Consider the following 142,624-nt stretch of genomic DNA (forward strand, 5'->3'; position numbering starts at 1 on the left):
CAGTCAGATTAGATGGAGAACGTTTGTGAACAGCAGTTTTTAGATCTTGCCACAAATTCTCGATTGGATTTAGGTCTGGACTCTGACTGGGCCGTTCTAACACATGAATATGTTTGGTTTGAAACCATTCCATTGTAGCCCTGGCTTTATGTTTAGGGTCGTTGTCCTGCTGGAAGGTGAACCTCCGCCCCAGTCTCAAGTCTTTTGCAGACTCCAACAGGTTTTCTTCCAAGATTGCCCTGTATTTGGCTCCATCCATCTTCCCATCAACTCTGACCAACTTTCCTGTCCCTCCTGAAGAGAAGCAGCCCCAGAGCATGATGCTGCCACCACCATATATGACAGTGGGGATGGTGTGTTCAGAGTGATGTGCAGTGTTAATTCTTCGCCACACATAGCGTTTTGCATTTTGGCCAAAAAGTTCAATTTTGGTCTCATCTGACCAAAGCACCTTGTTCCACATGTTTGCTGTGTCCCCAGCATGGCTTCTGGCAAACTGCAACCGGGACTTTTTATGGTTTTCTTTAAACAATGGCTTTCTTCTTGCCACTCTTCCATAAAGACCACATTTGTGCAGTGCATGACTAATAGTTGTCCTGTCGACAGATTCCCCCACCTGAGCTGTGGATCTATGCATTTCGTCCAGAGTCACCATGGGCCTCTTGGCTGCATCTCTGATCAGTGCTCTCCTTGTTCGGCCTGTAAGTTTAGGTGGACGGCCTTGTCTTGGTAGGATTATAGTTGTGCCCAGGGGTTGACTGGCAATCGGGCGTACCGGGCATTTGCCCGGTGGGCCGACAGTCCTCAAGGGCCGATGCCGTTGGATTTTTTTTTCTTCCCTTTTTTTTTTTCTAAGACACCGGCCCACAATTTAGAGGGGGCGGCCCATTGGCCCATCTTCAATATAGACGGTGGACAGAACCAATCAGGATATAGGATGAAAGCGGCCCCACCCTTTCTCTGCGTGGTGCAGAACACTGAAACTACTCCCGCTAGTAGTTTCAGTGTTGAGCGCGTGTGTTAAAGGAGAGGTAATATGGAGAAACCGAAGCGGCAGAAAGGAGGTGTGGAGAAGTTACGTGCGAAGAAATTGAAGAGCGTCACTGTAGATGCTACAAAATGTGTAAAGATCACAGACATGTTCGCTGCTGCAGCCTCCACGTCCTCTGTAACACTAATGCTGCAGCAATATCAGGTTGTAGGCAGAGCCGGCCAGAGGCATAGGCGACATATGCGGCTGCATAGGGCCCACTGACCACCAGGGGCCCCCCAAGCTCGCCCACATTTGTCATGAAACTTTTTTGGTTTGTTTTAATTTTTTACAAATGCCAGTTTCCTAAAAGAAAGAAGAGACTATTCTAACTGTCCAGATTTGTACACTTGTAACAACACTAATTTAATGAGTAGGCTACACTCTAATATTTCTGTCTCAGACTGATGCTAAAAAGCTAATTCATGCATCTGTTACTTCTAGGATGGACTATTGTAATTCATTATTATCAGGCTGTCCTAAAAGCTCCCTGAAAAGCCTTCAGCTGATCCAAAATGCTGCAACTAGAGTACTGACAGGGACTAGAAAGAGAGAGCAGATTTCTCCCATACTGGCTTCTTTTCATAGGCTCATAGTCCCATATCACCCCAATAGAGCACTTCGCTCTCAGACTGCTGGCTTACTTGTGGTTCCTCCCATTCTACTTAAAAGTAGAACGGGAGGCAGAGCCTTCAGCTTTCAGGCCCCTCTTCTGTGGAACCAGCTCCTAGTTTGGATTCAGGCGACAGACACCTTCTCTATTTTTAAGATTAGGATGAACGATGGGTTTTCTCTGTAATTATTGTGGGGTCTTTACCTTACACTATAAAGTGCCTTGAGATGTCTGTTTGTTGTGAGTTGGCACTGTATAAATAAAATGTAATTGAATTGAAAAATTGAATTGAAAAGGCTGAAACTGTAATATATCCTAAAAAAAAAAAAAAAAAAAAAAATCAACTTTAACCCTCCAGCATTAATAACAATTAAGTTCAGGGGACAATGAAGTGGTTTGAAGGGGGCCCCAAATCAAATATTGCTTAGGTCCCCTTCAAGGCTTGGGCAGACTCTGCTGTAGGTGAAGACAGCAGCAGTGTGATGAGCAATGGTGATTGATTAATATCAATATTTATTTACATTTGCATACTTTCCCAAATCTGGCAGCCACGGCACCTTAAATCTGATAAAATAGCAAACGGTCAAGGCTGAGAAGTGTTGGATGAGCAGCAAGTGTCCATTTTAGGCTGCATCATAGCATTTTAGATATTTAGGTTAAAGGTGTGTTGAAAGGCTGCACAGTAGTTTGAATTTGTAGCCTCTGTGCTGGTTAAATATGTTTTAAAAAGCCCTCAAGCAGGTGAAATAACAGATTTTTAAAAACTAAATGATACGTCAAAGCTTTGCAATTTAAGCATTACTAAAGTAAGTTAAAAAAAAAAAAAAAGGTATAAAAGTATTATTAGAAAAGGTATGCCCACACTGAACAAGAGTAAAACAGTGCCAAATGCTTCGAAGACATAGTTGCGGGCCGGTCTAAGCCAAAAATGCCAGGGCCGATTTTTTGTCCCAGTCCAGCCCTAGCCTACAGTTTCCCAGCCTCTTCCTGACGTGCCGAACCACGGTCAAGTGAGCCGCAGATCAGCCGCCGCTTAAATTTTCTTGCGCTTCTACCCTAAACTTTATGGTAATGCTCGTCCTCGTTGCCGATTTCTGTACAGCGGAACAAAAATAACCTGTAGTTGCTTTTGATTTATATATGTGTTCTCGTTCTGTGTTGTTTTGGCGAAATTAAGAGAAGTACAGCTTCAGAAGTCCTATTTTTTTCCTCAATAAAGATGTGTTCCTTTAGTCGTGTGAAATTTGATGGTAATGAAATTCTTCACTCATGATTTGCTCTCATTACAAATTTATTCAGGTCTTCATCAGGGCCTGCACAGCTGGTTTTGCAGACATGTGGGATTGGCTCCAGCCTGACAACCCTCCACCCGCGACCCTGAACACAATAAGCGCAAGAGGATGGATGGATGGATGGATGTGGCTAATGTTCATGCAGAAAATCAGAATAAATAAACCCAGGGTCAAGTTATAGGACTGTACAATTGTAATTATAAATTGACAATTCTGAGCCTATTTAATGAACTCAGTGCAATGTGGTTATATATTTTATAAGGCCATTAAAGCTTATCATTGATCGCTGACATAAAAATTTTCTGTGGATTCATCTTCTGCCTTATCCACTCTACCTGGCTGTGAAATTTCATCTAAGGCCAGTTAAGGACTTCACTTAAATTACAGAACAAATCTGCACAAAATTCACCAAGGTTTATGCAATATGGAAAATATCAAATTAAAATATTCATTAAAAAATCAGCAGTGGAAGTTGACGTGGAAATATCAACAGATTATGACTCTGGCTGACCCCCTCTGCATGTGGGCACAGTTTCATCACAAAGAACTGCAGGAATCCACAGAAATCAAGTGACAAATTCACTCAAACTCACCCACGTTCGTTTAATATGGAAAATATCAAAATAAAAAAATTCATAAAAAATCAGCATAAGAAGTTGACGTGGAAATCTCTACACGTGTCCTGAGTCACGTGTGTGTTAATGAAGATACTGTTCTACTATCTTGCGGGCGCCCCCTGCTGCGCCTCCGGTTGAACTGCAACCACTGTCTGTGCAATAAGACGACGACGCGAACATGTCGTCTGTGTGTCGACAGAGGGCGCTAACGATACAGAGAAATGTTCGCCGTAGAGGAAGAGGACGAAGAAGAATTCCTGCTGACAACAACAACAGACAGGTGACCTGGCTTCGATGCTGTGTGTGAAGTTGTGGGTCGTGCAGCGTGAACGTGTGTTGGTGACTGTGTTCTGAACAGGTTCGTGCGGCTGTCTTCATTCAGTGGTTTTGATCGCGTCTCCTTTTTAGCGCCTTCTGCAGCTGCAAACACCTGAACTTCAGTGTCCGCTGAGAACCTTTTAGCAGCTGTCTGTCAGCAGTAAGGCTCCTCATCCTGTCAGCCTGATGCTCCTAACTGCTGAATAACTGCTAACGTGTAGTTACGCAGACATGTGTGTGCATGCTGGTGTTGGGTGTGGACCTCCTGCTCTCTTTGGAAGAAGGATTCAGAGGCTGTAATGAAAATACTGAGTAATCACTGAACATCAGAGCCCAGTCCATACTGAATGTAACTCCTTTATTTCTCATACATTTTTTTTTTATATATCTGTGCATATCTACTGTAATATACTGTATTCAGTGTTTTACAGTTATGTGATGTAAGCACTGGGCCTCATTTAGAAACTTTGTATGAGTTAGGTCTGGGAGGTATGACCAAACATTTGGCAGTTTCACTGTATTATTTCTGCATATGTCGGCCTTTATATTGTTTAACAGTGGCTCATTTTTCAGTCTGATTTATAAAGAATATAAAATCATGTTCACAGCTGAGTGTGAAGCGGCTGGTATGAGAACCAACACCTCTAAGTCTGAGGCTGTGGTCCTCAGCTGGAAAAGGGTGGAGTGCCCACTCCGGCTCAGGGACCAGTTGCTGCCCCAGGTGGAAGAGATTAAGTATCTTTAGGTCCTGTTCACAAGTGAGGGGAGAAGGAAGTGGGAGACTGACACATGGATTGGGGCTGCGGCTGCAGTGATGAGGACACTATACTGTCATGGTGAAGACAGAGCTAAGCGTAAAAGCAAAACTGTTGATTTACCAGTCGATCTACATCCCCACCCTCACCTATGGTCAGGAGCTTTGGGATGTGACCATAAGAACAAGATCCTGGACACAAGAGGCAGAAATGAGCTTCCTCCAAAGGGTGGCTGGCCTCTCCCTTAGAGACAGGGTGAGGAGTGAAACCATCTGGGAGGTGGTCAAAGTAGAGCCGCTGCACCTCCACATCAAAAGGAGCCGGTTGAGGTGGTTCATGTGACTAGGATGGGTGCCTCTTGGGTGAGGTGGGCCAGGTCCTTGTGGTATGCTGGAATGATTGTATCTCTCGGCTGCCCTGGGAATTCTATGCTGGAGGACGTGGCTTGAGAGAAGGAAATCTGGGCTTCTCTGCTTAGGCTGCTGCCCCCATGACCTGCCCCAAATAAGGGCAAGAAAATAGATGGATGGATAAGATAATATTAACGTGATCATAAAAAAGACATAAAATAAAACCACATGCTGTAGATCTGACCTGGAGTAGGTTATGTTCCAAATTAGAGATCAGTAGTTGCGAAATCAAATACTGACCAATCAGAGCTCTGGAAAATAGCATCACCGTTGCTGCTTCCGGCAATGGTGACCTGAACCTGAGTGTGTGGATAGTAACAAAGTCTGAGTTTTTAAGCACGTCTGAAGTCTTTGTCTTTCCTGATGAGCAACAGTGAAAAAGTTTGGATTCTTAAACACAACTTTATTCCTTGATCTTTATTTTTAGAACAGTTTTATTGTTCTATAAATCTTCATTAGTTTGTACTTAATATTAAACTAGACTAAGACTATAGACTATAAGATAAGATAGTGTTTATTTGTCACATGCGCAGTTATACACAATACAATGCACAGTGAAATGTATTTTGTACCTGCAACCATATATACACACATATAAATATGTGTCCCGTGAGATGGTCACTCCCAGGTATTTGAAAGTGTCCACTCTTTCCACCTCAGCACCACTGATGACAAGTGGATGGTAGTCCCTCTGCTGCTTCCTGCTGAAGTCCACAATCAGTTCCTTTGTTTTGCTGACGTTGAGCAGAAGGTGGTTGTCCCGGCACCAGTTCTCCAGGCGGGAGACCTCTCTCCTGTAGGGTGTCTCTTCATTGTGGGAGATCAGTCCCACAACAGCAGTGTCGTCAGCAAACTTGATGATGACATTGGACTCTGATGTGGCCTCGCAGTCATGGGTGTACAGTGAGTACAGCAGAGGGCTGAGCACACGGCCCTGGGGGGATCCGGTGTTGAGGGTGAGGGAGGATGAGGTGAGGATGAGTCTGACAATAAATATTGTCAGACTGTGAAACACCTCAGAGTCTGAAAGAATAAAAACTACAACTATCCTATGCACATCTAATTATGAATTTAATGGAATAATATAATCCATCAGATTCTCATCTGTATTAATAACAGAGTTGTTAACTTACACAGTCAGCATTTTTGCTGACTTTCCTTCCAGCTTCAAATAGGCTCAACTTTATTAATACAGCAGCTCTTTTCCAGTCTTACTGACCGAATCACTTAAAGCTTACACACATTGATACAGTGCTTTTAATACTGAGCTAGTTCACTGCTTCCTCTCATACCGCTGCAGCAGCTGTGTTGCTTTCAGTCTGTATTATGTGTTTAAGCTCTTCATATTTTTTGAATGTTATAGTTTTAATCTTCTCCATGTGACTGCTCAGCCTGATTGCTGATGTTGGGTTAAGTGAAGCCAGATAATGGAAACACATTCTGGATATATGTACACGTCCCTGCATCCCTGTAACTGTGTGCGGGTGGGGCTGCCTGAGACCTGCCCACAGTGAGAGTCCAGCACAGAAGCAACAGAGCAGAGTTGAAGTGAAACGAGGCTCACTCACTCAGTCACTCATTTCTGACAGTAATGAGAAGCACAAACAGCTTCAGCCATTCATTTTCACTTCACTCTCATGTTATGACCTCTGCATGTATGCTGCAGGAACTAAAGAACCAACAAACATAAACAAAACTGCCAATATTCCTCACATTGCCCCCTGGTGGCAGTATTCAGCTACAACATGTAGACCTGGGTTTAATCCATGGACCACAAAGACAGGACCGTACTGAGTGCGTTAGACCTCAAAGAGCTAAATATCAATCATTTATTACATTTTCTAACAGAATCTTTTCCTCTTGCATCAACAGGATTGTGCCGGAGATGAGTTTCACTCTCCACCTCCTGGTTTCCTGTGGCAGCTCTCAGCATGGACGCCTTTTGCTCATCTTGTCCCGGTTGGTCCGATCACTAAGCTCTGGTCCTCGAATCAGCCGCAGCCTGCAGGAGAGCTACCGGCTTCTGCAGCTGCCTGACGATGGCCTCAGCAGTCCTGCGCAGGTGAAAGAGGCCTACCTACGACTCGCCAAGCTCTACCACCCTGACTCTGGAGCGGCAACCGCAGACGCGGTGCTGTTTGCTCGGGTCGAGGAGGCGTACCGTGCTGTGCTGGTGCATCAGAGCAAGATCAAGCATCCCAGTGAAGACACGGAAGCTGAAGATGAGGAGAAGTCCAGAGGTACAGCACTTCAGCACAGACACTACCTCAGCTATGAGGGCGTCGGTACAGGCACACCCAGCCAGCGTGAGCGTCAGTACCGGCAGATTCGCGTCAACCGGGCATCTGAGCAAGTTTTAAACTACCGGCAGCAGGGACACGAGAGGGCAGCTGCGGCAGAGGGGGCACTGGTGGAACGGGACATGCGGCAACGCAGCCACAAAATCAAGATCACCCAGGCGGTGGAGCGGCTCGTAGAGGACCTGATTCAGGAGTCGATGGCCCGCGGGGACTTCAGGAACCTGAGCGGTGCTGGGAAGCCCCTCAACAAGTTTGAGCACAATCCCTACGCTGATCCCATGACCCACAACCTGAACCGCATCCTCATAGACAACGGTTACCAGCCCCCCTGGGTCATCACACAGCGCGACATCAGAGAGGCCACCGCTCAGATACGAAACCGGCTGTTGGAGGGGTGGGCCGGCCTCGGTGACCCTATGACTCCCAGAGAAAGCCGGGAGTGGGAGCAGCTGTGTGCGTCGGTGGAGGAGGAGCTGGTCAAACTGAACAAGATGGTGGACAATTACAACCTGATCGTGCCAATGCTCAATATGCAGATGGTTCACTTCCGTTTGTCTCGAGAGATCGAGCGCGCCGTGAAAGGCGCTCGTCAACGCCGACTGGAGCAGCAAACAGAGAGAGAGAAGGAGCGCGAGAGGAGGAAGGAGGAGAAGAAACGAGCCAACGCTGCAGCCAAGACGAGGAGCAGAAAACCAGGACTCGTGTCGTGGATGCAGAATTTGCTCCGATAAAAGAACAGAAAGAACTGCTGCTTTATTTTATTTAATTTAACCAATCATTACAGTCACCTGCTTAGCTGCACCAGAGGTCTACCAGGAGGCACTGAAGCATTATCTAAATTATTCAATTATTATATTAATTTTAGAGGACATAAAAACTCCATGTGTAGGATCACAATAAGGATTTAAAAGGTTTATCTTCTCCTGAAAGTTATTTTTCTACCTCCGGCTTTCCTATTGCATGATTTTTCCCGTAGATTTCTGTTCAGAGGCCTGAACTGCGAAGCAGGATTTCAGGCTTAGTGAAGCACCTTAAGGTATCAGGTAACCTCGGGTGGTGGTTATACTGGAGCAAATGGATCAACACAGACAAACCCCCCAAGTACTGAGCAATCAGCCGTCTGAGGGACAAAGCCATCATTCCTGGAAGATCCCTTGGACCTCAGTGCATGGATTGTAAGAGGGTCGGAAGTTCTTAAAGAGCATCTAAAGTCTTTGTCTTTCCCTGATGAGCATCAGGAAGGAATGCTGATTCTTAGACACGGTTTAGTTCCAGATGTTCTCCCCTGGTGGCTACAAGCATTAATTTAATTGTTCTATAAACCTTAATATAGTGATATGAGAACTAAAATAAGGAGCCAAAGTCTTGTATTTGCTGGCCTGATGTTAGCAGTCAGCTAATCAGTTTGAATCCTTTTTTTTTTTTTCTTTTACTCGCTGTCTGACCTTTTAACACCACAGGACTGTAGGTGAAACAGTAAGGCTAACACAGTCTGACACTCATCCAAACAATATAAATTTAATGGAAATGCTTTCTAATTATATATCAGATCCTCTCGTGTCGTAATGATAGCGCTGTCATACTGATGATGGTCTTCCCATGAAAAATCAGAAAGTTCCCCCAACATGACCCCTCAGGATCTGCCGATTTTTATTTATTTATTTTTTTAATTTAGCGATGTTGCGCTTTTTAACTCATTATTTTTCATAATTTTTAAACCCTTACAAAGTGCAAAGCACATCCACAGATTGATCAATGTGATATGCCCAAACGATTACAGTATAAGTAACAGTCAGGAGCTGCATTCTCATCAGTATTAAAATATTACTTAATTAAAAATCAATTGAAAGTGATTTTGACAGAAGGAATCACAGCTAGAAAATGAGCTGGGATCAAGGTAACAAGGACACTTTAATAGACTGTGAGCAGCCACCGTCCCAGATGCTGATCCAACCCTTGAAATTTAATCCAAAAATGCACTTTATTGAATTTTTCTTCAGTGAATCACGAGAAAACAGATCAGACCTCCAGGGTCACCAACTGCTGCAGTTTATTCAAACTAAACTGCTGAAAGAATGAAAAAGACAAGAAAGTCTTTGCATTTTATTCACCATCTTGGTATTGCCTTCAAGGTAACAGAACAGGAATCTAGTGTAATGCAATTACCGGACAATTAAATAAGCAATAAATATTCTTTCACTTTAAAACTATTTTTACCTAACTATAATTGTCACCGCTAGGGGGCAGTGTTCAACCAGTGTACTGTTTCAGATTATTATTTGTGCTCCCAATAAACAACTCATCGCTGTCTTGTGGTACACAGACGTACAGGCCGGTTTATTAAACGTCAGTTTAAAATCTCTTCAATATATAAATGCTTTGGCTAGTTTTGAAATGTTTTAAACTGTTTTCACTACAAAAAACAAATCACAATGAGTACTTTAAATTTCCAGCTGAATCCAATCCAGGTGAACATCATCAAGCTAACAGGTTTACCAGACATTATGTAATGTGATTGGCGTGGTGATGTCAGGAAAGTTGAGGCTTTAAGGCTCAATTTGATTTTAGGTAATTTAAGGTATCAGTACCAAAGTGGAACAGAGGATCCCTGAACATGAACCACATCAGCCGATTTCATGTTGCATTAATGTGTAGGGCTGATTGATCGGATGAAGACTTGTGTTATTGCTCAAAGGCAGCGCTGAAGGTGCATCTCATCAGGTAAATGTTTAGAAGAAACTGTTGAAATCCGTAAAGTGTGAGGAACTGTTGGAAGTTGTTTCTGTGAAATTACTGAAAATGCGACCCAGACACTGTAACTTTTGGTTGCTATGTGACATTAAAAGTTAGTGCGATTTAATAAAATGTTTATGTTGAGTCGCTGAATGTCTTCATTTAGTCCGGCAGCTGCTCCTGGGCTGCCGGGTTGCAGATGATGACGGGCTCTTTGCCGCCGGCTCCATCACCTGTGGCCCCCCGGCGCAGAGCCTGAGCGACGGCCCTGGACGGCGACGTCGCTGCGCTCCAGTCGTGGGCGATGTACTGGTGGTACGGGTCGTGAGAGCTCTCCAGCTTCTTGGAGCGGATGTAGCTGAGCATGATGCCGAATGTGAAGAAGCTGAACATGCCGACCACCAGAAGGATGTACACGATTCCCTGAGACTGAGCGTGGGCCCTCCCTGCAGCCACATGCTGCACAGCCTGCTGGGTAGTGAAGTTCTCGGGAGGCCCCGCGGGAGACAGGAAGCTTGTGCTGTTGAGGCAGTGCTGCAGGACGGAGAGAAGGAGCGACTGCAGCTTGGTGCTGTTGGTGTGGGACATGGCTGAGCTCTGCTGGACACTCAGAAAACTGCAACTAGTAGAAAAAAAAAGATTTGTTTATGCAGAAATGTACAATATTTCACTACTGTATGATTCATCTCTGAATTATTCCTAAGATGTCTGCTACAGGAGGCAGCAGACAAATTCATTAGAGTACAGGTTGGCATGCTGTCCCTTGTAATCCACTGTAAAAGAAGTAGACATGAAGACAAAAGGCAAAGAGGGAGGTGTGAAATGTGAGACAGATTTTTACTAAAACACATAATTTGCAGAAATTACCCAGCATACACTGGAGAAAAAAAATTTCCAAATACAAATCTGGGTGTTTACATGCTTTAATTTAGTGGAATTTAATAAATTAGAACAAATTTAATTAAAGCTTATTTGTATAATATAAAATTTAATACAAAAATATTAATAGTGTCACTGTCAAAATCTGTCTCAGTCTAAGTAATCAACTGGAAACAGATTTGTTTGTTTGTCTTTGACATATACAGGAAATGGTATTCTTTCACAGTTTTACCATCCAGATCTATAAAAGCCTTTCATCAAAATGTGAACCACTAATTTCCAGTTCAGCAGCAGCACTTTCATCTACCAAACTCTGATTCTTTTAAGGTACTTGTACTTTACTTAAGTATTTTCATCTATTTCTGCTCCGCTACATATTGGATTCAATTATTGTTCTTTGTACTCCATCCATCCATCCATAGCTGCTTATCTGGGTCAGGGTGACAGCAGCAGAGACACTCAGGCCTTCCTCTCCCGGGTCTGCTCACCTCACATAGGAGGTGTCCAGGAGGCACTCTAGTTACGCTTTACTCTCTTATTGTTTTGCAGATTTTAAATTATAAATCTACTACTAATATATGAAGCTGTATTACTATAGACAAAACTACCCAGCATTATATAAGTAACTGAAGTTTTCTCCCACTGTGATATTAAACTGATGTATATCTATATATGAATCAGTTATTATGAACCAATAATATCATGTTTATGATTCTCCATAATGAGTACTGTCACTTGAGGTACTTTAAGTGTACTTTGATGCTAAAACTTTTGTTCCGTTCTAAAACTCAGATTAGGACTTGAATAAAGTGTCTACATAGCTGTTTGATTCCAAACAAAGCTTAAACTCTTCTGCAGCGCCGCTTTCACACAAAACCATCTGCATGAGGCCAAAAAGGTGACGCGAGAGAGGAAACTGCCATTTACTACACGACTTTTTTAGACTGACTTCAGCCCCTCAGCTTTGTTCTTGTCCTCTTCTGCTCCACTCTCATTTGAATCTACGCAATATTAAGATTTCTGTAGTGAAAAGTTGAATATTTAAACATATTTAAAGATCAGAAAATGTGTAATACAGAAACTGATCTTCTTAATCTAAAACATCTTCAGTTACATTTTATACCATTCACCTGAGATCTAAGATGAAATAAGATAAGCGTGAGGTATAATATGTCAGAGTGTGAGGGACACGAGCTCCATCCCACATTGATTTTCAATAAAACTCACCAGGAGGAAGAAAAAATAAATAGAATCAATTTCAGGCTTCAGATTCTCAGGGGATGGTGACCGAGTTCATCTTCTTTGAGCTCGAGCCTGAACGCTGTATTTTGTCTCTACTCTAGAACCTGAGTCCCGCACATACAATCAGGACTGCATCTCCATTCAGTAGAGACAAAAACGTACCTGTGAAGGATGTGGAGTCAGCTCCTGCTCTCACATCAGTCATATCGACCCGTGCGTCTCCAGCGGGGCGAGAAGCAGCCGGTAGCTAAACCTCCAGTATGAATGCCCACCTCCGCCTCTTCTCTTGGTCTCGGTGTGCCGTCCTTCTCGCCCATAAACATGTTCAGCACGTCAACACATTTAATGAAACCAGGTCACAGGGCAAGGTCAAAGGCAGCAATGGTGTCCTACTTTCCCTGTCCTGTGCTGGCCCCTGCAGCTCAGCTGTACAGCAGCCTCACAGACAGAGTACTGTCTTTACACCAGGCAAAAAGTCACTGCTTTAATTAAACATCATAAGAAAACAGCATTTATGTTCTGACTGCATGTGTCGTGCAAACATTAACATTTCAGTGCTGCTCACCATCCACGCCCCTCTGATCATTAAGTGTGCATGTGCTCGGTTGTGTTGTGTTTGTGTGCTGAAATAAAAGCAGAGGGAGTGTGTGTCGCTTTGGGGACGGCGCCGAGCTGCGAGCAGGAAGAACAAAGCTGCTTTCAGACCGGAGGTGGTTTGGATCGTCTGCAGCACAGCTCAGACTAGATTGAGTTACAGCACAGTCACCTCCAAATGTCCTCTCACTGCTCTGTGCGTGTGTGTGTGTGTGTGTGTAAACAGTAAATGCAGCCAATGCAGTACACAGATATTAACAAAAATATGAACTTTATTGAAGGTAATTTACAAACTTTGATGGCTAAATAAAGACGTGCTTCACGGGTTAGGCTGTGGCTCAGGAGGTAGAGTGGGTCATGTACTAATCAGAAGGTCAGTGGTTCAATTCCCAGCTCTCCTAGTCAAAGTATCTGATATTGAATCCATCAGAGTGTGAATGTTTGACAAGGCACTCGTATGACGGGTGAATGAGGTTTGTAGTAAGAAAGTATTATAAAACTGCTGTCAGTCCATTTCAAGCAAATATGGGTGAAATAATTGCTGGAAATGCAATATTGACAATTCACAAGATAAACCTTTCTCAACTTCAAGCAGAGCAACTGAAGCAACTACCACTTAGAGAGCAGGATATTGCTGACTGACATATGACCTGGCAGTAAATACATTAGAGGGTTACCTAGGCAACCAGAGCCTATAATGTGTGCAAACAACCAACCATCAGCTGCAAAGTGATGCACGATGAAAGAATCACATGCAGTGTGAATGCAGCTTTATCATATGGACTCTATGATGTCACCCAGTAATGTGTGCAGTCTGTCTTTGAACGCTCCACTTTGTCCATCGCCAATCTTGATGCTTAATGCTTGCAGCTTAATTCAAACTTAAAGTGTTACTGACCCACATTCCCCTGCATTCAAAGTGGACTTTTTCCTTTTTACTGTTATATATTTAATGTTACAGTGGTGAATGCTCATATTAAACATGGCCAAACTTTCCAAAATTCATGTCAGTTTATGTATAAGTGAGCCCAAAGCACAGACTTCAGACTGCTCTGAGCACTCAGATTTATCCACTCTCAGGTCTGTATGTCAGAGAGAGGGGATATCCCTAATAAGGTAATCTCAGGCACAAAGGCCCCATTCCCATGTTCAAATCTACTTCTTATGAGGGGCAGCCAATCACAAGAATCTTGGGTTGAAAGGGAGCTAAAACACAGACGGTGAACTGAGAGGCTGCACCAAGGCCCAGCATGGAATAAACAAGGATTATTTTGAACTTTAATCATGCAAAGCAGCTCTAGCAGAGTCCACAAAAAACATGAAGGTGGAAATGAGAAGAACAGGTCAGTTTCAAAGAAAAATGTGCTCTGATCTTCTGCTCTGTGCTCAATTTCAAGGTCAAGGTCATCGTGTCATTGCCGTCAAAATCACAGTGCAGCTTTTCACCTGGTGGACACAAAAAATGGAAAATAAAATCACAAAAATGACAAAGTCAAGTATATGCTTTCATGCACAGTAACTCACCGCTGATGTTAGTCTAGCTGCACCCCGTCACAGTTATCTTTGGATTCCAACTGTCTGCAAGTACACAACAAACATAAAAGGAAATTATTTAGATATAAAAACAACCCAAGCAGTGCCCTAAAATGACCTGACCTCTGGTCTAAAGTTTCCTCTGAGCAGATCGAGTGAATGACAGATGACTTACGCCGCCTGAGCCTTTTCAGCTTTACGTGCCTCCCGAGCCTCGTGCTCATCCCAGATTTTCTTGTAACAGTAGACCAGAACCACAATGAGCCACAGCTGCAGAACCACGATCAGCACATACATCATTATCTCTGAGATCACGTCTGCCAGCTCCCGATTGGCTGGGAAACAGAAAGCAACAATGTTGTTTCTGACAGAGGGCTAGCAGGGACTAGAAAGACAGATCATCTTTCTTCCATATTAGCTTCTCTTCGTGCGAAAAGAGGATGAGGTCAGGAATGCATGTTAGATCCTTTTTTTCTATCCACCCATCACACAGATACACTGATTGGAACAAACTACTTTTCCATCTATTGCATCACCAAAGGATTTAAATCCATCCTCCTTACCTACAGCCACCACGCTAAGCTCCACCTCCTTCTCCACAGTGACCTGCTCAGGAGACAGCGGCAGAAAGAGGGTGCGGTGGAAGGTGCAGCGATATGTCCCCGTGTCATTGAAGGTGATGTTATTAATGTAAATGGCACCTGTCTGAATATCATCGTTTAGTGTGCCGTGCCACTCCAGGCGGTCGCTGAAATCTTCATGGAGGATGTCGGCTGTGGGGTGGTCATAGTGGAAAATCTGAGAGAAGGAAACAATTTCAAAACTCAGAACTTTATTACTGTTGTTTGCTTATTTATATTATAATAAAACATGAGGAAAATGACACATATCGACTGACTGCGGCGACACCTGTTGGTTATCAAAGTCGTGAGCTTGGTGTTGGTCCTTGGTGATGAGTAAGAGGTGAATATAGTATGGTGGATATGATAGGCCTGCCTTAAAGCATCTCCTGCTTTATTGTCCTTTTTGACTCTACAGGAGCCACAGTTTACTAAATAAACATCATGTTTTGTTGAGTACAACTTTAACCTACTGACCGAGATCAAAAACTCCTCAGTAATGCGTTTACTGAGGCCCGGGGTGGACTTAATAATAGGAACTTTGTAAGCAACACATATGAGCTTACATATAAGGTCTTTTCTAGTGGCACCACCAATAGAAATCCTTTATCTTTAATAATATTTGATATCTAATACAGAAGAATAATAAAGAAAAAAATCAGAACAGCTCAGTGCTATCTGTATATTTTGTTTCTTTTATGCAAATGCAATTAAGAATGAATGGAAGCAGAGAGCAAGAGTGTGCGTCCATATCACTACAAAAGCTACACAAAAACAATAAATGATCATCAGTATTAGTTTATAAATGTGTCTACTTTCTCTAAAAGTTATTCATATTATAAATGCAAAACAACTGGGATTAACTGTCTAGTTTCCAAGTTATGCTAAAGCTAAAGGTGCACTCTCAAAAGCTCCACCACTCAAACCACAAATAAAGTGAACAGAGGAAGACACGGACAAATAAAAGTTAGCATTCCGTCCATTTTCCAACACTTATCCAGGGTCATGGGAGGAAGCTGTCTAATGCTTAACCGCGGTTGTGCCTGTTTGTGGAGTTATTTGCCTCCAGAGAGTTCTCCCTGCATGGGGGCTCCCGTGCAGTCCTCCAAAATCCCAATAGCGTGGTGCTCGACGTGAATGATGCTGTGCGTCTGTCAGAGTGAGTCAGGACAGGGAAAGGAGCAACAGCAGCTTCACCTCAGCTCTGTGTATGTCAGAACTGCGGTCTTCTCTGCACAAGCATGAGCAAGAATAGTCCGCATATTTTTGACACTGCCCCATGTGACAGCAAATGCAGATCTGTGCGGGTAGAGGAGCAGTGCAAAGCTGCCCACAGACTGCCCACGCACTACAACTGCTGAACCACAAGCAAATATGCCCAGGCCTCACTCTCCCAGCCACCTCATACAGTGCTTCAGGATGGACGCCAAGGCATTCCAAAGCTGGCAGAAAAACATAATCTCTTCAGCGTGTCCTGCTTCCACCCCAATCTCCTTCCCATAGGATGTGCCTGAAACTCCTCACCAAGGAGGCATCAAGGAGGAACGCTAGTCAGATGTCAAAACCAACTCAATGGGGTCTGATCTATTTTTCCATCCCTCTCAAAGCTTGTGGTCATAGGTGAGGATAGGAAAGGAGATTAACCAGTAAATCAACATCTCTCTCTTCACCTCAGCAGAATCCTCATCAGTGCAGATGCTGCACTACTCCATCTGTCAATCTACCACTCCACTGGAACTCCTCCACTCGAGGCAGCAGCTCCTCCAAAACCCAGAGTGGGCACTCCAACCTTTTCCAGCTGAGAACCATGGCCTCAGGTCCTAATTTTCATCCTTTCTGGCTTGGCTTTCTGCTTTACATTGAGTTGCAAACAGCCCCAGTGTGAGCTGGGGGCTCAATGAAGCCAAAAAAAAAAAAAAGAAGTAACTCATTGGGATTAGCTTGCAGCTTTCAGACACAAAGTGAGCTCAAGGTTTCACAACTATCTTTATTTTCATACATCTAACAAATGTTTTTGGCTTCACTTTACATACTACGTCTTCCTTTCATATCCGTCCATGAGGTTGTCACCTGGAACAGTCTTTAGCTCACAGGTGAACCTTGTGACACGTGGAGGAGGAGCTGCTATGATGTGTGTTTCCGGGTGACATGTTGGAGATGGATGGAAGGCAACACTGAAGCTCATTGATCACGAGATCCTGCAGAGACATGCAACTGCTCTGAGGTCAGTGGGAGCATCTTTAGTGTTTCAGAGAAGCAGAGTGACAGCATGCTGCATCAGCTCATCCAACCTCACCGACCTAAAACCAGCTGAGATGGTTTCACTGGAGCAGAGTGAAGGACAATCAGTCAGTAAGCCCTCAGCGTATGTGCCAACACTTTTTTGTTGCTCAAAGTTATCATAACAGTATGACCCCCACCTCACCTCACCCCACCCCACCTCACCTCACCTCACCTTACCCCACCTGACCTCCACATTCACAAACAGCTCAAACCTGAGTCCTTAGAGGGCTTTGTTGAACTTACATGCCTGAACTCTTCCTCTCCCAGAGGTTTGAAATGCCAGTCTACGGTGGTTTGGGCACGGACCTCCTCTCTTGTCTTACAGGAGATGCAGCCCAGCAGGAATCCTTCTCCCGCCACGGCCTCAGTCAGGGAGTCCACCTCGGCACAGCCGCCATGGCACTGAGACACTGCAGGAACAGAGGAGGAGGAGAAGAAGCAGTAGAAGAACAAGAAATAGATGTAACAGAAGAACAAGAATAGAAGAAATAGAAAAAGAAGAAATAGAGAAAGAGAAAGGGTGGTAGAAGAAAAAGCAGAAGTAGAAGGGTAAATGAGAGAGATTTTTTCTATATCACAATTATCAAACAAGCAAAACTTTATTCAAACAGGAAATAGAAGGATAAATGCAACATCATTCAATCCTGACGGATATTCAGTTTGCAAATGACGGATCAAACAGGCCTCTCTTTGAGGAAGTTTCCAGTCAGTCTTCCCCGCCCCAAATACGCCAATAAAACGTAGACGGAAAACGCCACACAAAATAAATTCAAGAGCAGGCGAAGGAACTCGAGGCAGAAAAACTGAGTGGAAGGATGTGCACGTGTGTCTATAGTGACGGATGGAAACAGCAATAAGTAAGTAATTTTATTTCTAATTAAGTTCTATATGCCAACACCAGCAAAAACACAGGACTACAATAAGAGGTGCGGAACAGCAACACAACATCTACAAAAAGAGATTTAATGAACTTCCGAGATCCAACGAGCTCCTCCGGTTCATCTCCACCTGGGAGAACTGCAGCAGGTCGTTTCATTCATAACAATTACATGAAGTCTTTAATTATCCACACTGCAGCTGATTTATCAAAACTTATTCTCACATCTCCTTTCAACAATAAAGACACAATAGAAAAAGGAATATGATGCAACAAAAAGACAAATCGGTTTTAAACTGTGAAATTAATTAAAGAAGAAAAATAAAATAAAAGGTCAAAGTTCAGTAAGTGATACACAATATTGACCAGTTTTATCTAAAATGTCTCTCTGACTGTCAAAGCATTATTCTGTGTTTAATAAAAGTCAGGCGCAGAGCAAATATCAGCAGGAATGAGCTTAAAAAATCCAACGAAGTAAATCCTTTAACTAGTTTTACTCTTATTGTCACTTTCTAGTTTCTAGTGTAAGAGCTTTACAGTCAAAGCAACTTTATTCTATTTATTCTATTAGAGTGAGACTTAAGAAGGCCCTTCAGCCACCAACATTAATAGTTTCTCAGAGTTAAAGGTGCGGACTTAAACAATGTTTTGGACTTACCAAAAAGACTGAAGACAACTAAAAAAGACAAGTAGAGTCTCATTTCTGCTGGAGCAACTTTTGGCCGGCTGCTAAACAAAATCTTGACCGTGCCTGCAGTGAAATATCAGCTGTGTCTGAGATTACACGGCTGCCACACGTTTCCTGATGAATTCCATTTTCTGCGTGAATTCGCCCTTTAATCTGACTGTCAGCCAATCGGTTCAGCAATCTTTCACTTCAATGAGGCCAAAAATGAGCAGAAAACGCTTCTTTAAATCCAAAGAAAGTTGAGTTTCTGTGTTTCAGGGCTTTTAAGTCTGCAGTCCTGTCGGACTTTAAGGCAGCTAAATTTAGAGTGTGAATTCAGGAGAGCTGAACGGTACGAGTGCTGAAAGCCAGCAGGAAACCTGAGATGATGAGACCTGAACCACAACTACACATGACCGGCCACAGCAAAACTACAGCCACATGTCCTCTGATTTAAACACTGACAAAAGACAAGTCTGCAAAAGAGGAAAACTTTTTATGTATAACTTTATATATGATTTTTCTGAGGCCAAGCAGGCTACTATTCTTACCCAAAATGCATTAATGCTTTCTGTGTTTTATGTTCTTTCTTTCCTGAAAGCAGCAGCAGATCTGGCATGCAAAATCACCCCGACATGATTTGTTAAACAAATCTGCTTCAAGTGGAACAAAAGCAGCACACAGATTAAAGGGGAGGGTGAGAATCCCCTGATTTCTTTCGTGTAACTTCAGTATATTTAATGAAGTCATGCAAAATTCTACTTTCACACTACAGTATTTTCACAGCCATGAGCTCCATTCACAAGTGTTAAAGTACAACCGTATTAGAAAGTTATTTTGACTGTTCTTCTGCTACGTCACAGACATTAAAACAGTGCCCGAACTTAAAATTTACTGTGGAAATCTCCCGTACAGGCCGGGACTCAGCAGAGGTAAAAGGTTTGTTCCAGACTTTAAGAAGAAAATAGCAGTTTCTATTTAAACTCAATTTTCCAACATTATTCAATTACTAGAAAAATATTTGATCTGCAGCAGATTTTATTAAAAGATCTCTAAAATTAAAGCTGCAACATTTTTTACATTCATAAACACTTAAGGCAGTGCAGTTAATCAGAAACGTCACACATTCATAGAGCAGTCAGTGAAAAGTAGTCCAGGAGAAAGAAGGTGAAACCTGAAGAAGGAAAGCAGGGAAATGTCTGATAAGAGAGAGAAAATCTCAAAGGAGAGAAGAACAAAAACAGAGAAAAGAAGGAAGCAAGTAAAGAGATAAATAAAAATGAAAGCAATGAGGGAGGGAGGGAAGTAAAGGGAAAGCAGGGAGAAGGAATAATGGAATAAGGAAAGATGGAAAGGAAAATTGAGAAGGAAGCGAGAACCAACAAAGGGAGTTAGGCCAGAAGAAAGAAGCAATGAAGGAGCCAAGGACAGAGAGAAGATAGGAAGAAATGAAGGAAGGAAAAAAGAAGGAGACTTTGGGGCGTATATGACCCATAACTGAAAGGACTTTGACGGCCCTGGATTGAATAATCTGAAGATGATTTGGTTATTGTAACATCAGGCCCCGGTTATTGTGGAAACAGGTTTTAAACAGGTTTCCTGTCTTCCTCTTCAGACACTACATCTCTCGTTTCTGCATTAACTCCATTTGAATACTGTAAACAGATCAAACCTCAGATTAAACCTCTGATTTGTTTCCCTGTTCTTCAGCCACTAAATATGATATTCAGTTTGTCGTCTTATCGCTGTTGATTTCTGCCGTCTGACAGTCGGTCAGAGAAACAAGGCCAGTCAACTCAAGGCTGCCAAACAGGCACTGACTGAAGGCCTCAACTTGCGTGCTGACAAAGACATCCTCATGGTCGATGCAGGCGGCGAGGTGGCGTGATGAGTGTGAGGGGCTGGATTATTTTAAAGGGGAATGGCGTGTGATGTGTAACTGACGGCTCTGAGGTCATGCAAATATTTGAAGAAAATAAGGAAATGCGGTCAGGCGGTGGGGCCACGAGCTGTGTTTCTGCTACTCGGGCTGGATGTTGATGCGTGTTTGTGTATTCTGGCCGCTGTGGAGGTCAGGGATGCTGTCATGTGATGTAAGCAGATGAAAGAGTGAAAGGGTCCTTGCCTCTTTCTCTTACCTTGTGTGTGCCTGTAAATAATGATGACATCAAAAAATCAGAGGGAGTGTTACAGATATTCCCAGAGCTGGCACGCACAAACCCAAGGGAGGGGGGGACTTCAAGGAAATGTTTACACGTGATAAACTTCGTGTGTGTGTGTGTGTGCACCTCTGTGGCCCAACACATGCGTACACACAGTGAGTGACACACCTCCTATCTCGCTATGCTGGCGATGTTTCTTTATTTTTAGCTCAGATCGAGTTTCCAGTCCCCCTCGGCCTGGTTCAGCAGCCAGAAGTGCTCAGCAACAGAACTCCCAGTAACCTGGAGTGGAGCAGTTTCTGTGTGTGTGAGACACAGAGCTTGGTGGCAGCAGCAGCAGCAGCAGCCGCCCCGGCGAGGTGTTGATTGCAGGAGGTGGAGGAATAAACACTGAAGATGCCTTGTAAAACCTATGGAGAATCAGAAATTGCCAAGTCATTGTGATGCTTTGTCATCCATTTGAGAGGATGCAGAGGCAGCTGCTGGCTCAGGATCAAAGCTGACAGGTAGGTTAAAGAGAATTCAAAATGTAGTGTGCAGTTAAATGCTGTGTTTGCCTCTTAAAAAACTGATACAGATGAGTTTTTTTTCTCAAAGGGCTGCAAATTTATCTGTTTTATAACATACTTTAGCCACTTAAATGTAAATATATGAATTAGAAATGTGATAATGTAAAACTTCACATGCAGGCCACTAAAAACTGTTAAAGCCTCGAGAGACACAGGAAGCATTTCCCACGCCGTACCACAGCACATGGATACATTTTACTTACTGGCCTCCTTTATTTTATTGCAGGTGACTTTCTTCTGTTTAGATGTGCTCCTGTTAGTTTAGTTTCTGTTACTTTGTTGAACTAGTCTGTCTTTTCATGCTGTATTTTATTTTATGGAGCTATTCTCCTTTATTTAAGCTATGCTATTATAGGTTGTGTTTAATGCTTTAACACAGAAATTTAAATAAAGTTTATCTTATAAGAACTTAACTGATGAATCACAAAACAGTCACTTCTGATTGGCCCTAAAATCACCATAATTTTGGTTTCTGTGTATAACAATATTTACATTAACAGATGCTGATGTCAGTGGAAATGCAGGAGAAAAGAAGATTAAAGCAGAAAAACACTGTACTTACAGATATAACCATGCCACTGTTGTTTTCTTCAACAACAGCAGTTTTTTTTTAATCAGCACCAAAATATAAAAATTATGATTTCATACCACCACCGAATCTCTTGTTGTCTACTTAATTATCCCTGCTTGATGCCAGCAGGTTTATCACCATGGAGGAGGCAGGGCTAAGCCTCCACAGCTCCCCCTCAGGCTCCTGGCAGCACCATCTTTAGGTGGCACGAATCCCCTGGTACAAGTTCTAAAACACAAAATTACAGGTCTCAGTGGATCCTAATGAGGCGCACGTGAGCCTGAGTGACTTTATTCACCACATCAATTCAAAAGCAAATGGCTGAGTAAGAATCAGGAAGAAGAAAATCATAATAAATATAAACCACTGAGAATACTGTCACTTTCTGTCATTGGCATTATTATGGTAAAGTCCGAGTCATCTGAGATTTTTAATAGATGCATATATGGTATGAATTTGAACATCTTAGGTGACATCTTTCTCGGGTTATCCAGAGTTGAAAATTGTTTAAAAACCTTCCCAGATTTCCTAAAACTGTGAGAAACAGAGTGAGAAGAAACAGCTGTACTTTCATAAAATGCCACTTTGCAGCACAAGATGGAGCACAAAGTTGATTCAACTATTAATTAACTCTAATTAGAAAGCCATTCATATTTACAATAAATTAATTCAGGGCTAAAAAATTAATATCAAAAGTTAAAAAGACCAGCAGCTCACATGCAATGTTTTAAAATGCTGCTCCCGGAGGTGAAGGCTTCAGTTAATATTTGCAGAGGGTAATTACAAAAATGATCTTTAACATGCACTCAGTTGAGATGTAAGCAATTCCTAAAAATCAGAATCATTTTTAGGTGTGGTCTCTGAACAGAGTGCTACAGAATGTTTTTGTCCCACTGAGAGTGTCTGAAGATCTTTTGAAGATTTACTGAAGAGCGGAAGCTGCTGTGCTATTCCTTGAAAAAGACATTTGAATTTTAAGGGATTTCCCTGTTGAATAAACCTCAAACAAAACTCTCTACAGTTACGCGCGATCTGAGCTGAAAGTGTGTTGTTTTTATTCTCCACTGATGACCAGGTGACCCGAGACATCTCCTGAAGACTGCATCCTTCCTATTAAAGATGCCACTGAAAGAGGAAGAAGGTGAGTTGCCTATCAGACTCTCATACTGCAAGCATCATTAATTTTATTATTTCTTAAAGAAGTGTTCCTCACTTAGTAGAGCCTCACAAACGTGCACACAGTAGTTCTAACTGGATTAAATCAAAGATGGGGGCTAATTGTTGCATTCAGCCTCTTTAAACACAAGAGGTCGCAATGCTCCTGTTTATAGACTTTGATTAACATTATCTCCCTTCAGATAAACTCTGAAATTAAGTAAAATCTTTGAATTCATTAAAATCTCTGTATTTGCCGCAGAGATGTACCTGTCAGATACCTGCTGCTCGTGGTGTACTGACACACTGCCGCCGTGTCTTCACAAAAGCCGTTTTACGTGTAATAAAAGCCTGCGTGTAATAAAAGCCTCAGTTGGTGGTGACAGCAGCGCCGACGCATTAACCTGAAGCTTAAAGCTGATGAAAGCTAAACTGAAAACCAGTTTTCTCCAGTTTTCATCTGTTTCGTGTAAACACTCTTCTTCTTCTCGCCGCACATCCTCCGGACAGTTATTTTCCTGGAACGTACCACAAAGTTTGTCCGGGAGGGTGGTCGGGGGGGTTCGTTTGTGTTTGGCTGCTGGATGTGTGTATAGTTGGACATACATCGACTATATTTTTTAATCATACTATATCGACTACAATAGTGTTCTGTGTTGTTTGTGCGTTTATTTATTTTTTTAGAACACAGCAGGAATTGTATTTTACTGACGAGCCTCACCGCGCCTCCCCCCTGTGCAGTAAGTTAGTCGCCCCGGTCTAGTCCTTTTCACTTTTCCACAAAAAACGCTTTGTCTGCCGCTTTAAGATAGTTTGCGTCCGGCGCTCAGCTAACTTTGTTTTTCTTCTATAAAGTCCGCGGTCAAACAGAGCGGAGCGGAGCTGTTTTTAAAGTTAAAATGGAGGCTCGTAAATAGAACTTTGTGTGCTGGTAAATAAGCCTGAGCGGCATCATTTCGGGGGCCTTCAGAGGTCGGGACTGTGTTTGGGGGTAGCCGGAGAAAGGGGCTAACAGTTAGCTGGAGCCGGCCGGCTGATGCCTCTCTGCGCGGCCGAAGCATGCTGATGTGCTCCTGTGAGAAAGTGGATTTTAACATCACGTCCCGCACCGTCGCTCGGCTGGTTTTCGAGGCCGAACAGGACAACAGAAACGGAGGAAACTCGTCCAATGGGAGGTAGGAGTTTTAAGAAGTTCAAGGCTCTGAAGTTTGTCGGTTCTTTCTGTTCCCTCACGCCGGGTCTTTGCGCTTTTGGGTTTACCGGCTGCCGGAAGGTTGGAGATGTTTCAGGTGGTTTTTTGATCACCCGAGCAGGAGTTTGCGCATTTAAAGTCGCATCGCTGTTTGTCTGGCTCGGCTGTGATCGGTGTGTTGGTGAGCTGGGTTGCGTGTCATGGCAGGCACTGATAAGGCTGCTCGGGGATTACGGTGGCCGGATTACTCTGGACAAACAAGTCGGTGCCAAGATTGTTCTTGTTCAAACAGATCACATCAAATACTGTCAGGCCCTGGCCTTGGAAGTGCACGCTTTGAAGGCAAACAATGGACACACACACACACACACATACATATAAGTTATCATAACACAGCTAGTTGTAGCTAGCTGTGTTATGATAGCGCAGCTGCCAATATGATTTTGTTGCTGTTTTTAAGTTTTAGTTCGTAGAGTGGGTTTCGTTGTTTTACTGCTTGAAAATGTTTAATTCTAGTTTATTTTTCATTAGTTTTGGTGCAGCTTTATTCTTTTTACTCGAATGCAGAGGGGTTTTGTTCACAATAGTTTTTGAAGGCAGTCGTGTACACCTTCCAAATCTCAACCATCTGCACCAAAGCCTCTTCAGGCAGGCCTGATAACACATTTAACCAATGTCTGAAACTAAAGACATGTTCTGTATATTTTGATTTGATTTTAATTGGTTTTACACAATATTGTTTCAGCTAGGAAATGCAAGAAACTTTAAAAAAATGATACGTAAATACAAAACAACGAGGATATTATGACACATATACATTTGCGCGCACACACACACACAAGCCTTCTCTGTTGGAGGACACGTCTGCAGTATGTTTACGGGTGGTTTCGTCCTTGGCATTGGCAGTAAGGCCTTGATGGCCATGTGATCTACGTGTTTCCACAGTTTGTTTGTCTAATGCTGAAGAGAAGTCTGAGCTACTTGCTATTGTTTTTGGCCATTTAATAAACAAAATTCAGTTTGAAGTTAGAAGTAAATTAGGCCACACAGGAAAAAAAACACAGTGGAAGTGGAATATATACTTGACAAAAATAAAAATCTGCGTAGTTTTTTTCTGAATTACTGAGGTGATATCGTAGAAAACTGAGACTAATTTGAGTTAAGGCGTCTTTCAGTTACATAAGTGATGCTGTACTGTTTGCCACTGGATGTTTAGTCTTCCTCTAGGATCAATTAAACTGATATGACTACAGGAGATGCCACTATCTCTGAATGTTTCAAACCTAAAGCACATAAAACCAAATTAAACCAAGCAGGGACCAAGCATTATTTCACTTGAAATCAGACTTTGAAGTTAGAGGCTCTTTGGGGGTTTTAGATATCCTTTTAATCCAGAAAAACATTATTTACCCCCATAAGTAATGATTATCGGCTCGCTCACCCTTAATAGGCTGCACCACCTTCATTTTATGGCTGTAGTATGTTTTGAGGCAATATACAGACTTGGCTCGTTTGATTGTAAAGTTTGCATATCTGTTTAGGAGCAGCCGTGCTCTTAAAATTGGTCTCCATTGGCTTTAATTGGTGGTTGGTACCTGAAACCCCTGATGCTCACCCTGTTTTGGCTATTTCAGAGTTTCTTGAAGGGAGAATTTCTTTTAAATGATCCAAAAATAATAAAACATAAACTACCCCACTAGAAACCAAGGCCACTGATCAGCCTTCTCATAATCATTACCATCTGACGGAAATGGCTCTAATCAGTTAAAGCATCAGTTTAACAGCTTGTATGTGAAGAAACAGATTTTTGATAGCTGCAGTCAGGTCCAGGCAGGCCAGCGTTATGAACGCAAGGTTTCTCCTCTTGTTACTCCTCAGGTGGCTCCTTTCAGACGCAGCTCTGTTTTTATATAAGGTTTCCAATCTCGCAAAAGATGAAAATGATTGTGCAAAAGCAAGTTTGAAGTCTACCCAAGCTGGAAGGCCTGAGGCTTCTTCTGAACACAGAAGAGGGTGGATCGAGGAGCACTTTAGCCTCTCATTGCCAGCATATATGAACAAACTGGGCAGCAGGAAGTGGATTGGTTAGAGAACAGAAACTGCATATTTTTTTTGTCTACAGTGAATGGGTTTTGTCCCCCAAACCAAAGCTGTTTTGCTCTTACTACTTCTCGAGAATTTAACCTACCTCTTCTGAAGAAAATCGGTTAAATTCACAGGAAACGTGGGGCATATTTAATAAGTTGCTGTTTCTAAACTGTTGGACACGAGCATGACTGAAGGATGATGGTCAGTTTTAAATCCTTGTCCTTCTTGGTGACCTTGACTGAAAAGCTCAGAAGATGACTATGTCCTCTCCTGCAAGCCTGGAGGGTATGACTCTGGCTCAGCCCATCCCCATCCCAACGCTGACCGTCCTGCCGCCATCCTCGGACACAGAGTCGTGGTCTCGCTCGCCAAGTCCCAGACCCTTGCGCTCCAACAGACTCAGTGGATCCCACCGCAGCAGGACCCGAACCAAGAGGCAGAAGCAGGGGGAGCAAGGTTGCACGCCTAAGCTGCAATGGGGTAAAACTCCACAAATCGTGATAGAGGAGTCTGTGGAGAGGGGAGCTGTTCGACACCAGAGCCCGTCACCCTCCCGTTCTGTGGTACCTGAGATGGAGACAGATGAGCAAGGTCGGGACAGCCCCTCGCACGACTTCCTCGTGCCGCCGCCTCGCCCCTGGTCTCGTAGTCCTTCGCCCAGCCGCCGCTCACGTTGGTCCCTCAGGAGCCTGCTCAGCAGGGACTCTGACGGGGACAGCTGCAGGTTAGTGTGCTGGATTCATCCCTGAATAAACAGCCAGTGATTTATTTATTTTTATCCACAGTTTAGCTGCTCCTTCAATAGCACAGGCCAAACTCAAGGTTTTTTGTTTTTTGGTTTTGCCTTCAGTGATTCAAGTGAAGGTTCATTCTTATGTTACAGCACATCAAGTTCAGGAGATCAGAACAGAGTGTCTGTGCTATCAGCACTGTGCTCAGCAGCGTCCTGGGTGTTCTGTGCTTACAGCTCTGTAAAAACTTCAGTCAATTTGCATTCAGGCCCGCTGAGAGTGCAGTGACTCACACGAACTGTGCAGCCTCTCATCTGTGCACATTTGGTGAGAAATGAAAAGCATGTGACAGATTCAGTCTGATTTTTCTTTGAAACTACTTGAAATCAGCTATTTTGGAATAGGGTAGAGGTAATTACCTAAAATTAGTCAGGAAAGAATACAGGTGTTTTTTTTTTTGTTTTTTTTTTATTACATACAGTCACGGTTCATACTGTTAAGAAAGGAGGAAAAGAAAAAGTACTGAGTTCTATATCCAGGATTTTACCTCTATGCATAAAAATACGTTTTTTCTTCTTGTAAAGGTTATTCTGATTTAGAGGAAGGCCAAAATATAAAGAACTAAAGTGAAGGAAAATTTAAATAAAATATTTTTGAACTGTTTTCTTTAGGTGAATTTTAATTTACTAAAGCAGAAAATTCACTTTTCTTGCTTAGGCTTTTTCAGCCTCACAGTTATCCAGATGACATGTTTGTTATCCAGGGCTTTGTAGCCAAAGCCTGGATTTCTTTTTTAATTTATTCATTTATTTTTTTATAACAGTCTTAATTAGGGCTTCAATGATTCCTCGAGTAATTCGAAGCCGTTTGGTACCGAGAGGCTTTGTCAAAATATTTTTTATGTTTTAATCCCTGATTAGCGACTAAAATGGACCTGTAATAGAAACATATTTCAGAGGATGGTTGTGAATGCAAAGCATTACAACATTAAGATCACGCAGCAATAAAAACACTGATAAAACAACACCAGCAGTTGTTTTATATGAAGTCTTTCTGCACATGCACGGCAAGCACAAAGAGGCGGAGCCGTTACAGAGATGGTGAGCTGAGGTGGAGCGGAAGGAAACATTTTTCTAGCGTCCAAAGCAGCAGCGCTTTTTTTTTTTTTTTTTGCTATAACTGCAGTTAAAACCTTTACTGGGAAACAGCTGGAGGTCCTTCATCAACCACCTGATCAACAGGTGTCAACAACAACAGAGAACTTTGAAGCTGCTCCATCCACCGCTGTTTGTTTCACACAGCAAAAAATCTGCAGTAAAGCTACGGAAGTTAAAATAGGCAGATGATTAGATGATCAGATTACTCGATTAATCAATGGAATAATCAGTGGGATACTCGTGTGCTAAAATAATTGATAATTGCAGCCCTAGTCTTAATTTAGTCAAGCTTAAAATACATTTTGGTTCATCAAATGACTAAAAATAACAGGAAAGCGCATTAACGTCTGTTAAATTAAGCTTTCTTTAAGACTCTTTATCTTTACTATGTGCCAGCTAGTTGTGTATATGTGCATAGCTGTCCGTCAAAGGGACATTTAGATCCAGGAACAACATTCAAAATCTCATCTTGGTCTCAAGACGTCTCTCACCATTAATATGACATTTCTATAACAAATGTTTTTGCTTTTAAAAGTCTTTCTAGGATTGTTCAGTTTCATCAAACTTAAACACATTTTTGTTTATCAAATGGCCACCCCCACCCCCACCCCCCAGAGTCCTTGGCTTATCAGGAAAAGTCTTGATAGCCTGTATCTGTATACCTATTTACAAAAAGATATGTGGACAACATGTCCCATTCAAACCTCTGTGTATTCATAGCTATGTGCACACAATTGATACTTAATGTTTGAATTATTTCAAATACAGAAAATATTCTTTTCTGACTGGCCTCAGGGTGCTGAGAGATCACCTGCTGCTCTGTGCATATATTCACTTTTCACTTAGATGTTTGGTTATGGTGTTGAAATGTTATAATATTTTGTTCAGCAAGCAGCCTGACACCATAAAGATAAGCTACTTATCTAATATGCACTTTTTCCTCCAGAGAGATAATATTTACATGTAAACTCGAGGAGCTTTTAGTAAAGGCATTGCCATTTTGTTTTTTTGTCATCTTGCTTTTACTGCAGCTTTAAAAACATCAGTGATATCAGTATTTGTTATGAGTTTGGAGTGAGTCTGCCTTTGTGTGCAGCTGTGCAGCTCTTAAAGAGAATAAATGTGCAGATGTTGCTTTAAGCTGTCAGAAACCAGCTGCACACAGCTGTAGCACATTGTTTGGTCAAGTGACCTTTTCCTAAGCTCAGTAATACCTTTATTCTTACCGTTACCAGATTACAGTGATCTGCTCTTTAGGAAAGCACCCGAGCACCACCTAAAGAAACTTGTGTACTGGGTCTTCATATTTGTTTTATTCCAGGCTGGAAGTCTTGAACACGACCGTTCTGTCTGCAGCTCCTGTGGATGTCGCTTTACGTCTGCCGGCTTTCTCGCTGCTTGTTTTTCCTCTTATCTGTATAAAATCCATCATCAGTACTGTGACTCTCACAAAACTTTAATGACCGTTCCCAGAGTTGGAATAGAATTAGGAGAATAAGGCTTGTAAATATGCTCTCCTTTCCCTGTAATGATCTACAGTTTGAGCTGAAATGATCAGATCTGGTTACTCCAGGTTAAAGTGAAATTTATATTGATTTTAGAGGGCTGGGTAAATGGTTTGTTTGGACAGTGTGATTGCTGTTGAAGTTGCTCCTGTTCTTGATATGTTAATGCATATCATGTGGAGGTTGTGTCCTCACTTGTACGGTCTTATATTTGTGTGATGTTTATAACTGTCGCTGCCCTCTTGTCCAGGTCACTCTTGAAAATGAGACTTTGACCTTCAATAATAAAGGATATATTTGTATTTTAGTTAGAGGCAGCTTTAAAATAATGAATTTATGAACAGTAAGTTGCTTTTCAGCTTTATACCGAGACAATGCTCTCCTTATAATGCCAAAATAAGTGGAGCTCTGACTCCTGTACCTCCTGACAGAATCTGCATTATGCCCCTAACTTCCTATGAATTTCTAATTATAATAGTTCTGTATCTTTAGTTTCTGTATTTATACCTGAAGAGACTTTTTTCCATCGGACACACGTCAAAGAAATCCTCCCATTCTGACTGAAAAGCTACTACTGCAGCAGTTATTTTTAACTTGCGGGTATAACTGATACATCTTTATATTTATCTTTTCTTTCCTCCCCCATACCATACTGATAATTTCCTATTGCAGAGTGCATGTTAACATCCTGATCGAGTCATAGTACGTTATGATGTCAGATTATTAAAAAAACTAGAAACAGTCAGACGGTACGATTTCAGCAGTAAGGCAATGACATGTCCCTGTATTTAAAACCACAATAACATTGCTGCTCCAGATGACCTGAGAGGATGGTGTGACTGTAAGGACAGCAGTCAGGTTATGTAAGCTGTAAACAAAGAAAATGAGACCACCTTTGAAGGAAAAGCGGAGCTGAGTCAGTCACAAGCAGCCAGAGGCGGGGTTCTTGTATCCTTTATCCTTTCCTCTGAATGATGATATCACCTCCAGCCAATGGGAGTGAGCTCATGGTCTGATGATGTCATGTGAGCCCAATCAGAGGAGGGTTGTGTGCATCACTGCAGTGGGCTTCAGAGGGCATGCACATGAACAGCTGTGCCCTTGTCCTCTTCATCAACGCCTCCTTTTATTGACCCACTTATATTGTTGCGCTGGATATTAATGATTTTTAATGTTCACCCAACCAGTGACAGTTAGGGAGTTTTTTGTTTGTTTGTTTTTAATAGTGAAAGCAAATAATGACAATAAATTGATTCTGATTCTGAAATGTTTGTGGAGTTTAAATAGAAAGGAAAATATTTAGTTTAATGATGTTTGGTGACTCCTAAATTAGGGGCGCAGAGGTTTGAAGATTCAGCGTTATCACAGCATGTGCAGTGTTTCCCAAAGATTCATCGTTTATTTACAGCTGGAATGTGTTGCTATTGAATTAATATCAAATCGAAGGATAAAATCAGCAGCTCATACACCGTGGCGCCACGCGTGGTTAGTCACATGGATGTTGTGCCCATGTATAAGTCAACCTTAGATTGAGAAAACGGGTCTACATGGGAAAACATCCCCTGTAATATTGTAATGTGTTCACTGATGTGAACTAACAGCCAGAAAAACAGCAGCTTGGCTTCTCTGAAGAGAACGTGCTTTTCTTAGATTACAGATGTGACACGTAGTAATCAGCTGGTCGAGATGAATAAATAAATAAATGGAAAGAAAATGTAATAATACTAAAAATAAAACAAAGATTAAGATAAAAGGAATTGAAAGGAGCCAGTTGAGGTGGCTCGGGCATCTGATCAGGATGCCTCCTGGCCGCCTCTTGGGTGAGGTGTTCCGGGCATGTCCCACCGGGAGGAGGCCCCGTGGTAGACCCAGGACACGCTGGGGAGATTATATCTCTCGGCTGGCCTGGGAATGCCTTGGGGTCCCTCCGCATGAGCTGGAGGAGGTGGCTGGGGAGAGGGAAGCCTGGGCTTCTCTGCTTAGGCTTCTGCCCCCGTGACCCGGCCCCAGATAATTGGAAGAGAATGGATGGATGGAAGATAAAAGGAATTAGGAAAACATAAAATAAAATATAACACTAAAAATAAGAAATATGATAAAAATCACAAAATAAAACACAATAAATAGAAATACAAAAAAATAACAAAATAAAAATTAGAAAAATTTAATAAGTAAATAAATAAAAGTAATTTTAGATAAAATGTAATATTAAAAATAAACTACTGATAACTAATAAAGTTTGTGGAAAATATAAAGTTACAAAATATACAACATATTGTGTGTCTTTTATACACTGATGAACCACAGTGTATCTCATACCTTTACAATAACTTCAGTTATTTGTTTGTTTTTATCATTTCTTTGTAGATTTTGTTGTTGTTGTTTGTATTTTATATATTAGAGCCTGGCTTTGCAGTACAAGGTCAGTCACGCCAGCGTTCACCTCTGCTGGCATGACTCATGCTGTGACTGCACTCTCATTTCAAGCCTCTAAGTCCTGAATATTTTCCACATACCACTGAAAGTGTGACTATAGCTGTAATAAGAATCAGGTGGAAATCAGGTGTTTAGCTCTACAGATATGTGGAAAGCTCTTCTCACTCGTCTTTGCATGTTCAGGTGTTGCTTTACAGAGGACAAAGTCTGCTGTATGAATGTTTTATGTTCAGGGTAATCGGTACAAGGGCACACTCCGGCAGCTTCATGGGTTTAGGTTCGTGCTCATTCTGAGACCAAACAAAAAATCATACTAACACTGACGTGGTTGCAAATGATGTTTAGCCCAATCGTGCCAGCACCATCACTCAGTGTATGGTATTAAGTGATTATTACACATGACCTGTGTGAGCACAGCTCTCCTGAATCACATTGTGTGCATTTATTGGGTATGTGTTGCTGTTTTCAGGAATTGTTTTAGAGTTGCTCAGTTTTACTGGTCAGGATCTCGTGTCCACTGTCATTAGAAATCAAGGAGACTGTTAATCGACTTTTGGAAGTAAAAGAACCTTAAAATCTCAGTGTAGAGACAAAGCTTTGCTTCTGTAACTTAAATTGTATATATTAAAACAGGAAAGGGGAGGAAAACTGTCATTCTTAAGTGTGCTGCTTGATTGCTGATGATTTATATATCTTAATGTGTATGTGTCATCATATGAAGTAATGGATGTGTCATTGTTCTAATATTTCTCTGAAAATGTACTTTAGATGCTTTTTTTAAAATGGATTTTGGACATGTCAGACTCTTTTTTTTTATATGCTTTTGTGTGATTTCTTTTATTGTGTTAAAGGATGAAAATTAGTCTATATGGCTAAATCTGGTATTTTAACACTATGGGAATATTGCTTAATTTGAACTCCCACTTCTTTTAATACGATCAACAAACAGTTGCAGTTATGTACACTTATTGCCCAGCAGATTTACAGTATAAGCATGACTACATAAAGTATTGTTATGGTTTTCCAGGGACTGTTTGGGGGATTTTAAGGCTGCCTGCTGATCACAGACAGTATAAAATCTGACTGTAGCCACTGTGAGGCATGGTAGGCTTCACTTTCCAGACCCAGAAGTGACGTCTGTGTTTTGTACTGTCTGTGTTGCTATCTTAGCTACTGGCATAACTTTGCCCTTTTGCCGTTAGCATAGCCTCAGCCACTGTGATCCTATGTCTCCATTTGTGTTGATGTTTTGGGCTTCTTGTTCACTTGGAGCAGATATTTAAAGACATGCATATTGAATTCATAATTCTGAATCCACCCTGAATGTCAGCTGGATGGAGGGCTTAATGTAGTATGTAGGTTAAGTGCTCTATGAATGAGGCTTGTAGTCTAAAGTGCTTTGAGTGGTCAGTAAGAAGAGCGCTGTATAAACTCAACAAAAATATAAACACACAAACCCAAAAGGTTAAGTTAAAATGACCTATCTCCTAACATGCCCATACACTCCAGGAGGAACGGGGACCACATCCCGCAGGCCACTATTGACAATCTGTTAATGTCTATACGCCGCAAATGCGTGACGCCAATGGTGGACTCACTCGGTACTGAGTGCTGTGAACTCTGATTGCTGACCACACTGTGTTTACTTTGTGATATACAATAGGACTGTTGCATAAAGCTCTGAAACACTGGTTGCTATTGAAGCCTGAAATGATACTGGGTGTATACACAAATTATTATTTGCTTATACATTGTTGATTGGTTGTGAGATGAACTAGAGAAACTGTTTTGTGTGTTTATATTTTTGTTGAGTGTAAATGCCAGTTCATACGTTTTGCAGCTTGACTGCCAGTCTGTTACCCATAGCTGCAGCCTAGCTATAACTGTTTGTCTCTGCAGTGTAATGGGGTAAATACTGCATGCTTGTCCTCAATGAAATGGAGTATAATCATGGTGCAGAAACCTCAGCAGAGAGGACTGTGACGTTTATCTGCTACCATACCTTCAAACCACAGCTTCCATAGCTCACCTGAGCTTGCTCAGACTGTGGAGGCCCTGATAGACTTTTAATTATTACATGTAACAAATCAGATGCTGTGCTCTAAACCACAGAGGGCAGGACTGCGTCAGAGAAAAGAAATAACAGTATTCTGATAGGGAGGAAAATGCTGAACATTGGCCCTGATAATCGAACTATCCCTACTTTTAACCTGCTTTTGTTAATAAGCTTTTACTGTCATATATTTGTTTTACAACACTGTAACCCCAGATTCTGATGTTTGGAGTGAGTTGCTCTTTTTTGCCTGCTCTTTTAAGATGCATTTGTTTGGCCTTTCTCATTGGCCACTTGATGCATGAAATTCTCTGACACGAGTATGAGCCATCATGGGTGAACCTAAGGAAAGCAGATTATACAGAGGGAGACAGAATAGTGGAGATGTGGGCCTGGCTCAGGCCAGTGTGGATTATGATGTGGACTGTAATCCACAGGGATGGATACAGACTGAGGGTTAAAGGATTGGGTGGGCTCTGGACTTTGGCCAGGTAGACTCACCACAGGGAGACATGGCCTCTTTGTCAGATCTTGACATGTTGTGGACATTTTTTTTAAATTCCTACAAGATACTGTACTTACTGTACACTTAAACACATTTCTGCAGGTATTAATGCTGCAGCTAGAGTTGATTTTAATTACTTTATATAATGCTGGGTAGCTTTATCTATAATAACAGAGCATTATATTTTAATTTAATTTATATATTAAAATTTAAAAAATAAATGGTATTGAGTATAAAGTACTGTGTTTGGATCCAAAATAAACTGCAGCAGAAGTAGAAAGGAGTCCTATTTAGTGAGGACCTTGCCACCTTTGGATGCCACTGACACTGACCCTCCCACCAGTGCCTTTGGACTAGAGTACTGTTAATCTTACAGCTCCCATTGGAACAGCATTGATAGGACCAATGGTGGAATGACATTTGATCAAATATTTTACTGAATTACAGTTTTTAATGCACTTCTACTTAAAGTATCTACATGTTTCCTGCTGCTTTTTACTTCTACTCCACTATATTTTGGATGCAATTGTTGTCCTTTATACTTTGTACCATTTTATTTTGAAGCTTAATTTATTATTTTGAAGTTTTTAAAAAGTATCTGGTGGTATATAAATAATTAAAATCATCTCCAGCTTCAACATTAAAGTGATACTGTATCCAAATTCAGAGGAAGAATCTCAATACTTTCAACATCTGACTTGTAAATTAAAAAACAAACTTGCAAATCCTAATTTTTAGTCAAAGATTATTACACATCATTGCAATTTCAAGCTTAAGTTGAAAATAAAGAGGTGAGAAGTAAAGTGGTATCTTTTTTTTTTTTAATTATTCTTTTTTCATTTCCGTTGTGTTTTGTGTGCTTTTGCAACATTTTTCTATTTAGTGGTGTTTTCTTAAGTTGCGGTGCGTTTGACCTTTCAAGGCCACCGTAGATTTTCCTTTAATATCATCCGTAATAGTCCACCAGTTTTCTGCTGTGTATTTATTGCTGATACTCTGATTGCATGGGCCCATGTCGTGCCGTGCCGCTCTCCTCCCGGAAACACCCCTGCCCTCTTCATTAGAATCGGCTCACCAGGACTGTTTTCATCCTTAACGATGCCCTCAGTTTAGAAAACACACAGAGAAAACACGCACACACACCCATGAAGCCTCCTCCCTTCCTCACTCCTCCTCCTCCTCCTGCTCTTCCTTCCCCCACCCTCCCCCTATAGTTGCAAAGGGATTACGGATGGACGCAGACACGGCAGCCCGTTACCGGGTCTTGCGGTCAGCATAGGGAGTATCGGTGTCTGTCCGGTACCGGCGAGGTGCAGGGGCGTTTGCCCCGATGGGAAGTTAATATCGGACTTATTAAAGGAAACGAGGCAAAAGAAGCGCTCATATAAACCCTCAAAGCGTCCGTCTGCTTCATCTGCACACAGAGCAGGAGCACCGGTGCCATATTCCTGCTACGAGTGTTTGTGACCATCAGCTGGATCCCAAACGCCTCATGACATGTTCGAGTAAGTGACATAAGCGGCGGTGTGTGTGATGATGATGAATGGCTGCTGTGCAATGCTCCGCTTTATTCTCTCACATGAGTCGCATCCTGCAGAGCCCGCTGATAGCGCGGGGGTGCAGCAACAGCCTGCTGATAGCTGCCTGCTTCATCCCGAAGGTCCCCCACCCTTCCATCCACCCAGCTTCCCGGACCTCAGCCTCCATCCTGGGCGCAGGCTGCTGCTGCTTTAGCTGATAATGTCTGCGTTTGTTTCCCCTTTCGTTTGGACTTTGCTTTGCTGTCGGGTTAATGGCTCGTAAACGAGCTCAGCGGTGCTAGCTGCACATTAGCTGATCATCTGTGGGATTTAATGGGTGACAGGATAGAGGACAATGTTTAAGCTAATCCCTCCTGCTGGGGTACAAGCCCTGCCCAGGTTTTTACTTTTTTTCCCTTCTCTCTCTCTTTTTTCTTGTCACGTCTCACGTTTAAATTTGACTGCCATTTATTTCCCAATTATTTCATATAATTTTAGTTCATTTTAATGCACTAATTTCCAGCCAGAAGCACCCAGACCTCCTAAGCCATTTTAATAAGTGATTTAATAACTGAGTTTTTGCTTGTCACTGTATGTTTTTATTTTTAATATCTGTTGCATATTTAAAATAATATAAGGAGCTCAATAGAGAGTGATTTATTTATATAGATAAATACACATATTTTATAAATAAACTATTATATTGTATATTCCCTTATACCAAACTTAACTTGGTATAAATTTAAATGTTTCACATAATGTAACCCCAGAACACTAAAGTCCATTTTGACGATATTTCATTGCAGCAACTCAGAATAGTACTCAGTAGTTTGTATGGCCCCCACAGGCTTGTGTGCATGCCTGACAATGTTGGTGGAAAAAAAGAAATTAGATTAACTGACTTGTCTAAAACTAAGAAGCATTCAGATACCAAATTAAATATGAGGACTGTTTAGACAGCTTTTGAGACTGTCCATTAAATGAAGACATCTGAAACCATTAACTACAGACAACAAAGAAAAAAAAGATCTTAAATATGATATAAAAATTCATTACTGCAAAAGATGTTCACGTATTATTAAAAATATGACAAGTTAACGTCCAAAATGCGACTGAAAAGTGTGGCACATTGTGCTGTACTGGGTCTGCCCCTGGGCCTCACCCAGTAGGACATCCCCAGAACACCTCACCCAGGAGGCATCCTAGTCAAATGCCCAAACCACCTCAGCTGTTTCCCTTTGCTGTGGAGGAGAAGCTTCTCTAATCTGAGCCCCTCCTTTTTGTGTCCTTCCATGGATATGCCTCCCCAGACCATCACTGACCCACCACCAAACCGGTCATGCTGAGCGACGTTACAGGCAGCATAACATTCTCCACGGCTTCTCCATGCTCTTTCATGTCTGTCACATGTGCTCAGCGTGAACCTGCCCTCATCTGTGAAAAGCACAGGTTGCCAGTGGTGGACCTGCCAATTCTGGTGTTCTATGGCAAATGCCAATCAGCCTCCACTGTGCCGAGCAGTGAGCACAGGGCCCGTTAGAGAACGTCTGGCCTCTCAAGCCACAATCATGAAGTCACCAGTGGCTTGCTGGAGGTCATTTTGTAGAGATCTGGCAGTGCTGAGCCTGTACCTCCTTGCACAAAGGAGCAGATACCAGTCCTGCTGATGGGTTAAGGACCTTCTACGGCCCTGTCCAGCTCTCCTAGAGTAACTGCCTGTCTCCTGGAATCTCTTAAGTGCTCTTCAGATTGTGCTGGGAGACACAGCAAACCTTCCAGCAATGGCACGTATTGATGCGCCATCCTGGAGGAGTTGGACTGTCTGTGCAGCCTCTGTAGGGTCCAGGTATCACCTTATGCTACCAGTAGTGACACTGACCCTAGCCAAAGGCAAAACTAGTGAAAAAATGGAAAAGATGAGGAGGGAAAATGTCAATGGCCTTCACCTGCAAAATCATCATTCTCTTATATGATTTATTGACCAAAATGGTCTAATATTTAATTGGAAATCGATCCATAACATTCACGTACACAGTGAACAAATAAATGTTTGACATTTACAACAAAGTGTAAAGTATTACTGCCTTCAGCAGTGATGTGGTAATTGGTTAAAGTAACAGATCCTTTATATGTCAGACTACTGATAATACAGAAATTACAGTACATACCATATTTTTGGGGGGAGACAGGAATTTTCTAGTATATCCTCACATGAGTACAGAAGCCCTTCACCATTAAAAAGTAGTCTTACAAAGACGATGGCCTTAAGGAGGCACAGATTTCCTCATGTTCTTTGAGCCAAAACATCCTTTTAGAAGCAAGTTAGTGCCACTGAGCATCCATCTTGGGCGCTTATTGGGGTACTTATTTTGAAGCATTAGCCTGATGAACTCTAATTTGAGTCGTCACTAAAACACAATACAAACAGCATGTTTGGAATCATCAGTCACATTTGATTTAAAGGAAAAATGCTTATAGTTTGCTGACTTTGCCCCAAAGTGAGTTTTAAAAAGCCTTTTTTTTTTTTCGTCCCTTTGGAAGTTGTAATAGTATGGCCAGCTTCACTGTTACTGAACCCTTCTGCAGATTTCAGTTCAGGGTTCTTCAGTCTCATCTCTCTCTCTTAGACATAAATTCAGCAAGTATTCAAATTTGAATGACTCAGTTAATATGAACTACTTTACACAGGAGTCAGTGTGACCTTGGCTGGTTTTACCCTGTGCATACAGGGTTGTGTCTGGCTCTAAATGGGGATTTTGGAGGCTGAATATGCACGTAAACATGATTAAACTTACAGTAAAGGCCATAAGACCATTTGCATCAGTTGACTGCATTTCCTGTTAGTTGTGAACATTTTGTTAAAAACATCCATTATTATGAAACTCCTGTTAGTACTACTAGCTGAAAAAAATTATGATGATGAAAAATGGTGATTAGTTTCTTTGAGACTCATTAAAATCCCTGTTTTACAGATAGCATTCATTTATCCCCAGAGGGAAAATCCCTCTGCCTAGGTCTTCTGTTATTTGGGATTTTTTTTTTAACTCAAGAAGAATAGACATTTTTGCTTCTCAGCTGATCAGATATGATGTGAAAACCTGTTGACTTCTTGGCTAACAGACTCACTTCCTTTACTGTATGTAACGATCATTCTTACTGGCCGCCTTAGTCACCCTCAAGGTCCGATTCTTTGACAGGAAAAACCCTCAACTAATATTAAGAGAGGAAATAAGTTATGTTGCGAGGGTTTATGTGAAACCAGGTGGTAGTGCTTGTTGTTAAATATGGTGAGGGTTGCCTACATCACAGAGAGATGTGAAAAATTCCAGCATTGGTTTCTTTTTACACTCGAGCTGCTGGCAGATTTAAGCCGGGGTTGTAAAACACATGCTGACACAGATTCACATCATTCAGTGTCCTCGCACTCGACCGGCTGGGTGGCTGCACAGCAAGCCTATTTAGAGCCCCCGCTGCCCTGTGTATGTTACCTCAAGATTGCTTAATGCTGCTTGACATAATGCTGCTGTGATTAGCATCGCTGCTAATATTTCAAGGATTATTTCCCTGTAAAAACAAACCTGTTGATTTCTATGGGTGACTCCTTTAGCTTCACTTCTCCTTGTGGTTCCTTTTTGGAGGTGAGATTATTCTGACTAACCTCCTTTTCCGGTTTCCACTCCAGCTCCTGTCACTGACAACTGTCACAGAGTTTAAGCTGAGCCCCCCCACCCCTTGTCCCACAGCATACAACCACTCACAAACAAGGACAGGTCTGCTGGTGGCAGAGCAGTGTATTTTATAAAACGGAAAACTGTAATATTTTAAATATCTGAAGAAGTTAGTTACATAATACAGCCTATTTTACAGTATGTACAGCAGGCTTCCATATATAAACTTGCTTAGCAGGACAAATACAGCAGGAGGAAAGTTCCTCCTATATTATAGGTTTCTTATTGATCCTTGTTAGGGAAAAACAAAGACTTCAGGCTTCTTGGGGTTTTCAGGGTTTTTCTGCCCACTGCACACAAAGGAGCTGTACTCGTGTCTGCAGAGACTGAATAAACTGAAAGCAATTTTGTGCATGTTACCTACAGTTTCTTTGCTTTTCAGTAAACTCCACTAACATACCGCAAAACCTTTATTAGACATTTTCATACAATCTGACAAATCAAAACTTGCCTCTGGTTCAGATCCTGAACGCTGTTACAGCAGGCAGTTTCTCAGAAGGGATGTTTGGTATCCAGGTGCCTCCTCAGCTTGCTCGGCACCATATTTTGCATTTGGTAACTCTTCCCAACAATCTGCACACTGGGGTAAGGTAGCACTTACAAATCAAGGAACTAAAAAATTATATACCATGATCATGTCATGACATGATTATGTTCAACCTAAACATGCATTTCAGCAAGGAAGCCTTTATCAGAGTTAAGCAGATTTCATAGGAACAGCACCTGTTTTCTAATTGGTTTCTCCCAACAGCAAACTTCCACCTGGTGAGAATGGAATATTCCACCTGTGAAATCTTCAATCTTGGACCAAGTGTGGGAGTCCGAAAGGGTGTCTGCCTGTGAAGACATTGTTTCAGTCTGCAGGGTTTGTCAGATTAGAATACAAATGTCATAAGCAGCAAGTAGTAATTTTAAGAGCTTATAAAAAGCATTTTAGCCGGGACGTTTAGTGGTCTGTAACTTATCCAGAAAGCTTCTCTTTGGTTATGTTTCCTCTATATGTCACTTTTTTTGTATGGAAAGAAGGATGTGATCAGTGCCAAAGGCTTGTAATGTGGATGGTTACTGCTATGAATATGCATGTGACATATTCCAGTTCTGCTAATGTATTTTTGTTCTTTTGATTTAAAAAAACCTTTTCAGCAGACACTCTGGCATATAGATGAGGTTTTACAGTTAATGAAGTTAATGTTGACTCCTTTGCAGACAAAACTAAATCAGCCAAGCTAACATCCCCTTACTGACAGTAAAGGGATTGTATGGATATTATAATAATATTATTGTGAAATCCTTTGGCTGCTATAGTGTGTGATAATCTAGTGTATCAGCCCTAAGGCCTGAAATAAATTCTGCATACTGTAGCTGTGTGTCTGTGTGTGTTTTGGAAGACAGGAATATCTCTAAGCTGACTAATGGTGAATGTGGTGGCTGTTTTACTCATATGGTGAATATTGTATGCTGTGTGGCATTAATTTAGAAAGCTAATGACCTAAATTGTGTAATGCAAATATGTCAGCAGGAGTAGGGTAATCCTGATTTAGGACAGTGGATTTTTCACTTTTGTATTTTTTTTTTTAATGCTGCTTTTCTTCTCCTTGCACTTTAAAAGTAGGTGAATTTGTACCACAAGTGTTTTATATGAGATCTAAAATACAGTAAATTTCTGATTTAATTTTTCTCACTATTAAATAAAACCAAATGAAATGGGAGAGAAGCGAGTGGTGTTACATGTGTGAAAGTTGCTGCTGTTATTGACAACACTGCTCTCAGTTGACCTTTTTTATTTGTTGTCCTCGTCTGAATGCACGTCTTTCTTTTCATTTGTTCACTTGAAGAACTGAATCAGACACAAACTGAAACACGTCATCTCTGTAGTTCTGGCCTGGTGGTGTTTAATTCGTGGCTCTTGCGTTTCGTAGTTGCACTTCTTGATTGGATGGTCTTAACACCCTTTACTAACTGGATTTGAATGCCCTCTCTGTCTGCTGTACCAGTCGAAATGAGTTTAGCTGATGACTCTGGCCTTACATGTCCCCTCTTTGGTCCTCAGTCGGCACTTTGTGATGGCACGTTATTATCAAATGGGAAACGCCTGCAGCTTTTTTCAGAGCATGACATTAAAGACTTACAGGGCAAACTCCAGCAATGAAATATGAAAGAGCTTCCTCTCTTCTCCCCTGAGCTAACTGTTTTTTTTTTGTTTTGTTTTTTTTTTTTCCCCTGCCTTTTTTATCTCCAGTACGGCCAGTAACTCTCCACGCAGCACCCCCGGCAGCTCTCCTTCCCTGCGGCGCAGGGTCCTTGGAGGAGGCAGGGCCAGTGAGAATGAGGGTGGAGGAGAGAAAAGCAGTGCTGGAGGTGGAGGAGGAGGTGGTTCAGATGGTGCACTGCCCTCCATACCCTCTGCCTCCTCCCTCTCATCTGCATACCCAATCGCCTCTCGCCACTTCAGCCGCAATGCCAAGGTAACTGAAAATACCTGCTAAGGTAAATCATAGACTGTATGCAAAAGCCACTGTGATGTCATCCATTTCTAAGGTGAAGCTGAGCATTTTCACCATCATCATCTTGGTGTTTTGAAACTGGATTAACAACTTGTAATGATAGACATTTTGTTAGCCAATAACCCTCTTTTCTCACTCTAATAATGATGATAATTCAAAAAATGAACTTCATATTTAATTTAAGATGACCTCAAACTACTGACACAGCCCCTTACGTCATCAGGGTATTTAGGGTATAAGTATTTGAGCAAGTGAGAAGTAGCGTCATTTTCCCATAGACTTCTATAACTGCAGGTTTCTGTGCAACCAAAGCAGCTGCTTCTTTGCTGAGCATTAAATTAAACTTTAAGGCTTGGACACTGTGTCCATCTTTTGCAAAGTTTGCTGAAAGAATGCAATCAGAAGTTAATAAACCCTTTGCATTTGCACCTGCATCAGTCCACAAAATTTGGTCTGATCTTCTAATCAACTTCAACTTATAATTGTTATGGCTTTATTAAACACACTGATTAATATGCTGAGCTGTTCCCCTCCTTATAAACCCAGCTTGCCTCATGGTGAACTGACGTGAGACCGTTTTGTAAGTTAAATATGTCTGTCTCAATCTGGACCTTCACAAATCTCAATCCAGTCAATCTTATCAGTTCCAGGTCTTCATAAACCTTTTGCTCTCCCAGTTGCAGCCATGCAAAAACCAAACTAAACAGACAGGCACACCTTCACTGTACCTGCAGGCTGAGAAACTACACAACAGAACGCAACAAGAAGGAAGGCTGATACTGAAAGCAGACAGTTAAAGGTGGGATACTGAAACACCCACATCTTTACTGAGTGTAAAGAGAGAGTTGGGTATCCATCTGCCATGAGACCATTTCTGTTTTCAAAGGGCCATACACCAGGAAAGATAAGGAGTCATAGTCAGGGAGCAGAGGCTTCAGAACAGAGCTGAGGAAAGGTGTGCATGTTTCTGAAAGTGATGGACCTGAAAAGGCAAGTCTTATTTTTGTGGCATACAGCTTCTCTGTATGATAAAAGGCCTTTAAATAAAGTTCCCACACAGCTGTCATGTTCAGGCCTGTGACGTTAAGTCTGAGACAAGTTAGATTTGTTGTTGTGCAGAATGTACAGTATGTGTGGTTTAATTAAATGCTCCATGCCGGCAGTAGCTGCCATATTCAGGCTGGTGAAACTGTTTGAGTAACCTCCTTATTTTAAATCCTATAAAGGCTAATACATTTTTGTGGATGCACTTGTGCATGAAAAAGCTAAATGAGGCTTTGTGACTAAATTAAACATGTCTGTTAAACTGTATATTTGGTCCTTGAGTTGATTCTCATTCTTTAGTGAAACTGAATCTGACACCTCTGTTTAAAAAAATGAGGGAATACAAAGTTTTCTAAAGATCAGTTGCTGTGAACTTCACCACTATCACAGCATATTTCACACCTTAGGACCATAGTGAGGATACAAAAGCATTCCCAAAGACGTGTGTTCATCTGGTCACAATAAGACAAACTGCCTCCACGTGGAACAACGTCAGGATTGGTGCTGTGCTCCTTAGCAGAGGGCATCCTGCAGGTACAAAGAGTACACACTGCAGTAACGCAAGGCAACTTACAACTACAACTTAAATTACAGCACAATATACATCAATATGCAGTAAAACACTTGTAAATAAAATAAAACCACAGTCATCAATCACACCTTTTAAAGTCCAACTCCCAAACAGTTTATAAGGGACAGACTGTTCAGGCGTCATGTTATCAATAAACTTCTAACGTCCTGAACATTGCAAAAGGACCGTTTGTTCCTCGCCACATGCCATCAGGGAGCATCCAGTAGTGTTAACTGTACGTTAGGAAAATGTTGAATACGATCCACAATCAGACACCTTATTCTTCCACAGGAGAGGTCATAGAGTACAGCCAGATTCCCTCTACCCCTTCCTAATTTGCCAAATTGCGCATACTTGATTCCTCTCCATGTCTCCTCGCATCTTAGCCCCTCCCTCCAGAGATGCGAGTGGAGGAGGAGACACAAGGAGAGATGGATAGAGGCAGCAGGCATTTAACAAAATGAGACATCCTCAGCAGTTTTGTTATAGCGCAGCTACAGCTGTATATTATGATCTCATAACATGCTGTTGGAATGTTTTATATTCAGGGCTACTTGTAATTAAAGTAAGTAATAATTTTTTTTTTTTTAAATACACAAACTGTGAAGAACAGAAAGTTTGCTTGTCTTAAATCAATGAAACAGCTCATGCATAGAAAGGACTAGTTGTTTGAAAAGTCCTCCTCCCAGCATAGTTTGTATATTCCAGCTATGTGCCACCCCACTTATACGCTGCAGGTAAAAACACATCTGACAAAGGATTCACCTGTGCGTCCTCAGTTATGTCGACTCCGGCAAGCTGCCTCTGTCTTCCAAATACATGATGCGATGTCGTTCCACATGCTGTACAGACTTTAATTTCCAGGTCAGACAGGAGGACAGAGGAGATGAGGAGGCACTAATCAGAGAAATGAAAAAGCCTTCAGGGTGCAGTTTGGGAGTGCTAGCACTGCTGCGCCGTTGCTGGCACTCGTCTCAGAGCTGCAGGCCTCCTTGATTTTAGGCTTGCAGTATCATTGTTGAGGACTGTAGCACTGAAACAGCTGCTTCTTCAAAATCCTTTTACAATAATAGATTAAAAAAAAAAAAAAGTTTAAGTCCAAGATCCCCCATTGACTCCTGACTAGTCTGGGCTGTTCCATATAAAACCAGTTAAATTTGCTCCCACCTGATCCCGTCAAAATCAACAGAGTTTGTTGTAAATACCCTCAATAATATGAAAGTAACATCTTGTGTAGCTTAATTAAGTTTTCTCAGTTATGATCCCTCGAAGTACACAGGGGCCACATATCGAGGTCAAAATTAAACTTTGGCTTGACCATAGATCAGATCAGATTAAGATCTGGGGATTTTCTGGACAGTGATCCAAAAGGTTCATTTGATGATCTCCAAGCAACGTAGTTATGACCTTTTCCTTGGGACATGGTGCTTCGCTGAAAGAAGTTGGTCATTCACTGCTAAGAGAAACAGATCACCATCAATCAGGATTGAAGCTGATATCAGCATGCCACGGAGAATTGCAGAAGTCATGAAGAAGGGCTTGATTTATATGCCAAAAAGATCTTATGAAGCTTATGAAATGCTTATTGTTTTTCATTATATGAAAGAAACATGTAAAAATAAAAAAAATGGTGCCACTGCTCAGACTGTTGGCTGTGAGTGGAGTTTTCAGATTTAGAGTCGTAGTTTTCCTTGGTTTGAATATATGTTTGTAATTTAGGCTCTGACAGAATATCTTTCAGTGATTTATGTTCATTCTTACCCAACTGAGATGAGACAAGAAGTGCCTGATGGAGGGTGCTGTCAGTGTGTTCAATACGGTCACGAAAAGTACAACTGATTACACGTTGTTGAAATTGGATTTGGATAAAGATCTGATCGTGTTTTTATAAGTAAGAGCAGAAATTCCAAAGTGCTGCAGAGGTCTTGTGGTGCTCCTCAAAGATTCAAGTCTGTCATCATGACTTTGTGAAATTTGAGTCAAAACAACATTTAGTAACAAGTTAATAAACATTTTTACGTGACTCCACCAATCAGCTGTGTTTCTGCCAGACGGTGTCTAAGTTTGATTGAATAAGCTTGTGTTGCATCATGATCTTCAGTGCATTCACAGCAGACAATAGGTCGGTGTAAATGTTTTTTTTTTTTTTTTTTTTTTATTTATCTTTCATTTTCAACATGTCAGCTCTTCCAGTGTTGACTTGTTCTTTCGGGAGACTGTAAAACGTTAGTGTGTTTGCCCTGTGTAAATTTACCTAATGGCACATGCAGCCTGAGGGCTTTTGCTTCAGCTCGTATTCACTGCAGGCTCGTTGATGTGAAAGGAGCAGCTTGTTACAGTGAAGATGGTTTATTGCAGCTGCACAGCGACACTAGTCTTTTTTTAAAATGGGGAAGTGGTGAAAGTTTGGGCATCCCTTTAAAACTACACAATCTCAGTGTTGCATAAAACAGGCATGAACTGTGCTGTTTCTGGGATGTTTGAGTACTAAATGTTTTCTTTTTCTTTTCTTTTTTTTCTTTGCAGAAAATGCAGAGCTGGTACAATGTAAGTGCACAACTCCTTTAACATTTTTTTTTCTGCTTTTACTTCCAGTATGTGAAATTAGTTGACAGTAAACCGTTGATCACTGGTTTAGTGTGGTATTTACTGTTTTTCTTGTTTAACCGAACCAAAGTTTCACCCAAGCTGTGACCTGCTAAGCCGGGTGGTTGAGGTAGAATACCATGTTCTCTTTTCTCTTTCCTGTCCTCATCTGCAGGTTCTCAGCCCCACATACAAACAGCGCAACGAAGATTTTCGTAAAATCTTTAAGAAACTTCCTGACTCAGAGCGCCTTATAGTGGGTGAGTGACACATGTGACAGATGATAAGCTGCAGCTGCACCACCGTCCTAGTACATGAGAAGATAGCAGTTATAACTGATGCAAGCTATAATTATTTTATACATGTCCTAAGTATTTTATTTCTTTTCTCCAGTTTGCTTATAACCGCTTTCATTCATCTATATGTTAGTGCAAGTTCACAAACCCAATCAGAAAGGACATGAAAATTTAATGACTCTTAAATGTACAGTACAAGCTGGTGGTTTGCTGCTGCAAAGGTGACAAAATGTGCTGAAAAACATTTGGGATGTTTGTAAATGGAGAGAAAATTAGCATCTCCAAGTCTGGGGCCATGGTTCCTAGCCAGAAAAGGGTGGAGTACCCACCTTTTTGGTGGGGGAGTTCTAGATGTGTCCTGGGTTCTTTTATTCACAGGTAAGGCAAGAGGGATGCAAGAGGTTGATATACAGATACTGTAGGGTCTGTTTGTTGTGGTAAAGAGAGCACTGAGCACAAAGATGAAGCCGTGGGTAATGAGTGAAAGACCACAGATGAAAGCAGCAGAAATCCACTTCCTCTGGGGGCTATCTGGACTCAGCCTCAGAGAGAGGGTGAGGAGTTTGGTTTGAGCTCAGTGTAGAGCTGCTGCCTCACACTGAAAGAAGCAAGTTGAGGTGGTTTGGGCATCAGACTGGGATACATGTTGGATGCCTCCTCCTTGGTGAGGCAGGTGTTTCCAGATTGGAAGAGGCCCCAAGGCAGACCCAGCACACACACTGGAGAGATTATGTCTCTTGGTTGGCTCGGGAACACACAAGCTGAGGGAGGTGGCCCGGTGGGAGGTGGGGTGTGGAATTCTCTTTATATGTTGCCCTTGTGAACCAGACCCAGATAAGGAGCAGATGTTGGATGTATGATTAATGGCAATTAAAAGTTTAATCCTGCATTAAATCAGTAAAGCAACAATGTTACACAGGTATAAATAAAGGGGCTGTTGAGGTGCAATTTATGGTTCTGCATTGGTTTCTATTTGATCAGCTCTTTGGCTACTCTTGAGAGAGAGACTATCCAGATTCAGCATACGGAGACACACATGAACACAGTTCATATAGCCAGCAGCACACAGCCCTGGCAGTTAACAGTTTGTAGGTTGAACACCAATTGGTTCAAAAGTTTGCTGGAACAGAAAGGAAGTGACACAAGTTCACCACAAAGAGGAAGACTGCGATTAAAACCATCAAAGATCAAAAAGCGCAGCATGAGAAGCACAAACGGTGGCAGTGAAGTGAAACAGAGTTTCACTTCACTACAAAGAATTCTTTGTCTTCTATGGCTTCTGTCTTCTCTGAAGGACAAACAGTATGAGAAACATAAACAGGAGTAGCCCACATTGCTGAATATTGCTGAGTGTTCCAAATACTTTTGTCACCCCAGGTGTTAATACACACACAGACGTAGGTTTGCAAAGCTCTGATTTGCACTTTGGACAAACAAAGCATTACTATGCCAGACGCTTCAGTCTTTGAGTCTTGTTTGCTGCTGCTGCTGCTGCTGCATTATCAACTCCTGCTTTTTTCACTGACCACCAGACATGAGCCTGTTGTACTGTGGGCTCTCCACATGATAAATGAGCACCATTCCTAAAAGACAAGCAATGTCATCTGTGCAATCATTTTGTGGCAGGTATAAAATAGCACTTTCTCTTCTCTTCTCAGACTACTCCTGTGCTCTGCAGAAGGATATTCTCCTGCAGGGACGCCTTTATCTGTCAGAGAATTGGCTCTGTTTCTACAGCAACATCTTCCGTTGGGAAACCACTGTAAGCGACACTGTGTACACACTGACACATGCGCAGTCAAACACACGCCTTCTGTAATCTGGTTAATATCACACCTGCAATCTGATAAGAATTGATTTGTTTCCAGACCAATAAAGATGTCTTCTGTGAGATAAGAGATGTGCACGCTGTAAATCTCTCTCTCTTCTCTGCTTGTGCATTCAGATCACCATCCAGCTGAAAGATGTTACCTCTATGACCAAGGAGAAAACTGCCAAGCTCATCCCGAACGCCATCCAGATCAGCACTGACAATGAGAAGGTCAGAGACACGTAGTAAAAGACAGACTTTGGTTTATGTGTGCAGCAGCTAAACTGCTGCTGTTGAAAGCTTGGATAGTGTCAGCTGTTGATACGGTTTACTTCAAACTGCTAGAGAAGCATTATGAAACGAGCTGACTCGACTCCATCTCCACCGACCGTGACAAGACAAACAGAGGGAAACCATTCATCAAACCCACTCTCACGTTTTTATTCTCTCTCCCTTTTTTCTTCCTTCCCTTCTTCCTGTTCCATTCATATTCATCCTCTCAGCATTTCTTCACATCTTTCGGCGCAAGGGATCGCAGCTTCATGATGATTTTCCGCCTGTGGCAGAATGCACTGCTGGACAAGGTACGGCCTCCTCTCCCACCCTCCCACCGGTTTATGCCGCTGAGTGTTGTCGCGCAGCCAGTAGTTAGCATCTCAGAATAGAACAGGGAGTCTAAGCAGCGGACGGCCATAAATACAGGGCTGAGAGCACAGTTTAAATTACTGTTATCTGCTGACTTTTCTGCTCTGAGTGTGTGTGCAGAAACAGAGCTTAGTATTAACTCACATGGAAAAGAAAATAATGGTTGCTACTGTTTCTCCTGCAAAAACTGGTAGATTTGAAGAATAGTTATTGATGGTAAACTAAATTTGCTTTATTGCTAATGTGCTTGATTAACTCAAAGAACAGCTAAATATTCAGTCGTCTCTCTCTCTCTGTCTGGACCTCTGGTTCGATAAGGAGTGCTCACAAGATCGTCCAGAATGAATGGGCCTCTTTGAAGCTTTAGTCCAAAAACGTACATTTCTTGGGGTAAAATGTTTTTCTTCTGGCAGTTTTCACAGTGTTTTCAATGCAGAGGTCTGAGAAAATAGATACGGTGTCTTTTGTTTTAGATTTTCAGTGGCAGTAGAAAACCTTTGTATGAGTATTTGCTGTGTCACAGCATCCCAAACTGCTTTACAGCACGCAAACAGCGGCTTCCTGATAGGATCACCTTAAACCACCACAACCAGCTGCTTCTTGTCCATAAATGGAAGTTTCTGTTGGGGTTTAACTACATTTATAGCACATAGTTATTGTTTAGAATGAATTCCTGTTATAAATCCTTAACAGAGCATGGAGTTTGGCCTAGGTGAAGACACTTTTCCACACACGCCTGTCATACAGTTGCTGTGGCCAAACTGCGCCAATCCCCTCCTCCTGCTCAGCTTTTCATGTTATGCTTCATTTAAAACCTGGAAATGGGGATGCACCAGTTTATTAATTCTGTGCCACTACTTATGTTAAAATAAGAAATCTGGCCGTCAGCCAACACCATGCTGCTGTTTTATTTTCTCATTTTCCCCTTTTGTTACAGGGAAAAGAATAAATCGTCTTTAAAACAGGAAAATGATGTTTTAATAGTTCATCCCGCAATTTTTGATCATGTAACCACAAAGAATCACTGTATCACTGGTGTGATGCAGACAATAAATGTAGGCCACTGATAGCTTATTTGCTGGCAACAGAGCCAGGAACAGCTGATATGACTGTATCTCTAGTAGGAATAAAAGTTGGATTGGATCTATGTATTTATGTCAGAATATCACTGCCTAATTATCTTTAGCTGATTGGCCCTTAATCTCGCTGACCTTTCAAACAGCAGCAGTATTGACACATCCCGATCATCGCTCGAGGAGTCTGCTTTTATTTAAGCTCCTCGTGGCTGCAGCTGTTTTTACTGTGGTGTGCGCTCTCACAAGCACTCACAAGCATTTGCGCATCTTGTTTGTTTTCTTGCGATTTAATCTGGATATTTGTGACTTGAAACAGATGGAAAAATGAGGTGGCTGCTGCTGGCCACAGAGTTGGAGAAAGGGGTTTTGCCCTCTGGAGCAACACGCTGGTCACATGACTTAAATTGTGACAGCACAAAACTTTCAAAATCTTACAGCAAGGGGAAAAAAGTGGTTTCATTTATTCTCATATTTTCTCTGAAGTAAGCTCTAGTGTGATAATTTTATCATAACTGTGGTGTTCTACAAATAAACAGCAGCTGAAATTCAAGGTGCATTAAGAATCAATAAAAACTCTCATAGTCTGCTGCACAGTGAACAGAGGCATCCCAGACTAATGAATGCACATCAATATATTTTGGCTGTCACACAAATCACCACCTGCAGCAACTGTTTCTACACTTACCGTCCAACAAGTCAAAGAGCTGCCGTGTGAAACATGCAGCAGCATGTGAGGTTAAATATGTGTAACTCAGCTGGATCCTGAACTGAAGAAGTAAGAGTTGTGTGCTTGTTTTGGCAGTCTCTGTCCCCCAAAGAGCTGTGGCACATTGTGCACCAGTGTTACGGCACCGAGCTGGGCCTCACGAGCGAAGATGACGACTACGTCTCCCCCACTGCTGAACACATGAACGGCCTACTGTGAGTGTCCATAAATAACGACATAATATGGTTGTAAATTTGCCTTTTATTTGAGTCTCACCTCTTTGAAACCCAAGTAGCTTCTGGGCATTTTTATTCCTCCTGCCACATTTTTACTGCTCATTTTTCACTGCAAAGTAAAGCCCCGCCCCTCAGTAGAAATGAAACAACCATGGCTCAAAGGAGACTTCTTTTTTTTTTTTCAGCAGAGGTATAATGTTTTTCATTTTATAAAACATGTCTTTTAAATCCAGTGGTGGTTTGCTGGGTTCAGATAACTGATGTATTTGTACATTCCCCACTCTAATAAAAATACACAATATAAATCATTGTCAGTGTGATTTAAGTGCTGGTTATATGTATAATTAATTAGTTTGTGTTGCAAAAGGAGATTGGCAGATGCTGTAATAGTTATTTAATTGTGGTTATTAGCTTAAATAGAAGAAGCTGTAAAATACATGCTTATTAGATTTGGAAATGCAGCCATAGTCAACATTTATACATGCATACATGTAGCTTCAGGGGTCAGTGTGCTGCGTTTCTGACCAAACAAGAAGACTCTGCGTTGTTCTCTAACAGACATTTTGCTCTTTCTCTCACTGTAACTTTGCTCTCGCTCTCACTCACTCTCCAGGCCAGGAGAGGAGTCGGGGTCGGTCACAGACCTGTTAGACCTCAGCTCAGTATCTGTTCCCTCCACGGGCAGCTCTCCACCTCCTCTGGTACCCTGCGGTCCAGCCAGTTCTCCTTCAGCTGCCAGCCTCAGCGGATCCTCTCCACCTTCGTCCGCCTCTTGTCTGCCCGTAGAGGTGCCCTCCTCATCGGGAAGCAGGCTCAGCTCTGAGCCCCTCGAACCCAGCCCACCCAGCTCACACAGCTCCCTGACATCCACCACTCCCACCATCGCCTCCGTCTCAGTCTCCGCCCTGGCCTCTGCTGCTGCCTCTTTTGTGAGTGTTCTTCACATTTAGCTACGTACTTGTTATCTACCATTTCCAGATCCAAACATTCCTTCAGTCCTCAAAATCGAACAGAAACTGAGACCCCTGAGAGTTTAAACGATTGTACCTTTGCTGCTGTACCTTTGGACTTAAATGGAGGGAAAACTAAATGCCTGCGATGCTTGGAGTGCTGCTGAAGCAGGGACAGTTGATCTGTGCTCTGCGCGTTGAAACTGAATCTTTTGAATCTGTAGTTGTGAATATATTTGATATCAGCTGACGCTAAAGGCAGGTTGGCTGATGACATTTTGTAAACAAAAATGTAAACAAAACTCAGGTATCAAATGGTGCCTCGTGTGCTCTGGCTTTAGTGTGTGTGTGTGTGTGAGTTTTGTAAAGCACTGACTTAAATATCAGCAAAACAACAAAAATGAAAAAGTCATATTTGGCCTGCAGGATTCACAGCAGCATAAGATGCTTTTAGGGTAACGGGTACCAGGTTAACTTCATTCTGTTTATTTGTTCTAAAGTCTCAGCAAATCCAATCATACAAATTTATGTAACTGGATCCCACTTCTAAAAACCGATTAATGGGACAGGATTAACGCGATGCAGCAGATTAACATCCTGTTTTTGATTGGCATCTCACATTGCCTGTTTTGAGTTGTAATTTTTTTTTTTTTTAAATTTCATTTATTTTATCAAACTACTTTCAATGTATCTATGTTGTATATTTTATTCTATTTTTTTAATTATTTGCTAATCAGATTTTTGCCTTTATTCAGTTTTATGACATTTGTTCTTCAGTCTTCTGTGGAGCACTTTGAACGGCTCTAGCTTGCACAAGCATAGCTATACAAATAAAGTTTGATTGATCTGTCATATTTGCAGTAGGCTAGAGGGCAGTTAACAAGGCCAGTATTGGCTGATAGCGACAGTTGCCTGATAAGTGTGTGAATTTCTGATGATGACCAAAGTAAATAATTAGTTTCAAACCATTTATTGTGCTTTTATGGAAGGGAGAGAATTGCATCTACACTTCTGAGCACGTTCAGGAGAAAAAGACTTAAGTGATTTTGATAATATTGCTAGGCAACAAACAGTTGGTGGGAAATATGTGTGCAGTTGCTCTGCTCGGCTCTGTCCAATCAGCTCAAAAGCAGCTGCTGTGGTTGTTTTCCCTACAGCCTTTATCTCGATGCTGACAGACCAAACTCGGTGAATAAACGGAGCGCTGTGTCAACGCTGTGCCGGTTTCACATTAATTGGATGGCTACGGTGGTATGCCTGCCCAGGCCGCATCAGCACGAGGCCAGCCTCGCTGTGAGGCCTCTGAAGTCATATGACAATGGGGTGATCTCCCTGCAAACCCCTCGCTAACTGTCCTCTCATGTCCTCTTTTTTTTTTTTTTTTTTTTTTTCCCCTCCCCATCCCCCTCCTCATACATCAGAATCTGGAAGAGGGAGGGGATAGCTTGCCTGAGTCAGCCAATCACATGCTGCCCCCACCGACCGCCAGTCTGGGAAACCTCTCGTCACTGGACATCACCAACGATGACGACCTGCCCACAGACCCCAGCAACTCCTCTGACACACAGGAAGAGAGTGAGTGCTGTTTGGGTGAAGAGATCACAAGAGCCCAGCAGGGATAAGGAAGATTGGAAAAGCAAACAATTCAATTTTTTAAAGCAATGTTTAATTTGAAATTTGGAAAATATATTAACTGAATGAGTTAATCAGTATTAATTTAACCTTAAAACTAATTTTGATAACCTCCTTATAGATGATCTCGTCAAGTTTTTAGCTTTAATATGGCTCAGAAGTAACTTTATGCGGGTACTAAAGGTTATTGAAGTGGTTTCCTTTCCTCCTGATCTCCGAGCATGAACTTTCTGCTTCATTGCTTCCATGTCTTCTTTCTTCCACATCAGCAATAATTGCAGGGAAGGATTTTTTAATTATTAACATGCAGTAATTTGTCTCACTTTGGCTAAATTTGACCTGAACTAAACCGAAAAACATCCCTGATCAGATGACTGATGTGAAATCGCCTCCAAACTGAAAATGTTTTGGTGGCCTGAAGCTTAGACATTTAAAGTAAAGGCAGTCTGCTCATTCTGAGCTTCAGCTTCACATTTCTTTATGCCTGGACTCTACTAGAGTAGCTTTGCATGATTCACAGTTCAAAATCATGCTTATTTATCTTATACTGGGGCTTAGTGCAGTCCCCCTTTAGGCTGTTCTACTTCTGATTGGCTGTGGGTGGGCCTTCTGTGCCTGAGATGATCATATGGTCATATTGATATCCTTTGTATGAAACAAACAGATCCAATGATAGAAGAAAAAAAAAAAAAAAACATGCAACAAGAGAGCAGTCTGAAGCCAGAGCTTTTGGCTCTCACTGCACACACATAATCTCCTGTCCGGGATCCACATCTGGATCTACTCCTGAAGTTAGGTTTCTAAGTTTGCTCTACTTCTGGTGAAATTGTCCTGCATATCTATTCAAAGCATTTTGAGTAGCTGCTAACGAACAAAGCAAACCAATCACATAGCTTCTTGTGTGGAGGTACTTTGTGGTCAAAATTAAGATGGAAAGAAAATCAAACATCAAAACAAATTGAATGTATTTTTCTTCTTTTTAAACCTTTCTTTGGACCTTCAGGTGAAGTGGAGGCGTTCTGCGCTAACCTTAGCGGGCGGCTGCTCATCAACAAAGCGGTCCGCATGAGTGTGGACAAGCTGCATGACCTGCTCTTCTCTGCTGATACACACTTCATCCAGCACCTCTTCTCCCAGCGACACTTCACTGGTAGGTTAAATACACACCTCTGCGCTTTGAGTCATGGCTAATGACTCATTCTTTTTATTTAGGTGTATTTCCAGGATCTTTATGTACACTTCAAATGGAAACAACCTAAATAAATAAAGATGAACTGAACTGAATTTGCTACAGTCACACAGAGTGAATTTGGGCTTATTTGTCGAGGCAAAAGGAAAGTTAAATCAGCTGCTTAGTCGTACTCTGAGTTCCTCCTCTTGCTGTGTAACCGTTCATCCTCTTATGCTGCCCAAAATTAATTTCACCAACCTCCACAGAACCTGCATGAACTTGTTGCAGGAGATTAAATGTGGCTGAGCGAGTTTTTCCTGTCGAGACGCTGTCAGTTAAGCTTCAGTTTGTTCTGCTGCTTGCTGTAGATAGATTCCTTTACTCTTATTCTTAGTTTGCTGCTGATTTTTTTTTTTTTTTTATCTGCTGGTGTCTATTTTTGTTGCTGCAACGTTTGTGAAATTAAAATAAAACAGATTTACCTGCAAATGCACCTGTGGAAATAAGATTTTGGGGATGTTGTCGTTTGGGAAAGTATTTGTATGACTTAAAGCTGCTGATAAATACAAATGTCCCTCCCAGAGGCCACTGTAGCTCACTGCATTGTGCTACTTGATAAACTAGCACTCAGAGTTGCCTGTGCATATATTCAGTGTATATTTTAGACGTTCCTCTGTGAAGCTGACATGAAAGTGAAGCTGTGAGGCTGATCTAGCCACTGGCTGTCCCAGTTGGAGGCCCAGCTCACTCAGGGACATTTTGTAGTCCTAATTGGGGCATTTCTTCCTTTCTTTGTGTGAGGGAGCGTGCATTGACTCTCTCTCGCTCCTCACTCTCTCTAAGCCTCTAGCTCTCTTTCCTTTTCATTCATAAATTCTGAGCCTCTCATGTTCTTTTTATCCCTCTCCCATTTTTACTGAATCTCTCAGGACTTCTTGTGGCTCTTGTTCTCCCCCTCGAGTCGCTCATGGTCTCTTTGTTTCTCCATCCCTTTCAGACCTGACGGTGGGTGAATGGCAGCAGGACAGCAGCAGTGGGAACACCAGCCGCGTGCTCAGCTACACCATCGCCCTCAACAACCCCCTCGGCCCCAAGACCGCCCCTGTGGTGGAGACGCAGGTCAGTCCTCGGCATACGCTGGCCTTTTTAAACTTTGTTCTTTAGCTCACAGGATAGACAGAATGTGCTCATTTAATCTGAACTTGAAGGAGGTTTTATTTTGTATTGATGCTTTTTATTAGTTCTAATTCAGTCCAGTTGAGATTCAAGAGCAGATTTTAGTACTTGAAGCGAGTCATTCCATTTTAATAATTTTGGATCAATTCAGCTTCTACATTTAATTCGACATATTCTGCTCATTTCCATTTCATATTTGTTCTTGGACTCTATTAGAGTAGCTTTGCATGATTCACAGCTCATTCATCCTGTACTGAGCCTTCGTGCATCCTCTAATTTTTGTTCCTCCCTCTTTATTAGCTGCAGTTTTGCGCCCGAGATGACCAGATATGGATGTCCGCTCTCTGACATATGAACATTTGGAGGATTCAGAGCTTTTGACTCACAGGGATTACTTATACATATTTTGACCTTGTTTAATATGAAAATCCACCATGGTGAGAAACTGTGGAAAAAATAAGTACACCTTTATGCTGCTCATGCACTTAATAAAATGATTATTAGCCGAGGTTTCAGCAGTTTGCTTGTCTGGAAAAATGTCCTTTGGACGGATGAGACCCAAGTGTAGATGTTTTGGTCATAATGCACAGCACCATGTTTGGTGAAAACCAAACACCTCATACCAACTGTCAGCCACGGTGGTGGAGGGCTGATGATCTGGGTTTGTTTTGCAGCCACAGGACCAAAGTATCTAGAGTCAGATGTAAGGCCATCTGACAGCTAAAGCTTGGCCCAAGCTGGGTCATGCTGCAGGACAATGAGCCCAAGCATGGCTGCAAATGTTGCAGCAGCTTTTTTTTTTTTTCTCCAGCCAAAATCCAGACTTCAAACTGACTGAAATGCTGGGATGGGACCTTAATAGAGCTGTGCATAAACAAATGCCAGCCTCAATGAACTGAAGCAACGTTGTATAGAGGAGTAGGCTAAAATCGGTCCACAATGATATGAGAGACTGACAGTTATACAGAGCACCCATTGCTTTAAGTTATTGCTGCTCAGTGGGGTCTTACAAGATTCTAATGGGATGTATTTAGTTTTTCACAGGACTGCAGAGTCCAAGGAAAACGTTCTTTTTTTCATGACTGTACGTGACAAAATAAAGAAAAGCGGAATAGGTGCACTTTAATTTCATTACTGTGATGTTGGTGGTGGTACGATTACTATATTTTTAAAGAGGGTAATAACTAACTGCATAACTGCTCTGAGAGAGTACTCTAGTGTCTGGTAGCTCACCAGTCTTGGATACTAGAAGTCATGATATTGATTCCTTTTCCTCTGAAAATTATCTAAATGTGCACTGCTCAAAAAAATTAAACACTTTCTAATCAGAGTTTAGCATCAACTCAGTTAAACTTCTGAGATATTGATCTGGTTAGTTTAGTAGCAGAGGAGGTCGTTAATCAGTTTCAGCTGCTTTGGTGTTCATGAAATTAACCAGAGGTGCACAAGAGGGGCAACAATGAGACAACCCCCAAAACAGGAATGGTTTTATAGCTGGAGGTCACTCACATTTTTTCCCTCCTCATCTTTTCTGATTATTTTGCATTTGGCTGGGGTCAGTGTCACTACTGGCAACATGAAGTGATACCTGGACCCTACAGAGGTTGCACAGGTAGTCCAGCTCCTCCAGGATGGCACATCAATGTGTGCCATTGCCAGAAAGTTTGCAGTGTCTCCCAGCACACTCTGAAGAGCATGGAGGAGATTCTAGGAGACAGGCAGTTACGCTAGGAGAGCTGGACAGGGCCGTAGAAGGTCCTTTACCCATCAGCAGGACTGGTATCTGCTCTTTTGTGCAAGGAGGAACAGGATGAGCAGATCTCTTTAGAGCCGAGTATTCCTTTCACGTTAACTAGAAGTGACTTCATGGATTTCTTTACAAATAAAATTTTAGACATTCGAGAAAAAATTATTCATAACCATCTCAAAGATTATTCTTCATGTTCGGCTGCTTTCAGCACTGCTGGTATTTGTTTTGACTCTTTTGCTCCAGTTGATCTTTCAGAGTTAACTTCAATAGTTACTTCCTCCAAACCAGCAACATGTTTATTAGATCCCATTCCTACTAGACTGTTCAAAGAAGTCTTTCCAATTATTGATGCTTCAATCTTAAAAATGATCAATCAGTCTTTATTAGTTGGCTATGTACCACAGACCTTCAAGGTGGCTGTAATTAAACCTCTGCTTAAAAAGCCATCACTTGACCCAGCTGTCTTAGCTAATTATAGGCCAATCTCCAACCTTCCTTTTCTCTCAAAGATTCTTGAAAGAGTAGTTGTAAAACAGCTAACTGATCATCTGCAGAGGAACGGTTTATTTGAAGAGTTTCAGTCAGGTTTCAGAATTCATCACAGTACAGAAACAGCATTAGTGAAGGTTACAAATGATCTTCTTAGAGCCTCTGACAGTGGACTCATCTCTGTTCTTGTCCTGTTGGACCTCAGTGCAGCTTTTGATACTGTTGACCATAACATTTTATTACAGAGATTAGAGCTTGCTATAGGTATTAAAGGTACTGCACTGCAGTGGTTTGAATCATATTTATCTCATAGACTCCAATTTGTTCATGTAAATGGGGAGTCTTCTTCACACACTAAGGTTAATTATGGAGTTCCACAGGGTTCTGTGCTAGGACCAATTTTATTTACATTACCGTATTTTTCGGACTATACGTCGCTCCGGAGTATAGGTCGCACCAGCCAAAAAATGCATAATAAAGAAGAAAAAAACATATATAGGTCGCACTGGACTATAAGTCGCACTTTTTTTGGGGGGGGGGGGTTGATAGAATCCGAGACCCAGAGCAGAAATTCCATCTTGAACGGCAATTTAAAATAATAATGGATTAAAGAACAGGACGAACACTGTTACGCCTACGTTATGCTAACGTAACACATTCAGCTACATGACGCACAACGAACACGTGTTCGGTATGTTAACGTAACATTAAGTTATTCAGATAACCATAGCATAAAGAACATACTAACAAGTTAACCAAACCATCAATCCATTGAATTCTTCATCCTCGGTGTCACTTCTAAACAATTCCGTACACTCCGTAGACGAAGCGCTGCTTCCTCTTCTGTGTCACGTTAGTCAGACTCGTTGTCAGCTGCAGTTCCAATTATTCCAGCCTTTCTGAATCCCAACAGGATGGTTTGTCACTGAAGCCCATGTTTTCTTGATCCATCCAATGACTTCCAGGAAAGTTGGGTGGCGCATTCTCCCAGTTGCCGTTAAGCTGTGCTCTCCATCCATCATCCACTGCGCCCACAGGTTACGCAAGACTGCCTTAAAGCTGCAGTTCACGGAGATGTCAAGTGGCTGGAGTATTTTGGTTCATGTGTTATAAATGTCACATATACGTCGCTCCGGAGTATAGGTCGCACCCCCAGCCAAACTATGAAAAAAAGTGCGACTTATACTCCGGAAAATACGGTATACATGCTTCCCTTAGGCAGTATTATTAGAAAGCACTGCATCAATTTCCATTGTTATGCAGGTGATACTCCGCTTTACCTATCAATGAAGCCAGATGACACACATCAATTAATTAAACTGCAGGAATGTCTTAAAGACATTAAGGCCTGGATGACCTCTAATTTCCTGCTTCTAAATTCAGATAAAACTGAAATTCTTGTTCTCGGCCCCACAAATCTTAGAAACATGGTGTCTAACCAGATACTTACTCTGGATGGCATTACTTTGGCCTCCAGTAACACTGTGAGAAATCTTGGAGTCATTTTTGACCAGGATATGTCCTTCAATGCACATATTAAACAAATATGTAGGACCGCTTTTTTGCATTTGCGCAATATTTCTGAAATTAGAAACATCCTTTCTCAGAGTGATGCTGAAAAGCTCATTCATGCATTTATTACTTCTAGGCTGGATTATTGTAATTCATTATTATCAGGCTGTCCTAAAAGCTCCCTGAAAAGCCTTCAGCTGATCCAAAATGCTGCAGCTAGAGTACTGACAGGGACTAGAAAGAGAGAGCATATTTCTCCCATATTGGCTTCTCTTCATTGGCTCCCTGTTAAATCTAGAATAGAATTTAAAATTCTTCTCCTCACATACAAGGTCTTGAATAATCAGGCACCATCTTATCTCAAAGACCTCATAGTACCATATCACCCCAACAGAGCACTTCACTCTCAGACTGCAGGCTTACTTGTGGTTCCTCGGATACTTAAGAGTAGAATGGGAGGCAGAGCCTTCAGCTTTCAGGCGCCTCTTCTGTGGAACCAGCTTCCAGCTTGGATTCAGGAGACAGACACCCTCTCTATTTTTAAGATTAGGCTTAAAACTTTCCTTTATGATAAAGCTTATAGTTAGGGCTGGATCAGGTGACCCTGAACCATCCCTTAGTTATGCTGCTATAGGCCTAGTCTGCTGGGGGGTTCACATAATGCACTGTTTCTCATTCACCTTATTTACTTTGTTTATACTCCACTCTGCATTTAATCATTAATTGATATTAATCTCTGGCTCTCTTCCACAGCATGTCTTTCTCTCCCCTCAGCCCAACCGGTCGCGGCAGATGACTGCCCCTCCCTGAGCCTGGTTCTGCTGGAGGTTTCTTCCTGTTAAAAGGGAGTTTTTCCTTTCCACTGTCGCCAAGTGCTGCTCATAGGGGGTCGTTTTGACTGTTGGGTTTTCTCTGTATTATTGTAGGGTCTTTACCCACAATACAAAGCGCCTTGAGGCGACAGTTTGTTGTGATTTGGCGCTATATAAATAAAATTGAATTGAATTGAATTGAATTGAATCTCTACAAAATGACCTCCAGCAGCCACTGGTGTGAATGTCTCTGACCAAACAATCAGAAACAGACTTCATGACATCCTCTAATGGGCCCTGTGCTCACTCCTCAGCACCGTGAAAGCTGATTTGCCATAGAATACCAGAATTGGCAGGTCCACCACTGGAGCCCTGTGCTGTGCACTGCAGTGAGGTGTGCTCAGCCCGCTACACTGGAGTGACCGTATGGTTTTTCCACAAACACATGGCACAGCATGGAAGGGCCACCTCGACAAGGACAAGACTCAGCTGTACATCTGCACCTAAAGGATGAAGGACGCTTACCAAGATGCTGGTGTTCACATTTTGAACCAGGAAGGCAGATGATTTGAAAGAGAAGTAAAAGAAGCATCTATGTCCACTGTGAACGAGTGACCCCAGCTGTCAGCCGCCTGTGATGGAGTCTTGAGGTCCTTTCCGAGGCGCCTCGACCCCCACCCGCGCCTTACTTCAGGTGACCTCAATAAGTCACGTGATTTCACACAAAACCCTTGGTGGTAATGACCCATGCCTGTTTCACACCTTGGCTGTGATGATGCACATGATCAGCAGTGGGTCAACGACCTCCTCCACTGGGGGTAAATACCCGGGACTCTCCACCTTCTCGTTTCAGAACTGAAGAAGCCTCTTGGCTGAGAAGTGAAATGTCTTCAAAACATTTAATCCAGTTGCCTTCTTTGAGGCTACAGCGACCTGGATGACTCAAAATCTACACAGACATACTTTTTTAAATGTTCCTTTAATTTTTTTGGAGCAGTGAACTCCCAGCATGGGAAACTTGCAGGAGTATTAGTCAAAAAAAACGCAATAAGCTCAAAGAGCGCTCGATGGTTTTGTTGATAAATCAAAGGGAAACCACAGAGTACAAATAGCAGGCGCAGCTACCATGACGTCACCCGTGGGTTTGTGGGTTTGCATTTTGGAACACAAGAGCTGACTCGGGTAGACTGTTGGCTAAGAATGTTTTTTTTGTTTGCTTGTTTGTTTTAGTTTGTTTTTAAAAGCTACAAGTATATAGATGAGAGGGTTGAGTGGTAGGTTATCAGAGTGCAAATAGGTTTTTGTAGCAGTTCACATTCATAGCTGTAAACATGCTTGCTTCCCCTTTAAAGTTGAACATTGTGAGAACATTGTGGGAATTGTCTTGCTTTTGGAGCCAGCTCCTGGAGGCCATTAGTGGAACTGCACTTCTGCGTTGGTTTCATTTTCAGCCTTTAGTTTGCAGCCTGGAGGAAAAACAGGGATTTTGCCTTCCAATAACAGCCCACTACTTTCTTCCTGTTCACAGACGCTGCATAAAAACAGTGCCCGGGGCGAGTGCTACGTGGTGGACTCAGAGGTCATCACCTCAGGCATCCCATACCAGGACTACTTCTACACCATCCACAGATACTGCATCACGTCCATCAACAAACATAAGAGCCGACTGAGGTGGGTTTGTGAACTCATGGAGGTAACCCAGCTTTCACTTAAAGCTCACACTATGTCATAGCTGAGCAAACAAGTGGAGAGCTAAAGAAACACACTTGAGATCCACATGTATGCTGAGTTTATTTTACTTACAGAAGTGGTAATGTTTGCTAGATTAAACTAGCAGCTGTACTCTGACAGGCAGGCGCCTTAATGAATAATGAATGCTGCTGACTCAGAGGTGGTTTGACTGTTGACTTTACGATACATTGGCTGATAATGGTCCACTCTGTGATTAGATAGCAATCCAATCAAGAGCATCTAATGATTTTTTTTTTTTTTTTTAATGTAAGTTCATTTCAAAAATTCATAACTTCCATTCATCTAACTGAAGTGGGCAAGTTTTAAAAATCAATTTAGATTATAAAAACTAGCATAATGTAGGAGCAGGTAATGAGATTCTTAAAGGAGATAAGAGTTCAGCTGCAGTTACAACAGGCTCTCCCATAAAAGTCTGTTTTCCTCCCTGCTAGAAAGATGAAGTCACCTAAATGCAACATAAGATGTGATTCTTCAAAATGCAAATGTCAACAGGTCCATAAACGCAACAGCAGAGATGAGTGTTAGAAAAAGTAATGATTACGGTAACTGAATATTAGTCAATATCCCCATTTATGTGAAGCGCATGAGTTAATCCTGATTCATTCAATCTTAAAATCTTACTAGAATAATAATATAATAATCAAATTCACACTAAGTCATTTTAAATGCAAGTCCATGACCAACTTTGAGCATTGTTCTGGTTTCAGCAGCAAAACTGCATCATAATGTTGAGGAACAGAAACCTGCGTTTGTATCTTGGACGTTTGATCTGCTTTCTGCTTCTCAGAAAGTGCATTCTGGGTAAAATGTCGAGTCATATCACCATGTGTGGTCAGTAGGTGGTTAAAATGTATCCATTTCACTGAATACCTCTGACACGCCCGTTGCACACTGTGGCCCCGCTTCGCCTGCTGCTTCAAGGAAACATGACGTTTAACTTTGAAACAGTAGCAAAAATTTTTCACACCATTTTCTGGGTTTTAACATCCTCCAAATCTTAGGGCTCGCTCCTTCAGTTATAGTAAATTATTGCATCATTTCCTCAACTTGGAGCAGGATCACTGAAACATGCTGGCTCACTAATTTATTGAAGTTATTTATGAAATTATTAACTGAGAAAAGTCCTTATTATTGCCTGAGTGATGCAATGCAGGTTGAAATGAACATGAGGATTAAATCTTAAAACCTAAACAGTGTTTTTCTTTTCAAATAGTAAAAATGATGCATGAAAATGTGCATGTTTTAAAGTGCGCCTTTGCTTCTCCTCTGCCCAGAGTTTCCTCTGACATCTGCTACAGGAAGCAGCCGTGGAGCCTGGTGAAAGCACTTATTGAAAAGAACACCTGGAGCGGCATCGAAGAGTACTACAAACACATGGGTGAGTGACAGGAGCTGAGCCGATCCGCGGCGTCTAACCTGACTTTTCTAAACAGCTGAGCAGAAGAGAAACTGCATAAACAGGAAATGCTTGATTTTAAAAGGAAAAAAAAAATGCTTCCTCTGCAGATCAGAGATATGGTGGATCAATGTGGCTTGTAAGCTTTACTGTGGCTGTAAGTTCTAGTCCTTTATCTGCACTTCATTTTGACAGATAAAATTAACAACTTCAGGTTCTTTAAACAGATAAAGCTTTAATAAAGCGTGGACCATGAAATAATTGCTAGAATTTTTTTAATAGACTGTTTATTGAACTTTCTGACAAATTAGATTAAATTAAATTAGCATAGATCATATTTATTATTTGTTTATTTATTTATTTTTGCTTTAAATGTGTTGTGCAATTTAATGCCAGAGGTTTTCTGTCTACTGCAGTGATTCTCCACAGCCCCCTAGTGGACTGTGATGGTACTGTATGTAGCTCCTTGGAGGATCGTTAGAATGAAGTCAGTTAACTAATATTCTTTATTTTTGCAACAAAAAAAAAAGATGATACAAGGAGGAGAGGTAGTGAAGTTAGATGAGTTTAAATACCTGCCAAAGCAACAGTGCACAAGTGGGTGGGTACAAGTGTCAGGGGTGATTTGTAGCAGCAAGAGTGAAAGGGAAGGTTTAAAGATGGTGGTGAGACCTGCTGATGGAGACAGGAGGCGGAGCTGGAGATGAGTGATCAGGATGGACAGGATTAGAAATGAGTAAATCAGTATAGTTTTGTTTGGTTTAAAATTTTGTTTTGGAGTCCTTTTATCAGTTTTGTAATTTTCAAATTGAAATGGTGACATTTTATAAAGAAGCTGAACTAATGAAACAAAGCTGTGGCATTTAAACTTCACCTGCTTACTGTTCTTTTTCTTTTTCTGACCTATTTTTTGATCCTGAACTCATCTTAAAGCTCATTATTACTTGTAAAGATCTTAATAAGGAAAGTAAAACTGATGATGGAGAGTTAAATTAAGTGAATCATCAGAAGATGAATGAATGAAAGCACAAAGGACATGGTTCATTAATAATTTTCTGCTTGTGTGATGACTGGCGTTGATGTTTAGGTGTGCCACATACTGTCCTCGGCTAAATCAAATCCAGGCAGTTACAGCTAATGTTCAGATTTACATTCTTCCACACCGTCACAAGCTCGAGCCTGTAGTCGTGGGCAGATGCACACTTTTTTCCTGTACCGTGATAATTTTGATAAGAGAAACTGGATCCATTTAGTTTATATTGAAACAAAAAAATACAGAACCCACTAAACAAAAAGCAAACCCAACCTAGAGAACTTTTACGTTAAAGAGATGAACAATACACATTTAGGTTTTTTTTTTTCTTTTCATATTAATGTAGCAGGAAAAAAAATTCCCTGGAAGAACATCAGGAAAATGAAAGGACAGCTGCAGATGTCAGTTACAGTTCAGTGCTTCTCTCCATCTTTTTAGTTAATCTGCATACAGAACAAGTGGGTGTGAGCAACGCTGTGCAGCTCTGCAGGTTTTTCTAGCTATGATTTAAGCATGTAAGTTGCTGCACAACACATCAGTGCAGTGGTTCCCACAGTGTAGGTGGGCTGTGAAGATACTGCAGGGGGGGCTGCAGTGATAGCAGAAATTCAGTTTGAAATTACTCACAGGTACATAATTATATAAAAGTATTTATATAAAAAGTGAATTCAAACTGCTAACAGGAGGTGTTTTAGTTTGTGACTGTAGCTCAGAAGGTTGAGTGGGTCACCTACTGATCGGAAGGTCGGCGGTTCGATTCCTGCCTACTCCAGGCTGCATGCCAATGTATCCTTGGGTAAGATACTGAACCCCAAGTTGCTCTCCGACGCAAGCGTTGGAGCATGAATGTGTGTGAATGTTAGATAATATTAAAAAAAAAGCACTTAGCTTAGTTAATCATGGAAGTGCTTATATGAATGGGGTAAATGTAAAAGTGTTGTATAGGTGCTTTGAGTGCTCAGAGTAGTATATAAGAACTAGTCCATTTACTCATTACTGACCTAAAGCTCTTGCGTTGAAGTTTGTGTCCCAGTGGTGAGTGGGTTAGCACTTTACATATGACTGGGTAGTGTTAGAAATTTGTAGCCAACAGCCTGTGTTTGTTTTTTTAAAATCATATTTTCAAGGAAATGCATCACTTCCTCCTGTATTTTGATGAGAGTGAAGAAAGGCTTCCAGCCTGGAAGATTTCACAGGCCGGCGCTAACGTACGATTTCCTGGTTTTTAAGTGGGCTGCAGCACTCTTGACTTTGCATTAGTGTATTTTCCTTTGATTTGTCACGAAGCACATAAAACATAAAATTGGAAAGACCGTGAAGTGTTTCTGTTACAATAACTTAATTATTGATTAAGTTACTGTAGCCATAAAATGTCTGGTTATGAAAGAGTTTATCGCAATTAACAATTTCTGCTCTATAAAAAAAGAAAAGGAAATAAAATCCTGGTTCATTCCACGTCACTGCGGCTCTGCCTCCCCGTCAGCAGATTTGGTCTGAGCATGAAGGTTAACCTGAGCAAGCAGCTGTTTGAACCTCTGTGTGAACTACAGCAGACTTAGCAAACCAGGCGACCCGAAACCTGTGAGCTTTATTTTATGGTTTAATGTGTTTGTTTTTGCATCAACTCGTTTAATATGAGGTAATTTTTCAGCCATAGGAGCAGAATTTGAACAGCAATAGATTGAAAATAAAATGTTAATTCATATAAATCCATACGATGAAAGTGATGAAGCCTGCTGTGACACATTAGTAGAAATGAAGTATTTCCCTCCAGTCTCCTGTTTTAAAATCTTTTTTTTTTTTTTTTTTTTTTTTTTTTTTTTTTTAAATCTCCCCCACTCAGAGAGTGAGGTGTGCAAGCTGGAGACACTCCTGCAGTCAGAAGTTTCCGTGGTGACCACAGGTGAAGCTGTGGGCGCCGACGCCGCCAAGACCCCGCCGGCGCTGCGCCGCAGAAAACGCACCTGCTCCCGGTGGCAGGGTGAGAGGGGGAGAGAGAGGGAGGGAGGAGGAGTGGGCGCCGGAGACCGGGGGGACCGAGGAGTCGGAGAGGAGAGGGACGCCAGAGAAGCTGGTAAGTTTGCCCGGATACAGATGCTGACGCTGGTGGATTTTCAACCATAGACATGCGTCTGTTTTCAGCCCCAGTGAATCGTCCCTCTGCTCAGCGGCTCCATCATCTCATTGTTTTAACTGTTGTTCAGTTTTCTTCCCGTGCATCGTTACTTTATTACTTCCCGCTGTGGCAACCCCCTCAGGAAATAACTGTTTAGTATTTATTATATAGATAGTTTTATGTTTTTGGTGTTTTGTGTCTTAAGTTTTCCATAATTTTATTGTTTTTGGCCCTGACGTCCAGCTTTCTGTGGGAATCTAATTTTCTACTTTTTGCTCGTCTGTCAAAGCACTTTGTAAACACTCTCTGTAAAAGTGTTGTATGAATAAAGTTATTATATTTATATTAAATATGCATTGCTGTATCCTATAGGTTCTCCGTTTATGAAGCTGGGAGAGCGATCACGCAGTGGTGGACACAACAGTATATCCACCATCCTCCTCATCGTCAGCTTCATGTAAGTGTGTGTGTGTGTGTGTGTGTGTGTGTTTGTGTATTGATTGGATCTATGGATGAGCTTCCCCTCTGTTACTCCAGCATGTCAAGTCTTATTTAATCATCAGCAATGAAGACAAAGTTATGTAAAGAATGGATTTTCTGGCTGCTCTGTTACTCAGTGGCGATCAGGACAGGCTGCACATAAAAGCATGTGTGTGTTCTTGCAGTTGTTTCTTCTCTTTAGTGAAGCAAACGTCCTTTTCTGTACTGTGACCTGATCACATCCCTGCTTTGACTGTATGTCTCTGATTAAACTAGCTTTCTGCTGCTCAGTGCACTGCTGAATGTTCCTCATTCAGACACTTTGGAAATTGATCTCTGCCTACTAACAGCCTCACGATGCCTTTCTTGCTATTTCTCTTTTTCCCTCCTTTCTGCAATACTTGTGCATAGGATCTGTATCAGGTTCGTATGAGAGGCTTAAAATGCTACACCACTGGCTGCATAAATATGACCTCTGAGCATAAACATACAAGAAAAATCCACCGTTTAAATTTCACAGGGGCCACTCAGATTGAATGTGAAGCTCATGCGTCAGAGTTGTTATAAGACATTCACTGCACTTTGCTAACATCACACGTCAGCTGATGTGTGTGTAAACTGTGACTCTTGCTGAATTCACTCTGCCTTTAAGGTTCATTTCTCTTCTGTCTGAAAGCACAGTGGTGTTTGTTAGTGAGAGCAGCTTAAAATAGAGTTCAGCTGTCTCCAGAAAAGGGGAGATTTAAGGAGGATTCATAAAAAACAAACAAAAAATAAATTAATTAATTAAAAAAAAAACCAGAGCCAAAACGCTGCATGTGTTAGTGTTGATGTGACGGTGGATTCTTCCTGTATCAGCACAAACTCAAATATTTGTGTGTGTTCTGTTGGTGTTTCTATCTTCCTGCTGTCCGTGTGCTTCAGTGTGAAACATTTTCGCTGTTTTGCGGTTCGTACCCGGTGACTCTGACCTCTCTGTCTGTCCCCGTCAGTCTCGTGGTGCTGGTGGCTCTCAACATGCTGCTGTTCTACAAGCTGTACGCTCTGGAAAGAGCGGCGCACACACTGGAGACGTGGCACTCCTACTCTGTGGCTGACAGGTAAAGCACGCCGCCTTGTTTTCCGCACACATACAGACGCTCTCTTCATTCCTCTGGGAAGGCAGAAGCGTGGCAGGAATTGGTGTCTGGTTTGAGTTCCTGCTGTGGGAGCTGAGCGCTCTAATGGTTAATGCAGAGCAACAGATCAAAAAAAAGACGCAACTGGTGCATCTTTTTTTTTTTTTTTGGGTTCATTTTCACTGTTCTCATCAGCATCTGCAGAAACAGAATAAAAATCCGCTTGACTCGATGCACAAACCAAGCAGCACACAAAGTGAGAAACCACAAGTGGTGGTGATCAAGCAGTTCCAGCAATGGACTTAAAAAAAAAAAACACACCTTTTTTTTTAAAAAAAAATCCTGTTCTCCTTTAAATTTGTCTCATTTCCTGTTTAACAGCTGGCTGGTTTTCCGCCCTGTTTTGTCTCCTTCTCTGTGATGCAGGAACTATTTTCTTTCTACTGTCTGCAGCCACCAATAAAAAAAAAAAACTAAAGTGAGCTAGCTACCGTTACAGGTGGACGCCATGAATGTTTGCATCCTGTAGGAGCAAAAGGTTTCAGTCACTGCTTATGTGCAGCTCCTTCTGCACGGTGACATGATTGGTGGGTGTTGTTTGGCTGAAAGGAAATAGTTCCTACATGAAACCGTTCACTTCAGGGTTTTTGATATTTTCAGTAACCTGCTCATCATTTCTGAAAGAGTTGCTGCTGACGTTTCAAACATGCTTTGGTGCTTTGAGCAGGAAGTGCCGTTTTATCAGTTCATTAGTCCTGTTTCTTTTTTAAATGGAAACAGCATTTTTAATCTAAGCATTCCTTTAAGAAGTGCGCCTTTGTGCTGCTGACCCTGGGTTAAAGAGCTCTTCCTCTTCTTTCTCCTCCCCTCAGTCCTTTGCCTCAGACTGCTGGAGAGTGGGCTCAGGTCCTGCAGCTCCAGAGGCAGTTTCACCAGGCTCAGCTCAGCAAGTGGCAGCAGATCCTGCAGTCCTCCGTCTCGCTGCTCGACCAGGTACCTGTCCTGTTCCCGTTTGTTTTCACGGGCTGCTTCATCTCATGAATGATAACCCAGTTTATCTCCCCCTCTCTGTCTCCAGATGAAACAGTCTTTAGAAAAGCTCCACCAGGGCATCGTGGTCCCGGAGGTGAAGCGGGACCCCTCTGCTGACACGGAGTCCCTGACTGAGGACTGAGCCTTGCCCCCCCCCTTGACTGTCCCACCCTGGTGGACCACCGAATATCAGGATCCTGTTCTGTCCCTCATTTTCACATCAAATCCCCAGTGAGAAAGGACAAAACCCAGATTTCTCCTCGCCTGACTGACTTGAAACGGCGACATTCGCCTTTAGCCTCAACCAGTAACAACTTGAGCGAGCTCAGACTGGAACCTATCAGGACCACAGCAATAATTTCCCTGCAGCTGCAATTTGACCGTGTGTGTGAGTGTGTGTGTGTGTGTGTGCACGAGAGAGACATGTTTGGAAACGGGCCACAGGTGGGCCAGTTCAGACCATCCGGACCTCACGGTCAGCTGCAATCTCCGAATTCCTTTAATTCAAATCTCGACTATCACAGACCGAACTTCCTCTTCTGACCTGCAACATTTCTGAGGTTCAGTGATTCGGGAAAGTGGGAGTTTCAGCTCTTTGCAGAACGGTGGGATGCACGGCTGGGTTTTAAAAGAGGGGATGAGAAACATGCTCCCACTTCTCCCAGTCTCTGTCAGGGTTTTATGTCTTTTTCAAATTCGGTGCATCTGACTGTTTCCTGGACCATGACAGTATTTATTATTACCGCTGACTGTCCCGTCCTGCTCTGAAGAAGTCATGTGATGGCTGTTTCGTGCTCTGATTTGCTGTTTTGTGTGTGGACCAAAAGGAGCTCCACGGGAATGATCACTGGTCACAGCAATAATAGTGATTCATTTTCTGAATGTTTCAAGTAGAGTCGTATATATAAAGGTAATGATCCGGGCGTGTGTGTGTGTGTGTGTGTGTGTGTGTGTGTGTGTGTGTGTGTGTGTGTGTGCGCGTGCGTGTGTGTGGGGGCAGCAAGAAAAAAAACAAGCAGAGGACGTTTAGAGATGAGAGCCGAGCGTAGGTGTTACTTTGTTTTTGAAGATTTCTCTTTCATGTTTGGTGTTGAGTGCAGGATTTAAAGCAGACTTCAGGTAGGAAATCTTAAAGGTCTCATGAGTGACGGAGCTGCTCGCGTCCCAGCTGGGCTTCAAAAGAAGAGGACCAAGCAGACCTTTGAAGGCCCGGGTGAAGAAAAAAGGGAATCTTTGTCACAGTATTGTTTTTCTTTGTGTGTGTTTGTACGATTCATCGTCTTTTTATTCAGTTTTCATGTTCTGTCTTTATGATTTTTGTCGGTGTTCGTCCTCTCCGTTCACTCGCCCTGAAAACATTTCACCCTCCTGAGCTCCCTCTTTGGTTTTGTTTCCTGCTCTTCCTCACTCCATCTCTCCATTTCATTTTGAAAATAGCGGCTGTGGGCCCTGCTGTGCACGGCCATCCGTGGATAACAAAAGGATGCAATATTTATTAAAGGAGGGAGGGAGGGGTGAGGAGCAGAGATGAGAATGTACTGTGAAGATGTGATTGTGCACCACGCCATGGAGAGAAATGAAATGCTCTAAACACGCAGCAACTCCTGGCTTTTCTTTGAGTCCGTGTTTGTCTTTAGCTTTGAAAGCTGAGAACTGGAAGAACTTTTATTTTTTCCTGCTGTTTTATCTGTTATGAATATCTGGGAAAAATCTAAAGATAAAATGCCCATCGTAGAAGCAATGCTTTGATCCGTTATTAGAAAAAGCTCAAATAAAAAAATGTTCAAAAATTCAAAAAGCTTTCATGTGGGTAAAATCGAGTATCCAAAGGCACGTTTTAAATACCTGTAATTTAAAATACTTTAAAGTCTTCTAAAATGCTGTGAAAAGACTGTGAGGAAAACCACAGCCGAGACTTTATTGTAGTTTATTCACATCACCGTTTCTGTCTGTACTGGTAAAGAGATCCGCTCAAGTTTCACGCCCTGTTTATGAGCTCCACGCTGGTGACATCACCACATCCCATCACGCTCTGCAGTCTCCTGAACCACGGCTCTCAGCGCTAATATCGGAGTAGAAGATGCTGAAACAGGAAGCCATCGGTCAGGAGGTCATCGGAGGTTTCTCCAGACGGTTTCATCTTTCCCGGCCTGGGAATATCTGAGCTTCTGTACTGATACATCATTGAAATGGAGGCAAAGACGGACACAGTCATGCACTCCTGTCTTTAACCTGTAACTGCAGTAACTGATGATGCTTTTGGCGCCGCCGTTTGCTAGGGCGACAGCGGCGAGTATTACCCAGGTGTGAGCAGGGCCTTGGCTGTGCTTTATTGTAATGCATTTTTTTTGGTACTTCGACAGTGTGTCCCAGCACACCTACAGGTAAAACACTGCACCCTCTTAAAGGGTTTACTTCAGATTTTCAGAGGCTACCTTTTTTAAAAAAAAAAAGAAGTCCAGAACAAGTTCAGGTGAGTCCAATAACATAAAACCTCAGACTCGAGAACCTGCTCTGCAGATCTCACCGTGCTGCAGCGTTTCTCAGCCACCGGAGTCCCAACAGCTGGCGGAGACACCTGTTTGGATCCCTGGAGCTGCTCTGTTGGCCCGTGTTCAGCAGTGATCCAGGTTTGGCAGCACTGGGCCTGTCGTCATATCTTCTGTGTTGCATTCTGCTCTGCTTATACCGAACCTTTGGCACCAAAACTTTGCTGTTGAGTCTTTGCATAAAAAATGAACCAAATATGAAAAAAGAGCCCATCAGCCTCAGCTCACTTTTATGGACAATAACTTCAATGTATTTAATGAAGCCATGCAGAGGTTTACCTTCATGCTATGGAAATGTAAGACTTTTATATTTGCTTTTTTGCTTAAGTAGTTTTAACCTCTCATAACTTCCTGAGTCCAGGAGATAGCCACGTGAAGTTTTCAGGTCTGAAAACCACGTTTAAGCTCTGCAGCCAACTCAGAGTTCCCCCACAATCACAATCTAAAGACAAAATCTGATGTTCAGCACAATTTCTTATAGCCAACTTTGAGCATCAGTGTCATGGGGTATATATCGTCACATGTAGTCACCAGTCATTTCATTAGGTACACCTGTTCAGCTCCTCCTCAGCACAGATATCACATGGCAGACATGGTCAGGGTGATCTGCCGAAGTTCAAACTGAGCATCAGAAGAAAGATGATTGAAGTGACTTTGAGCGTGGCATGGTTGTTGGTGTCAGATGGGCAGGTCTGAGTATTTCAGAAACTGCTGATCTGTGAGATTTTCCCACACCAGACATCTCTAGGGTTTACAGAGAATGGTCCGATAGCAGTGAGCAGCAGTTCTTGTTGAGGTCAGAGAATGACCAGACTGCTTTGAGCTGATGGGAAGGCAACAGGATTGAGTTCCTGTTGCCACTCGCTACAACCAAGGTATGCAGAAGAGCATCTCTGAATGCTCAAACCTTGAAACAGATGGGCGACAGCAGCGCGGTCACCAAAATTGGACTGATTGGAAAAACCATTGCCTGGTCTGAGTCTCGATCTGTGTTGCAATATTGAGATGGTAAGATCAGAATTTGGTGTGATGAATCCGTCCTGTGTTGTATCAGCAGTTCAGGCAGTTTAAGCACCTCAGCCTTCCTAAGTATTGTTATTGACAATGTCTTTCCCTTTGTGACCACAGTGAACCATCGTCTGATGGCTGCTTCCAGCTGGATGACTCACCAAAGCTCAGATCATCTCCTTGCTTTTTTAAATCTGTGCCTTGAAGAATTAAAGCAGCTCTAATGCCTAAAGGGTCAAACCCGGTACAAGCAAGGTGTAGCTAATAAAGTGGCTGATTCGTTATGTATCGTACAACTGGACCAGTTTAATGTCTATGACAGAAACGAGCACTGAAAACTTTAAAAAGTGCATTTTGGGTAAACTGGTCGATGTGGGATAGGTCAATAATCAAAACAAGTCAGAGCATATGAAAGGTCTCCTGTCTACATACATTTTAATACCAAACACACGTAATATGAGAGAGCCTTTTAAAATCCTTCTCCAGTAGTCATATAATGAAGTGTGACTGCAGCGTTTGACTGGTAGATGAAGTCTTAGGTTTTCACATGTTCTGTATAATAATGTGGCCACAAGTGATCAGACAGCTGAACTTCCCTTTTAGCACATAAACACAGTAATGTGAGAAATATTTTCAGTACAGTTCAGAGGCCATGCCCACTTTCCAGATGTTACTGGATGGACTGAGTAGGTTCACATTGGTCTCAAGTTTGTTCTTAAAATGAAAATTTAGAAAAAAAATTCTTTCTTTCTGCTATTTTTTCTTTCCTAACACTTGGTTATACAGGTGCCATCATACAGATCCAGGAAAGGAAAAAACTGTCTGAAACTCTTTGGAGCCGGCTTTGAAACCTGAGCTTTTGGCTCCCAGGGATAACTTGTACATGTTATTATTATTATTATTATTATTTAAACTTTGGCCATATTTATGATGAGCACCCAGCACTGAATATAGTATATGACAGGAAATGAGTATCCCACCATAAAACAACATAAACCCAGTTTTACTTCATTTCATGTGCAAAGACACGAAGTGTAAATTAAAACCACGCAGATGCAGCTTTTTTTTTCTCTCAGAGGTTTTATTTGTTTCTGTGTATGTGGTGTGGTTTTTTTTTTTTTAAAGCAACATTTCCACACCTAAAACTGAAGTTTTATTTGTCGCTAAAAGGAAACACGAGCAGTGCAGCAGGGAGGGGGGCAGGGCGGCTTTTTCACTTTATTTCACCAGTCGCTTCATTTGTGCAGGAAAATTTATTCAAAAAGCACAAAGTACATCGCTTAGAAAGGAGCGCATGAATTGCTTTGTTTGTTTTTTTATTTTAGCATCTCATCGACTTTGGGTGTTTGTCCTAAAAAAAATTTGCCGTCTTTGCATTATTCCATCTCAAAGCATGCAGGTACGTGTCGGCTTCTTAAACTCTCTAAGTATGAAACTTTCTTTTGTACAAAAGAGATGAGCAGTAAACATGCAGATTGGCAGTGTTGGGCTGCCATCTAGTGGCTGTCTGGAAACATCTTTCTTTTTAAAAAAGAAAAAAAAGACTGTGCCAAGGCTTCACCTGTCACCCTTTTCCCTTTTTTTTTTTTTTTTTTTTTTGTTTCCACTGGCTTCTCTCCAGGAGGCACACTGGGCAGGATTTGTGGTGCTTTTGCCCACGGCAGTTGTTGAGCCCTTTAGGTTTCTACAAAGACACTAAGACATTCGTGTGAAGTTAAACGTGTGGGGAAAGTTTAGAGTGCTGAAGATCACACTTTTGTATCATGACTTCAGATAAAGCGGTTAAGCTGCACTTTTTGGGGGGGGGCATCAGCTTCTGATCTGTGACAGGAAGTCACAGTTTTTTTTTTTAATTTTCTCCTCATCTCATGAATCTGGTGAGGGGGTTTTTCAGCACTCAGGCTTGTAAACAGCGTTGAAGGGCAAACTAACGAGCAGTGAGCCTCCTTGTGTTAAACGGCCAGTTTAAACAGGGCGGTGATCTGCTGAAAAGGCCTGCCAGGCTTTAGCTTTTTATTTATTTATCTTGTAATGGTCTGAGTATCAAGAAAAATATTAAACATACCTGTGACATATGGAAGATAAAACAGGATCAAAAATCAAACACTAAAAACATGCTGAAGTAGACCTATTCTGCTCATTTCCAGCTTCATATTTATGTGCCTCGACTGAAGTAGAGCAGCTTTGCATGCTTCAAAATAATCCTTATTTATTTTATTTCAATGCCTCCTTTTCCCCAGTGCAGTGCTGGTGCTAGAGCCCAGCCTCAAAAACTTTCCATACATTTCTACCAAAACAGAGACACCATCAGTAACCAGCGCCACCATCAGCTGCAGTTCCTCTCATGTCCACCAGAGGCTGCCTCTAAGTGTGAGTCCGTCCCCATAGACTCCCATATTAAAATGTCCAACGGTACAGCAGAAGTAAACACATGTACAGCCTGATACAAAAATGGCTTTGTCCTCTGTAGCAATCGTTCCCCTTCATAACAGCTCTGAGGAAGGTGATTTTCTCCATCACCATGTAACTCCATCTGGATACTTCTGCAGCTAAAGGATAGGGGTGGGTGTGGCTGCTTTGTTTGACAGGTGGATGCTGACACAGCCGGCTGTAGCTGCTGGTCCTGCTGCGCTTCCCCTCGGCCACTTGGAGCCACCAAACTCTGGACCTCTGGACTGTGTTTGTGCTGTTGGTGGCTTTTAAAAGCATTTAATGGAATTACCTGACATATGAAATGGCTTGCTTTAAGGTACAACCAGTCCAGGAAACTTGTGTTTCAGTCAGTTGAATGAGTCTGTTAGTTATCACAGGTGTGTGTGTGTGTGTGTGTATATATATATATATATATATATATATATATATATATATATATATATATATATATATATATATATATATATATATATATATATATATATATAAAATGAGGTTTATGGATGCAGTTTGTTGGACAAGGTTGCTAGATTTAGCTCTCCATGCTCTCTTTCAAATGTGGTCACTTATGGCTTGAAAAACCAACATGGAGGTGAATAAAACACTAATGTAGAGGCCTCAAAATGTCCTGAAACCACAGAGGCTACATCCTTTTTTCATTTTTATATACAGTCTGTGGCGCTCAGAGGTGGACTACAGACTGGGAGGCACTGCTTGCCTAAATTCACCAATAACTCAGAGCTGCAGCTAACAGATTGTATCCAATATGAGTTTCTTCCCACAGAAATTAACCCAACCTTTGGTACTAACACAAGGAGCCAAGGCAAGACTGGCTTCTTTTTGGTGGAAAAGGGGTATTATACTGGGCCTTGATGCAGGCCTCTGTTTAATATGACCATCCACCATGATTACAGTCTATGAATATGACAGAGGATAAGGAAAAGCAGAATAGGTCCACTTCAACTAGTGCGTCCCTCTTCTTTTATCTGATAACATCCTGAAGTGAAATAAACATTTAGCAGACTTCACAGAATATTTCTGGTGTGTGAAGGTGATGCTGTCGTGTTTCTTTGTGTGCAAAAACTTTAGACAGTCATAAGCGTTCCAAAATCATCTCATGTTCTCACACATACCTCATTAAAATCTGCTCCATTTTCTACGAGTTAAAAAGGTTTGAAATGTTTGGATGTGTGGCCTTTTCACCCAGCTGGTAAACGGTTTCTGAGATAATGAGCTGCTGTTGCGCTGCACATGCGATGGACTGGCAAATATGTTTTGTATTCTGTATTTTACATTATTTTGTGGCAATTGTACCTCAAATTTTTCAGGCAAAAAATTGTCTAAATTCTGGGGGGTTTTGTTTTTAAATCATTGCATTAAAGCATTAAGCGTCAGTGCTGTTGGGATGTTTTCTCTGTAGTTTTTAGTAGTTATAAAGTTTAGATTGCAAAGACTGAATTTTTCTCTCCCAATTTTTAGAGGGACAAAAGTCCATTAGTCCAAATCTTCAGTATCAGTTTAAATTGCTGTGATAAACACTTTGTGGCTCCACAGCTTCATAAACCTGCAGAGGAAACACATGACTTTAACACTCATGTTGGTAAAAACCTGGCACCAACACACTGAGTGATGGAGTATGTCATAAGCTTGCAAGCATGCAATTAGTGAATACATAGCGTTTAATATACACTACATGTGTTCTGTGCAGACTTATACACCTATATACAGCATGACTCCCTCACGCTCTCCTTTCTGTCCAGTTTAACAATGACCTGATGCATCCGTGCATTCCCTCAGGAAGTCCATCCTTTCCACCCCGCTGTAGAAAATCACTTTCTTCAAAAGAAAACCCCTCCATGAAAATCTTTCTCCTCACTGTGGTTTCATGTTTCCAGCTTGTGGAGAGGACGGTGAGAGGTGAGTGACAGTGAGACGAGGAGAGGGCACACAAGTGGATGAGAAAGTCCTCAAGGAAGCTGCCTTTTAGTCCTCATTGACCTGAAATGTTAAAAACCAATGTAAAACTCCAGGAAAGTGAGTGAAGTGGAGCAGGAACTGCAATAATACAAAACTCAGTTTAGAATTTATAGACTGCATTTAAAGCAGTGTGTCAGACTGCAACAGGCAAAAACTGCATAAGAGTCATCAGTAACTGCCATTACAACATAAGAGTGAACACATGTGGAAATGAAACTAAAATGCATTTGCTGTGTACTCCTAAAAACTTTTGTAGTGGTTCAGATTTTCCAGGGAAAGATCCCTGGTTGATTATTGGGAGGACACAAATCCTTTTGGGGGTTGTGTCAGGAAGAGCATCCAGCATAAATATCTGCCAAATCAAACACTGAGGTGACCCACTGTGAATAAGGGAGCAGCCAAAAGCAGCTGTTATGTAAATTAGATTCTGACATACCTCTATAGATAGATATGAATGTAGATATAGAGACTGAGATATATATTTTGAGGGATAATGAAACACCCATTGATATCAGATTGTGATAAATAAAATATTCAAAAGTCAGTCAGTGACATCACTCCTTCATCTACAACTGCCTACACACTGACCTTGTATGTGAGTAAAGTTGTACTGCAGGAGGAACTCACTGCATCAGCATAAGGCCTGACAGTGGATTTCACCCTGTACCAACAGCAGGCAGGGTACTGTTGACTAACACATGGAGGTTAGGGTGGGGCTGGGATATGCCTCCCCAGACCATCACTGACCCACTGCCAAACCGGCCATGATGGATGCGGACAGCAGAACGTTCACCAGTAACAGACCTTCCATTTCTGGTGTTTCCTGGAGAATCCCAATAAAGCTGCACAGCTCTGGGCCATGAGCACAGGCCAGGCCCTGGCATAAGCTCTGATGAGCGAGTGTTTGCTTCAGTTTTTAGAGCACTGTAAAATCTAAAGACAATATTCATGCCTTGTGATGGTCTCTAAATGTTCCTCATGATGACCGTCTGAATGTAAGATGAAGCACAGTTGGCAAACCAGGGAGCCACCAGAGTCATTTAAAAGGGTCAAGAAATAATAAATCTTCAACACATAGTTATGTTTGTTTCTCAGACTTTTAGAAGTAATTTATGTCTGCACCCATTTCAGTGATAGAAGTACAGAAAGAATTGAATAAAATGATGAGAAAAGTCACATGGAAAATAAAACAAGACTTAAGCCACAATGAGCTCGCCTGCAGATGCAGACAGCAGGCAGGAAACAATCTGTTCTTAAAAATAATGTAAAATTAGATTGATGTTGAAAACCTCAACCCGGTGCTCCGTTCTTGCATCTTCTTGAAATGGAAAATAAAACCAAAGAAACTGAATTCCAAGTTTGATGGGAATGAACACCTACCAGTGCTATTCTGCCTCCTGTTCACCTGCACAATTATCTTTACTTTCCGATGCTATAGCTAAATACTCCTCCCTGGAAGAAAGAGAGAAGTAGAAAGGGGAGAAACAGGAATCAGAATCAGAACAAGATGTCAGCTCTTTGAGGGGGAAAGGAAAATGTTATTTTGAAAACAGCAGATTGAAACAGATTGACAAACAGCGGTAGGATGGAAAAACAAGGTCAGAAGGGGAAGGTGGGAGGCCAGGACATTTGGGCGACCCGGCGGGATCTGGACATGAAGAGCTGTTACTGGAGGGAGGCCGGCTGCTCGTGTGCTTTGGGCAGTACTCACGCGCTCTCTCTCAGAGCTTCCTCTCCTGCTGCCGAGATCTTCCTGTAGCAGTAAATCATCTCGACCACCAACCAGAACTGCAGCCCGATGATGGAGACATACATCATCACCTCAGACAAGATGGATGCCATTCCCCTGGTGACTAGAGAGACACAGAGGGAGATAAGCTAAGCTGTATTATACTGGGAAGAGAGTTGAATTTGTACCATAAAGAGATGATGAAGGATGTCCATGCCATGCATTTTTTTTTTAAACAATATGACTCCTGAATTTTAAAAAAGGTATCAATTTCCATCTTTTCCTGAGCTTTTCTGGAGTTGTTTCACATGATTTGCAGTTCAAAATTCCTATTTCCCTTAAACCCAGCCTCTCAGTTCATCCTCTGCCTGTCCTCTGGTTTTATCACCCGCTTCTACTTTATGACATCATAAAGATCCAAGAGTAGAAAAAAGTGTTGAAAGCAGTCTGAAGGCTGAACAGCTGGTTTATGTGAACATACATTAACTTCATTATCTGAAACTTTGGTCGTTTAATATGAGCAACACTGTATATGACTAAAGAAAAAAAAGGAGTGGTGCTGTAAATGAATCCTTTTCAGCAACTAGTGCTTAAAAATGATGAAAATCCAGAGGACTCAGTATTGAACCCTGAGGGACACCTCTGTGATAATTTAGGCACTCAAAGCGCTCACATTAACTGTAACTAAGCTCTTCTTTTTCTTTCTTTCTTTCTTTTGGACAATATGAGTACATCAAGGCAATACGTCACAGTATTGCATAATTAAATATCCAGATCCAAGAGTAGAAAAACCTATCTTAGAGTGTTTAAAGCATCTGAAGCATGAGCATTTGACACACAGTGAGTGCTATTCTATGCCCCAAGAACCAGTTTCAGTGCCCGGGCATGAGACTGTGACACTGGACTCCTGCAGGTGGGGGGTACACAGGAAGGCTGACCCCAGGAGGGCTGAGCTGCCAGGAGCTCACCAACAAGCCTCCGTCCAGTCTTGGCTCCCAGGTGGGGCCATGGTAACACAGTCCACTGGTGTTTACCCATCTTCTGCATCACATTTGGTCTGACCCAGGACCAATTTGCCTTGGGAGACCCAACCAGAGGCCCTGGCAACATAGTTCCTGGAATCACCTGGTTTGGTGGTGATTCATGGCATAAGGTAGACAGACTGATTGGTGCAGTATCTGTGGTGATGAGGATGCTGTACTGGTCTTTTGTGGTGAAGAGACAGCTGAGCAATTTATCAGTCATTTTATGTTTGTACCCTCAGGTTTGGGTATTAACTGAAAAACAAACGAGCTCCCTCTGAAGGATGTCTGGCTTTCACATCAGAGAGGAGCTCTGTCATTCAGGAGGGGCTCAGAATAGAACTGCTGCTCCTCCACATGGAAAACAGCCAGCTGAGGTAGTGCAGGCATCTGATTAGGATGCCTCCAAGGTGAGGTGTTTCAGGCACCTGACAGGAGACCCCACGGCAGATCCAGGACACTCTGAAGAGATTACGTCTCTTGGCTGGCCTGGCAATACCTCAGTGGTTATATAAATATAAATAAGAAGAAGAAAAGCAGAATGGCTCCCCTTTGAAGGTTAATTTATTCTTTCAAAAACATATGAAAATTCAGAGGACTGCGCACAGAACCCTGAGGGACACCTCTGAATTTATGCACCGCATGTTTAAAATAACAGTATTTGAGGACATTAAAACAAGATCCACACAGAAGGACCTTCTTGGTGTGAGGCAACTACACTAACCACTTATCCACCATGCTGCCTGACAATAAAATTATAATACACTCTAAATAACAAAAATAGAAATAGTGTCTAAATGAAAAATTCTGTGCTTGAGTTAACACTACTGTAAAAAAAAAAGATTACAAACACTGCATGGACATTCCTGAGAATTTTCTTCTGGGATATTTAAGATCTGTGGAAAAAATCCACTTCTGCAAACAGCACTACAGCTTTGTAAATACACTCCCATTTCACTTACGCCTGCAGGGTTGTTTTTCTTTTACTTTGGTTTGATCTGGGACTTCACATATGAGATAGTGTTTGACTAAGACAGGTGAGAGACAGAATAATAACTGCGTGGAGCTGTCCTTGCCTCCTAAAGGAAAACCCACCGCTGCATTATTAAAGCCCATCAGTCTGTGATGTTCAGCGCTTTAAGAGTTGTTTTGTGATACGATGCTGTAACGTATTTTTAAACCAGCATCACGTTCAAAGCTGCTGACGTGGCTCATTTACACACAGTGTGTCCTTTGGCGGTGGAACCTGACATACCGAGTTATGGCATTACTCAGACGGGGTGTCGCTCATCATTTTTCAGCATGCAGCGCTGCTGTGAGAAGGGTGTGCTGTATTCCAAACCACATCTTTTCCCTAAACCAGAAGTATTTTTAGCGCATAAATCAACTAACCAGTGAGTGAAAATGAAGGTAAAAATGCAGTCAAAACAAAACAATCAGCAAGTGAAATAAGCAAAAACACAAAGGTCAACATGATGCAAACCAAGGCCTCCTGGCTGGCTCCACCAACACCCCTTGAATCTCTAAAGCAGACTTTGAAAGGTGTAAAAAGATGGCTAATGCAGCCGACAACAAAGAACACCATGTGCATAACATCAGGGAGGATTATATAATATGGGATGAGAACGTGCTACCTACTTATGCAACAGTTAGAAATTAAAACAGTGAAAACTATTTTCAAACATTTCTCACATTTTAAGCCTCAAGAAAAAGGCCACTGGGGCTGTTATTTTAAAAGGCTGACCCCCCCCATAGAGTTGTTATGAAGGGGAAACTATCCATAGGGGACTAAAACCATTTTGTATCAGGATGTAAATATGATTTTTAATGTTGTAAAGTTGAACATTTTAACATGGGAGTCTATGGGGATTGACCCACTTTTGAAGCCAGCCTCTAGTGGCCATTAGAGGAATTGCGGTTTTTGTCACTGCCAGGTTGGCGGTATTATTCTAGCTTGTTGTTTGGCTTACAGTTAATTGAAGTAAAAAGCGTGATCAACCCTGATCTCCCAACTACACGTTGGATACCTCAGCGTGACACAAATCGATAGAACAGAACAGCAAATATGAGTCAATCAGTGTTTCAGGTTCAGTGCTTACGTCGTGGAACCACATTAATGATGATAAACTTGGTGGTGGACGTTTGGTACTCATAGTTGCTGTACATGAGGATCCTGCTAAATGTGCATTTGTAGGTTCCCGTGTCATTGTAGGTCACATTGAGGATATAGATGGAGCCGTCCTGCAGGTCCCTGGTCTGCTTGCTGCCGTTCCAGTCCAGACGCTCATAGAAACGTGGGTCAATGACCTCGCCATTTTTGTCTTCATAGCTGTACAGCTGGAAGAGGAGGCAGAGAGGAAAAACATACTGTGATCACCTTTGACATCAATGTTAAACTGAGAACAAGCTGTTTTTCTTTTTTTTTTCACATCATTAAACCTCTTGTGTGTTTTTCCACTTGTTTTTTGGATTGGATTAACATTCTTTGGTGTGCAGTCATATTTATTTGCAGGTGTCACATGAAATCATGTGAAAATTCAGTGATTTCTAGGACGGATGTAGCTAATATGATATCACCCTTCCTGGACTCTACATTTGTGGGAGGGGGGTTTTTGGAGCCAGATGTGACAATATTTGAGAGAGAGGATAGAGCGCTGTGTCCATCAGCCAACTCAAGCACACTTGATTAGCTGACTGATTTGTAAACTATAAAGGTGCAACATAATTACAATTAAAAATGCTCCACAAGGTGCCAACAGCACAGACAGGGCAGAGAGCTCCAGTTCAGTGAATTAACAAAGGTGAGACCTAACACACTACCGTGTGTTCTGATGGCCAGTTGACGCTGGCTCCAGAAGTGAGACAATCCGCACAGACTCCCATGATTAAAATGTCCCAGTTTACTGCCTGCTACTAAAAAAAAAGGCAAGGAGGAGGAAGACCTCAGAGAAGATTCATGGATGCAGTATGAGACATGCAGAGGGTCGGTGTGACACGGTGAGGTGGAGGCAGATGATCCACTGTAAGAAGGTAACCAAGCTTGCTAGCATTAGCTGATAACTTGGTTGGGAATGGTCACATGATGGCAGCCAAAACATTACTGCAGGGTCTTGAAACAAATGGGTGGTGTCACAGTGGCTGCATTTGTCTTTCAGATAGCCTGCGATTGCCATTCGGTTTAAATGACTAAAACTCCATCAAAAAGCTTCTGTTTTCTCTCGTTTCTAATTAAAGAAACAGACATCTGGTCTCCACATCTCTCTATCGACCGAGCTGCAGTCTACACCTCACATCTGCACTTCCTGCTAAATTAATGGAGACTGAATCTAAATGGCAGCTCAGCGCTAATGGGATCTCTCATTTTGGACGTATAGAGTGTAATGGCTTCTTTGCTGTGTCTGGTTGGAGCTGCTTAAATAAGTAAAAGATTTTCGGCCAATGCAAAAAGCCTGTCATGAAAAATGCATTGCAGATGTTTTCTGCTGTAGTGATTGCATCATTTCTGGTTCTAAAACAGCTCCAGGACAGCTGCACCACGTTTGAGGCCAACGAAAATTCGGTGCTGCCATCTTTTGGATAAGCAAACACAACTCTCCACAAGCTTTAAATAAAATTGTCTATCGTTACAGCAGAAACAAAGGTGTTAATGGTGTGGTACAAGAAACAGGACCAGGTCTCTATAGAAAATTTCCCCTTTCATGATAACTGTGTGAATCTTTATCTTTACAGCTCATCCGTTTGGATGCTAAGAGTTGGTTAAAGTTGGGATGTGGTCACTTTGATAAACAGCTGTGCCAGCACAGGTGTCTGTAGCTGCTAGCTTTCTGACAATGTTTGTGCTGCTGGGGCCTTTTAGAGCATTTTTAATACAATTATCAGAGAAACAATATGAATGTTGTGCCTCTAAATGTACTAACACACCATCCAAGGAGTGAAATTCTAGGATTTCTTTGCCTGTTAGTACTGAATGGCAGGTATGTAGGTGTCAGTTATTTGTACCTGTACAGTTTAACCAACCAACAACAAGGCGACTCTCGACATTAACATTAAAGTCATGTCCCCTCCATGACCTTTCTCAGGCCTTCTTTGCTGCTTATCTTTGTCTTGTTTCTGCTTACATGTGAGAAGTCGCTCTCGTCTGAACCTTTGAAGTACCAGTTGACGGCGGCCATGGCGGGCACCTCGCCCCTCATCTTACAGGAGATGCAGCCCAGCTTGAATCCTTCATGGGCAACTGCCTCTGTGTCCGAGTCCACTTCCACGCAGGCTCCGTGGCACAGCGATGCTGCAGAGTGAAGAGCAGGCAGTTAGTTTCTGTCTCTGTGCCTGTTTGCAGGTCACAGGGTCAGAGGTAAGAGCCGTGGGTGGCCATCTCCCTCTCTGTCGTGTACCTGTGACTCGAGGGAAAGGCTGATCTTTTGTTTTCTCTCAGTACTTGCAGGCAAACTGTCTAAACCATACTCGAGAAAACAATGCTTGCTACTTCTTTAATTTTTGCGTGCTTGGTCCTAATGCTTATTGCATGCGTGTTGTTTCTTTCTTTTAATATCGGGCATAGCTTTTTTTTTCCTTGCATTTTTTTATTTCCTCTCATGATTTCAGCTCATAGATAAATTGAATTTGATGAATTTGGGTTTCACTTTTGGAGAAATTTGCACTTCAGGTGTTTTTTTGTTTGTTTTTTAGCTGAAATTGAGAGGAAATAAAGAGGTTGCAGTGAGTGATACCATTATCTTGCATTCTGTCCACTGCTAACTGAGCTAAATTCATATATAGAAGCGTGACTCTATATATGCCATCATCATCATGACACATACTTCTCATCGGCCAGGAGTTACACACCTGCAACTCCAAATGTTTCTGTCTCACACTGCACCTTGCAGTTTCCACTGCGGCCTCAGCATCAACCAATGATCTTGTGCTATTCTCAACTCTCACCTCTGGGGAAGCGTTTGATTTGAATTGTAAGATGGAGGGAGGGGGATGAGGGAGGGGACAGGAAACACACAGCACACAACGCTGATCAGACCAACTCAGAAATCATTGAACAGCAGCCGCAGGTCGTCCACGAGCTCACAGAAACACATCTCTGTTTCTTTACTTCCTGAGACATTTCAAAAGAAATCACACAATCGAAAAGCCACCACACTGCCGAGGGTCGTGGGAGGGGAGAGATGAAAGAGGAGAGAAAGAGAAAGTTAGCACAGGCGTCAGTCATTAACAGCCATTTCTACAGAAAGCACGGGGAGATGGAGAAGCAGAAGAGAGGAGGCTGATGCACTGCAGAGAGAGGGGGAAGGGGGGAGGAGGAGAAGAGAGAGTTAAAAAAAAACACACTTCACAAATATAAACCAAAATACTACTGAGTCGATCGCTGTCATATAACAAGAAGATGAGATTCAGGCATTTGAAAGCAGACCACAAAGCCACCCAGATGCACCTGAGAACACCTGAACCCGAGCCTGATTTCAGTGATTTCAGAGGATTCAGAAAGCGTAGTGCTTGGAATAAAAAGCCACATTTAAACAAGCTGTATTTAATTTTGGGTGGAGAGGATGTCGTGATGAAAGAGCTCAGAGCGAGCCGCAGGTATCGGTGCTAAAGCCAGAGTCACTCGTCTTGATGTCGGTGGGTTTGTGAAATGGGATTTTGGTTGAATGCCTGAAATGTCAGCTTTGTCACCTCAGGCTACTGTTGTCATGAGCTGATTTTTTTGTGTTTGTGTTGCAACCGCACAATTTATGAATGCAATTTGCAAACTGAACCATCGAGCAGTGGCTCATAATTCAGAGCTCTACCAGCTCGTCCGACTAAGTATTCTCTTGTTGGCTTTAAAACCAGCAGCAGGCACCATCTGCTGTAATCATGTGCAGTTTGGGAATCATCAGTTTGGATTTGGCTGAACTGCTGACTCGTCTACAACCAGTTGCTGACATTTACGCAAACCTTGGCACCTTCTTCTCTGAGGAAAGTGTGATCATAAACATCTGAAACTTTAAAATATGACCAAAGAATTTTCCTGCAGAGCATCTTTTTGCTCTAAAGGCTGGGGTTTTAGGGTTTTCTGGGAGGCGAGTCTGCTGAACACCAGAGAGACCTGAGGCAAACACTGTCTGCACGCACTGCTCAGGAAAACGCAAACCTGTTGCGTTATTTGATTTTTGTTTTTTCAGATTCATATCTGCTCTAATTGGCTCTCGTGTCTGTTACAAATGCAATCTGATTGTTTGTGTTAATTACGCTCTGCTGTAATCTGCACCAGCTGTCAGTGCCGCCGCTAATCCTCAGCTGCCAACAGAGGTCGATGAAAGTTGGGCATCACTTGATGCCCCTGTGAAATCTCACAGGGAAGCATCTGGAAATGAAACAACAGACACTGCAAATTTCCAGTTGAGTATTAATATGCAAAGATGTTGTGACTCAGGTCTGTGATACAGATTCTACCAGGTAACGACAACAAAGGAAACAGGAAGGCAATAAAGAAACACCGGGAAGAGGACGTGTGCAGAGACACACAGGAGGGTTTGACATGGAGAAAAGACATGAGGCCTGGAATACAGACAGAGGAGACACATTAAAACAGGAACCAGCACAGCAGGGATCAGGAGGAAGGCAGAGGAGCGCTTTGGCCTCAGGAGCCACACTGTAAACCCAAAAACTCACACAGAGCTGTGATGATGATCCTCAAAGTGAAGGAGGATCATCATCCTCCTTCACAAAATTCATCAGATCAAATATTCTGATGAATTTTGTAACTTTTGAGTACACTTAACTTATTCCTGTGCAAGAAGTAATAATTGATCAGTGTTAAAGATGTTGTTTAACTTCTGATTATTGATTTTGATATTTTTTTCTGTGTAATATATGTAGGACCTGTATTTCTTTTTGAAACTTCAATTCAGAAAGGTTAAAGTTCACTTTTCAGGTCAATCCGCTGCACTCATGTCATCAGAGATTAGCCGAAATGTAGCCTGTTCAACTTAACAGTAAATACGACTTAACAAACATGTAATAACACAGCATGACACAACACAGTCTGTTAAGTAACATTTGTAAGCTTTGCTGCTGCACCCCTCACTGCAGCCACTGACAAGATGATGACAGACGCACACATTCATGTTGAAACGACCGACGTGAGCACCATGAAATTATACTTTGAAGCACAAGTTAATCAAAAAATAATTTATTTACCTCACAATAGGAAGGAAATGCCACAGGAACTCAAAACAGTTAGGTCAGTGGAACTTTGTAATATTTAGTTTAGACAACATATTCTATTTAATCACTTTGCGCATTCGGGTTTACAGTGCAGATGAAAATCCAGCTGTACACACACACACACACACACACACACACACACACACACAGCATGAGCCTGTAATCCTGAGGGAGGGTGGCTTGTGACGCAGCCAGAGGCCTCATTGTGCAAGGTGAGCAAGGATGCTGCTGACTGTCCAAAGCTGAGACAGCGAAAAGACAGCGAGACAAACATGCGAGCAGACACAAAGAGTTCACATCCAAAGTGCAGACTGAGCAGTCAGCAGAGTGCCTCAGCAATGATTCCTCAGAGCAGCAGCAGCACACAAGCACAGAGCATCGAAAATGCAAATCCGTTGCGTAATCTGCCGACAGAGGTTCAGGATTATACAACGGATATTCCAGAAAATGCAGATTAGTAGATTTTTTCCCTCCTGACAGGCTGGTTAATCTCTCATATCAGGTGCTGTTTTCTCCTGAGGCCTACAAAGCAAAAAAGAACCTGACTTAGCTGCACAAAAAGACCATCCACCCACTGAGGGGGGCAAGCTTAGCGTGTCACAGGAGGCTAAAGAAAATACAAACAGAATCAAGATTATTCGCTGAACTGGGCACAAGAGGAAGAAAAAAGAATTGGATAAGCGACAGGAAACGAGATGAGGGAGGACGACATCTGTTTCCATGGCTGGGTTAACAACACGCACAGAAAAACATACGTGACCTGGGGAAACACCCGGCATCCATGACATTTCCCCCGACACAGAGAGAGCAAAAGACTTTCCACTGGAACAAGGAGAACACAGAGGCACGTTGTTGCGAGAGCATTCTGCTACACAAAGCCGCCACTTGAGAGCACAGACACAGAACTTCACTCCACATGTTTCCTCTCCAAGAGCACAGCCGGGGTATTGGGGTGACCAGGAGGTCTCATAGTAAGGGTGCTTCAGTCCTCCTCGCTTTCCCCCAAATTCAAAATCTAAAACTCCCTCAAATAAAATAAAAAAAATAAAATAAAATAAAATAAAATAAAATAAAATAAAATAATAATAATAATAATAATAATTATTATTATTATTATTATTATTATTATTATTATATTAACATTTTATTAGGGTTAATTAAACTAAAACTAATGCAAAATGTATTTTGCCTAACTAAAAAAATATAGGCTTTAGGAAATGAAAAAAAAAACGAGTAATACCACAAATGTCTTTAGTTTTCATCTTTTAAAATTTGGTCACAAAAATCCTCATGAGGAGTTGTGGGTGCAGATGTTTACTGAGCTCGGGTGTCTCACCTTCTTCTGCCACAAAACCTCAAACTGATGCTGACGAAGCTGAAAACAAAAAATCAAAACTAAAATGAAATAAAACTCTGTTAATTTTCTCATAAATGTTTTTGTGTGTTTGGTGAGTTCTGTGCAGTCTGGGTCGTTGCTGGTTGGTTATTATTGACAGGAAAATGTTCACAGATAAAACTCCAACTTTGAACTTTTCAGCCTTCAAAGCTGAATGGCAAAATATTTTCCACAATCGAATCCAAAAGAGCAAATATTCTCTGTTTTCTAACTACAGACAAAACGTTTTTTCATTTGTTTGTGAGTTTTTGGCAGATTTTTAAAAAAATTAAGTCATGAAACCCAAAAGCAAATCTTGTCTGTTGCAGTTTTTCATTTATATTTTCCGCTTAGATGAATTTTTTTTTCCTTCATTCCTCATAACTACTTCTTTGGTCGATTTCTGTCTGAAACTCATCGATCTCACCCTCAAACAATTCTCCCTCCATTTCAGTTTGGAATTTTTTTTTCTAAAAACATTTGAATCAGTGTTAGAAAAGTGAAGCACATCCATTCATGCAGCACTCAGAGTTGAAGTCTTTCACACTGAACATTTTTGTTCATCAAAAAAAGGAAACGCACAACTGTAGCTAATGTGTAATCAATGACCGCTCTGTATGCTGGCTTACTGTGAGAACAGACTGTATATAAGAGATGTCAGCTGTTGCTGACATGATGTCACCCATTCTTTACTGAAGACCCATCCTGAAGCTTCGAGCTGAGTGTTTTGGCTGTGATAAGCCAGGGTGGATCTGACCGCATGCTCATACTGTAGCAACTTGTTAATCACAAGGTAGCCACACGGTAAACTAGCGACTGAGGCCATAAACTCTTTAAAGTGTTTACTGAGATCAGAAATGAAGTGAGTAGTAAGCCTCGTTTTCTCAGAGGCTTTTATACAACTGAATCCAAAGGAGTCGCCCCCTGCTGGCAGTTAGCAAAAAAGAAATAATGCGGATTTAAAGCACTTCTGCATCCCCGTAACTTTTTTGACCTGGAACCTACATCCATTTTTTATATAGAGTCTTTGCCTGTGACCATGGGTGGTGTCAGTGATGACAGTAGCTTTGTTTGACACACTGAGACAAAAAGAAAAAAAAAAAAGAAAAGAAAAAAAAGTGGAAAAGTAAAAATGCAAACAGAAATCAATGGGTTTGTGGAAGTAAATGGAAGAAATGATACAGAAATGTAAAATTAAAGATACCTTAATAAGTAAAAGGAAAAATTGTGTCTGTTAAAACAGAAATTACCGGAGATAAATATGTGGGAAAATGAACCTAACATGGCAAATAAATAAATACAAAAAAAAATTTAAAGTTATTTAAATTTAAGTTAAAGTTAACATGGAAAATTGCAAAGGAAACTAAGCATTGAAATTAAATAAATAAATAAATATCAAATATCAAAATTAGATTAAATAAATATAGACACAAATGAGGAATATAAAATTATATCACATTTTGTGAATTCATGTATTATTATTATTGTTGTTGTTTTTGTTGTTGTTGTTGTTGTTATTTAACAATATTTTAGTTATTTACTTTTTTGTGATTTTGGCACTTTGGGGCCTTCATACACACATCGCACATCCAAGGAGCTTTGTCGAGCTTCCATTTGTACTTTAATACCTGCTGTAAAAACATCTTCCTTGGCACCTGTGGATGCTGATGAAAGCCTTTGATGTCACTTCACTTGTAATCAAACAGGCCTTCATTTTTTTTTCCTATCGGCTGTACAAAAGTATTTTTCTTCCAATATTCTCGAGAACCCCGATGGATGAAATCTGCTACCAGGGGTCTGCTTTATTCCACAAGCTGTGTTCAAGGTCACCCTGTCCTTCAAAGCCCTTCAAAGCTCATCGAAGCCCATCAAAGCCTCCCCCTTCCAGCAGCAACAGCAGCTCACTGGGATTACAAACCTCTGTCACATACAGCTGGATGAACAGGGGCTCAGGTGTGTGTGTGTGTGTGTGTGTGTGTGTGTGTGTGTGTGTGTGTGTGTGTGTGTGTGTGTGTGTGTGTGTGTGTGTGTGTGTGTGTGTGTGAGAGCGGGCGCGCGTGCATGCGTATGTGTGTGTGCATGTGTGTGCCTGTCATGTGTGTGTGACACAATCGAGTGGGACACACGCACCCTGCAATTAGGTCGTGCCACACTATCTCGCTCCAGATTTGTGGGTTAGAAAGGATCTCGCCTGAAATAGAATCAAAAAGCTGCTTCAGAATCAGAAGCGAGCAGCAGCTGCAGATGGAGAAGAAAAATGTAATTTGATAGCTTCCAAAAATCACCTTTTTGCTCCCGTTGAATTCAGACAAAGAACATCAATCAAGAGCTCCTTGTTTGTGTGAGGCGATAAATAAGATCCAAACGTCTTGTAGCCTTTAGTGCCACACAGTTTTTTCAGATCAGGCTTGTAAAACTTTGAAGAGCTAATATTTCATCAGAGGCTGAAAGTGCACACACAGAAAAAGGTGACTGATGGGTTTCTGAAAAAGACAGATGCTAATTATTTTTAGATTTTCTTGCCTGTAAATGATGGCAAAGCCGTTTGGAAATCCTTGTTGACATCTAACTCTTTTCTGAAACTGCCGGGTGCAAATCTGATTAAAAGCGTTTTAAAGGTTTGCTGCATTGTAGCTCTGGAGTAGTCATAATTAGTTTATCTTGTAGCCTGGCTCCTTAGACCTGTGGGCTTCTATCTAATGGAATTTCCAGTGGTGGTGCAGATGCAGAGGATGGAGTGATGTGATGGAATGGAGATGATGCAGTTCTTCAAATATGGTGGCACCCGAGGCATTTACAGACTAAATGGCTCCGCCATGTTGCAACTGTAGCTGCAAAGAGTCTCTCTGCTGCAATGCATTAGGTTTTAATGGGCTTCGGGTCAGGCTTGAAAGGAAATCACACACTACGTTCAAATGATTGTTGTAACTTTTAAAACTGCAGCTTTGGGTCACTAAAATACCTCCATCCAAACTATCAGATCAGACCTACCTAAGCAACATTCAACTTTCTACCAAACTTCTCAGTTTGGGTCAGGAAAAGATTGTGGTTTAGAGAATATTAAACAGGATCAGTTCTTCTCATTTCCAGTTCTAAATTCCACTAAAGTAGCTTTGGGTGAATCACAGCGCAAAATGATCTTGTACTGGGCCTCGGTACAATCTCAGTTCATTATCTGTCTGAAGCAAGCTTTTAGCTCCTCCCATTTAAGCCAGCTGTCTTCTGATTGGCTATCCATCTCAGCTCTTTATGACATCATACAAATCCAGGAGGAGAAAAAAATGTGAAACAGCATGTTTAGAAGAGGGTGAAGTCTGAAAAAAGCCCTTGGGCTCAAAGAAGTGAAAATTCAGATGATCGAGCACTGAACCCTGAGGGACACCTCTGTATAAATTTAAGTAGTTTTAAGTACTTTTGACGCTTTAGGTCAGTACCATTCAGTTTGAGATGTTTACAGAACAAAATTGTTTACGAACTGTAAAAACTCTCTTCTAATACAACTGTGAAAAACTGTAGTTAATTTGAAAAAGCAAATACTGACAAAAATGAGTAAAGATCAGATTTTAAAATAGGTGAATGAAAAGCTAAATAAATAGGAGAAGTTGAGCAGTGAAGTCTTTTTTCAAAGCAAAGAAATATTTCATTACATGTGAAGCCATTTTTTGATAATTTGGTGCAAACGCTTCTTATCTGTGGCCTAAAGTCAGTTTTTAGAGGGATCTATTTGCATAAAAACATCAAATATACTCCTGGTGCAGAAAAAGATTTCATCTTTTTGCTTAAATAAGGACATTTTCTTGCATTGAGGGATTTTTGTGTTAAGTGTTTTTGTTTTGTTTGTTTTTTTATTTAGGGAAAAATGACATTTTCCTCCACTACAAACTGCAGCTAGTAAAAAAAAAGTCCTAAGCTCATAAGAGTCAAGTACACAAAGGTTCAGTAAATTAGCCATCAAGGAATATTTTATGTATTTTGGAACTAGTTTGCTTTTCTGAATGTATTTCTGCACCTAAGTTGGTTTAACGGTGGGTCATCAGATCAAATTTAACTAAGTTTCCTTTAAATATGCCTCTTTTTTAGCTTAAAATGCACAAACTGCTATTTTTATCCACCTCAATCTGTTCTTCTCCTCTTATTTTGACAGTTTCCATCCAGTTTTGTGCCTTCCTTTATGTCTTCATCCTCCCTCCGTCCAGCTCCAGATGTGCAAACTCATGCTCCAGTCCTTAACTAACCCACCGGGCCTTCGACCAAACCATCCTGCCAATAGACGTTGTGTAACCTTCTTACTTTGTTACCCAGCTTTACTTGTGTACTCACTTTCCTACAGCTTTGCCTTGGGTCTTTTATGAGCAACCACTTTCTGAGCCGTTTGCGTTGTGTTGATCCATGCATGTGCAACATTGTTGTGAGCGACTGAGTGTGAGTTAGAGTGCGGCTGGCTGACAGAGATAAGTGCTCAGTAAATCTCACTTTTAATGCTGTCTTTGTGCTTTTTTGAAAAATTCATCAAAAGCACTTTTTTTTTGTCTGGCATGCTTTAAATGACAGTCTTTGCTTTCATGGTTATTATTGATTCAAATTGCAACCTGTTATTTTCATAAACACGAATCGATTGTTTTACATTTACATTTTCAAACCCGATCGACGTGTTTCTCAGCCTGCAGGTTCCAGGAGACCGGCAGTCATTTAAACATGATGGACGGTGAAATTCAGGCTATTTCCACATCAGCAGAAGGTGTTTCTTGTGCTTTAAATAAATAAATGCTTCCTGTGAATGTGAGAAAGTGAGTCATGATATCTCAAATGATGCAGGAGGAGCAGAGGAAGCTGGTTTCTGTTTAAAGGATGCTCGTTTTCACCCGAGTCCTCGACTTCAGAAACACCTAAAATCCCACACCTGCATGCAGCATAATGTCGGGAGGCTGAGCTGTGGGTAGGATCTACACATATGTGGCCCCTAAGGCTAAATTTTGGACCTCGAGGTAACTATGTTTATATTTTGAAGGACAAAAACAAGGAGTAAAAGGTTCATATTTGCACAGATTAGTTTGGATTTTAAGTTGTATTGTCTTCTAAATTAGGTAGAATATTGATTTTACTCTTAGCTTTTAAGGATTAACTTCCCGAGTTAAGTGAAAAGTATTTAATACATTCTGTCTTGTCCATGGGTGGCTCAGTGCTTCAGTGGTTAGCCTTTTTATATAAAGACAAGAAGGTTCTGAGTTTGAACCCTCCTGATGTCTCTGTTCTTTATGTGTCTGGTGGGGCGGCTCGATTTTCCCCTCGCAGTCCAAACACACGCACGCTGGGTTAACTGGTGATTCTAAACTGGCTGCAGATGCCAGCAAACATGGCTGAGGCCTTGATTTCATCCCCTCAGTTAAACAGCAGAAACGGCCCCAAGGACGGGCAGATGTCGTTCCCACAGAGACCAGAGGTCCAGTCAGACCGTCACTTACAAAGCAAACGCACACGTCTTTGATACAAAAACTGACTGACAGCTCATTTAGTTATAAAATGGTTTGCATCAAACTGCCACACAACATTCACTCCACCTACACAGACCAGTCACACTGAACGCCTGTCGCGTTTGTGCCGTTTACATTTATCTGTGTGTCTCAGTGTGTGTTGCACGCAAAAGACGAGAAATACGTTTGAGAGCAAACTTGAGGTCACAGTTTGCTGCGGCTCAGCTTTTCTTGAGTTTTCGATTCTTCTCACAAAGGATTTGGTTTGTTTGATTTTTTGTTCTAATCCTTTAAAGGATTAAACACTTCCCCTCATTAAAGGGTCCAAGAAGCACATCGAGCAGACAGTGAAGTTATGCTTGCGAGGTCATTTTGGTACTGATCTTCAACCAAGACTGGACTTTGAGATGAGACTGCCGTCCAACAGTCATTTAACATTGAAATGTTTTCTGGGATGCGAGTGAATTAATCGAATGAATTCAGATTCAAGCTTGGTTGGTTTCCACACGAATTAAATAAAACACCAGCTGTCGTGCTTTATTTTCTGAGAGCACAACAGGCAGATCAGCAGGAGCTCATCACTGCTACTGATCTGGACCTCAAAGGATTTACCAATTAATAAATCATTTAATTATTTAAGCTATCTCCTCTGACTCCAGCTTCTCCAGTGTGAGGGTTTGTTGCTTCAGTCTGTTGTTATCAACATAAATTAGACATCACACTTCACAGCTGATTAATCAAGAACTTCATTGGGATGTTAATCAATAATGAAAAGCAATCTCAAGCACAAGCTCTACACTGCGAGCACGGCACAGACACACACACTGTTCGTGATTTTTAAGATACACAACAGATGCCGTGTCGGTATGCGTGAGCGTGTCTGTGCTCTGCATTTTAAAGCCGCCACATGGCCTCATCTCATTTAAAAATTTGAACAGCTGGGCTTTTAGCTCCATGATGGAACACCAAAATTCAGACGCACACACAGAGAACAGAAAGTCCCCCAAACAGAAACACCTCAGCAGCAACAAACGAGTCGCCACTCACCTTGAAGAGCCAGGAGGACCAGAGGCAGCAGCAGCAGCTCTTTCACTGCAGACATCCTGACAGAGGAAACAGGAGTGATGGTGCCTCTCAACGCTGTCAACACACACTCACACACACTCGCGCGCACACACACACACACACACACACACACACACACACACACACACACACACACACACACACACACACACACCTAAGAATAGGACACACACAGATGGACAGGAGAGATCCTGAAACCCTCAGAGCACAAACATGCCAAAGACGTCCTGATTATGACTAAAAGTCTGGGAGGAGAGAGGGGGCGACTCTTTCCTGACACTGCTGGGACTCTGGGTGTGGTCTGCCCTCACCCTCCTCCTCCTCCTCTTCTTTTTCTCCCCCTGTTTTTCTCAGGGATGGGGGTGTGGGTGGGTCCTCTTGTTTCTCTGGTCCTTCTTAAGCACCTGGAAATCCCTCACATCAGCAGTTTGTTTCGGCACCTCTCTGGCTCTGTTCAGCTGTCCAGCCTCTCAGTGTTTGAGCATCTAGAGTTACCGGAGGGAGGAATCAGTCCAGGTTTCAGGTTTCGGCCTCTTTGTTCAACTATTTACATTCTGTGGCACACCCTCAGGTCCCATTATTGAGATTGTGTGCACCAGATAAAGGTAATAAAATCTAGTGGAAGACTGGTATTTGCAGCTGAGCTGGTAGGGGATGATGGAAACTGTGCTGGAAATAGAAGACGTGAAGTTTGTGAGAGCTGGCAGTGACCGTGCAGTTCAAAAGTCTGTCAAAATGTTGCATGCGTGAATCCACAAGAAACACTGAGCTGACTTTCTCCTCATATACAACCTGAGTTTAAAAAAGGGCGGAGGAGCCACAGTGTGGGTGAGATGGAAGCAGTGGGAAGTGTGCGCCTCTCTTTGGCTTTGGAAGAAATGACCACCTTTAAGTATTGCCTCGTGTCTCGTGTTATTGCTTGCCGTCTTCCGGGGAAGAGTCTTGTGTTTAGCTTCTTATGAAATCACCCGCTGTGCGTGCACATATGGTTATTTTGGCTGCTGTCTGCGCATGAGCTGCACAGGTGGCTCCGCTGCTCAGATGGCACGCACGGAGCGGCTGAGGCGGCCGGTTCTCCTGTGCGTCTCTGGAGACCAGAACAGTGCGCGATTCCAGCTGTGCATTCCAGCGGTGTGGCTGCGTTTGAACTCGCCAAACTACATACAAGTAGCGGCCGGTCTCATATCGGTGAATTAGCTTAAACTAAAGCCTAAGATCCCGTCTGTGCTCTTTCTGAATGGAACGAGCCGAGCGCGGCGTCGACACGTCCTGTTTACCTGTGAATATCCTCTAGTAGAGGACAAATCCTGCGCCCTTTTCACACTGGTATCCTTGAAACGATAGGTTAGGGATGGTCTGCTTTCATCCATCCATGTCTCCCTCACATCGGAGAGATTTTAGGATCTTTGGGAATCACACCAGGGAAAAATAAAAAGAAGGGAGAAAAATCTTCTTTTTCGCCTTCAAGAATAGACAAAAAATCTTCTGCAGAGCCACATATTCCTCTCGGAGATCCTGAGCGAGAAAACACAAACACACACACACACACAAAGAAAGAAAAGCTACAGAAATTACATGGTGTGTCAGTGGAAGGATGCCGCGCTAATCAGTCTTTGGGATGGGTGAAGGCTGGGGGAGGGAGGTGCATGCTGGAGGAGGAGAGGTGGGAGGAGGAGGGTGTGATGCATTGCAGCAGAGGGATGGAGAACGAAGAGGAGGGGGGAGAGGTATAGAGCCGTTGTTATGGCAACAGTGGTTTTATGTGATGGTTTTGTCCCTTCCAGAAACCCCCACGTGCTGGCAAACCGGAGAGCGAGGTCTTAATAGCAGAGCAGTGTAATGTGAGGCTTCCTGTGTGTGTGTGTGTGTGTGTGTGTGTGTGTGTGTGTGTGTGTGTGTGTGTGTGTGTGTGTGTCGGTGGTGGTGCGGGGGTGGGGGGGTGAATTATTAATTTTTACACCTTTTCTGGATAAATGCGTGGTAGAAATGTCTTTAAAGAAACAGAAACAAATCTGCACACCCAGCAGACATTTCCACCAGCCGACCTCAGCAGATAGGCTAAAAAAAAATCAAGTATCTGGTGTAACATTTAGGGGGGAAAACAGTAATTCTCTTTGGAAACAGTAAAGCATCAGCACCAGATAGCTTTTCTCTTGCATTGGCCTGTACCTGCAGTGGCTGACAGAGATGCATACATATCAGTCTAAATGCAGAGGATGCTGCCTGGATTCAGCCTCCTCCGGGGTGACACCAAAGGATCTTGAAAAAAAAAGGCTTGTGTTTCTGGAGGCTCAAACAAACCCAATAAACGTGTCCATGCTGACTAATCTTTGGCTGATTTTCTTTACCTCTAGTCTTGGCTGGAAAAAGTGCTTCCGAAATAAAAGTTGTACCAGTGTCGGAGATCTTACCTCATTTTCTGACTGATATCTTTCATAAAGCCACCTGGATGTCTTTCTTGTGTTTCTGGGAAGGTGAAGTTTGTTTATAAGATTTTTTTAATCATTCTTTTATCAATTAAAACCAAAAGACTTGCTTTTGATAATAGCATGATCAAATCTGCCATGAGGGAAACTCAAACTGCTCTTTTATCCTTTTGGTGTGACTGATTATGATGCTGGATAAGTGACTAAGACAAGTCCACCCTGTCATTGAAGCAATGACACACAGAAATATGTAAATAGCATAAACGTGTTGCTTATATTTCAAATCAAACAGTCATCTGGTGACACCGGTCTGATCACAAACATTTTATAACTAAACGATATGAAATTCAAATGTCATTGATTTCAAAAAAGAGAGAAACATCCATTCCTTTCTTTAGTGAAATAATCTGAAAAGTATTTCGCGCTTTGTGAGAGAGGCTGTCGACTGAGGTTCCTAAGGGTGACTTCATTCAGTTTAATGTACATAATCAGCCAAACACATGGCACCAACGCAATGCAGTTAGGCAGGTAGACAAAGTCATGACAAACTGAGCGTCAAAATAGGGAAGAAAGGTGATTGCAGTGGCTTTGAACGTGGCACGGTGGTTAATGCATGGCAGGCTGGTTTAAGGATTCAAGAAACTGCTGATCTGCTGGGATTTTCTCACATCAATCATCTCCAGGGTTCACAGAGAACAGGTCTGAACAAGAGAAAAACTCGGAGGGAGAAAATGTTTTGGACTGCTGCCAGCTGGTAGGAAGGAGGCTGTAATTCAAACAGGATCACCAAAATTGGACAATAAAAAATTGGAAAATTAGCATGGATCCATCCTGCTTTGTATCAGCTGTTCAGGTTGTAGCTGGTGTGATGTGTGTGGGGGATATTTTTATGGCACACTTTTAGCCCCTTAGTACCAGCTGAGCATCATTTAAACTGCTGACCATGTCCATCCCTTTATGACCACAGTGTACCATCTTCTGGTGGCTGCTTCCACCATGACTCGAAGCTCAGTTAATCTCAAACTGGTTTCTCAAGCATGACAGTGAGTTCACTGCACTCAGACGGCCTCCGCAGCCACCAGATCTCAGGGATGTGCCGGACCAGGAGAATCACATCAGACTGTAGACATGCAGCTGAAAAACATCTGCAGCAGCTGTGTGATGCTGTCATGTCAGCATGGCCCAAAATCTCTGAGGAATGTTTGCAGCACCGTGCTGGATCTGAGCCATGAAGAATTGAAGCTGCTCTGAAGGCAAAAGGGGTCCAACCCAGTACCAGCATAGTGTACCTAATAAAGTGGATGGTGAGTATGACAATCTTTTGAAAAATGTTTAAAAAAGTTTTTATCATGTTCACATGCAGTGTATATCTACTGTGTTTCACATCTGACATTCAGTGAGCATAAAGAAAAGTGCATTAATCCCTGCAGGGAAATTGTTTTTACAGATGCTCAAATAAAATTGAATTACATAACTGGATGAACACAGACAGGAAATAGTTAGTCATTATTAGTCTCCAAATGCTGAACTGATCAGCGTACGAGGTCCATATTTGTCACTCATCATTTACAACCACACGGAAAGTTTCTATCTTTCTCACATCTTTAGGGCTAACTCAAGCTGTCGTGTTAGATGACAGTGGTGCGGTTTCAAACCTACATTTCTAACCACGTTGTCCCATGTTAGTCATCATAACGCACTCAGGGAACCAGGGCTGAATATGACACCCTCACAGGAAAATCGGTCCACGCTGTGCATGCTTTGAAACTCATGTGGGACAGTTCATCCCGCTGTCACAGCTTCAATGAGCTGTTTAACAGCTAAGAGAAGGTTTTAATATTAATGCTAGAATCATTGGCACAAAACGCCGAGGCTCTCAGTGTCTTTTCATCAAACTGCAGGACTGCTTCCCTTCTTTTTTGAATAGACTAAATTCCCCAAAATGCTACTCAGCTCTTATTTCTACACTACTATATTGTTTTAATCTTTCAGAAATAAACACTACTGGGCCAGCTGAGATTTCAGTGAAGATGACATTTTGGTAGTTTAATCCAGACCACTCAGCAGCATATTAATGATTAACTTCATGTTGCGGATGAGCTCGTCTCAGATCCTCCGGCTCAGTTTACCTGCTCATCGGGCTCCTGCTGTAGCTAACTCATCATTTGTCCTTTAACTCGCATTTTAACAACAGATCTGCCATTTTATCTGCACAACATTTTCAAAATTATAACCTCGTGTCTCAGAGTGAAAACTAGTCCATGCATGTGTTACTTCTAGGACAGATTATAGTAATTCCTTATCATGCTGCCCTAATAGAAAGAAAAGAGAGAGGGCACAGAGTCAAAGGAAGGCCAGTAAAAAAATTACGGTTTATTCACATATCATATATTGATTAGCAATTTATTCCATTAGTAAAACATGTAAACATTACTGCATGTTATAAAAATCCCGCATATATGGGAGTTAGAGCCATAGTTGATTCGTACACATTAACCCTGGTTAGGTTTTGAAGGTACAATATGCTAATAGAAACCTGGAGAGCCTAATCATGAATCAGACAGGAAGAATATTTAATCAACAAAAGCAGAAACAGGACGAGTAAGAACACTGACCACAAACATGTGCACGTTAAAGCTGCTGATTGTTTAAAAATGATCTGAAACCTTCCCAAATTGACTGAAGCTATTAGTGAGGCCTGTTATTGTGATTTGGTGCTTTGTGAATGAAATTGAATTGAACTGAACAGCAGAATTGAATGAAAGAACCGCTGTGACTTTATGACCAAAATGTTTGTGTAGTGTGTCAAAGAGATATTATCTCAAGTTAAAAACAGCTGTACTGTAATATCAGTTTGAATAAAAATTGGTGCAGTGATACGACCACTGGTAGGGGAAGTTTTAGTTACATTTTTTTTCTTTGTAGTTCATTGCCTCTATAGTAATGATAGAAATGATTGTTATGTTAACCTGACTCATGTCAAGAAAACTGCAAAATCTTTGAGTTGTTCACTGATTTTGTTAAAAAAAAAAAAAGAGCCGTCTGTTCTCTCCTATAATTGTCGCTGACTGATTATTTGCTGACAGACTGGATCTCCACCTCTCCATTCCAGCCAGATGCTGATAAACTCATCTGCACATCAGCATGACAGTCACCAGGCCCAGCAGGATGGTGACGGGCACCAGGAGGAGAGCCACGTACAGGAGCCACGGCTCTGGGTACACCTCTGGAATTAAGATGCACAAAACCACTGGCATGGAGTTTAATCTGAGTATTAATAACACATCAGTACAGTGCTGGAGTCCTTAAATCTCCTAAATGACAAACTCACCTGGAACAGCTGGTGAACATGTTCTGGTCACATTTTTTTCAGCTTCTCCAACTTCTGCAACCAATGAGGAAAGAACAAGTCTTCAAAGGAACATACTCACATTACTGTGTTTTAAAATGACTTAAACCTCTCAAAATTAACTAAAGCATAAAGATGCCAACAGAAGAAGAAAAAACTCTCATGTCCAAAACATCTGAATCGTCTTGGAGAGATGACGACTGAAGCTGAACGAGAGCCAGGCTGTACTTTTGTGTAATATCAATGTTTACCACCAGATGGCTGAGCAAGTCAACCAGGCAAATCATTAAGATTAGCATACTAAACCATACTTGTGGTTACTTCCTGTTTATTTTTGAGGTAAGTTCTCTGATGCCTTATTGTGGTTTTCACTTCCTGTCTTCTCTCATTGTCCAGCCAGGCATGTCTGCCCCTCCAGTGTTCTCCTAACCTGTGATGTAAGGTACATTTTAAAGGACAATTGCAAAAATCAGCTTTAGCTTCAGTGTTGGTTTGATTAAAGCATGTACTGGTCTGGGCAAAAGGGGAGAAAAGAAAAAAAAAGTTGCTAAATTTACCAAAAGAAAAAAATTGTGAGAAAAACCCATCGAGTTTACCAAAAAATGTCAAATGTATTTGTTTTCTCTATTCCCTGAGGGCAGGGACTGCCTACAAAGTGCAGCACCCCCAAAAAAAATCTCCCCCCAAATTTTGTTTTTGTCTTTTTTAAGCTTTAATAAATGGTGTGAAGTCTAAAATGCAGACACACAACTGCCTTTCCCCCCAAAACCATTTTTAGCTCAACTTTAAAGGCGTGGAAGTGAACAGGGTAATGTGTGTAAAGAAAAGCACCCACAGGAAGTAATAGTAAATTCAGCTTTGTTCTTAATTCCTGTTACTACCAATAAACTGTGAACCTTAATTTTTACTTTACAAACTCTGCAGAGTGTCTGGGATTCCTCTCAGGAGGGAGATGATTACCAGGCAGGTTGCTGTGGAAGACGCTCTTTATAATCAGCTCATCCTTCAGGTGGAGCTGGCACTCATATTTCCCAGGCCACCGCAGAGGTACGGTCTCAGAGAGAGTTACATATGGCAGAGCAGCGCCGGTGTCTCCTGGAGCTGAGGTAACATTTTGGAGTCTGTCCCCATTGTGGAAAATGTACAAAGCAAATCCAGCATCCTGCGTCACGTTGACCTCACAGCGAAGCAGGCAGTGACTGTGTTTGGTGACGTTAAAGACCACGGTGTCTGAAACAAGAGCACACAGCTGTAAAGCACACACACGTGTAGCAGCGCTGCTGCTGTGTTTACATTTCATGAAACTCATTTCCTCTGAGTCACTGAAACTTTGGAACATGAATACCAAACTAAATCACTAAGTTCTCATCAGGGGATTTCAAACAGTATATATAAGCTGTATTGTTTTGTTTTGTTTGTTTTTTTGACATTTTGGTTTCAGATTTATTTCCTCTTTCATTTGAATCTCTTTCCATATGTAAATAATGGCCTTTCCCATGCTTTTCTTGTGGTTTCTTGTGTGAACCTCCACTAGCTAAAGCTCACAATGGCCTGTAAATCCCATCATTAACCATCAAGAGTCAGTCACACAAACTCAGTATGAACTGTATCAGTCATCATTAATTCTGCCCACATTGTGTCACCAGGCAGGTACAGAGGACACAAAGCTTAAAACCCATCCATCCATTTAATTTAATTAATTAATTAATTAATTAAGTGCATGTCTTTGGAATGTGGCAGGAAACCCACGCAAGCACGGGAGAACATGCAAACTCAGATGGTATTCTAACTGTGAGGCAGCAGTGCTAACCACTGCGCCACCGTGCTGCCCAAACAAACAAAAACCTACAATACCTCGTAAGGCTTTTGTTTGCAGACTTTTTATTGGCTGCTTCTGTCATTGGGTTACTGCGTGTCAGGGATCAGACTCACCTTTACGCAGAGCAGAGTGTTTGATTTTTGAATAATCTCAGTTGAAACTGTCCAGAAGAGCAATACATTTATTTCAAAAATCAATATCTCACAACTTCTGAGAAAATAAAAATCTTTTGTGTTTTTTCTGATTTAACAGATTCTGGTACAGACAGTCTGCTGTGTGTCGTCTCGAGGATCAGTTGAACTGACTTGGCTTCAGGATGTAATATGATGCAATGAAAGCAGCATCTCCCAGGGTTTCAAGCCTGAACCAGATTAAAACTGGACTGAACGAAGCAGGTGGACAGTGCTGCTTGTGTGTTTTTAATGGGCCAAGTTTGAACAAATGAGGAGATGTAACAAAGCTGTTAATGAAATACAGCAACATTACTGAAACACACGTACTTACTGGCATCCAGCATCCAGAAACTTACAATTTACAGTAACCATTTTACAGTCTCTTTGGGATTTTCCCCACATGCAAAGGGCTGTAAGTGGGACAATTTCCTTTGATCTATAAACTGGAATTCTGTCTTTCATTGGGATTTTTTAAAATCAGCCATATTTGTAAGTGGGTTTCTGTTTTCTGTGTGAGCTGCTCAGAGCTGCCACTGTGATATCAAAGGCAGGAAATCAAACCAAATGTTTTTCAGTTTTGGCGGCACACAGCTATGTAGTTCTGCAGAGGAGATGGCACACACGCACATTACCCTGCCACACAGGCCTTTCCATACTGAAACAGAGCTTAAATCTAATCTGAACCTGAACCTGACTTTAAACCACCTCTCTTTAACTCAAACCCTGGAAAAGAAGAGTCATTAGATGTGAAGTGTGACTAATTGTGGTCTCAATGTAAAGCAATATGCTAGAAACTAAAAATTTGCAGCCTCATGTTTACCATAAAGCACCAGTGAAGTTGCGTTGCCTTTCTTCCTGAAGCTTCCACCCCTGTGTGTTTGCAGAGAGAGCTTGCATCTGAACTTCCCACTGTCAGCCCACTCCACATTTGTCAGAATTATTGACTTGTTTGAGGAGGTCCTGTTATTGTCCAGAAGGTTTACACGGCTATCATTCCCGAGCTGTGAGGGGATCAGTGGTGTGAAATCATCACCCTCCTTATTTAATTTCCACCAGTAGAGGACAGGCTGGGACATCAGCTTCTCATCTTCCAGCTGGAGCTCACAGGGCATGATAACATCACGACCCAGAGCAGCAGAAAGCACGGGAGGCTGGTGAACTGTGACCAGTGAGACAGCACCTGAAAGGCAGCCAATAAAGATGAACTGTCAAAAACAACAGTGAGAACAAGAAACTTTATTTGCATAGCACCTTTAAAAACAGAGTTTACAGCGTGCTCTGAAGAACAGGGAGTTATGATATCTTGTCCAGTCCTAGTCTGACATATAAATGCTTTTCTCCCTCTTAAAATTGTGTTTCAGTGGTTGTTAATGCACCCACAGCAGCACTGAAACAAAACAAAGATCACAGTGTGTGGTTATTTGAGGTTGTGGTTATTAATGGGGTATTTTACAAACCAATGTGCAGCCTGATAGGAGGAACCACTTCTATTTTATGGTCATGGGAAAACCAGACCACAGGCTGCTAAAAAAAAAAAAAAAAACATCTGACCACTAGAAAAATACCTCTGTGTTTGGTAAACATGTGCAGCTGAAATTCACAGGATTTACAGTCACTAAAATCTCTGACTCATGGGGGTATGTTGTATAACTCTTTGTTTTCAGTTACTGGATACAAAGTAAATTTAGAATAAGGAACGGTCAGCTTTAAATGCAGCCAGAGGCAAAAGTTTCAGTGCAGGGACTTTCCACATTTTAATGAAAGAGTCTCGGTTTAGTGAGCCAGGATAGGATTGAGGATTACATGGTCACAGCATGGTTTAACATGGTGAGTTAGGATGGCTTGCCATCATTTATGGAGCAATGAATTCTGATTTGTTTTTCTTCTAATGTGTTGTGAAATTCAGCTCTGCCTGTGCCTCCTGCATCTCCCTGTTAGTTTACAGTTTTCCCTCCAAGGTGCCGAGCACAGCCACTGAGACTGAGCCACTGTATTTGCCACTGAGAGCCTATTTGAGCTTTTACTGTCACTTCCATTTAGGTAGCCAAACCTAATTTGGTTAGATTTGGTTGTTGTATACTGTTAGGACCCATATGCAGGACACAAGCAGAAGGCTTTAGTAGCAGGCCATTTATTGAGGAGGATGCAGAAGGTGAAACACTAGCAAAACTGAATCCAAACAGCAAGCAAAACTAATACAAGGTGTTTATGAAAATCAACTTAAAAGTGAAACAGGAAATAAACAAGAGAACTTCCACAGACATGAATATGAAAACATGTCAGAGACAAGGAAAACACAAACTGCTACTAATGAATGCATGATATCACAAAAACTGAAACTTACATTATAGCAGAAAAATACAGAAACATAAACCAGAATCCAAAACAGAAAAACATAAAATCCTAGAACCAAATCCAGGTACGCTACAAACATCATGGTTTGGGTTAAAACATGCCCTTTAACAGTAACCCTGTTAGTGGTTGTAGCGACTCCAAAGGCCTAAGTCGCTTGAGAGGAAATACTGCGCACTGTCTATTTGTATGATGCGCTGCCTTCACTCCTAACAAAGTACGCTGAGCCCACGATGAGTTTGTGTCATGCTTTTTGATCCACCGCCAAGCACGAATCTAAATAAGAATCAGCCGCGAGACTGGCAGACAAACAGTACATACGAGCGTTCTTGCTTCATGCATTACTTTGCCTTGAGTTACGCTGCATTGTGGTCAACAAAAATTACGGCCACCCAGCTAACCTCTCTCCTCCATTCCACCTAAAGCAGGTGAGTGTGACACCCCTTTTACCCTGTCAGCTGTTACACCCACACCCATGTGATCCATACATCAATACGTCACCATGACTGCTGGCATGATATCAAAACACAACTTGAGACAAAGTGTATCTGGCACCTACAGTGGTTACTGTTGTTATTTTTCAGTTCAATTCCATTTTATTTATATAGCACCAATTCATAACAACACTTCCCTTGGGTCAATTTATATTGCAAGGACAAGAACCTACAGTATTAGAAAGAAACCCCAACAATCACACGACCCCCTGTGAGCAAGCAGTTGGTGACAGTGGGAAGGAAAAACTCCCTTTCAACAGGAAGAAACCTCCAGCAGATCCAGGCTCAGGGAGGGGCAGTCATCTGCTGGGACCGGTGGGGAGTGAGGGGAGAGTGACAGGACACAAGGCAAACTCTACCAGAGAGAGCCAAAGTTTAATAATTGCTAATGATTAAATACAGTAGTGGTCTGTAAACACAAAATTACACTATGTGTATAAATTCGCCATGTAACCAGTTTTGACACAGCAAAAGGCTCCTAACTGGCAGCCGGAGGATGAGAACAGGCTGATCTGACCAGAGGATGCTGTTACATCATCAACAGTCTTTGCTGATAAGAATGTTTACTCTGTAATGATGGTGAGAAGAATTGAATTTGCAAAATGCTGCTTTAGTCTCATTCTGTGTGATTTAATAACACATAAACTGTAAATGACGAGCACCGTCATCGGCCAGCTGGTCACACTCTGAGAACTCCTGATAAACAAGAAATGACATAGAGGGGTTTTTTAACTTTGGAAAATCAAAGTCACTATATTACTTGTATGTTGGCTTCAGTTTTCACTTCCCCAATACAAGTATAGTATAACCCAGCATTTCCCAACGGCACTTCCCAACAGCTGGTGGTGTTAATACAGCCAAAAATCATATAAAACTAGAAGCACTCAGAGAGCGCAAACCTCCGCCAAGGCCATAGGGTCACTGACGCTGTAATACGTGTATCTAAATACTGTGAAATAATCTTTCATCTTTCCCAGACAACAATAACCCCCTATCCCGCAATAGTGAAGAATCCTTAAAAAAATTCCTGGATCCAGATCGTGATCCGGATCACCGCCAAAATTTAATCACTTCTTCCTCTTGTCATTTCCAACCACTCCACAAAATTTCATCAATGTGGCATTTTATGTTGTCTTTGTTTGCATCTTAACATGTTTTGAGTTTGCTGCTACCTTGGCTAGGTGTCCCTTGTCAAAGAGATTTGATCCCAGTGGCATTTCCTGGTTAAAAGCAGGTAAATAAATCAATAAATCAAATACAGCCATTGACTTTGTCTTGTTACATTAGACGTTAGATTAGAAAAAATTGAATGATTACCATGTGAATGTATTCCTGCATGTTTGCTAACAACTGACAGAACTTTAGGTTACTTGCGTTACCCCGGTTCTCAGAGTAGCATGAGTGAGATGTCTCACTATGGGATGGCGCATCCCATAGTGAGACATTGAAACGAATGCTAGGAATGAGAACTCTGAGATACACTGACTGCTTTAGGAGGTGGTTCAGTTCAGTTCATTCACCCGCCCTTCTGTACGTACTAGCAGCCTCAGTCAGTTGTCATGGGATTACCATACATTAGACTGGAGTTTCAGTATCATTATTCATAACAGTTTCATTTTACAATTTGTAGCTTGAGGCACCCAAACTTCAAAAAACAACAAGAGCAGACAATAAAACTAAGTGAGTAACTGAGCAACACATTTATATTTTTGCTGTTTGTTTGGGTTTAGTTTGTCAGACAAAACTTTTTGTTCATGCCTGGGTGCATGACACTCAGACAGCACTCTTTAATGTACCTGTACTCTTACATGTTTTAACTGCATGGCACCTGCAGAGATTTTACATGTGCTTATTCAAACTGAGGTCACCTCAGTAGTCTGTGGTACCTTCTAGCTAACTGTTGGGTGGAGCAATATCTTTGAGAGAGACTAAAAATGATAACATTCAAACCACGTGTGAGCAACAAGATGAATAGAAACCACTGGGACAGAATCTAATCTGGATCCAAATAAATAGATGTGCAAATAAACTTCTGGAGTCAGTGACATCTGCTGGTGCTCTTCAGAGAGGAAACGGGTAATTAAGGTGAAATTTCAGTAGTTCTTTAAAAGGTATTTCTTAAAACCCCTTCTGAAAGAAATCCAGAGGAAGCAAACTAAGAAGTCAATCACTACAAGTATATGAATAAATTAAAAAAACAAAACTGGGTTTGGAGGAAAGTTAGTTCTGCCTCTTGCTGCAGAGGGAAAACAAGACTCCTTTTCATATTAGAAGTCATTCCAAAGTCCACAATTAGTCCAGATTCTCCTGTTTATTCATGAAGAGCTAAGACATCTCCATTCACGACAGACTTTTAATGTGAAGGGTCATATTTCAGGTTGCTTCTTAAATGCACTGACAGCACAGAAGCCACTGAAATTTCAGATTGCCAGAAACAAAATCAAAAAATACACTATGTATTTGAATAGAAAATTTAGCATCCTCATCACAAAAATAACACAAAATTAAGAAACAAATCTACCTGAGGCCATAAAGAAGAGAAGCGTCCATGATGCCCGTCCCCATTTCATCAAATTTAAGCAATAATGCTGCTCACGCCAAACACTGTTTGACATGCTTCCTGACTGAAACCACAGGATAAATACAATTTCCTCGTGTGTGTGTGCGCTCATTTTATATACACCGTGGGGGCTGTCACTTCCTCCCATCATAAAGAAGCATTAATCAGAGAGGAATGTGCAGAGAGTGAGAGCAGAGACAGGATGTGCATGTGGGGTATAAAACAAAAGGAGCTACAAGAGTTTTGTAGTATATAATTGTTGCCTAATGTGTTGATAAAATCATCTCCAGCCAAGGTCTCAGCCTAATTTATTCAGTTGGTGCTGGTGGATGCCTCAGAGCTGTGAGCCTGGTGTGTCTGTGCTGCAGCTCCTCGCTCAGTCTTCACCCCTGACTGTTTAAAGCTCAGCCCCACGTGTTTCAGGTGCTCAGAGTGCTGCTATTGTGATGAAACAGACCTGAACTTGATGTGGGGGGAGGAAGGGGGGATGGATACAGGGATGCGTAAAAAGTGACTTTTTACAGTGAGCCAATGGGTTTTTGGCGTTTCCTGTTTTTAGGCACATTTCTGCACGAAGATCGGTAAAAGAAGGGGAAAAAAAGTCCCCGGCGTGTTTTTACTTGGCAGTGCACACAGACAGTGACTTTTTTTACTTCTGTTATTTTTGTTTTTGCTGCATTATTATGTTTAGCGTCTGCTTGAGATTCTCTGAAATGTGTGTGTGTGTGTGTGTGTGTGTGTGTGTGTGTGTGTGTGTGTGTGTGTGTGTGTGTGTGTGTGTGTGTGTGTCAAACTGAATGTGTGGGGTATGACTCTGTGCTCAATCATTATTATTATTATTTTATTTATTGTAAAGGTTTATCACAGAAAATAAGCTGAAGCCATCGAGTTTCAGGTAGAAAACATTTTTCTTGTAAAATTGTGAAGTGGGTCAAATCTGACCAATCTAGAATACAAATGGTCCTCACACATGCACGGCTGAGGCACAGCTATAGCCTCCATGTGTCTCACACATATATATACCAAGTCAGTTGAACCCTCAATGGAAACAACAGAGGCGTGTCTCACTGTGCTTGCAGAGGTGTGAAGACCACTTGCTCTGCAAAAGGAAATACTTGATAATCTTCTTTATTACCAGTCACACAATGTCTCACACACCCACCCGAGGTTAAGAAAGACGTTGTATTCATTCTTTAGAAAAACAAACAAAAAAAATGTCAGTTGTTTCCAAACTGTTTCTCCAGTACACACTGGCCTACAGATGTGTTTCTCACAGGTCTCAGAGCAGATACCACCTCAGGGACTGTATATAAAAGATCAACAGTGCCTCCTTTGTGAAGCCAACTTTTAAACCTTCAGCATTACTGAAGTTATCTGAGAAATGATACTGCTTAATTGTACTAACAGACCATCAGAGTAAACTTTGTCCCAGTTTTGATGACTGAATGTGTCTAACCCTGCAGTCAGGAGTTTGTGATAACTGGCAGTGAGTCTTTCACATCACTGTGGATGAAATGAAATGAAATGCTGTGTTAGTTTATGCAGATGTAACGGGATTCAAAGCTTCCAGAAAATCCAGCTTTTGTCTCGTCAGTCCTCAGAACATTTTCCCTAAAGTTTTGGGGCTCATCAGGATGTTTGTTGGTAAATGTGAGACGAGTCTTTGTGTTCTTGTTGCTCAGCAGTGCTTTTATCCTTGGAGCTCTCCCATGGAGGCCATTTTTGCCCAGTCTCTTTCTTATTGTTGAATCATGAACTCTGACCTTTACTGAGGCAAATGGTTCACTGGAGTCCCAAAGCCTCAGAACTGCAGGAAGGTTTGGATCACTTTGTTCCCAATAAATGAAATCATCACTTGAAAACTGTATTTTGTATTTAAACTGTATTTTGTATTTACTCTGGTTATCTTTGTCTAATATTAAAATTTGTTTGATGATCTGAAACATGTATATGACGCAGTGATGCTGCTGTGGTATATTTTTATCACTTTGACATCAGTATTTACTGTCATTATTCTATATCATGCATTAGTACCTATATTAATCACACACACTGGATTAGTGGTCACATTATATATTGTTTGTCACCTATATTGACACACACACTGAAACACTGCTTTAGGTGAGTGGAAAAGACTGAGGCCTGCTCGGCTCAGGGCCTCAGTTTTTTTCCCTCAGTAAAACCACATTCATTCATATCTTGAGTCTCACTTTTGTACACTGTGCACTTTTGACACTGTATTGCCAGTATGAAGGTGAACTTGCTGGAAGCTGTGTGTCCTGAAGTGGGGGTTGAAGTCCCACCCGAGCTGATGTAATAATGTAAGGGAGTAAATTATGGACAGCTGTGCGGAGCAGTGCTCCTGTGGGAGGTATTTTCACATGGGAAAATTGTTTGTTTTGACAGCCCCCAGAGAAATGTGTCATGAAGCCTCTGCAACAGGATCAAACTAGTATGGTTCATAGTGGATTGGAAGCACCACTGGCCCTGATAACAGCAGGGGGAGGTGTGAGTTTGGGGGATAAAAGGCAGTGGTAAAGTTGGGAGGGAGCGCTCTTTTTGCTCTTCCTCTATCTCCTTTCCAGCAGCTCCCTGGCACTCACTCCTGGGAGGGCTTTTTGCTTTCTTGTACTCTGTTTAACTCTGTGCTTCAATAAATCCTGGCAGTGAAACCTGCTCATCTCCAGTGGGTTTTTGTAAAGTGTGGAGTTACTATCGAAGTGCACTTGTTTCCATTGGTCTCACCTCCGCCTGGTAAGAGGGGCAGCGAATGAGAGAGCCACACCGCAAACCGACACTGCACCGGTCGATCATCATGAAGAGGGAGCTGAGCGTGAAAGTGAAGCTGTTGATTTACCGGTCAATCTACGTCCCTACCCTCACCTATGGCCATGAGCTTTGGGCGGTGACCGAAGGAACGAGATTGCGAATACAAGCGTCAGAAATGAGCTTCTCTGGCCTCTCCTCTACATTGAAAGGAGCCAGATGAGGTGGTTCGGGCATCTGACTAGGACACCTCCCGGGTGAGGTGTTCCGCGCATGTCCTACTCCGAGGAGGCCCTTGGGGGTAGACCTCAGTATTCCCCCAGATAAACTGGAGAAAGTGGCTGGGGAGAGGGAGGTGTGGGTTTCTCTGCTCAGTCTGCTGCCCCTGTGACCTGGCCTGTTTAAGCAGTAGAAGAGGATGATAGGATGCTTCAAAAGAAACCAATAGCATAAACAAGGTTGAAACGACCAGTTCAGTGTAGCCAAAGAGACAGCTAGCAGCTACACCCACCTGTGTGGGAGGACCTGTCAATCAAAGTGATCCCCTAATACTGCAAACTTTAGGCCTTAATAAGTTTAAATGGATAATTTACAGATAACAGTTGTTATGAAGGGAAAAATAGCTACAGAGACCCAAACTGTGGCTGTTAGCATGTTTATTTCTGCTGTGCATATTAAAGCAACTGGAACTTGAGCCTATCCCAGCTGTCACAGGGTGAGAGGCCGGGTACACACAGAGAGAGAGACAGACATTCACTCCTGTGGGCAATTTAAAATCACCAGCTAACCTAACCCTGACACCAACTGGAAAGAACCCACGCAGACACGGAGGAGAACATGCAAAACTCCACACAGAAAGGCTAGGTGGTGGAGTTGAACCCGGGACCTTCTTGCTGGGAGGTAACAATGGTAACCACCAAGCCTCCTACTTTTTCAGTTTTCATCTAATTTTTCTAATTTTAAGATTTGACAAAAGTATTAAGCTTCATTTTTAAAACATTAAAAATGAATGTAACTGCACTAAAATAAACACGGTACAAAACGCAGAGCAAACAGCTCATTTTAAAACTGGCCTCACAGCTAGATATTAAAAAAAAAAAGGCTCTAACGTGTGTTTTCATTCATTTCTGTCAAAATGATTCCGGCGGCGGTTCTGGATATGAGTCAGCTTCTGCCCAACTCATAATTCACTATTTGATGAATAATCCTATTGTAGCAAAAGTCTTGAAATATGAGCGGATGTGGTTTTATTTTAGCAGAGTTAAAGCAAATCAAATATTAGTCAAAAGGAACATCAATAAGAAACACTAGAGGGTAGCAACACATCACAAAAACAGGAGTAACTCTCTCACCTTCACACCTCTCTGCCAACACACAGCTGCGGTCCGCCCTCTCACTGTGGGCATGAATATCAGGGTAAAGTCAGGACATTCATACCCATGATGAGTGCATATAAGTTTCTGACCACAGCTGTACCTCCATGCTTCAGTGGAGGAAGTGAAAGAGAAATAGTTTTCCCCATGCAGCATTACCGATAACAAAAATTCAGCAGTCATGTAACTGCATACAAAGAAAAAGAAAAGAAAAACTGAAGTGCCAGGAAATTTGTGCCAAAAAATACACAATTATGTTAAATCTTTGTCAGCATTCATAATAATTAGGGCAGGTAAACAGACCTGAGTTCTTACTCAAGCGTGGAAGGTAATGAGGATGTGTGCACATAACTAAGCAATTGCTGAAATTAATTTATCCTTTATTTAAAAAGTAATTATTGTGAACCTCATAATGTGACATTATTCATGCCATCTGATGTTTTACATGTCTCTGAATTTATGAACATGCAAAGTCAAAATAGCAGAGGAAAGACTGAAGCTAGAAGAACTGAAGCTTAACTTCACGATGTACAATCACCTCGTGACAAAGTGTGGTGAGAATATGGTTAACGAATGACATTCTTCAGAAATCCAGACCTAAAAGAAAAATGTTTTTGCCACTGAAAAAAATCAGGCAGTAGAATTTATTAGTAGAAATTTAGAATTATCTCAAAATTTCGACTTACTCAGAATCAAATCAGCATTTTTACATATTTTCCCAGTGGCGGAAACAAGCTTCAGTAGCTAGTGTTGTAGTCAAGACCACCTAACCCGAGACCAAGAACAGAGTGTATCCAGACCGAGACAAGACCAAGACTTTTAGGGTCCAAGACCAGTCGAGACCCAAGACCGAGGGAGGGCGAGACCGAGACAAGACCAAGACCAGTGCCTGACGCTATATGACCCAATAAAATGTGAAACATGATCAAAATCACCTCTTAAATTGATCTGAAAGATCCACATTCCCATAAAATCATCCTGATATTAAACACTCGCAGCTCAAATAAATATAACCATCTTTATTTAATACTCCTGGGTGACTTCCATCATTTATCACAGAATGTAAAACAATTATTCATAGTTCATCACAATAGTCTTAACTTTTCTCTGCCTTTCATAAACAATGCATAAAGTTGTGTTGTTTTTAAACCAACAACCTTTGTAAAAATGGGTGCTTTTTCAAAACCACATAGCTAAATGTGTAAAACTGAAAAAATGGCAAACACTCATCAACAGTAAGAACTAAAGCCTTTAATCTTATACAGATTAAAGCTGCAGGATGTAACTTTTATAAAAAATCTGGTTTTTACATATTTGTTAAAACTGTCACGACAGTATGAGACCGATAATCTGCAAAAAAAAATAGAGCTCCTCCACCTCCTCCCTGAACCGCTCCCAGTCAAAAACAACCAATCAGAGCCAGGAGGAGGGTCTTAGCACTGTCAATCACTCCTCGTGTATGCTGCTCAATGTAGTTGTGTGCAATAATTCAAGATTTGGTATCAATCCTATGCCAAGTAAACACAGGGCCATTATCACCGATACTGATACCAATACTTTTTAATAATTATGAAGAATTTCCATGAAGTTAACTGGTTTGAGATTTTTTTTTCCTTTGGATCATTAATTAGTTAAAACCAGAGGTGGCAAAAGTACTGACATTCTGTACTTAAGTAGAAGTACAAGTACTTATGTTAAAAAATACTTTAGTAAAAGTCGAAGTACTGGTTCAACTTCTCTACTTAAGTAAAAGTAAAAAAGTACAGGCTCTGAAATGTACTCAAAGTAAGAAAGTAAAAGTAGTTCTTTGGAGGATGTTTCTACCTGCTATTTTTGTGTAAAACTAACCGAACCTCATTATATATTATTGTAATAATATAAAATAATATTACATGAGAATACAAACGTTATTCCAATCTAAATTTTAATTCTAATGAATGCACTCAGCTTGAAACTGTTATGTAGGACACAAACTGTGAAAGGGAATTTAAACACAGCTCTGTTCTCTGTGTCCTCCATAGTAGAGGGTGACTGTGCCTCCACCTAAACTCCAACATGAGGATACTCAGGGGTTACAGTGGGATTCAGCAGGTGGAGGAACCATAAGCTGTCATCCATCAGCCATCAGCTGTAGTGGCTCTGTATGGGGAGAAGAATCACAGCTTTCTATTGTGAGCTGCAGTAAATGATGTTGGTGTGCAGGCTGTGATCAGCTGACCTGCTGCTGCTGCTCTGAGGTTTACTGCTCTGTGTGGATGAACTGAACTCACAAAGATGTAACCCAGTATTTCACAGCTATCTGAGCTGATCTCCATCCCCTACACTGACAGCATACAGGCTGTAGAAATGTTGGATTCAGTGAATGAATCTCAGCATCAGCAGCTTTGATTCAAACTCATCTCTGCTGCACTGATGTAACCTGTAACTCTGACCATGAACACAAACACTGTGCTCCAGTCCAACACAGAGCTTTACTGTAAATACAGTACAACAAGCTAACCTAAACTGCAGTATTTTCATACAATATTTGAATTACACAAAGTCAGCATACCTCAGTTTGTTTTGCACTCCTTAACTTTAATTCTAACCTCTCTTCTTCCTCTCCTGTCCTCTTTCTCCATCTCTGAGTGAACTTCTCTCTCTTTGCTCTCCCTGAAATACAGCAGCTCTTCTTTTAGCTAGCTGTGTAACAAACTGCACACACTTTGTGTGTTTGCTGATATTTGTTGAGCATTTTGAAACGTTGCATTTATCTGCCACACGTTACTCCCTTCATGCTCGCTCCTCTTCAGTAGCGCTAGCTAAGCTGTTTATGTGCCGCAGCACAACTTACGGACTCGGTCCGGCCCGCTGTAACCCCTGATTATGGCGCTATAAATGAGACATTAATTATATGGGTTTGCGTATTTAATCCCTTTGTACGAGATAAGCCCCGATGATGGAGGATACGCCAGTATGATTGTCTCTAATGTGTTATTATTCCTCCGTTTAGGCTCAGATCGTTTGATGTTTGACGGCGCACTGACCGGAAAAGCAAACTTCTCTCTGACGTGTTAAAAAGTAACGAGTCTGTTTGAAAATGTAAGAAGTAGAAAGTACCGATACTTGTGTAAAAATGTAGGGAGTAAAAGTAAAAAGTAGTCAGAAAAATAAATACTTAAGTAAAGTACAGATACCTGAAAAATCTACTTAAGTACAGTAACGAAGTATTTGTACTTCGTTACTTCCCACCTCTGGTTAAAACCCAGGATAGAATTGGGCAACGTTTATATGTAAGTAGAAAATACTTTATCAAAATAAAAGTTATTGTTCTGAAACAATAGAACATTAACAAAACAGTTTTCCCCACACATTGACGTCTGGAATTTTTTTTTTTCATAAATTAAGTGTACAAAATCATCACTCAAGAACAAATGCAAACTTTTTTTCCAGGTAGATTGTTCAGAAAGTATAATAAAAACATTTAATAAAAATTCACTAATTTTCTACAAATTTAAATTTAAATTTGCTTTAATTGTGTGCCGTTTCCTTCCACTGTTTTTGCAGAAATCACATAAAAAACATACACAACAAAAACATAATCCAGATTCCTCAGCTGCTAAAAGCATTTCCTACATTTGAATATCAGCCACCATATTGTGAGCATAAACTATCACGTTTTTAATGCAACAATAGGAAGTGACATCATCTTGCTGGGAACTGTAGTTATTTTATTCTTGAAGGCCTCTCATAGCTACACTGGTGCTGAAAACTAATGTTTGACTATGGCTTTCTGAATACAAGTAGGGCTGCAACTATCAATTATTTTAGTAATCAAGTATTTAATTGATTACTCCGTCAATTAATCAAGTAATTGGATAAGAAATAATTTCGTACTGCAAATGTTTCTCTGTGTGAAGCAAACAGGGTGGATGGAGCAGCGACGAAGTTCTCTTTTCTTCATGTTGCTAGTGCTAATGGCACATCAAAGCAACAAATTTGTGTCGAGGATTTTTAATAATCGAATTGCGTTACTCCAAGAATTATTGCAGCCCTAAAACTTGCATTAAATTTTCAGTTTGTGTATCAAAATACATGAAGGTTGGTATTTACCTTTCATGCTGGGATTTTTTTGTTGAATCGGAAGCCTGAAATTTTCCTTTGATCTTCATTTTCCCCTCTTACTTCTCTTCGTGTTCATGCCGGTTGTTATTTCGATTTATGCAGCACACGCATGACCATAGTGAGATCAAACGTGCACATTGTGAATGAAACTGTCCGTGCTCTGTGGTAGACTGCAAACTGCGGTGAAATGATACAGGCGTAAGCAGCGATAATAACAGCGACCTAGCCGGGCGGAGTCTGCGAGGTGCGCTCCTTTGAGAGGCAGAGGAGCGCAATCTTTGTTGGATTTGAATCAGTACGTTTTGTATCCAATAAAAGCAAAGATGTTAACAAATAAATTGGACAATATTCTGGCAATTTAGTGATATTTCCAGAGCTGTGGTCTTGACTGGTCTTGAAATAAAATCCCGAGTCCGGAAGGTCCGAGTCCATGACAAGACCGAGACCATCAAAAAGCGGTCTCGAGACCGGTCTCGAGACCAAGACCGATCTCGAGAACTACAACACTATCAGTAACTCTGTGACTGTGATTTTATTTTCTTTCCTATTTGGTGTCTGTAACACTTCTGCTTACATTCCTGTCCAGCAGGTGGCGGTAATGCGCCTCTACGGTGATATTAAGTACGGCTGTCAGCCCGACGGAAGTAGTAGTAGAAGAAGAGCTTGATCATGGAGGATTTTGTGGCTGTAGAGAAGAGTCCGGTAAGCGTTCGTTTCACCAGGTTCCCGTTTCTCACAGGGGGTTCTGTACGATGGGCTTTTGTACACGCACGTGTAGGAGCGTGTCTGCGAGCGCGTGTGTTTCGCAGTGTCTTTTGTTGACCATTAAAACGGTGAAACGGAAACCTGCCGATTCATTCTCAGCGCCGCTGCTATGTCATCCGCCTAGCCGCTAGCATTAGCATCGCGCTCGCAGCGCTCGAGAAAAAGGATTTATTTTCACTTAGCTGAGGAATTTGTAAGACTGCAGTCAGTGAATATCTGTGGTAATTATTCAAAGGATCGTTTAATTGTGGAGCTCGGCTTTTTAAGCGGCGCAGAGCGGTCAGGTGTTTGTCCAGGGGAGCTATCTGTGAAGGGGAATTAACGAGATGTTTGTAAAAAGTAGATGCTGTGCGGGTCCGTGTCTGCTCCTGAATGTAAAGACCTGTTTGTCAGTCCACATGTTTGTGTTTTTATAGGAAGACATGCCGGCGGTCCTGACCTCAAGACCCCAGACGGGACTCTCCTTCTTGGCACCAGAACCAGAAGACCTGGAGGACCTGTACACCAGATACAAGGTCTGTCTGCCCTTTGTTTCGAATACAGTCTGGAAGGAGTACAAACATCTGTGAAAGAATGGGTCACTCTCAGTGGATGCCAGCGTGGTATCGTGATAGGATGCCACCTGTGCAACAAGTCATGTTGTGAAATTTGTTAATTAAATAATCTGCAGTCGGCTGCTAGTATTATAACAAAGGGAAAGCGATTGGGAACAGCAACTCAGGTAGGCCAGCAGATGCTGAGGTGCATAATGTGCAGAGGCCGCCAACTTTCTGCAGAGTCAATTGCTAAAGACCTCCAAACTTCATGTGGCCTTCAGATTAATTCAAGAACAGTGTGTCGAGAGCTTCGTGGGTTTCCATGGCTGAGCAGCTGCATCCAATGGGCCTTATGTCACCAAGCGCAATGCAAAGTTTCGGATGCAGTGGTGTAAAGTATGCTCCCACTGGACACAAGAGCAGTGGAGATGTGTTCTCTGGATTGATGAATCGTGCTTTTTTTTTTTTTTTTGGTCTGGCAACCTGATGGATGAGTTTGGCAGTTGCCAGGAGAACAGTACTCGTCTGACTGCATTGTGCCAAGTGTAAAATTTGGTGGGTGGGGGATTATGGTGTGGTGGTGTTTCTCAGGAGTTGGGCTCGGCCCCTTAGTTTCAGTGAAAGGAACTCTTATGCCACGTTTCCACTAGTAACTACTCAGCAGGGTTTTTAGGCTTTTCCATTATGCCCTGGTACCAGGTACTTTTTTTAGTACCCACTCAGCTGGGGTTCCAAGCCATCCAAGGTGAGTAGAAGGACAGCATGCCACTGATTGGCCAGGGAGTGTCGTCACTAGCTGAGTCATGAGAGCGACTCCTTCACCAGAATCAACCGCGCCATTTTTTTAAAACCTGACAACAAGAAAACGGAGGCACACAAACTGCTGGGAGGCTGAATGCCCAGACAGTAGGCGGTCGCCTTGCAGCCGGAAGGTTGCAGGTTCGAGCCCCTGTCCCTGCGCTGTGTTATGTCCTTGGACAAGACACTTAAACCACATTGCCTAACGGTAGTGCCGGTCTCTGATGCAGATGTTCGTATCTGCATCTCACTCTGGATGAGTGATCTGGAACGATCATTACTACTGCCCGCTTTGCTATATTGACTCCACCTACATTGATGTGGTATTCAATTATAATGGAAGTAAAACAAGGCCGTGCCGAGACGAGCCGCGCTGAGTAGGTACTAGTGGAAAAGAGGCGTTGATGCTTCAGTGTATCAAGACATTTTGGATGATTTCATGCTCCCAACTTTGTGGGAGCAGTTTGGGGATGGTCCCTTCCTGTTCCAACATGACTGTACACCAGCGCACAAAGCAAGTACTGTAAAGTTTGGTGTGAAAGAACTTACGCAGAATCATCAACCCAACCTGACAGAACACCTTTTGTGTTGAATTAGAGTGGAGACTGTGAGCCAGGCCTTCTCGTCCAACATCAGTGTCTGACCTCATAAGTGTGCTTCTGGAAGAATGGTCAAAAATAACCATAAACACTCCAAAACCTTGTTTAAAGCCTTCCCAGAAGAGTTGGCGCTGTTATAGCTGCAAAGCATTGGCTGACATCATATTAAACCCTATGAATTAAGGATGGGATGTTATTCAAGTTCAAATGCATGTGGAGGCAGACGAGTGAATACTTTTGGCAGTGTAGTGTAAATCTTCAAATCTTTTTGATCAAATCCTGTCTTTTAGGCCTTGGTTGTACTTGTTGTAGGCAAGGACAGCTGGAGCCCCGCTGGCTGAGCACTCATTCCTGTTATGCTTCTTTGAAGTCCACTGCTGGGTGCGGAAGTGTAGTTGGTCAGGATTATACTTTCTGCCTCAGCGAGTCCACTAGGGCCGCTCTGCCCATGTGACATAAACTCAGAGCTCAGAGGGCTCAGTGTGAGATGTTGAAACAGCTGGAAAAAAATTTGACTTTGGAGTAAACTTTGAACAAACCTCCACAGCGACTTTGTTTTCTGTTTTGACTTCTTCTGTATGTATACCAGCACTAATGCTAAGGTTTTTTTCTTAATTTGGTACACCTGTTATTTGGAAGACTCCAGTGTGCCTCCATCACCACTATCAATAGTTATGGGGCAGTGATGATGTTCACACTGAGTATCACTGTAAAAGAAATGTGGGGAGTGGATTTAAAATACAAACGTGAGCTTTGGAGGAAAAAATGAATACATAAAATCATTAATCAATTAATCATTTTATAGTGGTAATTTAAACTTGATTCATAAAGGAAAAACTCAGAGCACGAACATGTGGAAGAATTATTAGCATTTGTCTTTGTCTGTGAATCGCTTTGTGTGTTCCAGAGCTGTTACCAAATATTCAAATTCTGATAGAGTCCAATTAAAACATTGACTGTAAAAATTAATATATGAACGGGATTTTCTGTGGGTGTTATTACACTTAGTGTGTCTGTAGTAAGGACAAAGGTTACCTGTGTTACCAAGGCCTGCTGGTCCCAGCAGAACACCTTTATGGTCAAACGCCCTCAGGGCATAACTGGCTACCATACGGCCTGTGTCGCTCACATCTTTCTTAATTTGAGTTAAAAACCACTCAGTGTTTAAATTTATAATAACTGTTAAATAATTGAGGTGAAAGTAATCGTGATTCATTCATCTCTGGCAGGCTCTCACTCTGCCTTTCTTCTTTTCTCCTTTTTCCCATGTGTTTGCAGAAGCTGCAGCAGGAGCTGGAGTTCCTGGAGGTGCAGGAGGAGTACATCAAAGATGAACAGAAGAACCTGAAGAAGGAGTTCCTGCACGCTCAGGAGGAGGTGAAGAGGATACAGAGCATCCCTCTTGTCATTGGCCAGTTCCTGGAAGCCGTCGACCAGAACACAGCTATTGTTGGTTCCACTACAGGTATTGTTGAGAGAAAAAGACAAAATATACCAGAACTACGAAACCTTGAAGCAGTCCTAGAAAAGTCCCAAAACTTGCCTCCTCATCATCAAACTGTCACATGGTGCCAGCAGAACAGTTTGTAGGATATCTGAGAGATCAATTGTTGATTTTTGTCCCTGTTCAGTGAGCCTTAACCTGACTGCTCGATGCCACTAAATCCTACACTGTGTACCCTTAAAAACACAAAAGTGTAGACTATACAATAAATAATGTCTCAGATTATAAATGAATGAAGCAGCAGGTGATGTATTCATGCTTTATCGTGCTCAGGCTTTCTGTCTTCTGGGAAAACCTGGATGAGATGTTCTGTGTGCTGTCAATTATTCAGCGCGATGAATGTGTCTTAAATGTGTAACGAGCCCTGTTTCTCCTCCCTATTCCCCACTGTCAACCTTTCAGGATCCAACTACTACGTGCGCATCCTGAGCACCATCGACAGAGAGCTGCTGAAGCCCAACGCCTCAGTGGCTTTGCACAAGCACAGCAACGCTCTGGTGGACGTGCTCCCCCCTGAGGCTGACAGCAGCATCATGATGCTGACGTCAGGTACGAGGACTTCAGGCCCTGACATGTTAAAGTGCTGCAGAGGACACTCGGCACAGTCGGCCAGAGCTTTCTCTTTGTTTCTGCACTCACAGCTCATTAAAAATATCTGAAGCTGGCATGTTCACTTTGAACACCAGAGCTGGTTTAACTTCTGTGTTTCTGCTCCCAGACCAAAAGCCTGACGTGATGTATGCCGACATTGGCGGGATGGACATTCAGAAGCAGGAAGTCAGAGAAGCCGTGGAACTGCCTCTCACACACTTTGAGCTCTATAAACAGGTCAGATATTCAAGTGATGTTTTAACACTTGTCCAAATTCTAAGTCATTCTTTAAGACCAGTCATTAGAGTGGATTTAATTTCATGTGAGCTGTACACTGAGCGTGCACACAGTGATTGCCAAGCAGTCTAATAAACTTGATAACAAATGAGACGATGCAGAAAGTTAATTAAAAAAAAAAGCTGTTCAGAAGCGAGCAACCTTTGTTCAGAAAACAACATGAGGAAAAGTGGAAAAGCCTTCTGAGCAAGACAAAGAAAAAAAACATCAGTGTGTATAACTGATGACACTTTTGGAGTGATGATGTTTTGCTTTGCTTGGTGCCGACCAGCTGCAGGGTTGTGATCCAGTAGTAAGCAGAAACCTAGTGACGGTTCAGGCAGACATCTCATAAATATCAAAATGTCTCAGACATTCTGTGCCTCCCATCTTTCCATACTTCTGGTCTTTGCAGCGTAGCTGTAAGTCTGCTGAAGGCTGCAGAACTGCAGGCATGCTCCCAACTAGTCACAAAATTTCAGCACATAGACTTTATATAAAATATGCACCTAGTTTCTGTAATCCAGTTAGTACAGCCAGCTGCCAAAGTAAGAGAAAAATATCATGAATCTGTGTAATAATAAAGGCCTCAAAAACGTTGTGGTACATGATTTAAAAAAAATAAATTGGTCATGCTATTTTAACAGACAATAAATCCATTTGTATTGCTGTTTTTACCTGTTACTGGTAGACTGTAACACACACCTACTGCCAGAAGGTGGCATAAATGCATGAGGAAGTTGTTTGTCAACCACAATTACACAACAAATGTAAAAGGGGACATTGCATAACTTTTTTTTATTATTATTATCATGAGCAGTCTGCATAACTGAGGCAAGACTGAGTCATATTCACCTTTCTGTCTCTTTCCTCAGATTGGCATCGACCCACCCAGGGGTGTCCTTATGTATGGACCTCCAGGCTGTGGCAAGACCATGTTGGCCAAGGCTGTGGCTCACCACACTACAGGTAAGCGCAGCAGATTGGTCACATGCTGCACACAGTTAACACATTTTCCTTTTACTTGAAGGCTTTGCAAACCTTTAAAACCACAGGATTACTGTGATTAATTGAATCATGAGCAGAAGCTGGATTTCACTGACGGTTTTGTCTCTGCAGCGGCCTTCATCCGCGTGGTCGGCTCCGAGTTTGTTCAGAAGTATTTGGGTGAAGGTCCTCGTATGGTGAGGGATGTTTTCCGGCTGGCGAAGGAAAACGCCCCAGCCATCATCTTCATCGATGAGATCGACGCCATTGCCACAAAGCGTTTTGATGCACAGACTGGGGGTACGAAACAGTGCGACTTTTAAAGAGAATTTTGTCAGTCTGTCCTCGTGAAGAAATCGACTGTTTAACCTTGTTGTTTCCTCTGCAGCTGACAGGGAAGTGCAGAGAATCTTACTCGAGCTGCTCAATCAGATGGACGGCTTTGACCAGAATGTCAATGTCAAGGTGAGCCAAGTCCTCCTGTCTGAGGAACCTCTTAACTGTTTCCCCCTGTGACTGCACCACCTCTGTGCTGACTCGAGCTGCATATCCATTCACTGCATCGTTATCCCTGCGTCTGCTGTAATCCAGCTTAGAGAGTCTCCCCAAGGCTCACGCCATCGTTCATCAGGACCTTAAATGGACAGTTTGCCCTTCAGCTGTTTACACATACAGTGCTGCTCAGACTTGCACAAAGAACTCTTTCCTGTTCTGGTGAATGCTGTAACCCAAAAGCTTTTTGGGGCAGCAGCTCACTTGTTTTTCACTGGCAAAAGAGTATTTGTAGTGAGAAGTGCCAGAACCTTTCAGTTACCTTTCTGCCATTTTATTCCAGTCCAAGGCTTACAGGAACTTAGTATTTAAAATGTCACAAATTTACGGCACTTAAAAATAATTAGAAACACATAAATATATTTTTTTTTAGTAATTAACTGTTTTATTTAGACTTAAAACGACAACTCAGCACAGAAATCAACGTAGTAAACTGTACACATGCCCCTCCCTCACTCATAAATGACTGGTTGTGTGTATATGGCATCACATGTAATGGATCTGTTTAGTGGTCATTGCTACAAAAGCAAAGCTCCTTCCACTCCTTGAGCTCTAAAGCTGCTGCGTACTCACTGGAAGCAGTTTGCTCATCGTGCATCGCTTTGAGGCTGACTGCTGGTCAAATGGAAAGATCCCAGGCTCCAGTTGCCTAGGTAACCCGCTAATTATCAGGCCATATGTCAATCAGCAGTAAGCTCTCCTTGGCAGTCACTTCAGTCGATCTCCTGGAAGCTGAGAAAGTTATTTTGCCCGTAGTCGCTTGAAGTTGCAAAATGTCGTTCACTTTATATGGTTCCCACATCGCTTCCAGTGTGGACACAGCTCGAGTCAAGAGTCCTCCAAAGGAAAGTAAATACTTCCTAAAATGATTATCCTGCGTTATAAACTGTTGGAATGACATCGTCTCACAGAGGGCACCCCTTCAGTTTCCCATCTTGTAAGGATGTTCAATCTGCCGCTCATGATGCCAGTTTGGACCACTTTCTTAATGTGTTTATCTTTTCCGTCTAAATCTGGATCATCGCCCAGAATAAATATTCTGGGACTGAATGTAACTGAATCCTTAAAATATCAAATATTTTCAGATTCTTATTCAAAACTCTGAACTTTGCATGACACACAGCCTGGAGTTAATGATCCCGCTGATGTTTACGTCACCAGTGGGTTGGTGTACCTTTTTAACCCGAGTCTAAAACATCTCTGTGGTGTCCAATAAAAACAATGCACAATCTTAAATTGAGTAACCCTCGCATCCCTTGACATCACTTTAATGTTCCAATATCCCGTTCTTCAACATCCCATTGCAAACTTAAATCATCAGCAGGGAATAATGTACAGATACTTTGTGGCCTTTCCCAAATTTCAAAATTACTTTATCAAGACGTTCAGCAGCTCTCAGAGCTTGCAAATTAGATCTGAGGATCCATCATTATAGATATTATAAACTAAGTGAAAGACTTAAGTATGTCTCCACAACAGCAGGGAAACCAGTGAGTGTTGAGCGTGAGAGTCAGCAGCTAACGTTACGTCTGTTTGCTTTTGTCCTGCTTTGTGCACACAGGAGTTTAATGTACAGGGTTTCCGTGGGGTAGTAAAAGGTAGTAAATTAAATGAGGTCAAATTAAGGCAAGTAAAAGGTAGTAAACAGAATTTGACTTGGTAGTAAATTTTTCATCACCCCTTCAATATATTTTGACTTTTCCATTGATGCAGACTTTTTGTTTTAAGTTCGTTTAACTATAAGATCTGTATAGAAATATAACTACTCAGCAAGACCTGAGCTGACGTTGTTGACGAGCGGTTCCACTGTCCGATCTGCTGTGCGCATGCGCAGAGTCATTTTGCGCCTCGTCATGGGAAAATGTAATTTTCACAACTTTGGCTCGATGACCCGGCATTCGAACCCTCTGGAATACACGGACGCGCTGGCGCGTCAAAATGACGTCGCCGATTTTAGATGACGTAGCATCGGGACGCTGCTGCCATGAATTGAAAGTGCAGACTTCAAACTATGTACCAGTTTTTAAATTACGTTGATAGGCCAAGTAAAACCAGAGTTATGCCCAATAATTTACGCCATGCTTTTTCCTGTATATTGTCCTCACCTTCGATGCGCGTTTTGTGCAGAAATAAACGGCGAAAATGTGAGTTTCGCTAACAGGAAGTGCTGCTAAAAAAAAAAAAAAAATTCCTGACAACCCCTTTCCTATTGGTGGAAAAATCAACCAATCAGAAAATTATGCGGTAACCCGATGCATTTGGGTGCATTTGACTGCTGAGGAGCAGGTGAAAAAGTGGTAAAAGAGACATTACTGGCAAGTTTTGCCTGTGATGGGCTCCTCAGTCTTGTGGAGGACAGAAACTGTTTTTTGAGGCGGCATAAATAATTTGTGTAGCATCTTAATGTGAGTCCTGATTGCTCTGTAAATAGTTGTACACAAAAACACCCGAGGCCTTTCCTGCATTTTATTGTGAATAGTTGTATTTAACTTTATTATTTACTATATTTTTACACAAGTTTTGCAAATTTACAACTTATATTTGCATTGTAATTGTAAAAATAATTCGTTAAGCATGTTTCTGATTTTTACAGTACAAAAAAATCTAACTTTTTTTCTACTCTGAATTTATTTTTTTATGTGATTGTAAGTCCAATGTCTTAATACAGGATGTCAAAATGAAAGAATAATTATACAGTCACACATGAGGTCATGCTGGAAAAAAAAATTATACCAAACAAGGCAAGGTAAACAGTTTCTAAGGTCAACTATGAAGCTAAAAACAACAGTAGTCAAAAATGGCCAAATATACCCCGGACCCCAGAGGGTTAAGCCGGTCATGGGGAATGATCGAGAGGCGTTTTGTAAAGTGTGCAGAAAAAAATATAAATTTGACCTGAAACGATGTGTCAAATCACACTGAGCATCCACCGTTCACCAGCAGCGGATTTGCGCGTGGGGAGCACATCCCTATTTTGTTTTTTGGTGCTACACAAAGCACTGCAACTGCAACCTCAAGGTCAGCTACGAGCACAAGTATTGCCGTCACACCTCCAGCAGCAAACCAGTATTCCAAGATTTTATTGGGAAATAAATAATCGGCTTGTGAAACTTGAATTTCATTGCATTTTGTTTATATTCTTAAAAAAACAAATTTAGATGGATAGATTCAACTCACTGTCATTGTGCGCACAAGGCACACAATGAAATGATCCAGAGACGAGCATCTGCGGTCATGCAGCCAGAGACCGGCACTACCATTAGGCAATGTGGTTTAAGTGTCTTGCCCAAGGACACATCGCAACACAGGGACAGGGACTCAAACCGGCAACCCACTGGCTGCAAGACGGGGGCCTACCCACTGCACCACTTTTTGAAATGTGTTTGGAATATTAATGTGTTTGAGGTCTTAGTCAAGACAAAGTCACAGTTACACCTTCAAGTAAGTGGGATAAAGTTTTATCTTTGGTGAGAGATGTGCGATCATCTCACATGGCTTAGTGCTGTGAATCCACCGCTACCCCAAAAAAGGCTGCTGCTTGATTTTGTCCTGGTAGTAAAAATATATTAGAGGTAGTAAAAAAAGGTAGTAAAAGGTAGTAAATTTAACTCTAGGATTCCTGTATAAACCCTGATGTAGCCGCATTCACAATGAAACTGTTCCCATTTACATGCATTCGGATGTGGATGTGCTGATGGTTTGTAGTCAGCAGCTCTTTTTAAAAGGTTTGTGACCTGCCAGTTTTCAGTGAAGAAGAAACAGGAGCTAAAACAAAGTTTCACAGAAGGTGAAAGGATGTCCTGTCTGTGTGCAAAATGTACATTAAAAAAAAAAAAGGGCACGTTTTTAACTTTAAAGCATGCTAGCCAGTTGTAGTAGCCCCTCCTAAAATAACCTGAGCCTGTAAACAACCAGTTCAGGCTCCCTGTGGATCCACTTTATTTTTTATTTATTTATTTTTAATTGTTTAAGAGTTAAAGGATATCACCTCTACAAAGACAGTCCAATAAATGTATATTTAAGTTAAAGAAAATGGTAAATAAACTAAAATTCTTTAAATTATCATGGTTATGGGCTTTGCCTTAACTGAGCAGCTTTAATTCATTTAATGTGGGGCAGAATACGTCTCATGTCATGGTGTGTTTACAGTTTGCCGTCTCATGTGCTTTAATAACATGTGACTCCACCCCCTTTCTTCAGGTGATCATGGCCACCAACAGAGCCGACACTCTGGACCCGGCTCTTCTCCGTCCGGGTCGCCTGGACAGAAAGATCGAGTTCCCGCTGCCCGACCGCAGGCAGAAGCGTCTCATTTTCTCCACCATCACCAGTAAAATGAACCTCTCAGAGGAGGTCGACCTGGAGGACTGTATCCTTTTGGTTCATCTGTAACAGGCTGAGAAATGTATTTTGTGCTCCCTGCAGCATTTACCATAGCGCACAGTAATGTAAATGTTCAGCTTTGCTGTTAGTTTTGCTCCTATTGTTGGGTTTTGTTTTTATACCACTGTGGTGTTGACTTACATGGCTGGAGGTTTTTATGTTTTCAGACCGTTTGTCTGTTTGTCCACCTGATTCAGGGACGAACTGGTTAAAAAATGTGCTGATCAACGGTCACATTTTTGGCACAACTCAGGAAAAAAATCTGGAAAACAGACAGACATGTAGACACATCGACTGCTTCCTTTGCAAGTGTTGAAGATTAAATCTGCACCCTGAGTACTGTTTACACGGCACTGCCCACACACAGCTCAGCGCTGCTGCTGGTTTATGTATTTGCATTGAATGCTGTGTTGTTGATTTGATCTTAACTGATGCGCAGATGTGGCCCGACCAGACAAGATCTCCGGAGCTGACATCAACTCCATCTGCCAGGAGGTAAGCTGCAACTGCTTGTTTACAAATTCTTTTTTTTTAACTTATCAACTACTCATGAACTGCTTCTGATAATCTGAATGTCTTGAATCCAATATGGGGAGCTCTTAAAATTTGATTTGCTATGAAGTGAATGTTGCTTCTCTCAGCTCACGTTGACTTCACTCTTTCAAATGTAAGAGCTGCTGTCGGCTGCTCCCTTGACACAAAGGGTTGCTACAGCAGGGCACCGTGTTTTACACCAGGCGCTCTTCCTGATGCAACACCGAGAGGGATTTGTGTCTCTGACTGGAATTGAACACTGACTGTTCAAATGTGTAAACTGCTACATTAGGAGCCACCAGTCTGTCTTAAATATAATTGTGTGGGGCAAGAAATATATTGAACACAGTGGAAAAGAGACACGAATGTGGAGAGAGCGAAGCATGAAAGTGAGGCAGTTTATGGAGGCCCCAGCGTGGGCAGACCCAGAACATGTTGGAGCAATTGCGTCTCTTAGCTGGCTTGGGAACCCCTCCTACCTCCCTCAGAGGAGCTGGAGGAGGTGGCCAATGAGAGGGAGGTCTGGGTGATTCTGCTTATGGCTCAGAGTGCTGCACAAACGACCCAAAAGTTTTGTTGCCCTGTCCACTACCTGTATTGTCACTTTTTGCTCACAGTCTTCATGTGTATTATATGTGCCAGCTCCCTGTCATTCTGCATTTCTATTGATTGCATGAATATATTTCATACGTAGCATATGCAAGTACTCTCCAGCTGGCATGCTTGCACCCTCCTGCACTTTGCTTGCTGCAGTGGGAAACTGTTCTAGCACAGCACAAGCAATGGCAGATGTTTCAGAGCGCAGCCATCTTAAACTGAACTTGGTGAAATTGGCTGTTTTCACGTGCGGATAAAAGTGATTAAATTTCTTCTTCTCTTCTGTCTCAGGCTGGCATGTTGGCAGTGCGGGAGAACAGGTATATCGTCCTCGCCAAAGACTTTGAAAAAGCCTACAAGACGGTCATCAAAAAGGACGAGCAGGAGCACGAGTTCTACAAGTAGACAAAAATACCATTGAGAGGAATTTAAAAAAAAAAAAAAAAAGTGTCCAGACACACGTTTGTTATTGATTTCCATCTGTGTGTCTGTATCTACAGCGAGTCTTTTGTGGATTCACGACCCGCATTGATTTTTGGACTAAATTTACTCACTGCAGCACTTGGGGCCTAACGTCAGCCCGGCCCTGTGTCACACTACCATGTGAAGGAGTGTGTTTTCCTACAGGCCCTCCACTAGTTCCTAAAAATATCTTGCCCTGACTGTAGCTAGGATAGAACATTTGTTATCTGTGTGTACTCTCTGAACAACACGTTACCTTAAAAAAAATCCATTAAAACATGTTTTCCATAAAAACAGGAAATGCTGTTAATTATTTTTCTGCATTTTGGTTAGTGACAAACAAATGTATCCAAAAAATGAAGTGGGAGGTCATTTTAATTGATCAACAGTTAAATATTTTTATAGAGAGTTGTCTTAAATGTGGCAGTTGAAGGGTTCTAAGTCTGTAAAGTGTACAGGAGCTAATTAGTGTTATCTTTAACCTTTATATAAAATCCTAGAATGGCGCTGGAAGCACAGACCTACTGGACAGACTGTTGGTACAGTTAATGCAGAGCAGCCATATTAATTGTCTAATAGTTGCATTGCACAAACATGTTTGCACCTGTCAAACTGGCTACACCCCTACTGTAACTGCAGTATGCAGATGGGTGAGTTATAAAAAGCGTGATCTCTTCACAGTTGTTATGAAGGAGGAAGCTGCCCATGCAGAACAAAACTGCTGGCAGACTTTCTGCACTCGAGTTTTAACCTGTGGAGACCGACTCCCTTCTGGAGCCAGGCTCAGGTGGACATTACAGCTACTGCAGTTTTTGCTGCTTGACTGCTGGCTTCATTTTTCAGACTCAAGAGGTTGCTGCTTGGTCTGTCACTGTCCTGGTGACCCAGGCCAGCCTTTTCACTCCCTGACAGCAAGCAACATGTTCCTTAGATGGTTCTTGCTGAAGCGTCCATTTAGACACTGATCCCACCAGGATGGTGGGAGTGTCACTTGGCTTTATCAGTAGGGATCACATAAAACATAAAAAGTTATCTGCTGTTATTCGTGAACGGGATCATATTAGGTACACTCACAACATTCACATTAGTATTTAAATAACATTTATTAATTAGAAGTTAGCAGTGGGAGCCATACATGAGATAAAGGTAGTCCCATGTGGATAAAATCCTGCCATTGTGTGGATTTTGGATTTGACAAAGTCAACTCAGATGGATGTCGGCCCTGGACTGGGTTTCCCTGCGAATCCTTGAATTGAGCTGACGCCGCAGACCCGGCCTTTCCATCTGTTTTTAAGTCTGCCCACGAGTTGAAGCACTGCAGCTGGAGGTTACCAAGTGAGAGGAGGGGGGTCAGAAAAATGAATACGCAAAGGATTGTGCTGTTCTTCAACGTGGTGGTACCTACAGGGGCGTGGTACGAAGGCTGTAGGTGACCTGGTCAAAATAAAAGGGACAGAGCTGCAGGATTGCCATTTCTGGCCAGTAGGACATCCTGGCAAATATCTGATCCAGCCTGTGGTTTCTTCCAAAGTACTGTCTAGGGAAGAGTCTGTACCACAGTGCTGACACCAGAGCGTCCATGCTGCTTTGAGTCGCTGAGGGCCTGACAGGAAGTACCCTGTACTCAGGTGGCCGGACTGTCTTTTGGTTCATTATATCTTCTCAGAAACAGGTGAATTCAGAGCAAACGATGACTTCGGAATGAGCGTACCAGAGTATCCCACTGACTCCTTAAAACAGACCGTACACAATCAATGGGTGGTTTGGGGTTCGTTTTAAAGCCTAAGTGTCGCATTTTGGCTGCAGCTGTGTGGGTTTTTGGAGCCAGAACTGACCATATGAAAGATGAAAGAACTGAAAGTGAAGCACAGACTTATTCAATGGTTTATCTCACAGCAACACACATTATTTGTCAGATAATTGCATTGAAAATTTTCCAAAGGGCACAACCAGCGCAGGTACGTCAAGATTAGATTAGCTGAGGTGAAACCAGCAGGCAGCTAGGAGGAACTTCTTGTTTGTGAGGAGCAGCCAATGAGAAGAAGATTGGTCTTAAAGGGGGATGAGCTGAAATGGCTTTTTTTTTTTTTTTTTTTTTTTTTTTTTTTTTTAAGCCAAGCAGGAACCTACGTGGACGTGCCAACAGTTGAACAGATGCTCGAAAGCCCAGTGTTAGAGAAGCAAGGATTATTTTGAGCTGTGAATCATGCAAAGCCACTCTATGTACTTGAGTCCAACAATAAAAATATGGAGCTGGAAATGAGCAGAAAGTGTGCATTTTACAGTGTGCTGTTTTTAAAAGGCTCTTATATTACCCACTGTGCGTAAAAGGCACTAAAGCTCAATAAATATTAGTAGAGAGTAAATATTTCTCTGAACTGAGTGAAAGCATAAAGTAGCATCAAATGGAATTACTCCTGTGCAAGTACCTCAAAGTGTACCTAAGTACAGTCCTTGTGTAAATATTCTTTCCACCACTGTAGCCAAACCTGAGGGTGAGGTCAGGTTTGATCGTATCAGCTCACTGGACTTTAGAAAGTCCTTTATCTACTAAATTATCAAATGACTCACTGTTTTATGGTTTGGCTTTATCTAAAGGAAGTTGCTTGCTTTTCTGACCTTTGGACAGACATAAAACTTGTCCTGAAACAACCTAAAATATTGCCTGTAATGCAGTCAGTGATGGGCTCAGTTTCATTTTAAGCTTTTGGGTTTACATAATCCAGAATAAGGCCCCATGGTTTGTGAGGCGCATAAATGTAGTGCTAAGCGAGCGGCTGAAGGGTAATGGGAATCAAGGCTTGTTATCAGTGGTGGTCAGTTTTTTTTGGTCGAGAAAGGTCACTGCAGTAATTTCCATTTGAATTCAGTTTACAGAAATGAAAGCTGACACACGTGAAGCTGGTGTCAGCTGGTGGTAAGGTGGAGGCTGTTTAATGAATTAAAATGTTTTTTCTTAGATGTGTGTGTGTGTAGCTATGTATTTGATCATATTACACAGGGAGGATAAATTTGGCACTTTTTGATAAGCCCGTCTGGCATCAACAGCCGTGCCACGTTCAAAGCCACTTAGATCACCTTTCTTCTCGTTCTTTCTATTTTGATAATAACTAACAAACAGCAGTCTAAGAGCTTTAAAATAACAAAAGAAAAAGAACAGGACAGCTTCAGTTTAGTTTTGACTGAAGTCCATCTGCAGAGCAGACACACCTGTTAGCCAGCAGCAGCTCTGGCAAATATTCATAACAAATATGGCCATGCTCTATTAAAAACTTCTGTTTTTTGGATTTGGACTCCATAGCAAGGAAGACTGAAGACCTATATGTTACATTATAAACATCATGCTAGCTGCTGCTGCTGAGGTCAGTATAGTTGAGGATGAGGTGTTAGGTTAGCAGGGTGGGGGCGGGGGGCAGAGACTGTGTTTATGCTGGACAATGTGGGACATGTCAGGAGTGCTGCAAGGTCTGAAACTCTGATAAATCTAACAAAAAAAAAAAACATGTTATGGGTCTGGCATTTCGCATGAAAAGGACAAGTATATTTTATATGAGTGCAACGTTTCCAACTCTGCTGCTAAGTAAATACAGTGAGATAAATAAAAGATGAAGTTTGTTCTTATGTGATATTGAGATATCTTGCTGCGTTCCCCTTTTCCCACATTAATGATTGTTAAGCTGATGATAACTGTTGTTTCGACTCGCACAACTGACACACACATCATGTGCCATGTTCCCCCTGTGCATTTTTTTCTCTGTATATTCACTCGTTTTCTCTATGGTAGTTTTCAGTATATTCACTGCAGAGCTCGTGACTCTGTGGTTTCTTGCAACTTTCCCTGCTTTTTTTCACATCATTTTTTTTTTTTTTACTTCAGCGAAGAGTGAAGAAAGCTACCATCAGCTTGGTTTCTGATTCCTATCTAAGCTGCATTAAATAAATGAATTTATTTTTGAGTAGGTGTTCAGTTCTAGAGCACATCACAGTTTTAAACTAAGTCCAGATCTCATATACTCAGAGCTTATCAGCTCTGCTACATCATATGTAATGCAAAAAATGTGTGAGAAGAAGGATCCCGGCAGCTGCTCCTCGGATGGCCTCGGGGTTTCTCCTTATCTCCTGTTTGGTCTCCTTCTTGTCTCCAGTTGACCATCGCCACCCCACCAGAGCCTCCTGACATCTGTTTAGTGATAAAGACATATCGAGAACGAACACACTGTTCTTGGCTGGCACCAAACATTATGTGCTTCTGTTAAAGCAACTATTTTGTTTATTTTACAATCTAAGACAGATTTCTCAGGCAAATAAATGTAAGGATGGTAAAAGTGATTATACTTGCAACGTCATAAAACTCACTCCTCCTCAATAGGCTACACAGGTGGAGGTGTGCACGGGAGAGAAGAGAAATTAACATCAGTCAAATCAAGACAGAATACATGTGTGAATGAGAGGGAGACAGGTGTAACACCAGAGGTAGTAGTGCAAGGAGGTAGTGAAGGTAGATGAGTTTAAATACCTGGGATCAACCATCCAAAGCAATAGACAGTGTACAAGAGAGGTGAAAAAGAGAGTGGAGGCAGGGTGGAGTGGGTGGAGACGAGTGTCAGGGGTGATTTGGGACAGGAGAGCAGCAAGAGTGAAAGGGAAGATTTAGAAGGTAGTGAGACCTGCTGTGATGGATGGTTTGAAGGCGGTGGCTCTGATACAAAGACAGGAGGCTGAGCTGAAGGTGGCAGAGCTGAAGATGTTCAGATCTTCACTGGGAGTGAGCAGGAGGGACAGGATTAGAAATGAGTCCAACAGAGGGACAGCTCAGAGTCAGAGAGGCTGAGATGGTTTGGACACACGCAGAGGAGGGAGAGAGGCTATACCGGATAAAGGCTGCTAAAGATGGAGCTGCCAGGCGGGGGGGGGGACCACAAAGAAGATTCATAGATGTAGTGAAGGGTATGCAGAGGGTTGTGTGACAGAAGAGGATGCTGGGATAGGGTGAGATGGAGGCAAATGATCCGCTGTGGCGCCCCCTAAAGTGAGCAGCAGATAGAAATTTAGATTACAGTGGGAGACTAATAAAATAAAAAAATAAAATCACTTACAGCAATGATAAAGAAAAACTGAAACAGTGATGATTTCAATATTCCATAATTTGGCTAGTTTTTATGTAAAAACCATGGGAGCAACGGGAGATAAGCAAAGAGTAGGGTTTGTTTTTAACCACAGTACAATAATAATAATAATAATAATAATAATAATAATAATAATAATAATAATAATAATAAACATGACCGTTTAATATTCTACAAAACCTTCAACAAATTTTGATGCCCCACTTCCCTAGACGATGCAGAAATTTTTTTGGTGTCAAATAGAGATGTGCAAACTTGATGACTCGCAAATAATAAGAACAATAATAAGATTTTTTCTAGTCCCCCTCATGTATACCTTTTCGGAAACAGTCCGACCTGTGCCACGTCCCCGTGGGGTCCATGGTCACTTGCGACGTTGACCATTTTTGAGCCCCTTCAGGTTATAATAAAGAATAAATAATAAAATAAAGAAAAAAATAAGTAAATTAAAAAATACAAATACATTAAAAATGTATCACCCTATGGGTCTTCTGGGACTTCGTAGCTATAATTACTAATTTAGTAGAGACGGACTGTTCTTAAGTGCTGTTTTTGAGCTAAACCGGGTTTCCCCGTGTGCCGCGGCGTGTCCGCTGAAGGGGAGGAGAAAGCGGGGAGGAGAAAAGCGGGGAACCGCAGCGGCTCTGCTCATTCACCCTCCAACTCAGCGACAGCACAGCAGCTCCAACTTCCAAACACAGGGGAAATACTGAGCAGGAAACGGGCAGCTGGAGGGATACCGACGCCTAACAGCTGCGTCACATGTTTGGAGATAAAGCATCTTTCAGGTGAGACCGAACAAAGGGGGGAAATATGTTTGTGACCCTGAGACATCGGCTCTGTGTGCCAGTGCTAGCTCGTTAGCTAGCCAGCTAAGTAACTAACTACTGACGTCCTCTTAGCGGATACCGCAACGCGGCTCAGCTTCCACAGCTGGCGAGGATCAGCTTGGAGTTTGTGTGAAAGCCGTTTCTTTGGATTATGTGTTAAACAGCCAAAGTGAGCTCATTATCTTGTTTTGTGAGTCAGTTTAAAGGTAGTTGGGAGTGTTGTTAGCTCCACTTAAAAGTAATCAGACCGCTCATGGAAACTGGAGTTTACCCGCTGCGGGGCTAAAATAATTAGCTATTAAAGCTAAGACTGATTAATATCAGCTCTGACTAACTTTGGGTTTGCTATAATAAAGCGCTGTGAAGTCTGGAAAAAGGCCAGAGATGAAAGTTCAGAGTTAATGACAGCTGGATTTAACGGGAAACCAGGTTTATTATTAGCCAACTATTCCCTGAGCACTTCACTCTTATCGCACGCTGGCGTGTCGAAATACACGTTAATTTCGCCATTTTCTGCTCCCTCCCTGCTTTCCAGCTGAAGCAGGTTTCTCAGCCACTGTTCTTGCCCGTATGGTCTCATATATGTGCCCTCCGCAGCAGAACAAAAGGCCCAGCAGAGCGGCCCCCTTCCCCCTCTGAACCCATTCCGCACTGGCGGTGTGAGAGGACCCGAGCAGGGGCCGAAGTACAGGGGAGGGGGTTCAGAGAGGGTTCCACCTTAAGTCCACCTTAAGTCCCACTCCTCTCATCGGTGACAGAGTAAACCTGCTGTCACAAGTATTAAAGAGCCAATATTCCTGATTTGTTATTTGTTTAGAAACGGGATTGAAGTGTGAATAAAGCAGGACAAACAAAGTGTATGAGGACAGGTGATTTTAATATCTGTCTATAATGATGAATAATTCAGGAACTGCAGTGTGTGTGTGTAAGGAAACTGGTTGAAGCTTCTTCAGTTGAATCTCTTGCAGAAATACTTCTGCAGTGTCTTATTTAGCATCTTAGACCTTTTTGGGCTGAGCTTAGGGGAAAAAAATGGGTATCACTGTTTAAGATTGTGGCAGATTCACGGTATATCACTGTGTTATCGTTAGTATTATTTCTGCATAAGTGGGGGCTTCATTATTGGTTTACAGTAGTTGTTTCTGTAAGAAGTATATGGATTATAAAACAGTTATTTCTTCATGATGTTAAAATTCATTTGCAGAACTCAAACAATAAAATCTGTACTCTTGGGTTCTGTTACCAAAATGTAACCATTTATATAGCCAGCTGCAGGTTCTGCTTTCAGGTTTCATTTAAACCACGTTTTGTTGCTGCTGTGTTTTTTTTTTTTTTTTTTTTTTTTTTTTTTTTTTCATCAGTTTCAGGCTCTTAGTGCTGTTACACGTGACTGTAAAACAAACTTCATTTGGACTTATTCTGTTTCCAGAGAGAAACACCTTGTTTTCTTTGCCTTAGCTGGGATGTGGCTGACTGGTCAAATTTGCTTAGGAAGGCTGTTCAGTATGAACTAAAGTGACCCAGAAGTGTGTTCGTGGCACTGGGCCATCCTTGAAGAAAGGAGTCAACTTTTATTTTCTCTTGATAGGCTGTTAATTACTGCTTCTTTAAAATCAGGTCCTTTGTGATAATATTTTCAGTGGTGTTTCTTATGACACCCCCAGTTAAAAGCAGACTGAAAAGCCTTAAAGGATTAACTTCCCTCTGTGCGGTGAAGAAAAGCATCAAATATTGTGTTGTACAGATTATTGCATTGTTGAGCTAATGGAATATACTAGAAGTTGTGGCTTATTATTCATTCATATATAATAGAGGTTTGTAAATTGGTGCAGGAGCCTTGAATGTTGAAGGAGGTGTTGTCTTGTTTTTCTTCTGGGAGGCTGCTTTTGTTGTGGGTTATCTTTCCCCACGATTACGTTATCTCCATGGTTTATTTTGCTTATCAGCAAACCGGTGCAGGTTGCTGTGATTGTCGTCATTAGATAAGTGACTTTCCCTGGTGATTTGATGAGGAACATTATGCTATGGAAACAGCACGAGCCACCTAAGGCAGAAAAAGAGAAGAGGAGGTGGGAGAAGGAGGAGACTGATGAGCCCCCCCCCCCCCCCCCCCCCCCCCCCCCCGTCCCAGTGGAGTTGGACTCAGGGGAACAGCCACGGCGACGTGTACCAGCTGCACCGTGATGAATGGTCAGGGCTCTGGAGGCGTTGCCATGACAGGGACGCTGGCACCCACTGCTATGCAGACGCCTCTTTTCTCAGGGCATGTTTGCACATTATTTCATTGCCTGATCCTGTTTGGTTGGTGCTTGAGAGAAAAAGGCCTGTTGCATACACACATTTGAAGTGTGTAGTGCTGTTAGGACTGACACCAGTTGGTGTGAAGTTAATTTTCTTTTGTTTTGGTGGAGGCATGAGGGGGAAAAAAAATAGTTGTTGTGTAACCACATCTGACTGTCTTTGTCACAAATATGGTGAAATACTCCTGCCTGTCAGTCATTATTGCCTAAACAGAACCAAATGATGAAAGAGTTGACAGTAAAAAGAAAACGCACAATAAAGTGAGTCGACTATGAGGAGATCAACGTGATTTTTACATGTCCAATAAACCCCTCCATCCTATGTTGGAACCTAAACATAGAAAAGCTTCAATTTGTGTCGTTGGCTATAAATGGATATCGTACAGATGAGGCTTATTTTATTTATTTATTTTTTAAAGTAATGTTTGTATAAATGAAGATGCCCTGCAGTGGATGTGTGAAAATGGGTATGAACGAAGTCAGAAACAGCTGTTGCTCTAAATGTTGTCCCAGTATAGGAGCCCAGTCAGTGGAATTTAACCCTGTGGTCTAGATGTGAGGCCCAAATTATTAAGACCTTGGTCTGGAAGAGCAAGAAAATGGAAACATATCTTAGCTGTTAATTCCTGAGTGAAGGGAAACATTTCTGTGCATATTTCTCTAATCAGGGGGTTTCAGGAGTAGATAGTTTTGTGGCGAGCTGAAAGTGGAAAAACTGCTCTGTGGCTAAAGCTTCATCTCCGGGGGAAATACTTTCATTTCAGACTTCGTACCACAGCTCTGCTCAGTGGCTCGACTCTGAAAGCATCTGCTCGTGGCTCAGATAAGGAGAGGTCACGATGAACCAAGTGGTGAGCTGCTGGTGCCTGGTTTTTAATCAGGAATGAAATGGCCAAAGAAAAAAGTGTTTTTTGTATAACTGTCAGCCAGACTCTTGCATGGGGTGTTCTCTCAGAACTTGATAACTTCTAAGGCTCTTGTCTGTGTCTGCGACACAGATGTATTTGTGAATGCAGTGTAAGACTGCAGAGTGCAGGCTGTCTGCATCTGTCCTCAACTACAGCTGAGGACAGATGAAGCCATGTGTTTAGTTTTGGAAGAGGAGTCTCCAACATGCACACGGAGGGCTACCAGAAGGTCTGCACAGAGGAAGGGACGGTGTGGCAAGCCAACCAGGTTCAGATCTCCACTGGCTCAGGCAGCAGAGCCATGCCTCAGCTCTGAGCCCTGAGAGATGGAGGATGGTGCTGACACTGCCTCAGCAGTAAGCAAGTTACGTCCACAAAAACATTTTTCCATCCAAAACAACTGAAAAGTTTACAGATGATTCAGTTCATGCAGAGATTTAGTATTCAGAATGAACACTGCAAGAAATAGTAATAGGAGCCAACGTAGCTGCTCTTATTGTCCTTCACTCGTTGGCTAACATAACTGAATTAGTGCCACTTAGCAAACGTGATCCATGAGAGCTTGTTTCCAACAGGTAAGCTAACAGAAACATTCCTGTACTAACAGGTATCTACGATGCACTAACGTGCCCATCCAGAGCTCAAGTGTGTGCCGCTGGCAGTGGATGAAAGGATGGTGTTAACAAAGGCAACAACTGGCATGACCCAGTACATGAAGGATAAGCCAACTAAATGGGGATTTTTTTGTTTTTGTTTTTGTTGTTTCGATACAAACAGTGGCTACGTCATCAGATCCATATACACTCACAAGACTGGAATAGTAAGTGAGCATGAACTATCTTATGATGTGGGCGTTAACCTTATTCAGCCATCCTTTCATACCATATTTACAGTTTTTACGGGAATCCCAAACTGGTCATGGAGTTTATGAAGTGGGTGGACACGCTGGAGCTGTCTGTATGCTCCATCATTACTTTCAGGTGGAGAGAAAGATGAAGGATGGAGATGGAGGCTGGGCTGAGACATTCCCTGTTCCACACGATCATGGCCTACAATAAAAAAATATGGGTGAGGTTGACCTGTCAAACCAGCTCATTCAGTACTACTCCACCCACAGAAAAGCATCTTTCTGGTACAGACCGTGTGCTTGCACGTCTTAGACACTGAAACAACATGCATTGATTTTGCACCATGAGATGAGCAGTACGAAGCAGGTGCAGCCCTTTGCACACAAAGACTTTGTGGTGGAGCTAGTGAGTCAGCTTAGTGCTATGAAGTTGTGATTTTTTTTTTTTTTTTTTTTTTTAGGTCCAGTGTGTTAATACAGTATAAAACTAATTGTACAGTCACACACATAAAAACTGTTCACCTTGCCTACTTTGGTATCCTTTTTTTTTTTTTTTTTTTTTTTTAAAGGTAAAATAAGGTAAAATTGAAAGTAGTCAAAACAGCCAATTATATCCTAGACCCCAGAGGAAAATGAGGCCATGCAAAACTTTACCCAAGTACTATGGAGATTACAGTTACAGGCCCTCCAAGTACATAGATTTGGTGCTTTTTAATTCAACTTTTTCTCTCAAGCATTTTTTTTTTTTTTTTTTTTTTTTTTTTAACCCTGAACATTTCATCTGGGCATTTCCTGTTTTTAAACTACTGGAAAGAAATATTACAAAGCCAAAATTTCGACCCATCTGTGTGTACTTGGACCTGTAACTCTGAGAATATTCAGAGAATAAAGCTGTAAATTTGCATGGCGTTGTTACATTTAGTAAAGTTACTGTCCATTTTAAAAAAACAAAAGAAAACCAGCTGATCCTGAGGAACACTGTTGCGCACACATGTTACCTCTGAGGAGTTTAGAAATAAACTCCAGCCCCCCCCCCCAAAAAAAAATGCAGCCTCGAAGGCAGTGAAACACAGTTGAATGATGTGGAATTTGGCCTTGCTGCAGCTGGAACGTCCTGCTCAGCTAAACAACACGAAAACTAAATCATGACTAGTTTATTTTCCACTGTGTGTCATCAGTTTTGACCCAGATAAGACAGCAAGATCTATTTGCGTTGGTCAAGCCTCCTCCGTGGTTACCACCACCATGACTGTTCTCAGTTACCTCCCTTTGTCATGTGTGCTGTCCCTTTAGGAGTTGAGCCACACTGCTGACCATAAGCTACATGATCTAAATGCATCTCCACCCTCCTATTCCTTCTCATCCCTTTTTTATTTTCTCATCTGTTCTTCATTTCAGCCCTGGTGTTCATAATCCTCTTGGCTCCTCTTCATCCAACCATGTGCACAAACATGCCTGTAGCACATCGAGCTGTCAGTGAACCTTCTTAACTTCATTATATAATTCAAATAAGGAAAAAAAGAGATTTGACTATAAATATTGGGATGCAAAGTTGGGTTTCCACCTGAAAAGATGTTTGCAAGCGAAATGAGAATGATTTGACTCACTGCAGGAAACATAAGTGAACGGATATCAGCTGAAAGTAAATGGTGTTTGTTAATACGCTTGGTGTTAACCAGCTGTTCACGGCGGGTAAGGGCAGGTCACAGGTGCACCAGTTATGATCGCCCAGTGTTTACAGGGTTAAACTTTATTGAAACACCTGGGAGAACAGCCAGTGATCTGATCATTTCCTCATTCTTTCATTTTTGGACTGGATGAGCATTTGGACCTGGAAGTGGCTGATGTCAGTAAACTGGCTGTCGGTGAATGAGTTCACATGCAGAGATGCCTATATCAAACTACAGAAAGGCAGGGAGCTTATAAATATGACAGTGGTTCAGTTTAATACATTGATGGGACATCATGGTGCAGCTAATAGCTGGCCTTGATTAGCAGCACTCAGAAAATTCTCAGTCCCTAGAGATCATTGTCTTACTGGCAAAACCCAATTATGTCCACGTGGGCAAGCCACTACAACAAGAGACACTAAAATATAGACATCTTTTTAAAAGAAGTGTACAATTTATAAAAAAAAAAAAAAAAGTACATAATGGACAGTTCCTCAGCATGAAACAGGAAATAATCAGTTTATGATTTTGAATTTCTAACTCTGTCCCTTTCTGGGCTTTTATATTACATTTATAAAAGCCCAGAAAGGCTTTTATATATTTTTTTATATTTATATTTACAGTTTCAGTTCTTGTAAAATCCACATACACTAAAGATACAAAACTACAATAAATGCAGTTTGTCAGAAAAATGCAGAACTGCAATGATGAATGCATAACAAAATGCATAATAGCTTAGCATCTCAGCCAATGGGCTTAATTGGGCTCAAGTGTCCTAAAAATCAGGCTTTCCCTCTGATTGATAGTTTGATTACACTCTCGCATCATGTGAGTTTAGTCGCTTACTGTCCGAATCGTTGACAGCATTTGATCCACCTTGAAGAAAGTTTCCATAACGCTGGCTACGAGCAGCAAAAACAGAAGCGATTAATGACAGAAAAGTTCTTCAAATCCTCAACACCTCCCCTCAGTATCACTGTCACCAGTCAGAAGCAAGCTTTTTAGACTCGTCGATCCGTATCTCACTCCTTTCACAACGTTTTGAGT

General features: G+C 41.9%; 7 protein-coding genes across 11 annotated transcripts; 3 read left to right on the forward strand and 4 right to left on the reverse strand.

The window, feature by feature from the left end:
- Positions 1-3,816: 3,816 nt before the first annotated feature.
- On the forward strand, positions 3,817-10,183 carry dnajc28 (DnaJ (Hsp40) homolog, subfamily C, member 28). Its single transcript, XM_030750254.1, has 2 exons — positions 3,817-3,910; positions 6,908-10,183. The coding sequence occupies exon 2, from the start codon at positions 6,921-6,923 to the stop codon at positions 8,064-8,066; it is 1,146 nt and encodes a 381-aa protein (XP_030606114.1). The 5' UTR covers positions 3,817-3,910; positions 6,908-6,920; the 3' UTR covers positions 8,067-10,183.
- Positions 10,184-10,230: 47 nt separating this feature from the next.
- Positions 10,231-12,437, reverse strand: LOC115794226 (potassium voltage-gated channel subfamily E member 3-like). Its single transcript, XM_030749603.1, has 2 exons — positions 12,352-12,437; positions 10,231-10,690 (listed from the first exon to the last, which is right to left on the reverse strand). The coding sequence occupies exon 2, from the start codon at positions 10,654-10,656 to the stop codon at positions 10,231-10,233; it is 426 nt and encodes a 141-aa protein (XP_030605463.1). The 5' UTR covers positions 10,657-10,690; positions 12,352-12,437.
- Positions 12,438-13,037: 600 nt separating this feature from the next.
- On the reverse strand, positions 13,038-19,064 carry LOC115794646 (sodium channel subunit beta-1). The gene is made up of 6 exons (XM_030750264.1): positions 18,755-19,064; positions 17,463-17,629; positions 14,880-15,114; positions 14,492-14,651; positions 14,308-14,361; positions 13,038-14,229 (listed from the first exon to the last, which is right to left on the reverse strand). Exons 1-5 carry the CDS (start codon positions 18,795-18,797, stop codon positions 14,316-14,318), a joined length of 651 nt encoding a protein of 216 aa, XP_030606124.1. The 5' UTR covers positions 18,798-19,064; the 3' UTR covers positions 13,038-14,229; positions 14,308-14,315.
- A 2,063-nt stretch (positions 19,065-21,127) lies between these two features.
- gramd1a (GRAM domain containing 1A) lies at positions 21,128-71,804 on the forward strand. Of its 4 annotated transcripts, XM_030750243.1 has the most exons (22): positions 21,128-21,431; positions 23,141-23,206; positions 26,291-27,224; positions 42,375-42,600; positions 46,781-46,801; positions 47,016-47,100; positions 48,795-48,898; positions 49,082-49,177; positions 49,450-49,530; positions 51,470-51,588; positions 52,223-52,538; positions 53,981-54,134; positions 55,195-55,341; positions 56,360-56,481; positions 62,630-62,772; positions 64,128-64,231; positions 67,126-67,356; positions 67,771-67,855; positions 68,290-68,301; positions 68,871-68,978; positions 69,869-69,989; positions 70,075-71,804. In XM_030750243.1, exons 3-22 carry the CDS (start codon positions 26,755-26,757, stop codon positions 70,168-70,170), a joined length of 2,841 nt encoding a protein of 946 aa, XP_030606103.1. In that variant the 5' UTR covers positions 21,128-21,431; positions 23,141-23,206; positions 26,291-26,754; the 3' UTR covers positions 70,171-71,804. The 4 variants fall into 4 exon arrangements, with proteins under 4 accessions (XP_030606103.1, XP_030606104.1, XP_030606106.1 ...); XM_030750244.1 differs by lacking the exon at positions 68,290-68,301 and having other exon boundaries at positions 21,129-23,206; XM_030750246.1 differs by lacking the exons at positions 21,128-21,431; positions 23,141-23,206; positions 26,291-27,224 and adding an exon at positions 23,914-24,395.
- A 4,709-nt stretch (positions 71,805-76,513) lies between these two features.
- Positions 76,514-97,489, reverse strand: scn1ba (sodium channel, voltage-gated, type I, beta a). Of its 2 annotated transcripts, XM_030750262.1 has the most exons (6): positions 95,858-97,489; positions 84,865-85,031; positions 82,846-83,083; positions 79,707-79,848; positions 79,376-79,447; positions 76,514-78,016 (listed from the first exon to the last, which is right to left on the reverse strand). In XM_030750262.1, exons 1-5 carry the CDS (start codon positions 95,910-95,912, stop codon positions 79,381-79,383), a joined length of 669 nt encoding a protein of 222 aa, XP_030606122.1. In that variant the 5' UTR covers positions 95,913-97,489; the 3' UTR covers positions 76,514-78,016; positions 79,376-79,380. The 2 variants fall into 2 exon arrangements, with proteins under 2 accessions (XP_030606122.1, XP_030606123.1); XM_030750263.1 differs by lacking the exon at positions 79,376-79,447.
- Positions 97,490-100,675: 3,186 nt separating this feature from the next.
- LOC115794643 (uncharacterized) lies at positions 100,676-109,137 on the reverse strand. Its single transcript, XM_030750259.1, has 5 exons — positions 109,031-109,137; positions 104,484-104,843; positions 102,632-102,901; positions 101,654-101,707; positions 100,676-101,548 (listed from the first exon to the last, which is right to left on the reverse strand). The coding sequence occupies exons 1-5, from the start codon at positions 109,122-109,124 to the stop codon at positions 101,451-101,453; spliced, it is 876 nt and encodes a 291-aa protein (XP_030606119.1). The 5' UTR covers positions 109,125-109,137; the 3' UTR covers positions 100,676-101,450.
- Positions 109,138-117,886: 8,749 nt separating this feature from the next.
- On the forward strand, positions 117,887-130,192 carry psmc4 (proteasome 26S subunit, ATPase 4). Its single transcript, XM_030750250.1, has 11 exons — positions 117,887-118,014; positions 118,494-118,592; positions 121,289-121,475; positions 121,917-122,063; positions 122,233-122,342; positions 123,257-123,350; positions 123,501-123,668; positions 123,757-123,833; positions 128,121-128,289; positions 128,743-128,798; positions 129,726-130,192. The coding sequence occupies exons 1-11, from the start codon at positions 117,982-117,984 to the stop codon at positions 129,837-129,839; spliced, it is 1,254 nt and encodes a 417-aa protein (XP_030606110.1). The 5' UTR covers positions 117,887-117,981; the 3' UTR covers positions 129,840-130,192.
- The last annotated feature ends 12,432 nt before the right edge of the window (positions 130,193-142,624 follow it).

Source organism: Archocentrus centrarchus, chromosome 16 (assembly GCF_007364275.1).
Source record: "Archocentrus centrarchus isolate MPI-CPG fArcCen1 chromosome 16, fArcCen1, whole genome shotgun sequence".
In the NCBI taxonomy this organism is placed as follows: domain Eukaryota; kingdom Metazoa; phylum Chordata; class Actinopteri; order Cichliformes; family Cichlidae; genus Archocentrus; species Archocentrus centrarchus.

Bases quoted from the DNA above. Each gene is read 5' to 3' on its own strand.
- LOC115794646 (XM_030750264.1), bottom strand. From the start codon at position 18,797: ATGAGACTCTACTTGTCTTTTTTAGTTGTCTTCAGTCTTTTTG. The intron at 14,652-14,879 runs GTAAGGAGGATG...TCTGTTTCCCAG, and splicing joins GCTTAGCGTGGTGGCTGTAG to CCAATCGGGAGCTGGCAGAC. The intron at 14,362-14,491 runs GTAAGTCATCTG...GTGTACTTGCAG, and splicing joins GCTGAAAAGGCTCAGGCGGC to ACAGTTGGAATCCAAAGATA.
- LOC115794226 (XM_030749603.1), bottom strand. From the start codon at position 10,656: ATGTCCCACACCAACAGCACCAAGCTGCAGTCGCTCCTTCTCTCCGTC.
- gramd1a (XM_030750243.1), top strand. From the start codon at position 26,755: ATGACTATGTCCTCTCCTGCAAGCCTGGAGGGTATGACTCTGGCTCAG. The intron at 52,539-53,980 runs GTGAGTGTTCTT...CTCATACATCAG, and splicing joins CCTCTGCTGCTGCCTCTTTT to AATCTGGAAGAGGGAGGGGA. The intron at 54,135-55,194 runs GTGAGTGCTGTT...TTGGACCTTCAG, and splicing joins CTCTGACACACAGGAAGAGA to GTGAAGTGGAGGCGTTCTGC.
- LOC115794643 (XM_030750259.1), bottom strand. From the start codon at position 109,124: ATGTCAAACAGTGTTTGGCGTGAGCAGCATTATTGCTTAAATTTGATG. The intron at 101,708-102,631 runs GTAATCATCTCC...CATTGGTTGCAG, and splicing joins CTTCCACAGCAACCTGCCTG to AAGTTGGAGAAGCTGAAAAA. The intron at 101,549-101,653 runs GTGAGTTTGTCA...TCTTAATTCCAG, and splicing joins ATGTTCACCAGCTGTTCCAG to AGGTGTACCCAGAGCCGTGG.
- scn1ba (XM_030750262.1), bottom strand. From the start codon at position 95,912: ATGTCTGCAGTGAAAGAGCTGCTGCTGCTGCCTCTGGTCCTCCTGGCT. The intron at 85,032-95,857 runs GTGAGTGGCGAC...TTCACTCTGCAG, and splicing joins GGTCCTCCTGGCTCTTCAAG to CATCGCTGTGCCACGGAGCC. The intron at 83,084-84,864 runs GTAAGCAGAAAC...CTCCTCTTCCAG, and splicing joins ACGAGAGCGACTTCTCACAT to CTGTACAGCTATGAAGACAA.
- psmc4 (XM_030750250.1), top strand. From the start codon at position 117,982: ATGGAGGATTTTGTGGCTGTAGAGAAGAGTCCG. The intron at 122,064-122,232 runs GTACGAGGACTT...TTCTGCTCCCAG, and splicing joins CATCATGATGCTGACGTCAG to ACCAAAAGCCTGACGTGATG. The intron at 123,669-123,756 runs GTACGAAACAGT...TTTCCTCTGCAG, and splicing joins TTTTGATGCACAGACTGGGG to CTGACAGGGAAGTGCAGAGA.
- dnajc28 (XM_030750254.1), top strand. From the start codon at position 6,921: ATGAGTTTCACTCTCCACCTCCTGGTTTCCTGTGGCAGCTCTCAGCAT.